Consider the following 144179-nt stretch of genomic DNA (forward strand, 5'->3'; position numbering starts at 1 on the left):
ATAGATTGTGACTTCTTGCTTCAGAGTGAGATCTAGATTACATTCCTTACTAGCTATTCAGGTTCCATGCTGCCCCAGGACCAGATTTTGGAGTTGTGACAAGGTCCAGCACTCACTCCAGGTATGATACTTAAAATCCATACCTCTTCCAAATAAGGAAGAATGTTTTAATTAGTTTAAATTACTATTCAATTCTATGAACTCCCATATAATCAAGTTCCAAGCATCCTTTATGGCACTTTTGCATCTTAAAATATTAAGAGCATAATTTACATTATATTTTATTATAAAAAATTAAAATATAAGCCATGGCATCAACAGTTATTATTATAAAAAATCCTAAATTTACTTGACTAGGAAGGACAAATTACATGACAAAAGATTTTATAGAAGCAAGTATAAAAAAGATGAGCTCCTATTCTATAATGGAAATAGATAGGGGGCACTGATGATTTAGGGGGCAAAAGTAAACTCTCTGGTATTGACCAACATACTAGTAACAACCAACCAGTCGCAAGGCCAGAGCATCAGTGACAGGTATAAGTACCTCATCCTGCTATTGCATCAGCCCCAGGGGACTCAGGGTAGAATGAAAATATACCAACTTTCATTTCTTTGGTGTACCACTTAGAAATTTTTCTGAGACTTAGGTCTTTTAGGCAGAAGGTATAATAGAATATCTCACACCGATGCCCATGGGTTCACTGCCTTTCTGACCTGATCACGTGGAAGATGTCTGTGAGCACACTTGGTTTGTAGGAAGAGGGACAGAGGACCCGGGTGAACATCAGCATCCAGAGTCTGGAGAACAGGCTACTTTTTTCCTTCTCAAGTCCCAGCAACCGAAAATGTGCACTGCCAAACTCAGGTATTTGTTATTGAAGTCTTGTCTTTTATGTCCGCAAATGTATTTGCACAACTGCAACCCTTTGTGCGTTCTCTCCCGTAGGTTACATGCTTCTCTGGTTCTCCTGCCTCGCATCATCTTTCATTCTCCATTGAAGATGTTTTACAACCTTCATCTGTGTATCCTTCCCTCTGAAACCAAAATGTGTCCCTTGTATTTGTAGGTATAAAGAACATTCCATAGCCCTACTCACATCCTAAACGATCATTCGCATGTGTTATGATTTGGGTGTCAAATGTCCTCCACAGGCTCCTTTGTTGGTACACTCGCTTGCCAGCTGGTGGCGCTGTTTTGTGACCTTTTGGGAGGTGGGCCCAGTTGGAGGAAGTGATTCTTCAAGGCAGGCCTTGAAGTGTATGACTTCCTGCTCTACCCAGAAGTGAGCCCGTCGCCTTACCCTCCACAGCTGCAAGCAATGCGTGTAACCAACACTTTCTCCCTCAATTGAGAGCCCTATTGAGACCAGGCCATGTTTGCAAAAGAAAATAGAGTTATGTTAACCAAGAAGGCAATAGGTATAGGGCAGTGGCAAACAATAGCTCCATCATGAGAAGCCTAAAGTAGATGATCTGGCGTGTTCCTAGAGCGCTGGTCAGAAAGGATTGATTCCTTTGTATCAAAGCAACTGAACCTGTCCTCTTCAACCTATTGTGACTAGCAGTGCTTTAGAATATTGGAACTGGGCAGTCATGGTGGCTCATCAGTTAAGACATTTGCCTAAGAACCCAAGTTCTATTCCCCAGTACCCACATAAGCCAGCTGCACAAGGTGGCACATGCGTCTGAAGTTCGTTTGCAATGGCCAGAGGCCCTGGTGCTCCTGTTCTATCTACTTCTCTCTCTCTTATTTATTTATTTATTTATTTATTTATTATTTGTTTATTTGAGAGCGACAGACACAGAGAGAAAGACAGATAGAGGGAGAGAGAGAGAATGGGCGCGCCAGGGCCTCCAGCCTCTGCAAACGAACTCCAGATGTGTGCACCCCCTTGTGCATCTGGCTAACGTGGGACCTGGGGAACCAAGCCTCGAACCAGGGTCCATAGGCTTCACAGGCAAGCGCTTAACCACTAAGCCATCTCTCCAGCCCTTCTCTCTCTTAAATGAATAAATGAATATAAAATATAGGAACAAAGAAAGAACCTAGCATACAAGGTATTAAAGGAAAGTCACCAAATATCACCCACTCTGAAAGAACTGTAGACTTGGGAAAATTTTAGTTTATATCACTTTTTTAAAGGAACTAACCTCACTTCCTCTGCACAGTCTGCTTTATAGATGTGGAAAACAAAGCTCTGTTTACCAACCCTCCACCTTCCTCGCTGCCTTGATTTCATGGTGTGATATCTAGGCAGTGTAAGCTGAAAAGCACATGTACAGAATGGTGACAAATCGTCTTTAATTCAGTGAAGAAAGCAAATACATTGCAGGTATAGCCTTGCTCTTCTTTGATTTGACATCTAGCATTGTGCGGGTACTAGAATTCATCAAATAGAAATATCTGAAGCTAAGCCAGTGACTTTGAGTGTACTAAGATGTAAGTAACCGGTTTGTGGGGTTGTCTCAAGGAAAGGGAAATTTCCCTATTCAGAGGGCATGCGAGGAAACACAGGAGCCAATTAGGTAGGGAGGAGGTTGGCAGTGTCCCTAACAGACAAACCTGATACTCTGCAAGTCACACCCAGTGTCCAAAAGCAATGTGGGTGGGCTTCTCTTCCAGACATAACTGAACAGCTGTGTGGGGGCTGCAGCACACTCCCACCTCTCCTTTGCTCAAAGTCCATGTGAGTGTCAGATAAATAAGGAAACAGAGGAAGTCCTTATTTGGCACTGGCCAGATTTATTTTTCCGGAAGCATTTGTCAGTTGTAAGACATGATATGTTTCAGTGTACACTTCCTCACAAGACGAAATCTCTTACATAATCACATGGAAATCAGGAAATAAACATCTTCAAACTGTTATCCACTCTACCTGTTCAAATTCAAAATTTGTCCCAGCAATGACTTTATAGCCATAAGAAATCCTGAGTCCTTCATTTTTCTGTTTTTATTTCATTGGGAATAGTTATTCAGTATGTTTCATGATGCAGTTATTTGGGAAGATAACAGGCTACTTGCTCAGATGCATATATCTTGGCTTAGTTTGATGGATATTTTCTTCTGAGCAGATTCAGTCATACACTTTTGGTAGAAACATCACAAATACGAAGTTGTTTACTTCATTGAGTCATATCAGAAATTATGTAGCTTCTTCAGGTAACCAGTGGATTTCCCCATGTGTACTCTGAGAAATAAGTCAATGTGAACCTAAAAAGTTCAAATATGGGCTGGGGAGGTGTGTCAGTTGGTGAAGTGCTTGCCATGCAAATGTGAGTACTTGAGTTTGTAGGTCACTACCATCCACACAGAAGCTCTATGGTCATGATGGCTCACCTGTAATCACAGCACTTGGGGAACAGAGGTAGAGGATACCCAGGGCAAACTGATTGCCAGATGAGCTCCATCAGTGATCTGTGGGTTCAAGCAAGACACACTGCCATATTGTGAGAGAGTGATAGAGGAAGACATCCAAAGTCAACATCATATTTACTCACAAACTTACAAACAGACATACATGCAAACACACAAAAGACATGAACACACACATACAGAAACATAAACATTAAGTATTGAGATATTCACAGTCTCTTTCAGGGTCTCTGAGAGTTTCTCTAGCAGTTTTATACATTGCCACATTTTTATGAAATGTACAAATAAGGAAGATTTTTTAAATTTATTTTTATTAAATATGGACATATTTAGTATGTGAACAACACATGTTTGGTACCATCTTTTCCCTCCTCCCTGCCCCTTCTATGAAGAAAACTTCCTTTTTGGAGATGTTAAGTCAACCCCATGGGGATTGTGGGTCATGCATTATGGGGACAGCAGTCAGTTATAGGGAAGAGGCAATGCCTCTGTGCAAAATGTCCCAATTTGTAGCACTAACAATCCACAACCCTCTTCCACAAAATTCCCTGAGCCATGTTGGCTGCATTCTAAGTCTACATCAGTGATGGACACTTAGGAGCCTCTGGATCTCTGGTTTGGTGGGTGTTGAGTGTCCTCAGTGTCTATCTCCTTCACCCTTGTGCTGGTATCAGGTTCACTGAGAAAGATGCACTCTTGTTCATTTCCCCAATTCCTCTGTGGTTTCAACTGGGGCATGGGTGGAGTGCGCTGGGTCATTTATCTCTTCAGGTCCAGCTCCCATCTGAAAATGAGAAGTAGAATCTCCAATGGAGAGTGAAGTTGGCACCAGTTAAATGGGATAACCATTATTAATTTATAGAGAATTTAAATGGTGCAGACCCTCTTCTAGCCCAAGAATAGTGGAAGCTTGACAATGGAAAGCAGAATTGTTATCTGGATGTGATTCTGACTTGATTCCCAGTTCCAGATACAATTAACTTTCCACTGAGTGGATCTGTTAGCCTATCCAAGAGCAGTTGGTTACCCACCATGGCTGTGTGCCACTATTGCACTGGTATGAGCACCACATCAGGTTGTTTGCTTCTGAGTCACTTAGACTTTAAATTGTTTGGACAGATGTTGGCCAATCTCCCCTGGTAGCTCATGTAGTACCTTCCAGCACTAGATGGGCTAATTGTCTGAGTACTGGCTCTCTTCCGGATTCCAACCAGGTCTCCCCATGGTCTGCGCTGACTGTATATGCTGTCTTCAGCAGTAGGGTCTTACCATTAAACTCTGGTGGATAATAAAGTGCTGAGGTTTTTTTTGGACAGAGAAAGAGGGAGAGAGAGAGAGAGAATGGGCATGCCATGGCCTCCAGCCACTGAAAATGAACTCCAGATACATGTGCCCCTGGCTAATGTGGTCTTTGACTCCACGATAACACACTTCTAATGGGATGCTTTAATGTATAATTCAGGTTTTGTCTATCAATATAAAAACATTTTCTTCAAAATGACTTAAAGTAGACTATAAGGTTAAAATACATTTATAAATTAAATATTTTTTGTTCATTTTTTATTTATTTATTTGAGAGAGACAGACACAGAGAGAAAGACAGACAGAGGGAGAGAGAGAGAATGGGCGTGCCAGGGCTTCCAGCCACTGCAAATGAACTCCAGACGCGTGCGCCCCATTGTGCATCTGGCTAACGTGGGACCTGGGAAACCGAGCCTCAATCTGGGGTCCTTTGGCTTCACAGACAAGCGCTTAACCGCTAAGCCATCTCTCCAGCCCGGTTGTCAGACTCTTGAGGAAGAGGAGGGACATTGGAAATGGTAGCTCAGCAGGTTATAGGGTTTCAATTCTGCACAATGGAAAATATGATTGGTTATGGCAGCATGGATATATTTTGCATTACTAAACTGTATGTGTAAAATAATTAAGAGAGTAAGAATTATGTGGTAAGTTTTTCTTACCATAAAGAATTTAAAAGTAAAATGTATATAGGTACATGATGAAATTTATAATCAGTATAAGCACTAGAGGCAAAAACAGAAAAGCATTTCTTCATACAACATATCCTAGGAAGTTCTTGAAGGAGTCATAAATTTGTGAAATCCTAAGGAAGACTTTTTTTTCTTATCTGCATTTTTATTTGTGATTCTGCAGTCAGAACGATGAATGTATATAGAGAGGCACATTGTAGGAGAATTTTGAAGATGATTGAGGTAAGGAAGCACTCATTATCCTCAGTAATAGGTCAATAAAAGGGAGGTTGTTTGCTTACATTTGGTATTCAGTTATTTTAATTGGTGTTTGAAAGATAAGCTCACAGAATTTTGTAAAATATTTAAAATTTATCACTTTTCACAAGTCCAGTGGGCACTCTCGTTATTTTTATCACCCCTCGGTTAGTAATTAATGTTTCATCATATAATCTCTCCTTATTAGGATGTTATTTACTTTATAGAACCTAGTATTTGGTTGATATATCTGGATTGTTTTTAACCTTTAAAACACAAACTGGTACAAATGACTTCTAGATTTTATTTTTTTTTTTACCTTGAAAACACAAGCTGGTGTAAATAACTTTAAAATAAGTATTTCAACATATATTATACAACTGCATTTCAGAATTTCAGCAAATTTCCAGGCATATTTAGGACTAGTAACCCAAAAATATTCAAATTATGTTTCTTTATGTTTTTTCCAATTTAAATCTAATTTACAAAAAAGTGATATAGCATTTCTAGTTACAGGCATGTATTTAAAAATGTTGTTTAGCATAAGTTCTACATATGTAAAGAATAAAGCATGTAGTCTTTGATTAAGTTATAGAGATTTTTCAAAATGTACCTTATTTTAGACATAAAATTATAGGCAATGAATAGCAGAGATTCAAATTCATTCTTACTTACATACTGAAGAAGGGCTAAATTAGAATGACACAATCATATTCCAATCTCATCTTTCCACTTGATGAGTCATGTAATATCTATGATTTGAATATGTTCCTCCAGAATTCACATTGGAATGTAATTCCCTGTGCTACAGGTTTTCTTTTCTTTCTTTTAACATGAGAAATGTAATATGTGAACATGCAATAATTTTATCATATCTGCATCCCTTTACTTAATTTTTTTTTCTCCCCTCTCACCCATCTTCCTTCTGAGGGCCCTCGTCTTTCAAGGTAGTCTTTCTGCTCTTCTGTTGTCTTTCTTTTTGTCTTCCTCTGCCCTACATGTTAAAATGTTAATGGACTCAGAACCATGCTGGTTCTAAGGGGGTATTGGTAACTACTGTGGATCATGAACACACCACTCATTCATGGCAGGAAAGACAGCAACCAAAAAGATCACTGTGCACCCTGAGGCTCTTCCATTCTTTCTACCCTTTTGTCCTCAATGGTCTTTGAACTTTGGAGGGCATGGTAGAAATCTCCCTTAGTATTGAGATTTTGTTGTTGTTGAGTATTGGGACTCCTGAATATATATTCATATTCATGCCACAGCTACAGTGACTCCCTTTACCCTGAGGGCTCTCCTCAAGGGTGGGGTCATGAAGGTCTCAGTTATTCCCAGTGGGGTAGGAGTGGGAGCAGGGACCATGCCTCAGGGATTTCCTACCCACTCAGTGGCTCTTACAATCAACTTTCCACACCATCTTCTGCAATGTTCCCTGAGTCATAGAAGGCCTATTGGTAGTCTTATTTAGTCTTGAGTTCTCTGTAGCTTCTAGGCTTCTTCTTTATTTTAATTTTATTTTTATTTTTATTAATTAGTTTTGTGCTCAGTGAATACAGTTAAGTTGGTACCATTGTTAGCCTCTTCCATGTACTCCCCCCATCCCGGGCCCCTCCTTGTTGAGGTATATGGGTCATGCATTGTGGAGTTAGCCCTCAGTTATGGTAGGACGAAATGCCTCTGTGTATCATGACCCAATGTATGGCTCTGACATTCTTTCCTCCCCCTCCTCTGCAAATTTCCCTGAGCCATGTTGGATTCATTTTAGTTTTGCTTCACTGATGAGGTCTTGGGAGCCTCGGTGTCTCTGGATACCTGATTTGGTAGGAGTTGATTGTTCTCTGTGTCGAGCTCCTTGCTTGTGCTGGTACCAGGTTCACCAGAACACAGCACCCTTGCTTGTTTCTCCAATTATTCTTAGTTTCAGCTGGGGCCCTTTTGAGGTATGATGGGGTGGTTGTTTCCTTAAGATCTGCATCTATCTGAAAAAGAGAAGCAGATTCTCCAACAGAGAGTAAAGTTAGCAGCAGATAAATAGGATAACGCTTATTTTTTTATAGAGAATTTAGTAGGCATAGGCCCCCTTGTAGCCCAAGATTGGTGGTAGCTTGATAATGGAGAGCAGGCTCTTTTTTTTTTTTTTTTTTTTTTTTGGCTTTTTGAGGCAGGGTCTCACTCTAGCCCAGGCTGACCTGGAATTCACTTTGGAGTGTCAGGGTGGCCTTGAACTCATGGCAATTCTCCTACCTCTGCCTCCCGAGTGCTGGGATTAAAGGTGTGCGCCACCATGCCTGGCAAGGCAGGCTCATTTTTGGATATGGTTCTGATTTGTTCCAAGCTCTAGCTATGGGTTCCATTCCACTGAGCAGATCAGTTAGCCAAATCAAGAGAGTTGGTTTCCCATCATGGCTGTGCGCCACTATTGCACTTGTGTGGGCATCACAACAGGTAATTTGCTGCTAAGTAGGTTAGATCATGAATTGCTTGGAGAGATATTGGCCATTTTCCCCCAGTTGCCCATGTAGCACCTCTGGCACTAGACTCACTGATGGTCTGGGGACTGACTCTCTTCCAGCTTCCACCCATGTCACTATGTTATGTGTCAACCACATATGCTGTCTTCAGCAGTAGGATCTTACCACTAACCTTTGGTGAGTCATCAAGTACTCTGGTAGAAATCTATCATTCTTTGAGGGTACCTTGTAGGTTTCTCTGACCAAAAACTCATTGTGGATGATAGCCACCTGCTGGTACTGGGAGTTACAGGTCAGTGCCCATGAAAAGAAGGAAGAAAAAGATGAGTAATATAAAAGAGTTAGAGAGAAGAGAGAGAGAGAGAGAAAGAGAGAAGCTTTAGAAGATTAAGGTCAGTCATCATACTCTCTCCAATGCCTTGTGACCCCAGTGTTCCCTCTAAGGGCCTGGTGAAAGTTCAACCATTTGGTCTACCTTTTAAGATGTAGAATTTTATGGTACCATTGCCATTTGTGCCCAGATTTGTGTCCCCTACCCCTTCTTTTGCCCTCCCCTCCCTCTTCACCCTCACCCACCCTATTGTCCGGTCCTTGAGATACGTGCTGGGTATGTTGGCATCTTAGGTAGATTCAGGTTAGGTCCTGTAGATGAGTGAGACTATGTGGCGATTATCTTTCTGTGATTGGGTAAGTTCACTGAGAATGATTTATTCCAGGTTCAATCATTTATCTTCAAATTTCATTGTGTCTTTTTCTTTCTTACTGCTGTGAAGAATTCCATTGTGGAGATATACCACATCTTACTTACCCATTCTTCTAGTAAACTCTTGAAGGTGATTAACTCCTTTAGCAAAGTAGCAGGATACAAAAATCAATGCACAAAAGTCAGTAGCCTTTCTACATGCAAATAATAAAGATACAGAGAAAGAAATAAGGTATATGGTCCCATTTTTAATGGCAACAAAAATAAATAAATAAAATACTTTGAAATAATGTTACCAAAGGAAGTGAAAGATCTATACAAAGAAAACAGAAAAACACTCAAAAAAGAAATTGAGGAGGGGGCTGGAGAGAGGGCTTAGTGGTTAAGCGCTTTCCTGTGAAGCCTAAGGACCCCGGTTCGAGGCTTGGTTCCCCAGGTCCCACGTTAGCCAGATGCACAAGGGGGCGCACGTGTCTGGAGTTCGTTTGCAGAGGCTGGAAGCCCTGGTGCGCCCATTCTCTCTCTCTCCCTCTATCTGTCTTTCTCTCTGTGTCTGTCACTCTCAAATAAATAAATAAATAATTTAAAAAAAAAAAGAAATTGAGGAGGACTTGAGAAAATGGAAAGACCCACCATGCTCCTGATTAGGCAGAATTAACATTATGAAAATGGCAATCCTACCAAAGCAATATACAGATTTAATATAATTCCAATTAAGTGCCAACATTGTTCTTCACAGAGATAGAAAAAAATGATTTCAAAATTCATATGGAAAGGCAGAAGGCCTTGGATATCCAAGCATATTCTCAGCAAAAGAAATACCTCTGGAGGCATCACTATATCTGATCTAAAGCTATATTACAAAGCCATACTAATAAAAATAGCCTGGTACTGGCATAAAAACAGGAGTACAGACCAATGAAATATAATTGAGGACCCAGTCAAGCCACTACAGCTACTTGATATTTAACAAAGGCCCTAACAATATAGGTTGGGAAAAAGACAGCATCTTCAACAAATGGTGCTGGACAAACTGGATAAGAATATGCAGGAAACTGAAACTTGATCCACACATCGTGTCATGCAAAACACTCAAGTCTAAATGGATCAAAGATCTCAAAATAAAACCAGAAACTCAGGTACTACTGGAAGAAAGTATAGATGGAACTTTCCATGATACAGGAATGAAAAAAAGACTTCTGAACAAAACCCCAGTAGCACAGGATCTTAAACAGTCACTCAACCAATGGGATCACATGAAGCTGAAGAGTTTCTTCACAGACAAACATAAAATAAGCAAAGCTAATAGATTAGCCAAAGAATGGGAGAAAATATTTGCTGAATATCCAACTGACAGAGGCCTGATCTCTAGAATCTGCAAAGAACTCAAAAATCCTAAACAATAAAAAGTCAAACAACCCACTCACAAAATGGAGCAAAGAGCTAGACAGGCCGTTCACAGAGGAAGAAATACAAATGGCAAACACTTAAGAAAATGTTCATTATCCCTAATAATCAGGGAAATGCAAATTAAAATAACTATAAGATTCCACCTTGCCAAAGTAAGTATAGTAAACATCAAAAAATCAAATGAATATAAATGCTGGCAAGGGTTTGGAGAAATTGGAACCCTCATCCACTGTTGGTAGGAATGGAAGATGGTACAACCACTTTGGAAAGCAATATGTGGACTCCTAAAGCTGACTATAGAGTTATCAAAGCCCCAGTTATTACCTTACTGTGCATGTACCTTAAAACCTTCAAGCCTCAGTCCAGAGAGATTTGCTCAACCATGTTTATAGTGACTCAATGTATAATAGCTAAGAGCTGGAATAAAGACAGATGGCCTAAGGAAGATTTAAAAAACATTTAAGAGCTGGGCATGGTGGCGCACGCCTTTAATCCCAGCACTTGGGAGGCAGAGGTAGGAGGACCGTCATGAGTTCAAGGCCACCCTGAGACTACAGAGTTAATTCCAGGTCAGCCTGGACCAGAGTGAGACCCTACTTCAAAAAAAAAACAAAAAAAAAATTATTTTATTTATTTGAGACAGAGAGAGAGAGAGAGAGAGAGAGAGAGAGAAAAAGGAAGAGCCAGATAGAGAGAGAGATAATGGGCACGCCAGGGCCTTTGGCAAATGAACTCCAGATGCATGTGCCACCTTGTGAATCAGGGTTACATGGGTCCTGGGGTATCAAACCTAAGTTCTTTGGTTTTGCAAGCAAGTGTTTTATCCTTAAAGCCATCTTTACATCTCAATTTTATACATTTTTATCTACAATAACAATTTTGAGCTTTGTCATATGTACTACATTCTATCTATAAGAAATAATTATCATTGATCCTGAGTCACCTAACTACATCTTTTAGCATCCAGTGTCCTACTCCATTGCATGTCTTTGATTGTTCATTGCAAGTAAATGGACATGCATGATGGTGTGATATGAACTGAATTTCTAGCAAGTTTATGATATGATTCTCTTATATGAAACATTCATTTATTTACTAGTTTATTCATACGATCAGCATAAATATTTTCAATGGGTTCCTCTAAGTTGCCATCAATGTGCTAAAAGGTGGTGGAGATAAGCAATCAGCAAGGACTGTCCTGTACTCCAGTGGTATCCAGCCTGATTGAGCATGATTTTCTTTGCTTTTGTGCATCTTCGACTTCACACGTAAAGAAGTGAATATGCCATAGCTGCACCCTGGAGTGAGTAATAATCGATTTTCTTTCTGGGCTCTTGGCCTAAGGCGTCTGGTGACTGACTAATACCAATGAAGTAAGAATATATTTGCTAGTATTCATAAAGCACAGATGTAGGTGTAGAGAGGAGAATGTAACATCTCTGTGGTTTGTTTGATCCCAACATAGACAACTGTGACAGAAACTCTCCCCAGACACACATTCACAGATCTCTGCCTTGTTTTGGTTTGGCATATTGAGCAATCATATAAGCCATACTTTCTGCCAGGAAGGAAGATGGTCATGAGCCAAGATATGTATACACCAAAGCAAGATGATTTCTCCTTGTATGTCATCCTGAAATATAGATTTTACCTAGGAAGCAGCACTCTCCAATGAGGGGCTAGAGACATTTATGACTGCCTGCTTTTGAAAATTAACTCTACTGAAAGATAAAAATTAATAATTTAGAGATAATTTGCTAACCATTCCCGTAAGCAGAATGCCCTTTACATAACAAAACCTTCTATAGTAGTTTAGATTTTACAGAAGGCTCTCACAGACATATCATTTCAGACTTCTATCTGCCCAGTGAAGTAGAGGCTTAAAACAAGTGGGCTCATTTATTCCATTTCCAATGTGAGGAAGCCAACACTCAGACATCTTGGGACATAAACATGCAATCACACCAGCCTATAAGCATTAGTAACTGTCTTAATAGACCTAGCTCAACCTACAGTTGAAATCATCCATTCAAACAACATTCATGCAATGCCTATGGTATGCCTGGCATCATACAGGGCTTTGGGAAGGTAAATGTAAATAAAACTGTACTTCCCACATTTTATATAACATTTTCAAAACTAGAACATGTTGTTTCCTACTTACTAAATATTTTATGTTCACTAGCTCTTTATTTAAGGTTAGCACTAAAATCCTTGGTTTTGTTTTCTCTGTTTGACACAGGATGACATAACTAAAATTTCTGCAGTAAGCATTCGGTTCTACCAGATAGAGAGAAAGCCAAGATTTGAACTCAGGGAAAGCTGTCTCCCTGAAGTTATTGTCATACTTAGAACAACTCCTCCCTAAAGTGTTCCTAATACATCCAGATGCATTTTACATCTTGCAGTTATCTGGACAGGTCTGCCACATGGTTCTCTGTGCCATTTGCTGCTCCAGTAAGCCTGTGGTCCCCTACACCCCACAAATGCCAGTCCCCAAAGGAAGGTGTGATCTCATGGTGAGCACACAGATGTGGGCTGAGAGTCAAGAATGTTAATTCTGCTTATTTTGAAATCTGGTTGTGCACACTGTTTAAGCATGTGAGGATGGATGCACTGATATGGTGCTTCTGTGGGATGGAAATGATTCTCTGGACCTCTTACAGGGGAATCCCCATGGGTGTTCCCCAAGTGGCCCTTGTTTATAGCAATACCTGTCTGCAAAGTTTCTAAGGGGTAATTTAAAGTATTACCTTGGAGGAATAAACACAGCCTGGAAACAGCTTCTCTTTGTTGCCTTTGAGTAACAATCATACTGTTCAGCCACTCAGCCAGTGATCCATTTAACCCATCTTCATTCCTTCCTTTACAACAAACTCTGACATTATATGTTCTGATACAGTGAATATTTTTCCACATGGATCTGGTCCATTATTGTTGTTATGATAATTATAGAGATTTTTTCTAAGAAATCATTCCTCTTTTTATGTCATGATACCTGAATTATACATACATAGAGATTAGTAAAAGAAAATAGATAAGGGTGTGTGTATTGATATATATGGGTATGTGTGTTTATATACACAAATGTGTGCATAAATATATATGTATTACATATAGTATACATACTTACATGCATATAGCTTATAGATATAATATATCATATATGTATAATAAATATTTATAAAATTCATATTATACACACATAATCTTTTAGTGAAGTTTCTTGTCTAATTTTGCTTTATCCTTCCTATTTTCTGACTAATTTGTTTAAAGTTTCTAAAAATAAAATATAAGTAGGGCATGGAGAGATGGCTCAGTAGTTAAAGATGTTTGATTACAAACCTTGTTGGTCCAGATTCAATTCTCCAGAATCACATCAAGCTAGATTCACAAAGTGGCATGCATCAGTTTGTTTGTAACTGTAAAAGCCCTGGTATGATCCCTGGTATGACCATGCTCTCTCTCCCTCTCTTTCTCTCTCTCTGATAAACCAATAAATATAGTTTTAAAATAAGTTAAATAAATATCTATAATCAAGATAAATATATTAAATATATGTACAATACAGTAAATATACATGACATACTAAATAAACATGAAATAAATAAAAATGGGCTTGGGTGATGGTTCACATGGTAAATCACTTGCCTTGCAAACTTGAGTGCCTGAGTTCAGAGCCCCAAAATCCACATAATAATGCCTGCAGGGCAGTATGTACTTATAATCCCAGTGTTGGAGAGGAAGAGACAAGTCATTGCTGGCTAGCCTGACTTGCCAAATCAGTGAGCTCTAGGTTCAGTGAGAGGCCCTAAGTGAAAGAGTAAGGTGTAGTGTACCTGAGGAAGATGTATGACATCAACCTTGGCTTCCAAACACACAATCACACACATGCATGCAACACCCTTATACACACTGTGCTCACATAAATATAAGCACCATTCAAATACATATTTAACTTAACAAATAAAAACATGGATGAATAAACAAACTCAAAATCTCTAATAGATGGGACAGAGCATTTTATGCAATATATCCATGTGTCACTGGACACATACGTGGGAACACTGTCAAAGAGCAGAACAAAGCAAAGGAAGTTCATAAGCTTCTCACTGTAGTTATTATAGATTACGAGTGAAGCCCAAAATGTTACTCATTATATGTTCATTATTGCTATTAAGAAATAGCTTCTGGGGCTTGAGAGATGGCTTAGAGGTTAAGGTTCTTGCCTGAGAAGCCTAAGGACCCAGGTTTGATTGCCCAGTACCCACATAAGCAGATGCACAAGGTGGCACATGCAACTGGAGTTCATTTGCAGTGGCTGGAAGCCCTGGTGTGCCCATTCTCTCTCTCTCTCTTTCTTTCTCTCTCTCTCTCTCTGTAGCTCTCAAATAAATAAATTAAATTAAATAAATTTTAAAAAATCATGATAGAGAAAGTGGTCGTGACAGATGGGAATCATGTTGTCAAGTTGAATGAGATATATTTTATCTTGCTGATTGTATTATTTACTTTCTTATTTTCCTTACCAAATACCTGAAAAGAAACAATTTAAGAAAAGAAGGAGGGCTGGAGAGATGGATCAGCAGTTAAGGTATTTGCTTACAAAGGCTAGTGACCTGGGTTTGATACCCTAGTGCCCACATAAAAAGCCAGATGCACAAAGTGGCACATGTGTCTGGAGTTTGTTTGAAGTAGCTAGAGGCCCTGGTGCACTCATTCTCTCTGACTGTCTCTCTCCTCTTTCTCTGTTTCTCTCTCTGCTTACAAATAAATAAATATTTTTTTAAAAGGGGGGCTAGAGAGATAGCATAATGGTTAAGGCACTTATTTAAGAAGCTTAAGGACCCAGGTTCAATTCCCATGTAAGCCAGATGCATAAGGTGGTATGTACTTCTGGAGTTCATTTGAAGTGGCTAGAGGCTCTGGCACACCTATTCCATATCTCTTTCTCTCTTTTTATCTGTCTCTCTCTCAAATAACAAATAAAATTTTATTTAGAAAAAAGAAGGGTTTATTTCAGTTTACATATCAAGGTTATAGCCCTTCACGACAGGGAAGTGTGAGGCAGCTGGTCACATGAGTCAATGATGAGGAAGCATAGTAATGAATACTGCTACTCAGCTAGCTTTCTCCTTTTCATTCAGAACAGAATGGGACCATGGGATGGCACTTTCCATAGTTGGGGTGGTCCTCTGACTCCTATTAACCTGATGTAGAAAATCCGTCACAAACATGTCCAGAAGTTCATTCCCTCAGTGTTTCTAAATTCTATCAGGCTGACCATCAGAGAGTTGCCATCATACACAGAATAAGTTTTTAGATCTAGAATCCATTCATTAAAAAGGTGTCTCAGTCCCTGGGGTGTGGGGGAGCAATCCTGTAGCATTGAATGTGTTGGCACCTACCTGTAATACAAGCATTCAGGAAGAAGAGGCAGGAGGAATGCAATTTCAAGGTCAGCCTGAGTTATATAATGTGAATGTGCATTCAAATAGAAAGAAAATACATAAAGGTCTTCATTTATAAACAAAGTATCTTTAAGGTCTGTGTGAATTTGTAGAAAAAAAAAATACAGGAGCCCCTATGTGCACTACAGTTAGAACGATGCCCAGAAGCGCAGTGTGTGAGATTGAATGGAATGCAGAAGGTTGTTGTGGGCCAGCTGATGAGGGTGGAATTGAGTGACCTGAGGTCAGGGTACATTGTTTCACACCAAGTTTTCCCTACTGACCAAACCTGGTTCGAAAGAAGATGCAGCCCTTTTAAAACACAAGGGACGCAGTGTGGGCACACACATTTAGAATCTGAGGTGGAATGCATTGCTGACCACAACCACACTGCTGCTCCTTGCAAGCACACTGCTTCTACTCTCAGAACACTTCCTCTAGTTTTCTCCTAACCAGTAATAAAAACTCTTGGGGCTATGAATCCATAAACAGTCCAGTGACATATGGAATAAATCTGATAGGTGATTTTGACCCAAGACAACTCTTTTCTAAAATTATACTTTAATCTCAATCTGTCACTGATTCCTTTCTTTCTTCTTATCTTCAAGACTGTCAGGAAGTTTTTCTTACATTCCGGCGTGGCTCTCTTCTGCTCCATCTTCTTTATCTGACACATCTTGTATATGTCCCAGCCATTCTTTTTAAATCTGCTTCTTTTTTTAAAAAATTTTTTTAAATTGTTTATTTATTTGAGAGCAACAGACAGAGAAAGAGGCAAACAGACACAGAGAGAGAATGGGCACGCCAGGGCCTCCAGCCACTGCAAACGAACTCCAGATGCATTGCGCCTCCTTGTGCATCTGGCTAACGTGGGTCCTGGGTAGTTGAGCCTCGAACCGGGGTCCTTAGGCTTCACAGGCAAGCGTTTAACCGCTAAGCCATCTCTCCAGCCCTTAAATCTGCTTCTTATAAAACACAAGTGACATGTGATACTGAACGCAGTCCAAGAATGGAGTAGGAAGCCGGCGTTTTAGGACTGTCTTTCTCACTCATCTAGCACCTAGGGTGGCTTCTTCATGTATGTGCAGCTTTCCTAGTTCTGGTTGAAGGTGGAAGCCTACTTGCTATAAATTTCACAGATATTCACCTGAGAAAACTTATGCTGATGGATAGAAACTTTTAGATCCTGGCATCAGAATTTGATATATGTAGGTAAAACAATGCCTGTAAGGAGAACAATGTTACATGGTCATGACTGACTGTACTGACACCAGGAGAACAGGTACTGAGAAACCAAGGGCTTTTAATAAGCAGATGGTCTCTTCATAGCTTCTGAAGTGACAAGAGCCTCTTTACAGGAACAAACAAAACCAAGTAGCAGACTGAGAACCTAGTACTTAGTGACTGAACTTAAGAAACATTTGATGGGCTTGAGAGATGGTTTAGCAGTTAAGGCATTTGCCTTCAAAGCCAAAGGATCCCAGTTCCATGCTCCAGGATGCACGTTAGCCAGATGCACAAGTGGGGGCACACATCTGGAGTTCGTTTGAAGTGGCTGGAGGCCTTGGGTGTGCTCATTCGCCCCCACCTTCTCTCTCTCTCTTTCTCCCTCTCTCTGTCTTTTTCTCTCAAATAAATAAATAAAATAAAAAGAAACATTTGAATGCTCAACACAGGCTGGTTGGAAACACCTGTTTCTTTGACGTACAGACTGGGCACATTGCATGGGTTCCTCTGAAGTTGGCTGTCCAGACTCATAAACTTTCAGAGATTATTAGAGATGGGTTGCCCTTCCCCTTTATGCTGAAAAAGGTTGGAAAAGCCTCTCTCTGTAAAGCAGTATGTACCTAACCCCACACATGCCTGTTCTGTCTTCAATGTCAGGCATTTAAGAAGGATTACATCCAAGCAAAACCCAGGAGATGTGTTGGCCATGATATCAGAAAGCAAACATAGTATAGGAAAGGAATTGTCAGAATTTTGTAGCATGAATCATCAGAAGATAAGGACATGTCACAGTTGGAAATTGAAGTACTTCATTGAAGGGGCTGGGAAATGATACAAAAGAAAGAATTGAGTTAGGTGCATTTTCTCATGGGATTTAATCCTGCTAAGAAGAACAGAGCATGCTTCCTGTTCAGATGGCTTGCTCTTGGAACTCTGACTAATTTTAATGCATTGCATGAGTTTTTCTAGAATGTGGAAAATAGAGAATAAAGATGGCCACAGAAGTACACATGGCAAATGGTTACATAATGCAAAATCCAGCAGTACACCAGAGGGACATATGAGACAGGTAGGCCAATAGGTATCTGTGGTGGCTGGGGTATATTTTACTGAAGGAACTCAAAGCTGGCTGTTCTTTGGAGCTATGCTCTTAGGTGAGTTGGTCACAGAGTTGGATTTTCTCATATCCATGTAGACGTAGCCCTTTACTTTCAAGCCATAGAGATCAAGCAGTGACCCTTACCTGCCAGATCTGAGAGCAATCTATAATGGCAATAATGGCTGACTGGCAAGGACGGCAGGGGAAATGACTGCGGGCTTGAGCTACAGGAAGTTGTGGAGATGGCCATTGAGGTTTGACATTCTTATGAGCAAGATAAATGGGCAACAATCAAGAGTACTGCTTTACATATACAGCCAGAAATACACACACACACACACACACACACACACACACACACACACACGGGCAGTAAGAGGCTGAGTTATCACATCAATATATCATCATAATCCCTTGACCTGAGTCAAATTTTGATTTGGACTCCACTCATTAAAGGGGTATCTGGGTCTCTTAGAAAAGAGAAACCCATAACACTTTGCAAGCATATACCAAGCATTTTCATCAGATGTGGCTTGCCTTCCAATAGAGATGTATAAGCAGGAATGCAGAGACATGCTATACTCTGCCTAGAAGGGTTTTATGTGGATTTGGAGCTCTATTTTCATAATCGTGAAATAGTTAAAATAAGTTCCCTACACCAGATGCTTTACAGTTTTCATCTGTACTAGATTCTGGCTAATTGTGTAGCTATTCTTGTTTATACTATGAACTTGGATGAGTACATTAGATACAAAAAGTTTGAATTTACATATATATCCTGTGACCCTAAATGCAATCATAGAATTCTGTGCGCTAGCAGCTCACAGGGTTCTATAGCAAGTAGCATCCTGATCAAAGTTTAACTTATTGTGGGTCCACTGTGTCTGCTAATCTACCCAGTGGCCATTTTTCTAGTTCCCTAGTATTTCACTGGAAATACTAAAACTGATAGTTACAGTGATGCCTGAATTTGGCTTTTGTCTTCCAGAGTAAGAGCTTTGAGAATGGGAAAGGACATATGGAAACTTTTTCTCTGCCCTTCCTTACTCCCTCAGGACAGTAAATAAAAAGAAATATCATACTCTAAGAAGTATTGAATACATTAGAAGCACAATGGTACATATAACTTAAACACATGACTCAGGGAGGAATATCTTTATTATGTCTCTGTGTAATGTCTCCATATAGCCACTGAAGAAATTAGACAGATCTGAGGCTAAATGCTGAATGTTACAACCTCAATCAAATAAGAACCTGAGTGCAACTTCTACACGAAGTTTGTATCTTTCTTAGAGCAGACTGACAATGTTTTAGGTATTTGATATGTGGTCATTGATTTGAGAACTATACTTGTATTTGTTCTGATAATAATGGAAGATTATCAGAAACAGTTCACATTCATATAAGATGTGTATTGTTCACACATTCTTACTTACCCAAAATTTACTTACAGTGTTGACTCAGGGCTATATTAAGTCTTCTGCTCTCATGTCTTATTTGTATCCTGAAGCTATCCGGGCTTCTTGGTCAACTCATTGAATGTGACACTGTATATAACTGTTGTTACCTTGCATCAATAACACTATGTGGACCAGGCAGGACAACCAATCGATGGCTTGTGTGCAGGAATTCCTGATAAGGCACATGCACTTCAAAGGGCAGAAGATAAGCCCGGTGAAGACTCAGAGTCCTCAAACTAATGAAGTTTCTAGGATGCCATTTATGGGTTTGTTATGGGTTTGACAGAATATGCATTCCACTTTGTGCTTCTGGATTTATGTGAGTACTGGGGAATTGGACCGAGGCTGCCAGGCTTTGCAAGCCAGTGCATTTAACCACTAACTCATCTATCCAGCCAAGAATATGCATTTCAATGAAAACAAAAAAAGTGTTCTCTCTTATATCACCTGCAACAATTAAGGAAGCAAAGAGGATAGCATTAGTTTGGAGCTTGGGGGGCAACCTAGTCCATATTTAATTATAGTGCTCTGTTCCAAATATTGGGTGACCAAGGAAAAGTCATATGCCTTATGGCAAGAGATGTAGCTCCATGAGGAGAATCACCAGGCAAGCCCTGCTATTCTGCAATAAGACCAAGCCATGAATGGCAAAATAAGAGAAATATGTCTTTTGGTTAAACATCTTGTGATGATATTGTACAGACAATTGTTTAGAAGAAAATGACCACTTGTCTGGAACTGTGTATGATAAGCTTAGTTGTTTCGATTCTTCAAAAGAATAATGTGATTTCAACATTAGTCATCCAAAAGGCAAAAACAATGCAGTATGAGCCCATCTGATCAAGTAATTCATCCTTGCCTGCATCCCTGTTAGCTTTTCCAGGTCACCACAATCCTCTCCCACTGTATACCTGAGGAGCAGGAGTGGGAGGCAGGGAAAGGCTGTCCATCCCCTTCAGCCAGCCATGACCAGCTCCATCTGCAGCACGTATTTGCCTTGAGTATTTGTTAAGAGTAAGGGAGAATGTTACCACTGGCATCCCTGGAGTGTATCGACAAGAAGATGATCGAGTGAAGGTGTATTGTAGGATTAAGTTTTGTTAGCACATTCAAAGAAAAGTTCAAGAGTTGGAGTATTTTTGATGTACTTCATGCTGTCACAAATTGGGACAATTCTATGAACGGATATCTTAACTTAATCCATATGAGAGCATACGTGAACCAAAGCTCAATTGTGGGTTCTGGGTGTAGGTCCATTGGTAGAATCCTTATTAGCATGCAGAAAGCTCCAGGGTTGATCTCTAGCACCACAAAACAGGGTGTGGAGGCAATAGGATCAGAAGTTTGAGGTCATACTAAGCTACATAGTGAGTTTAAGGCCAGTTTTGGATTTATGACATAAAAAAATAGCAATAGCCAAAAGCCAAAAAGGGACTTGAGGCCTTGATATTCATGACCTCACAGTGGCTAATGCTACCTACACAAGGCCTGCATAATAGGAAAATAAAAACATGATAACATCAAAATAGAAGAGAAACTTCTTGGGAAGAATAAGAGATTCAGTGAAGGGGGTAAGTAGCAGAGAGAGGAGGGAGAGTAGTGAGACGTGATTATGATCATGGTATATTGTCTATATGTATGGAAGTGGTTAATTTAAAACAAGACTCATGTAACAATATGGTTAAGGAACAGAAGTACTAACATTCATTGACATAAGAGGATTCTGGCCATTTATGTGGTTGAAGTTACATTTTATTTGACTTTTTGTGAGCTATTATGAACTTTGTATGTATATATATATATATATATATATATATATATATATATATATATATATATATTTACTTTAGAGAGAAAGAGAGAGGAGGAAGAGAGAGAGAGAGAATTGGTGCAACAGGGCCTAATCCACTGTAATCAAACTCCAGATGTTTGTGCCACTTGGTGGGCATGTGTGACCTTGCACTTGCCTCACCTTTTTGTGTCTGGCTTGCATGGGATCTGGAGATCTGACCCTTTAGGCTTTGCAGACAAGTGCCTTAAACTGCTAAGCCATCTCTCTAGCCCTGTCATATTTAAAAAAAATTATTCATTTGCAAGGATAGAGAGAGAGAGAGAGAGAGAGAGAGAGAGAGAGAGAACACAGACACTGCATACTAACTCCAGATGTATGGATCCCTTTGTACAACTGGCTTTATGTGGGCACTGGGAAATCAAACCCAGGTCATTAGGCTTTGTAGGCAAGTTCCTGAATCACTGAGTCATCTTTCCACCCCTTTTTGTTATATTTTGATCCATCCTGGTTATGGACAGGCTTTGACTGATGCTGTGTCACATTGTCTTTATGCTAGGAAGACACTGTCTGGGTGTTCCAGGCCAGCTCCTGGAACACCAGGCTCCATGGAAGATATATACATTGCAACTCTTGGGTCAATGCTTCTCCATCTCAGTGTCAGACTCAGTTATGCATTGGTTGACATGGTGTGTGGATGAAGGCTTAAAGTGACAGCAATACCCTTCAGGGGTATTTGAGGCAGCTTTGGAAGACATAGTGCAAAGATATCTTCCCAGAGGGTACAGCTGTGAATAGTGAAATACACTCTCATACAGTTTGTGGGAAAGGAACAATGATCTAGAGTAATGAAATAAACAGATTATTTGTCAGTGACAAAAGTCCTCACTATCTTGTCAGTAGCCAAAGAAGAAAAGGATGAAAGAATGGTAGACAAGGTTTTCCATAGCATGGACATATAAAAGTGGAAATAAAATGTGACATTTTTATGTCACATGTCAATTCCAATCAGAGTCTGGGAAAGGATTACCAAGTAAGTATACAGAAACTTATGTCAGTGTGGCATTCAGAGAACCTGAAGAGAGGCTGAAGTTATGTGAAATGAGGTGAGGTGGAAGGGGTATGAGAAACTTAGATTAAATAATTAGGAAGCATCTTTGTGAATAAGTGATCTTGAGAATGAGAATCAAGTATTAATTGAAGAGTGAGGGCAAGAGCATGCCAGGAGGAGAGATTGAGGCACACAAAGCCTGGGAGTGATAGTCAGAGGGTTTGAAAAAGGCAAATGCATATGGGCCAGGAGATATGTCTTTAGGAGCAAAGCTATAGCAGACCAGGGTCTTATTCCAAGTTTAACAAAAAAAAGTCTTGAAATGTTTCAACCAGTGATGTGGCATGACCAAATTAGTTTTAAAATGATGACATTGTGATCACTCATTTTTTCAGGACCCCCTGCCTTCATCAAGAGATTTCATTTTCAAAAAATTATTTTCTTGCTTGCTTAAAAAAATATGACTGTCATAGCCATAGGTCAAGAGTGGGTAGAAGGATACTATGATAACATTCGGATTAATAACAATCCAAATCAAGACAGGAACTCACCTGTCTGGTGAATGGGATATATTGTCTGCCTTCGAGTAGGAAGTAGCTGAGGAGGTGGATGACACATCCCTTCTCCCACAGCTGACATTCCAGTGTCTGACATTCTGACCTACTCTTTTCTCAAAACATACATGACTAGGAATACTTACAGTTCAGCAAAATCCACACTGGGTTCATAGTACTACATACACCCTGTGCCACCACCTCCAAGTATCTGTCTTGCATCTTGTCTGTGGAAAACTAATTTCTATAGCCAGCTTCAAATTAACTATACTTTGTTCCAAATCTGGCACTTTCAAGAAAATCAGGAGAACCAAAGTAAGAAAGAGAATTAAATATGTGTATGAGCCTATAATTGTCAACGTGGGATTTCTTACAAGAGGATGAAAGCAATGAACCTCCTTGAGGCAGCAGAGTTGCCTGAGATGTTATTAGTGTGTCAGTACACCCCCAAATGCCTTTCCTTTTCTCTTTTGGTAAACAGGGATGTTTAATGTTTTAACATCTTAATGGAGCACAAAGAAGAATCAGGTTATGATTCTGATGGAGTGAGCATGTAGCTATATTCTCTGAATTGAAATACAGTATCCTCAAAAACATTTATGATCCTTGTATGCAGCTCACTGCATTACTCTTAAAAAAGTCATAAATGGGTAGTAATGATGTACCATATGTGCCTTTTCCTAAAGGAACATGAACAAATACCTATGACCTTAGGTAGGGCACTGATGACAGACTGGAGTAATGATTCCCTCCAAGTCTAGCTTAGTGAACCAGTGAATATATTGGGGTCACTTAACAGGAGGACAGATGAGGGCTTAAGTACAGGAGTGTATGACCTAAAGGCAGCTGCATCACTGATAAGCACACCCCCATGAAAACTCCATCCTTGGAGTGTCCTGTTCAACTTGCAGGCAGCTTGGCTTTCTGTCTCCTCTCCTTCACAATTGCTACTGCTTATGGAAACTTGGGGAGGGGCCTTGTGGACAGTCTAAGTTTCCAAGGCTTCCAGAGCCTTTGTGAATTGATTTATTTTATGAACCTTAGGAGATCCCATCCTTCCTCCAGGAAGGAAAGCTTCATAGGAAATAGATATACAACACATGATCACTCCCCTGATAACAGTGTAACTTTACACTTGTTTTGCTCTATCAAGATAGTATGTATGACACAAAATATGACTACCTAAAGTTTTCAAAAAGAGAAATAAAAGCATTTAATTAAGTACATTTGACTCACAACTTCTCTGTTATGTGAAACTTATCAGCTATCCATGTATGGAAACATAAGTTTTTTTTTTTTTTTTTAAGAGCTTTTAGGTGGGCTTAATTCAGGAACTAGGGTGCTCAACTCTCAATGATCACTAAAGTTCTACGAGTCTGTGGAGGTGAGTTCATTGTCTCATGGAATTTGGAGAATGATTCTCACATATAATGAAGGATGAATTTAAAAGAAGAAATCTTATTATAAATAAAAAAGCAGGTTTGAAGAAAAGCTAATTGCAGAGAGGAAGCAAAAATTATTGCATGCAAAAAGCAGAGAGGAGTGCTCTTACACAAGGAGAATTCATATGAGAGGAGATCCAAAGACATGTTGCCATCCAGCACTCTGAATGAGAGGCTTTCATGTACTGCGCATGAGGCTATCTGTGACCCTATAGAAGTCAGGCATCAAGTTGGAATGAACTCTGTTAGATAAGGTTAAATGCATATGGAGGGCTTTGGTTAGTGAGGCGGTTAGAAAATTCATAGAGAGACCACAGGAAAATCTCAGATGGGCATTCCCATCCTGCCAAGACCAGCTTTGTTGTTTGTCCCAGAGCCCTATCTTTCCTCTTATTTGGTCAGCTTGGCTAACACATACCCAGCTGCAAGCCCTCTTGTTCTTTGTCTCCAGTGCTCTTGCTTGGAAAAGTGTTTGCCAGACAAGAGTGAGGGGGGACTGGAATCTCCAGCACCCATGTAAATGCCTGATGTGGTGGTATACATGAGTAACCCTAGTGCTTGGGAGGTGGAGACAGAAGTGTTTCCCATGGAATGCTGATCAGCTAGACTAGAAGTATTGGGGATCTCCAGGTTCAGCAAGAGACAGACTCAGTAAACAAGGTGGAGAATAATTGATGAATATATTTTAGGTCAACCTCTAAACTTCATACACATTTATACACACCTCACATGCCCATGAACCCCACACATTCACATGTAAACATGAATACACAGAATACAACACACACACACACACACACACACACACACACACTCCCCAACATCTCCAGGGTGTTTCATAGAGCTCACAGAATCTACCCCTAATGCACACTTACACTGTGCACACTCATCCACACCTCATAGACTTTTTTGATGTAATTTGTAATTTGATTGATTACTTCCATAAATTTCACCTAAAAACAAGTTGCTCTAGTTAATGAGGTCATAACCAAAATATTTTATAAGTTGGGAAAATTAAGATCCTCTCTCTTTTTGGTCAGGACTAGTTCGATAAAATCCAGTCTTTGCTTTGAAGTCAGATGACATTATAATTTTATTTGCTAGCTTTTTATTAAATTGTACACCAAATATTACAATACAAGATTCTTGAGAGATTTCTTGCATTAATTTTTTTAGCCCCTCTAAGAACTATAGAAATATATTGAACTGAAAAGTATTATAAAGTGCTATCCAATATTAAATTTTTTATAGTTCCTTCCAATTTTTCTTTAAATGCATATATATGTGGATATCTAAATGCATGTATGTTACATGCATAAAGGTATACATTATTGTATGTGCTGCTTTTTAAACTTTAAAGTAGAAAATTTTTCCTTATGCTCACAATTATCATAATTATTATTTTTAATACTTCATGTCTGTTTTTGAAAAACTCCCTCTTTACCATTTTACTATAGTAAATTATTGTTTGCAATTTTCCACAATTTGAAAATGCATTACTTGTAATAACAGATAAGGCTGTAATACCTCCTCAATAACCTTTTTTGAAAACAGCTTATTGGAAACATCTGTCTCTATCTATCTATCTATCTATCTATCTATCTATCTATCATCTATCTATCTATCTATCTATCTATCTATCTATCTATCTATAGAACATGCCATGATCAAATAGCCTTTTTATATTCAGTTAACTTTTTAAAAATAACTTCAAAATTTTTTGAAATAATTTTGAGTTACAGTAAATTCCTGAATGGGCACACTACCATTGTAATTTTACAAAAGTTTTTCTTGCTCTTACTTTATGTAATTTTTGTTATTGTTCATCTTAAATTTTTTACTCAGTCGGTTTGTTTTTGCTTGTAAAATTTTGAGACAGTGCCTCAATGTAGACTATACTGGCCCTAAGCTCATGGTCCTCCTGCCTGCTTCAGACTTATGAGTGCTGGATTTATAATAGCCAGCACATTTAACAAAATCTAAACATCAATATGTTCAATGTTGTTAACTGCACACAGATGTTAGTAGCTTCTCTCTCTCTCTTTTTCTCTCCCTATGCTACCCTCCCTTATGCTGTAATCTCTCTTCTTCTTATCACTTACCAGTGCTGTGCTATGAAAGAAAATGACTATTCCCTCCCCAGTAATCAAAATGAGCATCATCAGCTCTTCAGGGAAGGATGAGGCCTCCCAACACCATCCCCTAACCATAACAGATTGGTCTTGGCTGGTCCCATTGTGGGCAGGTCTTACAGGTAACTATATCTGCTGTGAGTTCATAGTGCAATGGCCATGTCATATCATGTCAACAACAGAGTTCCACAGAACTCCTCCCCATTCACCAGCTCTTGAATTCTTTCTGCCTTGTCTTCATCCAAACTCCCTGAGCCCTGGGCGAGGGGTGGGCATTCATCATATATTTGTCCCAATAGATGTGTCCTACATTAAGTCAAAGTACTCATCAGTCACTGGCTTTAAATGGCAGAAGCTGGATGGCCAGATGCCAGATTAAAGATCATGATATTCTAAAAATACTTCCCCCATAGTTACCATAATTTAAAAGTTGTTCTTCAAAGGATGAAAGACCAAAGCTGCATTATATGCCTATATCATTATCTTAGAATGTGATAAAAGGTATTCTACCATACCATGTTATTCCATGTATGCTCATGTCTATATTTTTCCTCTACCAACTTTGTCCTTGAAAATAGTTTATGTGGTTTTCTTAAATTGTCTCCTGTAAACTACATTGATTGGCTTTAGAGAATTCAGTTAATTTTGTTTTACTTTATTTATTTATTTATCTATTTGAGTGTGTGTGTGTGTGTGAAAGAGAGAGAGAGAGAGAGAGAGAGAGAGAGAGAGAGAAGCAGAGAGAGAGGCAAAGAGAGAATGGGCATGCTAGGGCCTCCAGTCACTGCAAACGAACTCCAGACGTGTGCACTCCCTTGGGCATCTGGCTTACGTGGGTCCTGGGGAATTGAACCAAGGACCTTTGGCTTTGCAGGCAAATGCCTTAACCACTAAGCAAACTCTCCAACCTCCAGCGATTTGTAATAATTAAATTTCTCAAGTTGTTACAGTGTTCCTAGAAGAAGGACTAATTTTTCATTCTGTTAACTTTGGATTCATTGAGCATCTTGAAGCCATCACCTACCTTGGATGTTATCATCCAGATCTAGAAAAACACCAGTCAGCACTCTCTGAAAGAGTCCCTGCATTTCCACTTTGTGTTCCTTCAGTTTCACTTCTACATTTTCATCTCTGCTCCTCTTTGTTGCACTTTGAGTCATTTCAGTGTTTTCCTCTAATATTTTAATATTCTGTGATTAAGCTGTGGCTACTCATATGCTTATATTTAATATTTAAAAAAAAAACTTTTTGGGACCTGGAGAGAGAGAGAGAGAGAGAGAGAGAGAGAGAGAGAGAGAGAGAGAGAGAGAGAGAGAGAAAGAGATTGATGAATGGTTAATGCACTTGCCTGCAAAGTCTAATGACCTGAGTTTGACTCTCCAGCACCCATATAAAGCCAGATGTAGCCAGATGTACAGACTCGTACCTGCATCTAGAGTTTGTTAGCAGCAGCTGGATGACCTGGCATAACCATTCTCTGTTTTCTCTCTCTCCTTCTTTCTCTGCTTGCAAATAATTACTTTTAAATAAACACCATATTAAAAACCTGTTCTTCACCATCTTTAAAAAGACATATGCATTTTCATACTTTCATTCACTTAATTCAGTGTGGTAATTTATTAGTTATCTAGCACCACTGAACAGTTAGTTACCTGAAGATGTAGTGCCTTCCCTCTATGCACATCTGTTTCTTTCAGTTTCCCCTGGGTCAGGAATCCCAGAGTGTAGAGCTGCATTCTCCACTGCAGGGACTCACACATGGTGTGATCACAATCCCAGTCAGAGCTGTACCTGGGTTTTAAGGCTTGGCTCATACAGAGTTTTTGTTGGATTCAATTCATGAAGACTATTGAATCAAGCACCTAAAAAATTTCCCACTGGCACTTAGCTGGAGGATATACTCAGTTCTTGCCATATAAATTTCTACAACACCACAAGGTGGATTCATAAGTGCAAGTGAGTCGAGGAAGCATGAAAGAAAATACAGATAAGTCATGAGCATATGTGATTGTGAAAGTGACATCGTATTACATTTGCTGTGTCATATCTGGCTCTCTAACAGAAAGTGCACAATTACACAAGTATGTGAACTCTGAGGTGAGAAATTTGAGGCTGTCTTACTAAACCACCTATCAATTAAGCCACTATTTTATTGGCTATATTCATTCCAATAACTGAAGTCTCTGAAGACCTCATTCTACTGTATTTTCCTCATTGCTCTTTAGAGTGTCTTCTTTGTATTTTTTGTTTGTTTTGTGGTGTGTGTGTGTGTGTGTGTGTGAGAGAGAGAGAGAGAGAGAAAGAGAGAGAGAGAGAGAATAAACTGTTGTTTTTTGTTGTTTTTTAAATTTTTTTAAAAATTATTTATTTATTTATTTGAGAGTGACAGACACAGAGAGAAAGACAGATAGAGGGAGAGAGAGGGAATGGGCACGCCAGGGCTTCCAGCCTCTGCAAACGAACTCCAGACGCGTGCGCCCCCTTGTGCATCTGGCTAATGTGGGACCTGGGGAACCGAGCCTCGAACCGGGCTCCTTAGGCTTCACAGGCAAGCGCTTAACCACTAAGCCATCTCTCCAGCCCTAAACTGTTGTTTTAATCAATTTTATTTGTGGAATATTTCTGTGTTACAGTCTGAAATGAAGAATTTTTCTAGGTAGAATTTCCACTTATGTTATCAGTACCTATGGGAGATTCCAAACAGTGTGCAATAACTCCTGACCTCAGTGTATTTGGATCAGTAATGATAGTAAGAACATAGGGAGAAAACTTGCCATAAGTGTTTGGTTGAGATATAAACTATGGGGAGAGATGTTTCCTCCCACTATCATATACATTCAACTTTGTGAAAATTTATTTAATTTAATGTCTCCTAGTGGGAAGGGGCATGTTTGTTTGTTTTTGTTTCAGTATTTTACACAGAAGATGGTCTTTGATACCTCAGTTTTATGGCAAGAAGGTATCTTGCTATATCTTCTGTACTTAAAGGCAACTTTGTTTCTATTCTTTTGTTTCTTGGAGCTGTGAACACCACTAAATTTCAGATTCAGCCTGGTCAATAAACCATGCCAGTCAAATTTGTCTTTGCAGTTCTTCCCCTCCCCTTGGTCTTCGCCCTTATTTTATGCTTTTCCTTGGAGATACTTGGTTTTTCTCCAATTCATTGACTCATTCAAATCTTTAAAAGGTTCTTAGTTGCCTAAATTAGATTTGATCCAATTTCTTTTCCTGCTTTCTGTACTGGCTGTTTTTTTCTTTTTAAAGCAAAATTTTAAAAGTCTGATATGAGGTACTAGAATTTATGTTGAGATCTGGAAGATCAAACTCTTCTGTCTTCAGTCTATTAGTAACAGATAAAAACTGGAAATTATTACATGATGTGTAGCTCTCACAATTGAACAAGCATATTTCTAAGGGGTACATAGAAATTCACAAATAACTCAGCACAATAAGCCTACATGATAAATTCTAGCTTTCACATTCTAAGGAATTATTGCATTTGTTCCATATAACAGTAACTTAGGCACACATCATTCTCTAATTGACTAAACGTGTGAACTTTCTATCAGATTTAAATGAAACTAGTTATTCCCTATGAGGAAACCGTAGTCTATTATTAACAATATGAGTTTCCTTTTTGGTTTAAGTAGTGTCAGTAGGCAGAGAAAGCATCTTTATTTTACTTGCTGGTAGTTGAATCCCAAGGAGGCCATGCCCTTTCCACCTTACTTGTGTGGTCTAAGGAGGCAGACACCATAGGAGGCCAAGGAAGCTGCCTGAGAGCTTAATATCCTGAGTGTGAGTTCCTGCAAAAGCTCTTCCCACCAGAACCAGGCCATTAGAAGGATTCAACAGAAGGGAACTGAATGCCAAAGACAGATGTGTATGCTCATGATGGCTCTGGAAATTTTCTCATTCCCTTGAACTCTTAATAAATGCAACAAGTAAGGTTATGGCTTATCTACTTTTAGGGACATTTAGAGAATCCCAGGAGCCAACAGAAATGAAAGCTGTAACCATTGTGAAGATAGTCTTCTCAGTTTTCTCCCATTATTACTATTAGTAACCTAACAATATATAGATGAGTTAAATGCCTTAAATCCCAAACTGAAGCTCATCTCCCTCTTCCAATAACCCTTAACATCCCAAGCCACTTGACACGTTTTGGATCCCAAGTGCTGGACCACAACACTTTGACCCAACATCATATTTACATGCTCCCTAGAGATGATCCTCAGTTAAATATCCAAACAAAGGAAACTTAGTCCCAGAGTCCTCTTTTTTTTTCCCAAGTCATTTTATTCAGAATTTTGTGTGTTTCCTGAATCAATAAATACTATACAAAACAATGTAAAAATGGCTACCATTTTCTCCCCTTCTCCCCCGACCTGGGGATAATTCCCTACACAACCTCATTCAGGGTTCTCCCTGCAGATTTGGTCCAGCAAATGAGGCTGAGTTGATGTTTTAGCCTCTTGAATAACTGAGATTTGGCTGGGGTGGGATAGCCTGTGGGATCTAGGAGACTGACTAGGTTAGAGAAATGGGTTAGTGGTTTTGGGGAGGAGACGGCGCCTGGGGCAAGAGCCTACCCCAAAGAAAAGGATGTCTAAAATGTTCACGGTTCCTTCTTTTGCCTCAAAAAGTGACATTTATTTAAAGAGAATAAAAAAAGGAAAAAAAAAGACAAGATGCCCATCCCTTGGCTCCCTTCCCTCCCCTCTCCAATTGCTCCTCAGCCCCCCCAGGATTGAACCCTGGCTAGGGCCAGGAAGCAGACACCCCCCCCCCCAAATGAGGTCAGCAACATTGAGGGGCATCTCTTCAATGGAGATGTTGTAGAAAGTCTCGATGTCTCGAAGAGTCCTCTTGTCTTCTTCTGTCACCATGTTAATAGCCACACTCTTTCGGCCAAAACGACCACCCCGATCGATTCTGTGAATGTAGTTTTCCCTGTTGGTGGGAAGGTCGTAATTGATGACTAAAGAAACCTGTTGCACATCAATGCCTCTGTCCAGCAGTCAGTGGTAATCAACACTCTGCTAGAGCCAGACCGGAACTCCCTGGTGATCACATCTCTTTCCTTTTGATCCATGTCCCCATGCATAGCAGAGACCGTGAAGTCCCGGGCATGCATCTTCTTGGTAAGCCAATCCACCTTCCTTCGGGTATTGATGAAGGTCGCTGCCTGGGTGATGGTCAGCGTCTTGTACAAGTCACACAGTGTGTCAAGCTTCCACTCCTCTCATTCCACATTGATGTAAAATTGGCGGATACCCTCCAGGGTCAATTCTTCCTTTTTGACAAGAATCTGAATAGGGTCTCTCATGAATTTCTTGGTCACCTCAAGCACATCAGAAGGCATTGTGGCTGACAACAAAACTACCTGGGTATTGCTGTTGAGCTTTTGGAATATATCATAGATCTGGTCCTTGAATCCACAGCTTAACATTTCATCAGCTTCATCCAGTACGAACATCTTGATGTACTTGGGAGACAGGTATCTCCGGTTAAGCATATCAAACACGCAGCCAGGGGTACCCACGATGATATGGGGAGCCTCCATCTGCAGCTTCTGCACTTCAGCATGCACGTTGGTGCCCCCAATGCAGGCGTGACAAGAGGCACCCATGTAATCTCCCAATGCTATGGCCACCTTTTGTGTCTGCTGAGCCAATTCTCGAGTGGGTGCCAAGACCAAAGCCTGAGTGCCCTTTAGATCTAATTCAATCTGCTGCAAAATTGATATGGCAAATGTGGCTGTTTTCCCAGTCCCAGACTGGGCTTGAGCACTCACATCATAACCCTTGATACAAGGAAGAATGGCTCCCTGCTGGATGGCAGAGGGCTTCTCAAAACCATAGGCGTAGATACCACCGAGGAGGGACCCCAGAGTCCTCTTTTACCCAGAAGAATTTGTGTGAGAAATATCCAACCCTGGTTTTACTTTATAATTATTACTGAAAAGACTCAGCTGCACTTCATAGGAGGAATTCGGGTGGAAGTGATGCAGAAGGAAGTGACTATCAGAAAAAACAACCAGATACAGAGGTGAGACCTGCGTCAAAGTTAACTTAGTATGTAACTCTCTACCAAGTCTTATTCTTACTAGTTCCTGTACTTCCACAGACCTTGAAATCTAGATTTTTGTATTTCTTTGCTTCACAAATGAGAAAGTAGAAACCTGGTCACAGCACAAGAAGGAGGCAGCAAGTCTAAAATCCAGCTCAAACCTGATGACTTTCATGGAGCTTGTCCACAGGAGCAATGCTTTTAGCCTTCTTTACAAATTCTTCTTTGCAGAAAACAGGTTGGTTTACTCCCAGTGCTTTACTAGTTCATTCATTCAGTTGTTGATCATTTAATTCAAGGTATATTATCTATAGTTGTTAGGCTAGAGTGCTGATCTTTGAAAGGAAAACAGTTGCATTTTCCTTATCTGTGGTTTGCATATAGTTTTTCTGACTGGGCATGAAAATGAAACATCTTTTGTAGGTGAGCACTGAGAGACTAGGACCATGGCAGCACAGACGCTTTCCTTATAGGAAAAAGAACAGTCTAGTGCAGTAAAAGAAAAACAATGATGCACGAAATATTGAGATATATTAGCAAAAGTGTGTGTTCCCAAGACTGTCCTTAGTGTCCCTTGCATTTATAAGGGCAATTTTGATGAGGGTAGAAGAAAATTCCAAAAAATGTGACTCTCTGCTGCTCCCCTAGGGTGCTTAATAATTTCTAAGGAAGGAAAAGCAGCAATGAGTGTCAGCCACTCATTTCTCTCCTCCTCTGACAAAGCCAAATGAACCACATGTTCAAAGGAGGAAGACTTCTACTTCCCAACAATCTCCTGGGAAGTGAATTCAGAGGATATTCAGTACAGAGGAAGTCAGTCTAATGCAGACTTCAAGGAAGAAGGGAGAGGAGAAGAAAGTGCCAGAAAAGGAGGAATAAGAGAAGGGAGAGGAGGAGGAGAGGGACGACAAAGGGAAGTCAAGAAAAAGAACAGAAGAAGATAGAAACACAAAGGTCTACATGTTTCATGTAATTTAACTTCCTCACTTTGTACGTCAGACAAGAGAGGCCCATACAGGGTTAGTGACTGGCATGCACTTTGGAGCACAATGCTATTTCCATTGCTGCATTATTTCTCATCTAGAAATAAGAAAAAAAAAGCAGACTGTTTTCATGTTAGGAATTAGTACATGTGTGTGACCCATTATGTAACTGGTTTTCAACTGAATATTTGAACCCTGGATAAAACAGATCCCATGTTTTTGATGTTTATTCTTTAGACCATATTAACTAGTTGAGAACTTCATAAATGAATTGTTAACCCTGGTATCTGTTGCAGCACACTATTTCTTGTACTAATGTGAATCACGTGCCCAGATTTCAACAATAGTGCTCAGCTTTAAGTAGCCTGTGAGCTATATAATTTAATATGGGGCTACCCAGAATGTGCAGATGGAACTTCTGGTACAGAAAACTGTGTGAAATTGGTGTTGTGATGCAACAGCTATTCCCTGCAGCCCAAAGAAGAGGCTTAAAAGTGCAAAGAGAATTAATATCTCTAGCTTGGATGCATCACTGGCTGCACAAGGTGATTTCACTGTGCATTATACTTTAATTATAACTGTGCTGTGGCCATCTGCTCCACTCCATTCCCTAATTATAGATGCAAAAAGCATTTCACAACTCCCACCCATAAAAAAGATCTGAGAGATTTCATGGCAGGCTCGCTCTGAGCTCCTCCCTCATCTCTTGGCCTGTGGACTCTCCCTTCAACTGTACATCTAAACAGGGACGGGATCCTTTGTGAGGCCTTGATTATTGTAGACAGTCTGAAGTGTCTGAGCCTGTTCCATCCATTTATGATCTTCTTCCACTATGATATACACTTTAGCTAGACTTCCCTATGCCATAGTCACGTGTAATGTCCTGTTCTATATACGTTCTCCTGCCATTTAAAAAAAAAATAGACTTTTAAAAATCTTATTTACAATGTTATTACCTCAAATATCTCTCTAACTCCTTAGACTGTCACAAGAAGATGGCCTCAGTTTCCGGTGGATCAAAGAGAAGATTCAGAACTGATTTTTTTTGAAGGTGAAACCATTAGTCAGTCGCCTAATCAGGCCCAAGCTGTGGCTATGAATTTGGGTCTATAAATCTGCTACCTTAGCTTCCCTGTATTTTAAAAGAAATTTGGAGCCAGGTGTGGTGGTGCACGCCTTTAATCCCAACATTCGGGAGGCAGAGGTAGGAGGATCACCATGAGTTCGAGGCCACCTTGAGACTACAGAGAGAATTCCAGGTCAGCCTGAGCTAGAGTGAGATCCTACCTTGGAAAACCAAAATAAATAAATAAGGAAAGAAAGAAAGAAAGAAAGAAAGAAAGAAAGAAAGAAAGAAAGAAAGAAAGAAAGAAAGAAAGAAAGAAAGAAATTTGGGGGGAAAATGTGGTAAAGGAAAATAGGTATATCTAGTTTGGCCAAACCTGGAGAGAAGGAAGAAGTCTAATTCAACCCCCACCCCTGCCATGCCTGTGACTATCTTACTATTTCTAGAGAGCCCTGACTCAAAAGCTGGAACATCTGAAGATTTAATGAAGGGACAGGTTAACCATCCCTTCCTGGAACAAAGGGCATGTGAGCCCCAGGTTGTTGCTGATCTTTGTTACAGAGTCAACAGTTGTATAATTCTAGCCCAGACATTGGAAAATAAGCCTTTAATGATTGCCCATGGTCAAAATACAAAGGAATATCATATTTTTTTTTTCTGGGATATAGGTGTCCTACCCATTCCTAGCATGGTAGTTTCTGTCACTAAATCTATTTCTGTAGTTAGTATGGAATGGAAAAACTCCTGTTTCTATCGGAGGTCGGTTTAGTTCCAACCCCCATGTGCCTGTTAAAGACACTGTTTTTTTAAGTGGGAAAAGAAGGGGTCATTTGCTAGGTGAAGAGCAGGGCACAGGTGTCTCTCTCTTACATTGCCTCTCCCACCAGAGCGTCAGCATCAGATCATGGTTAGAAAGCCACACCTGCCAATACTGACTTCCACTTTGCCCATGCACGCACGTGTGCATGCACACACACACACCACTCACACACACACACACTACTTCTATTCACTATCTGAAAGTGGTATTCAAATGTCTAATGGGGTGGCAGAGGTATACTGGGGCAAAATGACACTACTTCACAAGATCTTATGTTCAGTGACTTTGTTTTTGTAAGTTGACATTGTCCATGGAAAAAGTATGCAACAGACACACTAGACAAGTAAACATATTCTCTCTTTTCCTATGATGGAGCTACCAATCATTTTCCAGGATACCACTTATGGGGGAAAGTAACATATTTGGGCTAGAGAGATGGCTTGGCAGTTAAGGCATTTGCCTGCAAAGTCAAAGGACCCAGTTTCTATCTCCAGTACGTATGTAAAGCCAGAGGCACAGGATTGTGTATGTTCCTGGAGTTCATTTACAGGGGCTAGCGGTGATGGCATGCCCATTCTTTCTCTCTCTCTCCTTCTCTCTCTCTCTCTCTCTCTCTCTCTCTCATATGCCTCTTTGTCTCTCTCTTAAATTAATATTATATTTTTTAAAAAATAACATTTTCAATTTAATGATTCCTTCATGTCTGAATTTGAACAATTTGAGTTTAAACACACAACTCACAAATGAGGAAAATGTAGATTAGTCAACTAAGCAATTTATCCCATCCACATGCTGAAGATAAGATAGTAACATGAAAGGAGGAGAGCTCTTCTCCATCCAGCATGTTTGGAGTCTTATCATGATTCTTCTAGCCTTAACTTTTTCATAGGTTCCAAGGCAAACTGTGAATGCTGTCTTGGAAAGCTGAAGGTGCTTCACTGATGTCCCAAAGCAGGAGGCTCCAAGAAGATAATAGCTCAGGACCTCCACGTTCACTCTGGCCAGACATTGCCATACTGCTGAAAGTTAGATTTAGAAATTTCTGAAGAAAAAAACTGAGTATATGTGTGTTCTTTCAAGTTTTCCTAAAAGGAAACAATTTTTAAAATTATCAAATTCCCTCTTCCCCAAAATTCATGGGCTTTTTTATTATTAAATACAAATTCTAGCTACTCATAAGATTGCAGTTGAAGCCCAACAACAAAGTCATTAGAAAAGGATAGTCAAAGGACTGGAGAGATGGCTTAGTAGTTAAGGTGCTTGCCTATGAAACCTAAGGACCCAGGTTTGATTCCCCAGTACCCAAGTAAGCCATATGCATGAGGTGGTGCATTCATCTGGAGTTCATTTGCAGTGTCTAGAGGCCCTGGGACACCCATTCTTTCTATCTGACTGACTCTCTCTCTATATATATATATCTGTCTCTCTCAAATATGTAAATAAATAAAAAATAAAAAAGGATAGTCAATTTGAACCAATTTGAAAGGTTTACATCATCAACTATGAGAAGAAAAATAGTGACTTTCTAAGCAAAAAAAAAAAAAAATGAGGCATAAGCTTTTTATCAAAAACTGAAGCTTCAGTTTAAATCACAAGGTAGTACAAACATATCATGAGTTTCAGCACATGGTATACTGATTAGAGATTCAATTAAGTCCTCTATATAGCAAACAGCTGCATCTGATGTTATTCATGCTTCCTAATGGACATTGAAATCTGTATATGTGCTGATCTCAAAAAAAAATATTTGTAGTGACCTCAAAAGTATTTAGTGAAAGCTGATAAGCATTCATATAAGATCACCAGACCCTACTGATATTTCTTTGCAAATCTTATTGGGTCTACTTTGGAAAGTCCTTGAAAGGTAAATTAATTCAGTTCACAGAATATTGGCCTGCTAGGCAAGAGCTCTAGTTGATCCTCGCCTGGATTACTGACTAGAAAAGCAGTGCTTTCAAGAGCATCTAAAGGGGGAAGGAGAAATAGGGAGATGGCTCTGCAGTTAAGGCAATTGCCTGCAAAACCTAATGACCTGGGCTCATTTCCCTAGTACCCATGTCTCTCTGTCTCTCTCTTATTCTCATTACTTGCAAATAAATACATAAAACATGATTAAAAGAGAGCATATAGGGCCGGGGAGATGGTTTTGTGGTTTGAGGTCCTTGACTGCGAAGCTGAACAACAGAGGTTCAATTCCCAAGACCCACATTAACCAGATGCACAAGATGACACATGTGTTTGGAGTTCATTTGCAGTGGCTAGAGGCCCTGGTACACCCATTCTCTCTCTATCTTCCTCTGCTTCTCTCTCCCTCTCTCTAAAATAAAGAAATAATACTTTAAAAAAAGAGCATCTAAAGCTGTAGGGAACAGTGTAAACAAGGAGATATAGCAACAAAGAGTTGACTTTGGAACAGGAATGCTTGGCTTGACTACCACCTCAGCTTCACATTGGCTTTCAGATTTCAGGAAAAATTTCTTTAGAACTTAAGTGCCTTAGGTTTTCACCTGATACTCAGCTACAAGATCAGAATTGCATTCCTCTTAAGGGTAGTGTAAAAAGTAGAGATTTGTGTGCATAATGTTCTTAAGAGGGTCTCTTACATGTAGCCGATGTCCAATTCATGTTAATTTTTAGACCTATGGCCACTTTTGTCAATTAACCAAAGCCCTGAGAGGGTAAATGCACTATCCATATTTATACAAGTAAACAGAGATGGTATTCCATTTCAAACCCATGATCATTTTCACTGTTGAAACCTCTCCTTTCCAACAGACATGTGAAGGTTATTTGTATTCATTCATTTAGAAAATATCATCCAATCCTTCAGAGGGATCAAAGGTAATCTCTATACAATGGTATGATCAAATCAAGTCAAGAATTGGTTTGGGAATTTCTCCACCCAAGTCTGACTCTACCTTGTGCCTGGCCCTTTCTCCTGGAAGAGTCTCATTGAAAAGTTTAGAATGTTGACCAAGGATCTTATACCTCAGGGAGTGGAGGGATTGAATTCAAATTTCTGTGAGCACATTTTATGTTAAATTTAAATTTCTAATTTTGCCCTCAGTCTTCAGGCTACTGTTTGTTGTTCTCATACATACATACATACATTTGCTCATCCTAGCATTAGCATTGAACATTAACTCTAGAGAAACAAATCTATGTATGTTGGGGTTCGTTGGTAGGGTTTCCACCTCTCTGGCATTTTGAGCCATAACTCCCAGCCACTTTGGGAATTATCAGTTGCAACCTCTCACTTCTCTGTCTGTTTGAGCTACTGCATCTGCTTCAGCTCTTTTCCCTTCACCTTTGGCTTCTCTATTGTGCAAATTGGAAAATTTCTCCAGGAAAAATGCCTATTTGATTTGAAGCTCAATATTTGGGCTCTTGTTATTATAAAGTTCATATTTCTCAAGTCAGATCAGTGTCATTTGATTTTAAATGCCTTTTAATACTTGTTTTATATACCTTTATTAAGACAAGGATTTGATATGATGTCAAAACTGGATTCAAACTCATAATCTTTCTACCTCAGTCTTTATATATTTTTAATAGTTAAATTATATACAGTAGGAATGTGAACATGTTAAAAGTATTCTATCATAATTAAGCCACAGGTCTTTAGCACTGGACAGATCATCTGTCTCACACCCACCAGGGCTCAAGGAACACTGCGAGGTAATCAGAGAAATAATATGTGTGCTGTTCTTATTTCTAACCATGGAGTTGTCTCAACAGAGATGGTGGTAGACACTGAAAAACACAACTCATTAAAGTAAAAAGTAAGAAGCTATAGAGAGTGCAGTACTGAAGGACATTTCTACCAGCCTCTCCAAGGCTCAAGAAACATTATGACAGAGGTAGCTGGAAGAATGTAAGATCCATAGGGTGTTAGACGTACTGGGGGACACTGTCCTTTAGACATGCATCGACTTGTGTGTTCACAACCCCCTCACTCATTTCAAATATCCCCAAAAGCCAGCACAGTTTTGAAACTATTAACATATTGAAATGGACGATAGAGTAGGAGAGAATGCATGAGATAACAAAACAGAGGAAGGACGACTTAGAAAGAAGAGTGTCCCTCATGGATGGGGGATGGGGAAAGGTAATAAAAAAGATAAAGTTATGAATACATGATCAAATTATCATATGTTTATGTATTAAAGTTCTCAACCTACAGTAGTAGATATTGGCTATGAAAATTAAAAATAAGAAAAGTAGCCTTTAATCCTCACAACTGGAGGCTGAGGTAGTAGGATTGCTGTGAGGTCAAGGGTAACCTGGGCTACAGAGTGAGTTCCAGTTCAGCATAGGTTAGAGTGAGACCCTACCTCAAACACACCCTACAAAAGAAAACATGTGTCAGTTATGTAGAACAGATATTTTTGTGGTATGAAATAACAAACAAATATTTTATAAAGATTTTCTATAGAGGCTTTTTTTTTTAAATCAAAAATGCTAAAGCAGTTTCTTATACACTGAAGCTAAGTTGATACCTCATGAAACAAAAATACATTTGTGGTCTGAAAAGATGGCTAAGCAGTTAAGGCATATGTCTGCCAAGCCTAAGGACTAACATTTGACTCTCCGGATTCCATATAAGCCAGATGCACAAGGTGACTCCAGTATGCATGGTTGCGTATGTGCTCTAGGTGGTGCACACCTCTGAAGTTTAATTATCGTGACTGCAGGCCCTGGGATGCCAATTCTCTATCTCTCCCTCCCTCCCTCCCTCCCTCCCTCTCTCTCTCTCTCTCTCTCTCATTAAAAAAAAGGGCTTTCATCACAAAAACGCATTTGTTTTCAATGGTACAAAGCTCAAAGATTTACTTAAGGAAAATGTAAGCATTTTCTGATTTTCCCTCACCCACTTCATTTAGGGATAACTGACAGATAAAAGTTTATAGATAGATAGATACATAGATAGATAGATACATAGATACATATATGATAGATACATAGGTAGATGATTGATAGACAGATGATAGATAGATGCTAGATGGATAGATGATTGATAGATTATAGCTAGATGATAGATAGACAGATACATAGATACATAGATGCATATATCCACCTTTTTCCTGAATGTGTTGAGAGCATGCAATATCCACTCATTCAGCAAGCTGCAAGGATACAATATATTTTAAGTAACTACAGTCTCCTTGCTGTCCACTGGATCTCCAGAACTTGTTCACTCTGCATTACTGAACCCTTGTATTCTTTATTCAGTGTGTCCTAAACACCCTCACCCCCAGGGCCTGGCAACTGTCATTCTACCTCTCTATGCTTGTGAATCTAACTGTGAAGTTAGACTCCACATACATGTAAGATCCTGAAGCACATATCTTTCTGTGTCTGCCTTATTTCACTTGAAATAACTTCCCTTATGTTCATCTGTTGTGGCAAATGACAAGATTTCTTTCCTTTTTAAAGACAGAATTAACATTCGATTGTTTATATGTATATATAATACATATATGTTTTATGCATTATCTTTTTAAAGAGCTATTTTAGTTCACCTGCTAAAAGTCTCTTCATTGTTTTCATTACATATGTGATCATTGATGTGAAACTTTATATGATATTGGGAGATGATTTCCTACTTTGGTCTTGCGTTCTTTTTCTGTTTTTTTTTTTTTTTTTTTTAGGTATAAATTTGGGCAGCTTATTTGAGATCTTTCTTTCAAGGAGACAATTAACACTGTAATCTCATCATTGACATGTGATTTTGCTATAGTAGCTCTTATATTTCCATATTTTGTTTCCACTTTATTTTGTTTCAAGATATTTGATATTTTTTGATTTTCTTTTATTTCTCTTTTACTGATTGTATGTTCAATAATGAGTTGTTTAATTTTCACAGAATTTTGAGTTTATAATTTCTATTTTATTCATTTTTTGTCTCATAACTATGGTAGAAAAAGCTATTGAAATGATTTCAATCTTTCATTTGTTAAGCTCATTTTATGGCCTAACATGGTGTATCTGTAAGAATGTGTGTGTGCTTTCTTTTGTTTTGTTTTTGTGTATTTTTGTTGGTCTCACTCTAGCCCTAGCTGACCTGGAATTTACTATGTAGTCTCAAGATGGCCTTGAACTCACAACAGTCCTCTACCTCAGTGTCCTGAGTGCTGGGATTAAAGACATGTGCTACCATGCCTGGCAGCTAGAATGTTTTATGTGTTTTGGAAATGAATGTGTACTGCTACTGTTAGCTGGATGTTTCCACATTATATGTGTTATACTCATTCAAGTTTTTCAATTATGCTATCACATTGGTAATACTTCTCTTTGTATGATCTACCAGCTCCTGAACTAAAAAATTCATATTCTCTATCATTATTGTATTGTTCTTTATTTTTCTTGCCATTTATATTGATATTTTATATATTTAGATGTTAGGTTAGCTTCTGGTTAAGATGGCACACATATAATGACCTGTGAATAAACAAACAATACTCAAATACTAGGTAACACAAGAGAGCAAAGGTAAAACCAGAGAACTACATGAAAAATGGCAAAAATGAATACACACCTTTCAATATTACCTCTTAATGTCAAGAGCATCAATGCCCCAACTGAAAGGCATAGGTTCGCAGACTGGGTTAAAAAGCAGGATCCTTCAAATTGTTGCCTCCAAGAAACCCGCCTTTCTACAAAGAATGGACACTACGTTAGGGTGAAAGGATGGAAAATGGTGTTCCAAGAAAATGGGCCTAGAAAACAAGCAGAGGTTGTTATCCTAATAGCTGACAAGGTAGACTTCAGTCCAACATTAGTTAAGAAACATAAGGAAGATCACTTTATATTGATTAAAGGCACCCTCCAACAGGAGGACATTACAATCCTAGACATATATGCACCCAACATGGGAGCCCCCAAATTCATCAAACAAATGCTATTAGAGCTAAGGTCACAGATAACACCAAACACAGTGGTGGTGGGTGACTTTAACACCCCACTCTCATCATTTGACAGGTCATCCCAGGAAAAAGTCAACAGAGAGGCATTAGACTAAATGAGGTCATAGAAGGAATGGACCTAACAGATAAATACAGGACATTTCATCCAAATGCTGCAGAATATACATTCTTTGCAGCAGCACATGGAACATTCTCTAAAATAGACCATATATTAGGACACAAAGCAAATCTTAACAAGTTCAGGAAAAGTGAAATAATTCCTTGCATTCTATCTGACCACAATGTAATCAAACTACAAATCAATAGCAAGAAAGGCTATAAAGCATATACAAAATCAAGGGAACTAAACAATATGCTACTAAATGATGAATGGGTCAATGAAGAAATCAAGAAGGAAATCAAAGAAATTATAGAGTCAAACAATAATGAGAACACAACATATCAAAATCTCTGGGACACAATGAAGGCAGTTCTAAGATGTAAATTTATAGCTTTAAGTGCCTATATTAAGAAATTAGAAAGGTCACAAGTAAACAACCTAATGCTTCACCTTAAAGCCTTGGAAAAAGAAGAACAAAGAAAAAGAAAAATCAGTAGATGGGAAGAAATAATAAAGATTAGGGAAGAAATTAATGAAACAGAAACAACAACAACAACAACAAAAACACTTCAAAGAATTAATGAAACAAAGAGTTTGTTCTTTGAAAGGATGAACAAGATTGATAAACCCTTAGGAAATCTGACCAAAAGAAAGAGAGAAGAGACACAAAATAATAAAATTAGAGATGAAAAAGGAAACATCACAACAGATGCTAGAGAAATTCAAAAAATCATAGGGACATACTATAAAAGCATATACTCCACAAAGTATGAAAATCTAAAACCAATGGATGATTTCCTTGATTTATAGTTCTACCTAAATTAAATTAAGATGAGATTAATCACTTAAATCTACTTATAACAAGCATGGAGATATGAACAGTTATCAAAAATCTCCCAACTAAAAAATCCCAGGCACACATGGATTCACTGCTGGATTTTACCAGCCCTTCAGGGAAGAGCTAAAACCATTGCTTCTTAAGCTTTTCCATTAAAAAGAAAAGGAAGGAATTCTGCCAAACTCCTATGAAGCCAGCATCACCCTGATACAAAAACCAGGCATGGATAGAACAAAAAAAGAAAATTACAGACCAATCCCCCTCATGAACATAGATGCAAAATTTCTCAACAAAATATTGGCAAACAGAATACAAGAATATATCAAAGAGATCATTAACCCTGACCAAGTAGGCTTTATCCCAGAGATGCAGGGATGGTCCAACATATGCAAATCTATAAATGTAATACAGTGTATAAATGGACTGAAGGACCAAAATCATATGATCATCTCATTAGATGCAGAGAAAGTATTTGACAAAAACTAACATCCCTTCATGATAAAAGTCCTACAGAGACTGGGAATAGAAGGATCATATCTCAATATAATAAAGGCTATTTATGACAAGCCTACAGCCAACATATTACTAAATGGGGAAAATGTGGAAGCTTTTCCACTAAAATCAGGAATAAGACAAGGGTGTCCACTGTCTCACTTTTATTTAATATAGTTCTGGAAGTCTTAGCCATAGCCATAAGGCAAGAGACACACATAAAAGGGATACAAATTGGAAAGGAAGAATCAAGTTATTATTTGCAGATGACATGATTCTATACATAAAGGGCCCTAAAGACTCTACTAGCAAACTATTAGAGCTGATAAACACCTACAGCCATGTAGCAGGATACAAAATAAATACACAAAAATCAGTAGCATTCCTATATGCTAACAACAAACACAGAGGAAGAAATCAGAGAATCACTCCCATTCACAATTGCATCAAAGAAAATAAAGTAGCTTGTAATAAACCTAACCAAGGAAGTAAAGGATCTCTACAATGGAAACTATAAAACACTCAAGCGAGAAATTGCAGAAGGTACTAGGAAATGGAAAAACATTCTTGTTCCTAGATGTTATAATGTTGGAGACATACATGTTTTCAGTTGTTAAAGAATTCATTCATTTATATAGTAACCTCCTTTATCTTTAGTGATGGGTTTTCTTTAGAATGCTATTTTGTGTGATTCAAATATACTCATATATATTCTATTGGTGTGATAAAAGCATGCTAATATTTACTCTATTTTGTATGGCACAGGTGTAGTCATATATACCCTATTTGGGTTACCAACTGTGTGCAGTATGTTTCCTTTGCTTCAATTTCCACCTGGGGATACCTTTAAAATTAATGTGATTCTCTTGCAGATGGTATATATTGAATTTTTTCTTTCAGTATAGTCAATCTATATCTTTCATGATGAAATTTAACCCATTTACATTTAAGATACTCATTGATAGAAAGGACTCACTATTCCAATATATCAGTTATTTTCTCAGATCAGTTTCACTTCTCCATTCCTCCAGTCTGTTTTTCTTCTTTGGTAGCTTATTTTTCATAATGGGGTTCTTTGCTACCTTTCTCTTCATCTTTTTGTGTAGCTTGCATTGATCTGTGGGATTGGTGAAGTGATCACTTTGTTAGCCTGTTATAGAGTGGCAAGGACAAGAAAAGCCCTGTTACAAATCAACAGATCTGGAGATCCTGAGAGAGTGTCTGTGGGGTCTATGGGCAGGTGTGATACTTGTGTCCCTCAGCTGGCCTGCCATGGTACCAAGGCAGGGAGGGCTACTACCCGCATTCACAGAGCTGGCCTGGCACGTTTGTCAGTGGACTAGCTTAATTTTGCATTGTTCTGGAAGCTGGATCTGCAGGCTCTAGCCTCGAGCATGGGTTTTCAGAAGCTAGTCTGTACCAAGGTTTCTGGAGCTAAGTCTAGTAGAAGGGCATGATGCAATTGTTGCTCACTGTTCTATCTTTCCTTTGTGTGGGAGTGAAGGCATCTACTTTCCATTACTGTAACAAAGCACCTGAAATAATTAACTTTAGAGGAAAACGGTTATTAATTATTCCCAAAGCATTAGCAGTTTCAGTGCATGATTGGCAAGCCAAATTACTATTGGTGCTGTGCCTGAAGCAGTGCACCATGGCTGGACCAGATAGTGGAGATCATGCCTCACATCATGGAAGCCAGAAAATGATAGAAAAAGAATGATATCCAACTACCTATTAGGCCATGTTCCATAACCTAACACCTCACAATAGCTCACACCTCTAAACAGTACATCTTCCCAATAACAGTGCCTTGGGGCAAAAGCCCTTGGCACTGTTGTTGGAGACTCCAGGTTGAAAATAGAACAAGAGTGTGTCTGCTTGAAGATATTGAAAAATCTTAGGGATGGTGGCTGAGGATTACATGAAATGGTCACCTCTCCCCTTCCTTGTTCTTCTCACACGTCCTCCAGTCTCTGATATGCTCACCTCTCCCTCCACTGCTCTCCTCACACATCCTCTACTCTCTCATGTGTGCACTTTCCCCTCTACTTCTCTCATTCCTCACATGTCCTTCAGTCTCTCATCAGGATTCTTTCCAGAAGTTTCTGGGAGTACAAATGTGCTTAAGAATTATCCCATCATGCTTCTAATATCATTCTTCTATGGCTTTGTTGGCTATATTATTTACTATCTTGTATCCTTAGTAATAGCATCAAAATAAATAATAATTAAATAAATAATGATTTAAGGTCTGTATTTACTTAATTGTGGATTTTATAATTTTATCTAATATGTAATGACAATGGACATTTTATAAATCATATATATATGCATATATCTGATAGATACATACATCTATATAAAATATATAGATGTATATATATGTGGATATATATATATTGATAAATCTACATATATGTATATATATATATTATATGTATAAATATATATATTATATACATATACATATGTATATAATATATATATTTCTGTGTATTTGTATATCAACAAGTGGTATATAAAGTTAAAAATCAGAAAATTAATAGATTGACATTAACAGATCACGCATACAAAGATTATGTAGAAGTGGCCTGATCAAACTTATTACATGCTATTATAAGACTGTTGTATGTTAGTAGATGCAGCTGAGTCTCTAACATAATAAACTCTGCGCTTGTTTCATGAAGCTATGAACAAGTAAATAAAAAAGTTAGTGTTGGGCTGGAGAGATGGCTTAGCAGTTAAGGTGCTTGTCTGTGATGCCTAAGGACCCAGGGTCCATTCTCCAGGTCCCATGTAAGTGGGGAGCACATGGTGGCACATGTGTCTGGAGTTCATTTACAGTGGTTAGAGGCCCTGGTGTGCCCATTCTCTCTCTCTCTCTCTCTCATAAATAAATAAAAACACTTTTTTAAAAAGTGAGTGTATTTTGGTCATACAATTTAAGAAAGTACACCCTGTGTGACAGAATTAAATAGCCCCCCAGTCATGGAACATGGAGGGTTTGGTAAGTGATGAGCAAGTATCTCCACTTTCCAAGTTCATCAGCATTTTTAGAAGCCATCTGTAACACTGCAGTGATACTTCAATTAACACAGCCTTTGGAACAAAGCTCCTTTATAATCAAGTTGGCAGCACTGACAATGGATCATAACATGCAAAGCATGGTACCATGTGTCACTCAGATCAGTCACAAGGGTCCAATTAAGCTGCTTGTGTGCACACGACAAATGCTTGTCCATACTTAGCATTGGCACACAGAGGAAAAGGATGAACCTCAAGATGTCCATTGCAGTGTTTTATTTCTTGTTTCCTCTCAACTTTTCTTTTGGATTTTTTTTTTTGACATTTAATGACTATCCTTCAACTTAAGTGTTTGATAATCATGAGCTACATATCCCCCGCTATCCAAACTTTGGAGTTTCTTTGGATGGCTATTCATATTCGTGAGTTGCCAGACTGAACCAACTAATTTTGAAGTGGCAGCACATTTATATACTTGGTAGTACACGTTCTCAAACCACAGCTGCCAACAGTGCAACAGAGCAAACACGGTAGGAGGCACACTGGGCGTATTTTTTGCATCTTATGTTAGAGACTGTGTTGCTGAATCACTAGAGATCACTGAGCCACAGGGTCAATTCAGGGAGCTGAATTCAGCTTCCAACTTTACAAAGTAAGAGTTTTGAGAGCTCCTAAGACTTTCCAGACCTAAGGTGATTTCAATATCAAGGCTAAAGTCATGTGAATGGAATTTTCGTCTTCTCTCTATATCTGTCTTTATCTCTGTCTCTCTGTCCGGTGTTATCTGTAGCTATCTGTATGTCTTTATGACTTAGGATAGTGAAAATATGAATTATAGCTTATTTGTGTTATAATCTGAGTCACAAATGAAGAGTAATTTGATGTTTCTTTTTAAATATAAAATAAAATTTCAGTAGGATTGTTAGCAATCCCTTAGGGGTGGAAAGAAAAGGAGTTGCAAAACAAATTGTGACATCATTTCTTTATTCCCAGAATCTTGACAGAATTCCCAAGGCTCAGACCATGATTCACCATATACTTTCATGTCTGGGTTCATGGGACGATATATCAAAAGGTAGACTTCATCCGTTTTTGTGCTTGAGTTTCTGTGGTGAGTACAGCCCTTCTTGACTCATTTTGGACACATACTGACAGGAGTAGAATACAGCAATAAGTCACTGAGAAACAAATGGATAATGAATTGTCAATCCAGTGTCCTCCCACTGTGAATCTCCTCTCCTTTCATGAGCTCCAGACATTGTGAAGGTGGAAAGAATTCAACAGACATGAGTTGGTCTTGCTAAATTTTACCAGGCTTGTGGAATACTTTGGAGAGAGTATACCAGGGACTGTCTCTCAGCTATGACTTTGCAACCAAGAGCTTGAGGGACCTTAAATGATTGAAAGTTTGTTCATGTCCCCTTATGCCAAACATAAATTTGGGATTTTTTCTTCCCTGCTATTCTGCTGTTATGGAGTAATGGAATCTCAGACTGATGGGAACATTAGAGGAAGCTTTAGTGAACTTTTTGATATAGGCTCTCTAATACTTCAAGTCATTTCCAACTTCTCTCTTAACTTTCTCTTTGATATGGAACTCACTTCCTCATTAGTGGGCTGGCTTGGTTTTCACAAAGCAACAGTGATTCTTTCTGTTATGTATGTTCTAGCTACTAAAGCTGTACTAACTTTGAGGGCTACAGGCTAAGTCTTCTTATTAATTATAGTCTATAAAATATTTGAAGACAGCTAGTCCAATATCTGAAATGAACTTTCTGAAATTGTTCTCTTAAAGGAACTGGACTCAGAAAATTAGCATAGAAAGGAAAATGATAATTATGGGGATATGGAATGGTGTCCAAGTGATCATAATATAATTATCATCATCATGATTAGCATAGATGAACTAAAAATTAAGAAGAAGGAAAGAAATGAAGCCTTTGTATTTTCATATCTTAAATGAATTGATGAGTTATTCCACGTTGTTAAAAGCACAGGAAGATCTGAGACACACAGAGCTAGCAGGCAGGGTGGCACACTCAAGACACAGCAGGTCATTTTCCAGGTATGAGAACCCCATATTTAATATGTCACATGGAAAAAGAGACAACTACACTCTTCACACAAGGGAAATTCAGAATGGCAAGATAATGGGGATATGATTAACAAAACATAGGTTAAAGATTTCAGGCTTCTAATCTAGAAAGGTGTGACTACATACAAAATGGTACAAATAAAGGCCACAATCTTGCAAGCATATTTCCAGCCAGGATTGTGGTGCTCAGATGAAACCAAGGTTGTTATCCCACTGACCATGGGTTTCAAAAAGAACTAACATTGTGGAGCATTTTAGCAAGTCCTGTACAGGTTAGTGAGGGTGCTTCTAGAAAAGAACAGAAGGCCTTTGACGATGTTCAGCTTGGATTAGAAAGAGCTCATGGAAAAAATGGTAATAAATGGCTCTATAGCAAAGGGAAATTAGAATCAGAAGAAAGCAGAGAATTGACATTCACTTTCTGTCCAGTGAAAATTCATTATAGCTGGACTTCTCAGGTAGTGGAGAAACTGAGGCTGAGCCTGTTGCCTGTGTGATGCAGGGGTAGTTCAGGCAGCTGAACATTTCAACTCACTAGGCCTTTAAGACATTACTGGGAAAACCTAGCTTAATAGCACTGAAATTCAAAATGGTTCTTTTCTTAATAAAGAAGATTTTTCTACTTGGCATGATTGCTCAAGTGGACCCTTCTGCTCTCTGCCCATGGGAAAATCTTGTTTTTAATTGAGAATGTTTAATAGGGGAACATATTGTAATTTAGTCAGAATTTCTCCCATTACCCTTTTTGTCTCCCTTTTACATTCCTATTCCATTTACCCCCTCCTCTTTTCAAGTAGTCTAAGCTGCATTTTGATGTTTTCTTTTGCTCATTATTGATGTTCTCACCTAACTCATCTATGCCACAATGTTGAAGAGTTCAGTATTGTGCATGCATTATGGTGGTAGCAACCTCCATTGCAAGGTCATGAGTTCATTAGTGTTTCCTTTGGAGAGTGAGAAGAGGAGGTGAGCTGTGGCTCCATGTCTGAGAAGTTGAAGAGAAGTGAAGACATCTCTGTTCCTATACCAGGTAGCCTGACATGGTCTTGTTTCATATGTGTAGATACTTCCTAATATAGTTGCTCAAAACACCACATTTATAGCCTATCCCAAAAGAAATCATATTCCTCACTTACTGCCAAAATCCCTGCCTGTCTGAGAAGTAAAAACTGTTTCCAAAAGGAGAAGTCTTTCCTTTTTCAACCTTGCCCTTGCATGCCTCAAGACAGATCCAAAGCTCACTCCACACCTCCCATGCCTGGATTTTGTAATCATCCCCAGGTCTTTTGAAAAGGAGTTATACTTCCTCATGGGGTTGTCCCTGAAGTTCATTAAAGTCTGTTTTCCCTGGCACAGCTGTTATAAAGTCCCCCAGTCTTTTGGCTAAGACACACACACATTGAGGCAGATCATTGAAGTAAGCCCCAACAAGTTACCAGTATCAAATATGGGAGGCCTAGGTATAGGAAAACCCATAAAACACTTGACCCAATGGTTACCAACAAACTTTTACCTACCTTCCTTCTCCATATGCCCAAAACTCACTCTGAATGTAGTTCCAAGTCACACACACTCACCCTTCATTCCCCAGGGCATGATTAGCTGCATGTGCAACCTGTAATTCAGAGCTGATGTTGCCATGCATGAAGACTACCATTTTAGGAAAGGGCTGATTTCCTCACCCTGGATGAGTTCATGACAAAAGAACTGAATGCTGACTTTATCAGGAATGTACTGACCTTCCTTCTTCCTCTGTGAGTAAATAAAATTATCCTTTAAAGCTTTTAACACCATGTCACCATCACTGGCTTCTCCACTGCTTAAGTTTTGGCTCTCTAAGTCAGAATCAAATGCATAGATTTTGACAGAGCCACTGTATACTAAAATAACAAAACTTAAATTTAAAAAAAATCTCTGGGACTGGAGATATGGGTCATTGGTTAAGGCACTTGCCTGAAAAACCTAATGATCCTGGGTTTGGTTCTCCAGTACCCAACTAAATCCAGACACACAAAGTGACTCATGAATCTAGAGTTTATTTGCAACCAGCTAGAGGTCCTAGCAGGTACTTTCACTTTCTCTCTCTCTCTCTCTCTCTCTCTCTCTCTCTCTCTCTCTCTCTCTCTTTCTGTCTTTATTTTCTCTTTCTCAGTCTGTTTGAAAATATAATTAAATAGTTTTTGAAATTCTCTGCACTGAGCCAGGCATGGTGGTGCATGCCTTTAATCCCAACACTCAGGAGTCAGTGGTAGGAGGATCGCCGTGAGTTTGAAGTCACCCTGAGAGTATATAGTTAATTCCAGGTCAGCCTGGACCAGAGTGAGACCCTACCTAGAAAAATAAAAATAATTTAAATTAAAAATCTCTGAGCTGCATATTAATGCAGTCAGCTCTGAGGATGAGCAGGTCGAATAGAAACATTAACTGTCATTCTTTTCTGTCTCATTCTCAGAAAAATAGCAAAAAAAAAAATGAGAAAATAAATCATCAGGAGTATCTGGGCCATTGCCATTTAATAATACAGGAGAGTGTGTAATTTCTACCTCTCTACTACAAAGCAGTATGGAATCTAGGACTTATACTTTGGGTATTTACTATTTGTCAAGCATTACACCCATGGTTTGTTTACTCGCTTTCTTTCATTGTCATTATGATTTGGTGACCGAGGTGATCAAGGATACTTTCAGATGGGAAAATGGCTGGCAGAATTCCAGAAAGTGAATCAGTGCATTCATTTGGATTCAAACTCTGGTCCTTCCAAGTGCAAGACTACGATGCTTCTGTGCTAAAGAGGTAGACAGCATTGTCTATATATCCAGCCTTTTGAATGTGTCACATTGTAGCTCCTGTGAAAAGTAGTCAGTCATCCTCACTCAAACACTAACTGGACACAAGGAAGATGGTAGAGCTGCTGTCCTTGTGATATTCCAAAACTGACTACAGAGAAACACATGCCGGGAATTGACTAGGAAGTCCAGTATTGTATAATGTGGTTTCAAGGGGGCATTCAGTAAGGGATAGATGATCACAGCCTTATCGAAGCGTGGGTCCCCAAAAGAGTAAAGTTTATCTAGAACAGTGAGTGTAGGTATCAGAAAGTTTGAGGGTCAGCCTTACGCAACAACCAACTTTTCTCACCCACAAAAAGAGAGCAATTTCTTTCCAAATCTTTCATTTTGAATGCTTGGTAATCACAGAAATGGTGTATAGGATACATCCTGACAGACCCACGAAGGTCCCCTACATTCTGTAGGACATGTGTATGGACTAAATACTAGAGAGGTTATTGGACTTGAAATCAGGGCTCTCATTCAGGCCCAGGTACATGACCCTGGCAAATTACTTGGCTGGTCCTCCACTGTCCCAAAACAGAGGAGTTATTTCTACCTGACATGCTATGGGCCCCTTCAGGAAGCATGTGTTTCTAAGAATAGTAAAGTGAGCACCAGACTGAAAGCCAGGAGCCACTTGACTGCTTAAGAGTATGTACAGTTTTGCATTACTGCTTTTCGTTGTCTGGGTTTTAGGTTTTCTATCTATAAAACGAATAAGCTAAGAGGGGTTCTCCAAGGTCTCTTTCTAGTATTATGTTTAATGAATCCAAATATTTCATCTTAACTTATCTCTAGTTAAAGTATCTCTTTAGATATGAAAATAAAAGAACCAAAATAGACCTCCTGAAGGCACCAAATTGAATATTGGATATTATTCAGTTAAATTAGTTTTGACTGGAATTTAGCATCTTTTACACAAACAATGACTCAGAAAATTAATTAACCTTTGCTTTAATTAAGTAATAATTCTGTTTAATACAAATTAAAATACCACATCTGAGTCAGTTTGCTGCAGCATGGTACAGTTAATGCAAGAAGCACTGCCTTGCCATGAGGAGCCTGGCTGACGACTGAGTGGAGGGCTCCTGATTTCTAGATAGGCAGTCGGGGCTCTGAACCACAGGAAGAAAATTCCCAGAGGCCATGGGTGCAGCTCCTTCTGATGAAATCTTGCATAGCTTAGCTTTCTTCATCAGATTATTTTGCTGGTCTTATTACTGTTAAAGACACGAGACAAATCCAGTGACAGTGTTGAGATTCCCAGATACACTTTCAGAACCCAACCCACTTTGCCTAGTTCTGCATTCTTCCAGAAAACTCCAGCTATGGCTAGACCAAAGATATACTTTGTGACTTCTCTGAACTTTAGTATGACTTCACCCATGAGAATCCTGGCTGATTAAATCACTGGAATCGTTTAAAAATGATAATAATAAGGGCTGGAGAGATGGCTTAGTGGTTAAGCGCTTGCCTGTGAAGCCTAAGGACCCCGGTTCGAGGCTTGATTCCCCAGGTCCCACGTTAGCCAGATGCACAAGGGGGTGCACGCGTCTAGAGTTCATTTGCAGAGGCTGGAAGCCCTGGGGCGCCCATTCTCTCTCTCTCCCTCTATCTTTCTCTCTGTGTCTGTCTATCTCAAATAAATAAAAAAAAAAATGATAACAATAAAAATCCTCTGAAGTTAAAGATGCTTGCTTGTAAAGCCTGGTGGTTTGAAGTTCAATGCCTCAGTACTCATGTAAAGTCACACACCAGGGGAAAATGTGTTTCTAGTGTTTGTTTTCATGGATAAGGTACCACAGCACACCCACATACACATACATCCAAGTGTGCTATGTGCACATAAGTAAAAACTCAAAACTTTCCTTGAACTCTAAAGATTCAATCATTCTCTGCTGTGTCAATATGACTTTGTTTTAATGCTATTTAAGTCAGCTATATCCTATGTTAAATTTCATTTTTATGATTGTTTTATACTTCAGTTTGATTATATCTTACTTTTTTGACTTAATAGATATATTAATAAAGGCAACATTTTACAAACTAATTTCTATGATTTTTCCCACATAGCAGCTCTCTTAGACCCTGGCTATATTCTGATTATTTGTGTTTCCTCCAAATTCAAATGTTAAGATTCTGACCCTCAAATTGGTAGTATTAAGACATGAGTCCTTGTCTGGAGAGATTGTTTAGCAGTTAAAATTGCTTGCTTATAAAGCCCGGCATCTTGGGTTTGATTACACAGTATTCACATAAAGCCAGTGGTACTAAGTGGCACATGCATCTGGAATGCACTTGTAATGGCAGGAAGCTCTGGAGTGCCCATACTCACTCTCTTTGTCTGCCTCTATCTACCATCTATCTATCTATCTATATCTATCTATTTATCTATCTATCTAAAACAGAAGTGACTCCTTTTCAGAAGTCATTAGGTCACCAGTGCAGATATCTCAGGAATGGATGCAGTGGCCTTGTAAAATACTTCCAAGAGCACTTTCTTGGGCATTTTTTTAATTATAGGGGTACACAGAAAGAAGATGGCATCCATGCAACAGGAAATGGGAACTCACCAGATACCAAATCTGTCAGTGGTATGGTCTTTGGCTTTTTATTTTCCAAAACTGTGAGGAACAAATTTTTGTTGTATATAAAGTGCTCAGTCTATCTTGCTATAACAACATGAACAGAGATAACTTTCACTGGGCAACAATGGCAGTTTTAAAGGAGTTTTTAAGGAGATTTTCTTACCCTGACTTAAGCATTCTGCAATATATATGTGTACTGAAACTTCATATGATATGCCATCAATAATTATAAATTTTATGTCTTAGTACATTAATTGCAAAGTAAATTGAATTTACCAAAAAAAAAAAAAAAAAACCTTAGGAAAACCTATAAAGGCAGATATTACAATGGAGTTCTGAGAGTTCAGGAAGTTCTTTAACTTCATACCATGAGTTTGTGTCTGTTTTTAACCAAAGAATTGAGATAAACCAGTCTGCGAAGGATAATTTTAAAATTATTACACTTTCAATTCAGAAATCAGGAGGGGTGGGGAGAGTCCATGAAGCAAAGAAGGGGGAATGGATACACCCATGTGGGAACTGAGCATGATCCTGAAATGTGAACGTGAAGTGTGAAAAGAGACTTAGAGAGGAAAGTGCAGGAAGCTCCTGCCATGGGGAGAGCTGGAGGAGATGTAGAATCCATGTGGGAAGTAGAGGTCGGGCTCTCCCCACTGATGTGAGGGGAGGCTTAACCTGGAAGTTCAGGAGAGATGAGCAGCCAGTCCAAACCAGGGCTTGTCCACCTGGTAAGGATCTATTTCTAATCTTATTGTGGTAGGCTTTTCCTTCAGACTCACTTGAGCCTCAGAGAGAGCTGATTGGTGTGGATTCCGGGGACTGGATTAGGAAGAGGCCAGCCATGACCCAAGTTTTGGGTGTGAGTTTACCTAACCACAATGCTAGGATCAGATTTAAGTTCTAGGAAATGGAAACTCCCTCCCAGGGAGATGCTCAGGTTGTTTATGGAAAACAAATCTTATTAACTCCTTTAGTCAAGAGATCCTTTTCTGATCTCTAGTAAAGTGGAGATTGCAAGGGAAAATGTAAGGACATTTCTGACTGTTATTTTTAGGGAACACTGACCCTAAACTACTTAACAAAGCTACCTGACTCCCTGTCGGTATTACCTTTTTTCACAGGTAAGAAGCTTGTAGCTTAAGGTGGTCTGGTGGGTTCTCCAAGCTCACAGATCTAATCCTCCTTTGTTGGTCCCTGGACACTGTCTTGCTGTTAAGCTCTCGTCCGTCTTTCAACTATATCACCAGGGCTACTTCATCCGCATACCCTTTGTGCCTAACTTAAACTAACCAAGCTATTGGTGTGTCTGCTTGTCCAGGGCATTCTCTAAGTGTTGGTACTTTCTGATAGGCATCAGTCCAATTCACAAGCCTATCAACACTTTCAGTTTCCTTCTACATCCGTTCCCAAACATCATCCCACCTCACTCTTCCTTAGTCTTCTTTACCAGACAGCAAGACCAATGGCCACTTGTTCACCAGAAGTCTGCTTTATCTCCTTGTGTCACATTTCCTTCCACAAAGAAACTTGTAAGATTCATTATCTGGTTCCATGTATTCAGAAATTTCTGATCAACTGTCCTCGGATTATCAGTGAATGAGACACCATCTATTTTTGGTTTATGCTTAAAAATCAAGTGGATTCATTCATAATCTAAGGTTAATTTCTTCCTCATATTCTAATATCTTACTATGCCCATAGGTCCAGCCAGGGAAAGGTCATTGGGTTAAAGTGAGGTGGATCACATGAAGGTGTGGGTATACTCATGCAGTTTCATGCCTACTGGTTCTGTCCAGGCTCAGCCCCTGTATCCAGTTTATCATACTCTCTGGTTCTTCTGAGCATCAAATACCATTTACATGTCATGGTGAACTCCTGAATATACCACACCTTATTATTTTATGACTGTTTCAGAATCTAGGTCATGATGAATAGTTTCAAACTTGGGACACTTAGTGTTTTCTGTTGAACCATTTTTTTTTTTTTTTAGGAGAAAGCCAAGATATATTTACAAAGGACATACAAATTTCTAATGCTGAAGACATTCCCTTACTCCAGAATCTCAGGGTCCTGCTTGCCTGGGGTTTTTGAAATATTTCATACTGTGTTTTCCCCACATTGATAGAGTTTACTGAATTATTTGGCCCAATTACTGAATGCGTTAGACTATAGATGGATTGGCTGCTAACCCTTTTATCTGTTCCAGGCCCAATTGAAGCCTGGTAGTGGCTCATGTCACTTAATATATAGGCCAGAATATTAAGCATACAGTGTTTTATCTCCAGAGCTAAAAAAAGAAAAAGAAAAAAAAAAAAACCACGAGATTCCATGATTCCTCCTTGTACAGTATAAGATGCAAGAATCTTTGACTTTGGAATGGTTATTGTGCATGATTTTAACCAATCCCAAGTGAAGAAGAAAGGCAAAAAAGGATAACCACAAATTGTAAAGAAAGTTCAACAAGGCTTTCAGGAAGACTTGTACAAAGTAGAGTGAGACTCTAAGTGGAAAAAAAAAACCCAAACAAACAAAAAGTTCCATCTTGCTGCATGTGGTGGCACATGCCTTTAGTCCCAGCACCTGGGAGGAGAGGGTAGGAGAATTGCTATGAGTTTGAGCCTAGAGTGAGACCCTACCTTGAGGAAAAAATTAAACAAAGGTTGATCTTGAAGAGCCTTTTATTCCCTGTCTGAGATGGACTTGGGTAGTTTCCTTGCACTACTCGGTAATTGTCTGGTAGCAGCTGTAATCCTGTAGTGGACAACAGGGCATACAGCAAAAGCCTAGGTCAATGATACTCTCAGCAGTTAAAAATCAAACATAAGGGTTGGAGAGATGGCTTAGTGGTTAAGGCACACTCCTGCAAAGCCACAGGACCCAGATTTGATTCCCCAGGACCCACATAAACCATAAGCACAAGGTGGTGCATATGTCTGGGGTTTGTATGCATGGCTAGAAGCCCTGGCGAGCTCACTCTGTCCCCCTTTCTCTCTCTCTTTTTCTCTCTCTAATTCTTTCTCTCTCTCTCTCTGAACCTCTCTCTATGTGCTTCTCTCTCTCCCTCTCTCTCTCTCTCTCTCTCTCTGTGTGTGTGTGTATACCTCTCTCTATGTGCTTCTATCTCTTCTCTCAAATAAAAAATAAAACATATATTAAAACATAAAAACCCTTCCACTGCTTCACATTGAGCTGAGGCAGATCTCAAGTCATATAAGCTCTCTGTGACTGCATGTACTTAAGCAAAAAATAGTTGTTCCTGTATCTGTGGCGAGATATTCTATACTCCCTAAGTTTGTTCCAATCGATACCTATAACCGTTTGAGTTCAATTAGTTATTTTTTTAAAAATTTTATTTATTTATTTGAGAGCGACAGACACAGAGAGAAAGACAGATAGAGGGAGAGAGAGAGAGAATGGACGCGCCAGGGCTTCCAGCCTCTGCAAACGAACTCCAGACAGACTCGTGCGCCCCCTTGTGCATTTGGCTAACTTGGGACCTGGGGAACCGAGCCTCGAACCAGGGTCCTTAGGCTTCACAGGCAAGCGCTTAACCGCTAAGCCATCTCTCCAGCCTCAATTAGTTATTTTTATGGCTGGGAGACAAGTAAAGAAATGCACTAAAATATTGTCAAGTTAAAGTATGAAGGCTTTGTTATTTTGATTTTTGTTTGTTTTGCTTTTATTTTATGTTTTGGCTTGTCCAAGATTATCACCTGAATGTCTTTTCTAGAAGCATTCCATGAGGTGTATCCTTCCTATAATGTAAGTGTTAGTCAATTTAATAACCTTTTTCTATGAAGGGTCAGATGGTAAATGCTGTCAGGTTTTTAGAATACATGATGTAACTATTCAGCTTGGCCTCTGCCACATGATAGCAACTTTCGATAGTACATAAACAACCAAACTTAGTTATGTTCCAATAAAACTTTACTTATAAAACAAGAGTCTGACCATATTTATCCCGAAGGATATAGTGTGCCTGCCCCTGCTATAGTTGAAAGAGATCAAAAATTGAGATGATCACTCATTGATGTTTCTTACTCTTTTAATCAAGCAAACGTCCCCCTGGAAAGGTCATCTTAGTCTTCCTATTTATAACCTATCCTTACACTCACAGCTTTACACAGTGTCTATTATATGGTAAATGATAAGCATTGTTGAGTCACCCAATGTATAGCTGCATGATAGAGTTTGGCTCATTGGCTCAGTTTACTTACACATCTAATATTGTTTGGAAAATGTTAGCTGATTCAGACACTTAGCTTTACATCTGGACCCCTGTAAATAATAAGTTTTGTATGAATCCATGCTGATGAGATTAAGCAAAAATGTGAAGAGTGATAGGCATCTAAGTTAAGCATGTGTGGACCCACTTTCAAGGCATTGTTTAGGAGTTTGAGATATCTCTCCACACCTGCCAACCATTCTGATTCAAAGGAATCCCAAAGAAGTAAACAAAAATACAGTGTGGAAATCAGTCAGGTCATATTCATGTATTCTTTGATTTTACAACTGTAATTCTGTTTGGAGATATGGGCTTTACCTTACTTGCAATGGACTAGTAAACCAGACTGAGTCCATAAATCTCTCTTTTATAACAAAATGACTCAAATACCAGGATTTTTTTGGACTTATGTCACAAAAAAAAGCATCTTAATTTAAGATGAACTTTATAAACCCTGTTGCAGATGGATAACAAAATCATAGAATGTGAAAATGCTAGGCACCATGTATATATCTTCTAATCATCATTCTACACTGAGGCAGTTAAACTTGGAGTGACCTTCTAAAAACAGTACACATCAGATCAAGTCACTATTTATAATTTTTCAATGGCTTCTTAATCATTCATTCACTCAACAGATGTTTATCTGGCATCTGGGATTTACGCTGATGATTTTAGTGCCTTATAAAACATACTTTTCCTTCTTTTGTGTAGCTTCCCTTGTGGTGGAGAGGGAAAAGCACTTAGTAACTAATTTTAAAATAGTTATAAACTTTGGGCTGGAGGGATGGCTTGGCAGTTAAAGTGTTTGCCTGCAAAGCCAAAGGACCTAGGTTTGATTCTCCAGGACCCACATTAGCCAGCTGCAGAAGATGGCACATGCATCTGGAATTTATTTGCAGTGGCTGGAGGCCCTGATGTGCCCACTTATTCTCTTTCTCTTTCCCTCTCTGTCTTTCTGTCTCACTCTTTCTCTCTCTCTCTGTCTCTCTCCCTCCTTCTCTGTCAAATAAATAAAAATAATTATAAACTTTGACAAGTGCTACATAGGAAAAGAAGAAAGGTGTTGAAGACAGGATAGACATGATTCTAACTGATAGGCAATGAGGACTTTTCCCTTAGTCTATAATCATAAGGATGAATAGTGTATCCCAGGCAAGTGATGGGGCATGCATATATGAGGAATAATGGGTAATTAAATATAGAAAGATCATGAGGATCAAAATGAATTGTTTCTGGTAACAAAGAGAGGGATGGTAGGGTGTAGAGTGAGAAGAAAAGTTGCATAGACTGAGGTCAATTGGATTATGGCAAATCATATGAGACTTGAAGATTATGTTAAGGGAAGAATTTTAAAAAGTATTTTCACCATGAGTTTAGATCAAATGTCACTCAATATGATCTGCTATTCTGGCTACTTCATGGAGTCTGTTAGAAAGAAACAAGATAGCGATAGCATGGTGAGTTAAGGGTGAATAATAACAGAACAAAGAAACATGAAGATATTTGGGGCTCATACACTATATGTTACCATATCTATGTAATATGGTGCCAAAAACATATTCAATAAATATCTGTCCACTCCAATACTGAAAACCAGGAATGTGGTGCGTGAGGTTAATGCTCAGTAAGGTGGCTTGAAGGTGAAAAGTCCCCCATAGCCCAGCTTGTAGAGACTTCAGGAAGTGGAGTCTTGCTGTAGATGTTTGTCACTGGGAGCCAACCTTAAGGTTTACTAATCTAACCCTACTGAGTATTCATTAGCTGCCTTAGCCTTGCTGCTACCCCCATGGCTGATGTGACAGCATGTCATGCCCAGCCCTGATCCTGTTATGATTTCCTGGCATGGAATTAAACATTCCTTCAATGCTGTAAGATGAAATAAATATATGCTCCTATAAGGACTGAGAAGGTAATTGCTATAGTCAGGAAAGAGAGAGAGAGAACAGTCTAGAGCCTCAGTTCCCTGATTCTTCTCATTCCAGCTCTTCCTGGTTTCATGCTCAGACAGTAATCTCTTAAGTAATACATTAGCCAAAGTTTACCCAGGAAAACAGGGGCATCATAGATATTTACAGCACATAAAATTCATTATAGTTAAAATAAGTTTTTAAATATTTTTATGATTTTATAATTGCTTATTTGAATAAAAGCTAAAATAGGGTGGGGTGGATGGGTGGCCATGGTGGTTCATGCTGGTAAACCTGTAATTCCAGTGCAGGAAGCTGAAACAGGAGGAATCCCTGGGACATACTGGTTAGCTAGACTTGCTCTGAGTTCTGTGAGAGACTCTGTCACAAAGAATAAGATGGAGAGTGATAGAGGGAGGACCCCATTATAAACCTCTGGTCTCCACACACACACATACTCCCACACTCATCTGAACACACCTCACACATGTATGAACACCCTACATACATATACATGTCCCAAAAATTGAAATATCTAAAAGATAGAAAGAGAAAATGGAATTCTACACGTGGTTAGACATTACCTTCCCAATAGCAGAAGAGCAAAAGAGAAAATCGTGGATGACCAAAGCGAGAGTCTCATTCTTGTTGGCTATTGTCACAGTTCACCACAGTTGCTCTGGAGTAATCTGAGATTCCAGTACCAGCCCTTTTGTACTGGCACTTTTCCTAGGAAACCAAAGTCCATTACCACTGTGATCCCTAAAAATGAACTCCAAGAACGCCATGGCACCAGAGCTGCAGGAGCTTTTACTGCTGGAATCACACAGGCTGAGCTAATGCCCTGGACCCTCAGTGACTTCCATGGCTATACTGCTACTCAAAGTAGGTCTACTGACAAGGTATATTTAGCACCTTCCCTTGACTATCCCATTTTTTTTTACTCCCAACACATCCTTCCAAGGACAGAATGCATCACAGAAAGCAGGCCAGGAATCTAGAAAATGTTGACTTGTGAGCTTCTAGCCTTTTCTCATTTAGAGGAACTGAAAGTAAGGGATGGACCTGCAATCCAATAGACAGATAACCATTCAGGTAAAAATAAATAAATAAATAAATAAATAAAAGAAAGGTTAAGAAGTTACATAAGTTTTGAATTGGGGTTAAAAAAAATAGCAAATATCATGGGAAAATATAGCGAGGAAGGAAGACAGAAGTTTATCCAGGGCTGGAGGATGAGCAGTTTTAAATAAAGCTATGCACAGAGGATTGATTGAGGAAACATTTGAGTAGAGACCTAAAGAGATTATGGAATAGGCCATGTAGCTATTGCCAGAAACAGTACTCCAGGCAAAATAAATAAATAAATAAACAAAACAAAATACCCAAAATGTTGGCACAAGACATGTTTGTGTAGGGTGTGGGACAAACAGCCAGATTGCTGATGTCACAAGTAAAACAAAAGCAAGAGGCTGTGTGGAATAACAAAAATCTTAGAGGTCAGCAAGTTTACAGAATGAGAGAAGGAAACATGATTGCACTTGGTTTTAGAAGACATTGTAAGAATCCCTTCATTCTGAGAACTGCACACAACATATATGGAAGACAAACATTGTCTGAGAGCTAGAAGAATAGCTTCAGAGTTACGATAAGTGATTCAGTAAAGCCATAGAGTGCCTAACACGGTTAGAGAAGCCCACAAACTGTCCATTTCTCCGTGTGATGAACAGTAGAAACTGGAGGTATGCATTTGGGTGAAAATTGGGTGGTTCTTTGGTGCTGTCAAATCTGTAAATATTTTCTTACCCCAAATAATGCTGTGTCCTTTGAATGAATTACAGAACTTACAGGTGAAGCTCCAATCCATGAACTAAATCATAGGCATGTTTAGAAAGTTCTTGAATTAGTTCATTAGCAGAGGCTGAAACTCTCCTGAAGTATCTTGGCAGGAAGGCTAATGCCATTTTCTCTCCTAACTTTTTAAGTATAACCCTGTATAAACCTATATAACCCTGCTCAAAAGATTCCTAGTGAAAAATGTAACCTTTGATTGCTAGGACAGGATCTACTTGACTAGATGCAGTAATAGACTGTACATAAGATTTTGCAATGCACCCAAACAGGAAGAGAGCTTTACCAAGGTGGGGAGACTTAAAGTGGGTCTCAGATGAAAATCAAGACATGAACTATGGGCAAGAAGACAGAAAGAACATGAGGTGTCTGAGGCATGTACAGGGATACTGAAATCACTGAGATGTGAGAACACAGGTCACTTTAGAGAAGGTCCAGGTCTCTGTAGGATGATTTCTAGAATACCAGAAGAGCTGGCTTGGTAGCTGAGCCTGGAGAGAGAAGAGTTCCTACTTTTGGTTTGTTTCATTTCTTCCAGAAAGAATGTGGCTGTATTCGAAACATGGAGCCAATAATTATGGTGATTGCATCTGATGATGAGGAAAGCAATACAATTGTCATTAAGCAGTGGATTTAGTCTCTCAGATTACTGTAGAAACTCAGAAAGCTGGCAGGATATGCAGAGTTTATCAGAGAAGGCAAATCAATGGAAAGGCCTCCTAAGCAAACAGTCTAGAAATTAAGGATGCAGCCAGTATTGTCATCCCTTAGGCTCCACTTCTTACTCTCCTAATCTCTGTGAGGTGTATCGCCTTTCTGGGTAGCCTCTCATTTGTCTGATCATCTGATGTTTACATTTGTCTTTTTCTGGAGGTCTAATTCTGTCCCTGATCAAACAGTGGGGTACTTGTTGTGCATTGCCATGATTTAAAGGGACAATTAAAAAATGATTAGACAGTCAACCAAGAAGGCAAATGAGTAATCACAAGGCTTTCTCAACTCCCTTCAACTATGCAGTTAAAATTAAAGGATTGCTTTAAGGTACTTGCTCCTTAGACTAGAACTGACTCTTATTATTTATTTAGTTTTTTAGTTTTCTATTCAGCAAATACAGGCAGTTTGGTACCATTATTAGGCTCATCCATGACCTACTCCCTCCCCATTGGCCCCTCCTTGTTGAGGTATATGGGTCATGCCTTGTGGAGTTAGCCCACAGTTATTGGTGTGATAAATGTCTCTGCATATCCTGACCCAACATGTGGCTCTGACATTCTTTCCACACCCTCTTCTGCAAAATATCCCTGCACCATGTTGGGTTCATTTTTGGTCTGTTTCAGTGATGAGGTGTTGGGGCCCTCTGAGGCTCTGGCTCTCTGATTTGGCAGAAGTATTTTTCCCTGTGTTGGTCTCCTTCCTCTTTGTGCTGGTATCCAGTTCATCAGGAAAACAGCACCCTTGCTTGTTTTGCCAATTTTCTTTAGTTTCAGTAGGGGCCCTTTTGAGGTATGATGGGGTGGCTCTTTCCTTAGGATCTGCATCTATCTGAAAAAGAGAAGCAGATTCTCCAAAGGAGAGTAAGTTAGTTCCAGTACAAATGAAATAACCCTTACATTTTTTTTATAGAGAGTTTAATAGGTGTAGGCCCTCTTGTAGCCCATGATTGATCGTAGCTTGATATTGAAAAGAGGGTTTATGTTTGGATATGATTCTGATTTGTTTCCCAGCTCCAGCTATGGGTCCCATACCACTGAGGGGATCAGTTAGCCAAATTAAGAGCTGTTGGTTCCCCACCATGGCTGTGTGCCACTATTGCACTTGTGTGTGCATCACAACCGGTTATTTGTTGCTAAGTAGGACCATGAGTTGCTTGGAGAGATATTGGTTATTTCCCCCAGTCGCCCATGTAGCAGCTTCTGGCACTAGACACACTGACTGTCTGGGGACTGACTCTCTCCTGGCATCCAGCCATGCTGTTCCACTTTACGTATCAGCTGCATAAGGTGTCTTCAGCAATAGGGTCTTACCACTAACCTTTGGAGGGTCATCAAGTACTCTGACAGAAATCTATCATTCTTTTAGGAAACCTTTTAGGTTTCTCTAATCAAAAGCTCATTGTGGATGATAGCCCCATGCTGGTACTGGGAGTCACAGTTCAGTGCCCACTAAGAAAATGAGGAAGAATATAACTAATATACAAGAGTTAGGGAGGAGATAGGGGTGGGGGAAGGAGGGAGGGAAGATGTAGAAGGTTTAGATTAGATTGATCCTACCCTGTCCAGTGTCTTGTGGTTCAGGTGTTTCCTATGAGGGCCTGGTAAGGGTTCAACCATTTGGTCTGCCTTTTAGGAAGTAGAATTTTATGGTACCATTGCTGTTTGGGTCTAAATTACTATGTCCCACCCCTTCTATGCCCTCCCCTCCCTCCCCATCCATCCTAGTGTCTAGTCCATGAGATGCTTGCTGGGTATGTAAGGTATTTTGGGTAGATTCATGTTAGGTGCTGTAGATGAGTGAGACTATGTGGCGACTTTTTTTTTTTTTTTTTCTGTGTTGGGTAAGTTCACTGAGGATGATCTGTTCCAGGTTCACCCATTTTTCCTCAAATTTCTTTGCATCATTTTTTCTTACTGCTGTGTAGAATTCCATTGTGTAGATATACCACATCTTAGTTATCCATGGCAGTTTGCAGAGGAAGAAACACAAATGACAAACACACACTTAAGAAAATGTTCACCATCCCTAATTATCAGAGAAATGCCAATTCAAACAACTATGAGATTCCACCTTACCCCAATAAGGATAGCAAACATCAAAAAATCAAATGAAAATAAATGATGGTGAGGATGTGTAGGAATAGGAACACTCATCCTCTGTTGGTAGGAATGTAGGATGGTACAACCACTTTAGAAAGCAATATGGAGACTCCTGGAAAAACTGACTATAGAGTTACCAACAGACCCAGTTATTCCCTTACTGTGAATCTACCCTAAAACCTTCAAACCACAGGCCAGAGAGATTTGCTCAACCATGTTTATAGCAGCTTAATTCATAATAGCTAAGAGCTGGAATCAATCCAGATGTCCATCACTAGAAGAATGGATGACTGTTATTATTTTTAGTTTATTTTTTAATGACAACCTACATGATTGTAAACAATATCCCATGGTAATACCCTCTCTCCCTCCACTTTCCCCTATGAAACTCCACTCTCTATCACATCCCCTCACCCTCTCAATCAGTGTCTCCTTTATTGTGATGTCATCATCTTTTCCTCCTATTATAATGGTCTTGTGTAGGTAGTGTCAGGCACTGTGAGGGCATGGATATCCAGGCAATGTCGTGTCTGCAGGAGCACGTTGTAAGGAGTCCTACCCTTTCTTTGGCTCTTACATTCTTTCTGCCACCTCTTCTGCAATGGACCCTGTGCATTGGAAGGTGTGATAGAGATATTTCCATGCTGAGCACTTCTCTGTCACTTCTTCCCAGCACCATGATGCCTTCTGAGTCATCCCAAGGTCACTGCCATCTGAAAAGAGAAGGTTCTCTAACCAAAAGTGAGAGTAGCATTAATATATGAGTGTGATCATTAAGTGAAGTTCTTACTGGGCAGTTTGGTTAAGCAATGGAAGAAAAATCTAAAAACATTCCAAGAAAAAGTTCTCTAACATTTGTTAATGATTTCTCAAAGCTTATGCACCAGAATTACATTCTGGGCCTGTTAAAATGAAGATTACAGGCTTCTCCTTCAGGGTGTCTGATTCAGAGAGGCTAATTTAGAAAGTTTGGGTTGGAGCCCCAGAATTTTTACTGGATGGCTTTTCAGATTATGGCATTATCACTGCTCTGGGGACCAAACTTTTGAAAATCATTGCTGTAAAGCATCAGTCATCAGACATGTTAACATGCCTTAGTATATGTTTATTATGTGTTCAATAAAGCTTTTAAAAATGCATTCATTTACACACACACACACACACACACACACACACACACACACCAGGGCCCATTTCTATTGCAAATGAACTCCAGATGCATGTGAAACTTTGAATCTAGCTTTAAATGAATGCTGGGGAATCAAACCTGAGCTGGCAAATATTGCCAGCTAGTACCTTTAACAGTAGAACCATCTCCTCAACCCCTAAATAAAGCTTCTAAATGTGTTTAATATTATATAAACTCATCATTTAAAAACTATATAAGCTAACTCTTTTTCAGCATTTGGAAAATCATATTTTTGTCCTTTCCATGATATATTCCCAAATATTAGTTTATGATTTTGTAACATATTTATATCTGTGAGTCTTTTATATGATTACCTGTCCCTACACTTATTTTAAATAGCACATAAATAAATTTGGCCTTAGTTTTAATGAGCCATTACTATTGGACATTAGTGATAAAATATTACTTATAAGTTGAAGTACAATTTTTTTAAAAATTATATATATATATTGACTTCGTTATAATAAATTGGTTAAAATTACCTATAGCATTATTTTCAAAAACCCCTTTATTAGGATCCTTAGGGCCTGGCACTAAAGAAAGATGGAAAAAGAGTTCCTTTTGGCTGTTGAGAGGAAACTATCTTAATCTAAGTAGGCACTTCAAATAAGAAAACGTCTAGATTTCTCAGCCCCTGATATTTTCTGGCGAAAGAGGGCATGTAGATACTGAGGATCCAGAAATGACTTTGCTTAAAATTCCTCATTGTCTTTGCTGTTCACACTTACTTTGTGTAACTCTCAGGGCATGCAGACCCAGGTTGCAGAGTGCTTCATGAGTGAAGCTTTCTCTTGTCACCCCTTACTCCTCACTGACAATGCCACACATTTAAGTAAAATGGCCTTATTTTAAATCCTTTTGAATTTGACTCCATCAGTTGCCTATTGAGCTACATGTAAGCTGGGGCTCACTTAGCAGATGATAGGGTTGGATGATGATGAGTCTTCTTCCTGCTCAAGAACAGGGGTTGCTGGGATTGTCAGTGTTCTGAAATCCCTGATCATCTGTTCGTGAAGGAAAATTAAGACTTTGAAAGTGATAATGAAATTAATGTACTTGGGGAGGATTCGCTTAAAACAGAGGAGCCAGTGACCTTGCTGCTTCCCACCCCAGCCTTTGGCATCTGTCTCCAAAGCTTCGTTTTGTAGCCTGGCATGGTGCTGCGCATGTATCAACGTGAGTTACAAAGTTACCTGTCCTGGGTACCCTCAATGAGGTACACGAACATTCGGTCATGTCCCCCCAGGAGATAACTAGCACAACAGAAGTACAAGCTGCTGCGGTAACTGACATGTCTGGACATAATCTTAGTCAAAGAAAATGCACATGTGACAGATTTCAAAGATCATGGTGACTGGGAAACAAGGCAGAATAGGTGTTACTTCCAAGTAATACAGAATTGTCATGCCCAGGGGAAGCGAGTTCTACTGTATTTCTTTATTTCCTTTATTGTATTCTTTGAGTAACTTCTATAGACCAGGTCACTCCAACAAACCTTTGGTAAGGGTTGATTATGATCATCGGAAGACTAGGAGCATCAGAACTAATGGCATGGACTTGAACACCACATAGAACTCATACTGATGCAAAGTCAAACGTGGACATAATAGGGCCTAATTAGTGGAAGAACAAATTAGATATTAGTGGCACTGTATTGTTCAGATACAGAGGCCTTCTTTACTGAAAAATAGTAGGGTAAGTCCCATGGGATGGATGTGTGGAGATCATTAAGCTGGAGTTTGAATTATACTTAAAATTGGTTCTTGGATTGAGCAGGATTGCTTCTTGATGGAGAACCTAGAAACTCTTCTCACATTATTTCAGATAGCATTTTATTTCTGTCCTGAGTCTTAATTACACATCTTTGTGTGCTCTGCTAGTCCAGTGTTTTGGGGGGAAGAGTATAACTGGTGAAGTATGCATGAACCACTCCCTAGAGTACAGCAATCCTCCCAAGAACAGCAGAATGAAGCCTGGCCCTTGCATTAGGAACTGTGACCATGCAGTGCCAGCTCTTACCAAATGTCACCACCACCAAAGTTCACATGATAATGGCTGGAGTAAAACAAGATGACAGAAAGTAAAGGTAGCATTATGCAAACTGTTGTGAATTATATGCAAGCTAAGTAACCTTTATGGCTGATTCAACTTTTCTTTAGAAAGCAGTACACTTTGACAGGAAAGAAAATAATCAGTGTAACCCTCGGCTCCACTGCAAGGAAATGAAAGTAGGTTTTTGGTATTGAGTAAGTCCTGACAGGTTCCTCATCGTCTTGATAGATTCTTTGTAGCCCCAAAGAATAAAGTTCAAACTTTCAGATTAAGGCGCCTTCAAGGGAAATAACAGAGGACTGCAATGTGACAAATGATCAGCACTGCTGTGAAGGAAGCCGACAGTGTCACTGCTGGCTCCAAATTAGCGGCTGCCATGGACAAGCAGTGCTTGTCACTGCCTTTTCACAGAGTGCTTTTCTTTGCCTCCCAAGAGTCAAAACAATGGTAGCTGAGAAGCTGCCTTCAGCCTGAGTGACAGTAAGTGTTCCAAGACATCCAGTTGATTGATTGATGGACGATGTTGGGTGTTGTCTGAAAAAACAGAAAGCCTTGTTTCCTTTCTGAAACCGTTCAAATTTGGACAACATAGGCCAATAATCAGACATTTCTAAATTTAATGGGAATGCCATTTCCAAATAAGCAAACAGCGATCAAAACTGCCGCCCACTAGGAATCACATAAGTTAATAAGTGTCAAAGTAATTCAAACATCAAAAGCTTTTTCACCTGCACAGATGCCACACGCCCCAATTGATGAAGTGACAGTCAAGAGAAACAGGTATGCAGATTCTAGCTAATGATAATCAGAGCCAAACCTCATGTTACCACAATAATTTACTTTATACTTTTGTTAAACCTTCACTTGGTGGCCACAGAGAGACCTGGTCAAAAAATTTCATTTTGCTAGGTGTGGTGGCACATGCTTTTAATCCCAGCACTCTGGAGGCAGAGCTAGTAGGAATGCCATGTGTTCAAGGCCACCCTTAGACTACAGAGTGAATTCCAGGTCAGTTGGAGCTAGAATAAGACCCTGCCTCAAAAAAAAAAAAAAAAGGAAAAAGAAATAAATCATTTTGTTTCTAGTGGGGGAAGACTGAAGCCTTAGTGGTGAAAGTCTCATGGTAAACTCTTGACAGACACGGGGCGACTTTTAGTCCATTTCTTGAAGAGGTTTTCTTATACCACTATATGAACAGATTCCCACAAGAATACGGTCGCTTCACTCAAATTAGGATAATTCATCATTGGTTCATCTACATGATATGCATATTAAATACAGCTGATTTAATAGTGCATGTACATATGAAGGTGTAGGTGGCATGTGAGGGAGAAACAAGAGATAGTATTGACATTGAGACCAGTAAAGTCAGTATCACCATCCCAGGAAATAAGACATGGGAAAAGGGATCCTGGAAAATGTGAGACTTTCAGAGCAGCTGCCTTAAGTAATGGGGGTGACCTTCTCTGAAGGGCATAGGTAAGAGCTGGGAAACAGAGATAAAGAAACTCATTTTTCCTGAACTCCACTCTGACCTCCTGGTTGGAGCCACCCAGCAGCCAACCCTGTATGGAAAGCAGAGGGCATGGTGGCATCAGGTTCCCGAAAGTAGATATGGAAGAAGAAATGGGCGATATCTGTTATAGGCTCAAAGCTTCTCTGTGTGTGAGTGTGTGTGTGTGTGTGTGTGTGTGTGTGTTGCACAAGTGCAAAAGCTTGAAAAAAGATACAGGAAAATACAACAAAAAAGAAAGTGAGAGAGTAGAACAAAACTACAAGGCAGGCTAAAAAAAATAGCTGTGTAGGGGATTTATGGGAATTTCCCACTGACCACCTGCTCTTCAATGTGTGTGGGGAAATTCTCACAGGCTTTAGGGTATAGAGACTAATGTCAAAAACAGCCTTTATCATTGCAGCTGCAGTTTATTTTTATTTGAGTATTTGATACATAAACTCAGCCAATGGAACGGCTTATAGGCTGTGCGTAGCAACTATGACACAGTGTCAGGCTTCAGGGTGAGGTCTTAGAGGTTTTCTGTGTCAAAGAGAAGAAAGTCATCATTCAGTATGGAATGATGCCCAGGTCCATGTGAATAGAATTTTGTAATACAAAGTATGTATTCTTCATCTTGCATCAGATGACTGAATCATGGGATTTTTAATTTTCAGTAGGCACAGACAAAAGAAACAGCAACTTGATTTTTCATAGGAAGCGTAGCTTCAAACCCAGCTCTCTCAGGTTCTGTGTTCTTGGTGATACACCCTGTTATCACTTGTACACTTATAACTTCAGGAGTGGTGACTGTACTGGCTGGGACTCAATCTCTTCTCTAGCTAGCTATTATATGCAGGCAATGCTCAAGATACTTTATTAGTTTTTCATGGTATCCTGGTACTGAGATAGGGAGACTGCACTACTGTTTTGGAGTTTTGAGGTTCTGTCTGAAAATACTAGGGAGCACATTTTCACTGTGATAATGACTAGGGTGAAGTATAGTATTTAGAGGCCAGGGCAGGGATTCTAAATATTTCCAACTTGTGCATCAATACTACATGGTAAAGCACTTTCCTGTCCAAAAAGAAAGTTCTCTCAATGACAAACAAGTCTATGAAGACTGACCCTCTAAAGTCAGCCAGCACTCTGCTGAACCAGAGGTATTTTAAATTACAGAATCCATAAGGTCCTTTTGAAGCATATATAGAAAAATGCAGGTCACACTTGGAATGGTGGCACAGCCTTTAATCTTAGCACTCTGGAGGCAAAAGTATGAGAATCTGTATCCCTATGAGTTCAAGGCCAGCCTGGTACTGGGACTACAGAGTGAGTTCCAGATCAGCCTGGGCAAGAGGGAGACCCTACCTCAGAACAAAAATAAATAAATGAAGAAGGAAGGAAGGGAGGAAAGAAAGAAAGAAAGAAAGAAAGAAAGAAAGAAAGAAAGAAAGAAAGAAAGAAAGAAAGAAAGAAGGAAGGAAGGAAGGAAAGAAGGAAGGAAGGAAGGAAAGAAAGAAAGAAAGAAAGAAAGAAAGAAAGAAAGAAAGAAAGAAGAAAGGAAGGAAGGAAGGAAGGAAGGAAGGAAGAAAGAAAAGAAAGGAAGGAAGGAAGGAAGGAAGAAAGAAAGAAAGGGAGAAAGAAAGGAAGGACAAATGCAAAAACTTCAGACCATGTTACTCTCTGAAAATACTGATTCATTATGGGTGGTGCAGAATTGACATTTTAAAATGGCCACTCCTTTATACTGAGTCTGCAGATAGGGCTGTGTGCATGATGAGCCAAGCTTATTAAAAGGGAGTACACCCTGAAAGTTGCTTATCAGGCTTATAGATTTCCATTTTATAGTCATGTAACCTCTTCAAATCTATCTGCCTGTCCATTGGTCCACTGTCAAACCATTTTCATTAAGCTCTGATGATATATATTTCTCAGTAAAGTTTTTATTTTTTTTTTAATTTTTATTTATTTATTTGAGAGCGACAGACACAGAGAGAAAGACAGATAGAGGAAGAGAGAGAGAATGGGCGCGCCAGGGCTTCCAGCCTCTGCAAACGAACTCCAGACGCGTGCGCCCCCTTGTGCATCTGGCTAACGTGGGACCTGGGGAACCAAGCCTTGAACTGGGGTCCTTAGGCTTCACAGGCAAGCGCTTAACCGCTAAGCCATCTCTCCAGCCCAGGTTTTTATTTTTTTGTCTCATTCTATCTCCTGTCTTTTGTGCAGTGTTTACATATCAACATTTCTGGGTTTTTTTTTTTTTTTTTAGAAATTAGCAATCTTTTATTTTATTTTATTTTTTTAAATTATTTATTTATTTATTTGAGAGCGACAGACACAGAGAGAAAGACAGATAGAAGAAGAGAGAGAATGGGCACACCAGGGCTTCCAGCCTCTGCAAACGAACTCCAGACATGTGCACCCCTTGTGCATCTGGCTAACGTGGGACCTGGGGAACCAGGCCTCGAACCGGGTTCCTTAGGCTTCACAGGCAAGCGCTTAACCACTAAGCCATCTCTCCAGCCCTACATATCAACATTTCTTAAAATTATCCATCTAATTTCAACAGTGATCTGAGTTAAAGATCATTGGCTTAGCTACTCACTACCCATGGTAGGATCTGTAGACCAGGACAGCATAAGTTATCTGGAGATTTTGCTAATTTGTAAATTTGGATCCCTAGGGTCTGGTGTGGATCAGATAGCCTGAGCTTCTGTGTCCAACTAATGCCAGGCAAGTCTTTGAGACAACTTGCTTAGTTTCCACCACTGGACTATTTACCAGACTTTAATCCCAGAGATCTTGGGGGACCAAGCCCCCAAGTCTGAAGCCCAACCATAGTCATTAGAGCAATCCTCCCATCTCCTCCAGTCCTCTCTGTGTGTGACTTAAGAGGATGACATTCAGAATTGATCTGGTGGGACTGGAAAATTGTAGGCAGTCATGATAGATTACTAGGGAGGAACATCTTTGATTCTTTATGTTTTCTAAGTACAAACTGCCAAGTACTCACTTCCCAGGTCTCTGTCTGAACATTCATTCACTACGTTCTGTCCCAGAATCAATTTGATGACTGTCAGATCTCTGGTGCTCGAGAGAATGGTCATGAATGGAAGGAAACTGGAACGATGCTCTAGTTAAAGCATCTCAACTCCCACACTTCAATAGACAATGCTATGCATCTCTACTTGAAACATCCATATGTCCACTGTCTTCAAACCAAATCTGGGTCTATTTCTTTTCCAGTTCTGTTCTATATGGAATACTGTTCTGCCATTCTTTCAAATGATTAACATCTGCTCTTCCTCAAAGCTTTCTTTCTGCCTCTTTCCTGTATTTTTTTCACTAGGCAAATGTAGTTATTCTCTGTAATATGAGGCCAGTCTCTATATTATCACCACAGTACTTACTATATTTTTAAATATTTTATTTTCATTTGTTTATGAGAAAGAGAAAGAGGCAGTGTGTGTGTGTGTATATATATGGAGAGAGAGAGAGACAGAGACAGAGAGAAACAGAGAAAATGGACATGCCAGGGCCTTCAGCCACTGCACATGAAATCCAGATGCATGTGCCACCTTGTACATCTGGCTTATGTGGGTCCTGAGAATTGAACCAGGGTCTTTTGACTTTGCAGGAAAGTGCCTTAATCACTAAACCATCTCTCCAGCTCCATAGTACTTGCTACTTTACATTTAACAGTGTATGTATAAAATACAAATGTAGGTGTTTATAGTCTATCTGTTGAAAGCAGGAGCTTTCCTTGACATTACTTATGTATTGTTATGCCTATCTGTCCATGTTTTCAGGCTTTGTGGTCAGTCATATTGTTTTACACAAACTTCTGTGTGGACACTATGTTATCAGAGCTGAGAATTTGTATAATCTATTTCCTTATTCTCAGCAACTAGCACAGTTCTTGGCACATGCTGAAGTCATATATAGGTTATCAAATTGAAATATGAGTTGATTGCTTTGAATGATGTCCTTTTCATTAGGATCAACTGAAAAGAATGTGGAGTTTGTTTACAGAAGGGAGCACAGATCTTGCTGAAGTTCTCTTTACTTATGAATGTGGAGGAAGTCACTCTGTTGTGTCAAACAGGAAAGTTCAGCATCTCATCTCAGAAACTACCTCTGTGGTGACCCTTCTTTAATGGCAAAAGGTTAGAGGCCTTTTTAGGAAAGTCTGAAAGGGCGGAGGCATATACATGATAAAATTTGAAACATTATCCTGAAGTCAAAATACCAACTTTGAAGTCAGAAATGTGAAGCCTTGCCCAGAGTTGCCAAAGGGAATTCAAGTCCAAGAGGTCAGGTTGCCCCAATCCTTCTTAACTGCAAATGGATATTATATGAGAGGGTGTGGTCTCTTTCCAAGTCATTCATAACTATTCACTCAAATGAAAATCCTCTGCTAATATGTTAACATAAAACTTGCCCAGAGATACCCATTCACAGCAGAAATGCCTGTGGGTAACCAAACCCAGAGTCACATCACCAGTAAAATGAGTCAGACTCTCCATATTTTCACACCAGTGCAGAAAAGAGCAGCCACCTGCAGGCTGCTGGAGTCAGCACAGCATTTATATATCAAGAAAAAGTGCAAGCACAAGGAATTCTCCTCCCTCCGGGAATGGCCTACTGTTTCAAGCTGTCTCCAAATGCCTCTCTAAGCAAAACAGCTGCAATTCCTAAGAACATAAATACTAACCATCCTTCAGTCACCTGGATATGAAACTCATAATGTGCTGATATGGTAAGGAATGGATGTTCAAACTCTACTATTTATGAGATTCTTTCTTTAAAAAATATTTTATTTTTATTTATTTATTTGAGAGAGAAAGAGAGTAAGAAGCAGATAGAGAGAGATAACCAGGGACTCTAGCCACTGCAAACAAACTGAAGATGTTTGCTCCATCAGGTGTATCTGGCTTATATGGGCACTGGGGAATTGAACCTGGATCCATAGGTTTCTGGGGCAAGTGCCTTGACCACTAAGCCATCTCTCCAGCACAAGAGTCTTGCTCAGTGTAGAGCAATTAAACACAAATATTCAGAAAATATAAAAAAAAAACTATCTGAAGTGAAAGTTCAGTTAACATTCTTCAAGATCTCATCCATTTTGTGCATGTAGATACATACACTATTATAGAAAGATAATACTGCATATAGTATGAAATCTACCATTTTTTGGTACCAGAATCATGTAACATGAAGGTTAAGATTATATTAAATATATATTTAGTCATATACAAGTGTGTAGTATAAGTATATAACATATAAGGATATAATATTTATGCAGCATAAAATTCATATCAGTAATACAGCATGAATTATCAGATGGATGTGGCCAACAGTACTTTGATGAATTCTTGGGGAAAACATCCACATGTCTCCATGGTTCTTTCCACATAGCTCTTCCCTCTGTTCATCTTGAGTGCTTGACCTTCCTCCTCTTTGGATTCCCAGCTTAACCTGATTCATTTAAAAAACCATGAGCTCAGATTGGATTCCCTTTGCCTGCAACCTGGGCAGGAAACTCAATGCAGAAAACTGGAATTAATTACAGGGCTCCCTTCTACTTCCTGCCCCCCAAAAATTACTGTCTGCCTGGAATAGACAATAACTACATGTACACCTACCCCAGTCTACACTGGATTTTTGTTGTTCCATGCCCTAGAAAAATCCCCAAAACACACTGGGAAGTCATATTGCATATCATGAGAAAATTAATTCATGGTTTCTCTTTTATTTGTCCTTCTTCATTTCCTCCCTTTTCTTCCACTGTCTTTTCATTCCTTCTCTCTCTTTTCACTATTTTATTTGTCCCTTGATGACAGACAGCTCCTGATCTCAGTTTGCATTTCAAGATTGTTTTCTCTGACTTCATTGCAGGCACACCATATTACAAATACTGAATTCGTCTTACTTTTCATTAATTACATTCTGAGCATATATGTGTATGTGTGTGTGTGTGTGTGTGTGTGTGTGTGTATCCAGGCTTTGCTTAGCTCTTCCCTTAGCTGGGATTAATTTTTCTTATATTGGCTTGCTCATTTTAACTCCAATTCTCAAGAGCTAGTTTTTTAAATTTTTTTATTTGGTCATTTATTTATTTTTGGTTTTTGGAGGTAGGGTCTCACTCTAGTTGAGGCTGACCTGGAATTCACTATGAAGTCTCAGGGTGGCCTCGAACTCACAGTGTTCTCCTACCTCTGCCTCCCGAGTGCTAGGATTAAAGGTGTGCACCACCATGCTCTTTAGGAGCTAGTTTAAATATCATTGTCTCCATCACCCTTGGTGAGGTTTGAATGTGAAGTTTTTCCAGGAGGCTGATGTGTCCCCAGCAAAGTGGCACTGGTTGGGAAGGTTGTGGAACTTTTAAGAGATGGAACCTTGGTGGAGGAAGCAGATCCCTGGCGCAACCATGGATGTTTTATAGCATGGGCCCATTTATTTGTTCCTCTACTTCCTGACTGATGAGGTGTGATATGGTCTTCTTGTCCTGACCTGCTCTGCATCCCCAGTATGATGAAACTTTGCCAGAAACTATAGTCCAAAAATACAAAAGAAAACAACAAAAAATCTCTTTCCTATCAAAATTTGGCTTCTGGCCAGTTATTCACAGTAATGAGAAAATAATGATACAGCCTTGGATCATTATAGCCATAAAAATGTCCCCTGTATTTAATGGAATTCCATGACATATAGTATAAGCAACATATTTTCAATAATTCTTAAAACTTTAATATGACAATATGTTAGCTATAAATGAAAAGGATGTCAATATCGTCAGGTTGTTATATTAGACAAAAGTCAGTAGGGGGCTGGACAGATGGAAAAGTGAGTAAGAGTGTATCTTGGGCAACCAAGAGGACCTAAGGTGCCCAAGACCACTTGAGTTTGAATCCCCAGCATGCATGTAAACAGCTGTGTGTGGCCAAGCATGCATGAAAACACAGTCCTAGAGGAATCAGAGACCACAGAATCTCTTGGGCTTACAAAAACTACAAGCTCTAGCACCAATAAAAGACTCTGTCTCTACTAGAAAGTGGAAAAACATCCCTTGTTCCTGGATTGGAAGAATCAATATTGTGAAAATGGCAATCTTACCAAAAGCAATCTACACATTTAATGCAATCGCTATCAGAATTCCAAAGGCATTCTTCATGGAAATAGAAAAAACAATCCAAAAATTCATTTGGAATCACAAAATACCTAGAATATCTAAAATAATACTGAGCAACAAAAATAGGGCTGGTGGTATCACCATACCTAATTTTAACCTATACTACAGAGCCATAGTAACAAAAACAGTGTGGTACTGGCACAAAAGCAGACATGTAGATCAATGGAACAGAATAGAGGAACCAGATGTAAGTCCAGGTCGCTATAGCCAACTGATAATCAATAAAAATGCCAAAAATACTCATTGGAGAAAAGACAGCCTCTTCAGCAAATGGTGTTGGGAAAACTGGATATATATCTGTAGAAGGATGAAAATACATTCTCTCTCTCCATGGAAAAGAATTAAGTCCAAATGGATTAAAGACCTTAATATCAGACGTGAAACTCTGAAACTGCTAGAGAAAAAAGTAGGGTAAACCCTTCAACATTTTGGTCTTGGCAAAGACTTTCTGAATACAATATTGCTCAGGCAATAAAACCACAGATAAATCACTGGGACCTCATGAAATTACAAAGATTTTGCGCTGCAAAGGACACAGTGAATAAAGCAAAGAGGCAACCTACAGAATGGGAAAAAATCTTTGCCAGCTATATATCGGATAGAGGATTAATATCTAGGATATACAAAGAACTCAAAAAGTTAACTAATAAGGAATCAAACAAGCCAATCAAAAATGGGCTATGGAACTAAATAGAGAGTTCTCAAAGGAAGAAATACGAATGGCATATAAGCATCTAAAAAACGTTCTACATCACTAGTCATCAGGGAAATGCAGATTAAAACTACATTGAGATTCCATCTCACTCCTGTCAGATTGGCCACCATCATGAAAACAAATGATCATAAATGGTGGTGGGGATGTGGAAAAGAGGAACCCTTCTACACTGCTGGTGGAAATGCAATCTGGTCCAGCCATTGTGGAAATCAGAGTGGAGGTTCCTAAAACAGCTAAAGATTGATCTACCATATGACCCAGCTATAGCACTCCTAGGCATATATCCGAAGGACTCATCTCATTTCTTTAGAAGTATGTGCTCAACCATGTTTAGTGCTGCTCAATTTATAATAGCTGGGAAATGGAACCAGCCTAGATGTCCCTTAACTGATGAGTGGATAATGAAGATGTGGCACATTTATCCAATGGATTTCTACTCAGCGGTTAAAAAAAATGAAGTTATGAAATTTGCAGAAAAATGGATGGACCTGGAAAGGATTATACTAAGAGATGTAACCCAGGCCCAGAAAGTCAAGTGCCACATGTTCTCCCTCATATGTGGATCCAAGCTGCAGACGATTGGGCTTCTGCGTGAGAAGGACAATACTTAGTAGCACAGGCCAGTAAGTTAAAAAGGAGATATAAAGGGAAGAGAAAGGAAGGGAGGAGGGTACTTAATACGTTGGTATTGTATATATGTAAGTAGAATGATTGAAATGGGGAGCTAATATGATGGAGAATGGAATTTCAAAGGGGAAAGTGGGGGGGGGATTTACCATGGAATAATTTTATAATCATGGAAAATGTTAATAAAAATTGTGAAAAAATTAAAAAATATATGTAAAAAAGAAAAATAATAAAAATTTTAAAAAAGACTTTCTCAAGGAAGCAGTCAAGTGAGTGATGAAGGAGAACCATCAACATGCTTCTCTGACTCTGTCTTACACACATAAAGGGCATGCACATCTGCTCACACATGCACTTATCACACATGTATCACATCACATAGACTACACAAACACTTGAATACACTGCATACACACTGCATAACACATCTCACATACTGCACGTGCACTTGGAAAAACTAAATTAAAAAAAAATAACTCAGAGGAGGATGGAGAGGCTGAGGTAGGTAGGTAATCCGTAGCAAATACATTCATTTACTTCAGAAGACACATGGAGAAAAAAAGCATGAGGGAGCACATGGATGAACACAGGCAGATGAATCAATCTCAGTTTCTTAATGTCCTATGTTAGAAAGTCATGTTACTGAACTGTAGATGAGGCTTCTGTTTTTTATGTTTGTTCATACTTAATCCCTAATTATAAATGATCAGTTTAATCTACCAGTAAAGTAACGAACCAGCAATCTGGGGAGTATTTGGATTTGTTGGACCTGTTAAGAAATAGAAAATTAATGTCTAATCTCAAAGAAGCTTTAAGGGTGTATTCTGGGTGTTGATGATTTTAGACATTAAAATATTAACCCTCTGCCTAAGGTGCTTTATGAGGAGTAACAGAATCAATGTGTCTAGAAGGCTAATTTTGGGATTTCCATCTTCTGGTGTCTAGCTGGGTAGATGATGGGACAGTATTAATGATAGAAATATATAAAAAATTATCAATGAGTGATAATAAGTAGAGATTCTGGCAGAAACTAAGGTATATTTGGAGACTTCCTGAAAATAAACAAAAGAGACCTTATTTTGAGTATATGCCATCAAAACTATGAATTTTTAACCTCTTACATTTTCTACCATTTCAATTCATTTTCTAATTTCCTGGAAAATAGTATGTGGCCTCCATAGTCTCAGTCCATTATGGTACACAAGAAGGCAGACATGAGAAAGTCTGAGGATTCAATACACACATGAAGGAAAAAGAGGAAGACAACATTCTGAGGATAGAAGTTCAGAAACACGGGAAAGCAAGGATCCTAATTAATATGGCAGTGACCCAGTAGTAATTTTTCCATCCCAGAGATGTGGACCTGCATTGAAGTCATAGCGTAGAAGAATTATTTCAAATGAAGGAATCACTGTCTGTTTTCAATGAAACTTGTATCTGGAGAGCAACCTGGAAAAAATCATGTCACACCCCAGAACAAAATCTGATGCCAGTTCATCGTTTTGTTTTTATTTTTTGACTCCCAAGGCTCTCATCTGCCATGATTCTTATATTTCACCTTCCAAAATTTCTCCTTCTACAAACCTTGACAATGGAAAATAAGAAAAAAATGGAGCCATGGACAGGAGAGTATGGAACTGAAATATTCTTTCCTAAAGCAAACATCCAGTAGAAATCAGTAGGATAATTACATGCGGAAGTGAAACGCTTGCAAGTATTCCAATAGTTAAGTAAACTGCCATATGTCTTAAAAGTACTCTGGGTGCATTTTTCTAGGTGGCTCCAGAAAGTGAAAGCATTGTATCCTCAGCTGTGAGACTCGACTGGCTATTTCATATATAAAAGTAGGTAGGGGTTGGAGAGATTGCTTCGAGGTTAAGGGTCTTGCCTACAATGCCAAAGGACCCAGATTCAACTCCTCAGGACTCACATAAGCCAGATGCACAAGGGGGCACACGCATCTGGAGTTCATTTGCAGTGGCTGGAGGCCCAGGTACGCCCATTCTCTCTCTCTCTCTCTTTTCCTGACTGTTTCTGTGTCTCTCTCTCAAATAAATAAAAGAGTAGGTAATCACAACTGTAACCTAAACCTATTTTTTCAGGGCTGGGAAGAAAGCTTATTCAGTAAAGCTTTGCAAGCTTGAGTACCTGAGTTCAAGCCTCCCAGCACCCATATAGAAAGCCAGGTGCGTTAGTACACATCCATAATCCCAGTGCTAGGGAGACAGAGACAGGTGGGTACTAGGGCCAGCTAGTCTACTGGAATTGGTGAACTCCAAGTTAGTGAGAGGTCCTGTCCCTCACAGTAAGATAGAATGGGGAACCTGTAGGTAAGAAGGCATATTAGAAACAGCCTTATTACAAACCCCTGAAAGTTAATGTCAAAATGAAGCTACTAGACTATACCCAAAGAGAAAAATTAAAGATGAACTTCATAAAACAATTATCAAATTGATAATAAATGTTAACGATGCAAGGAACAAGAAAATTGTCTCTGCAACCCACAACCATACCAGAAAGAGCCATTGTGTGCCCTGAGCACAGCCCCCTGGAAAGTGGCAAGCAAACACGATGAGAGATTTGGAAATTTGAAATTACATGGCTTCCAATGCACCCAATTGCCTTGCTCTCATCTGACCACAGTCTGGAGGAGAAAGCAGCTGCTCCAGGTTCCACAAGAATGCGTTAAACCACAAGAGTACTGTCTAGCAATAATGCACCACCAAACTCCCCACAGTAGCTGACTCCATTCCAGACAACAGAACTCCGTGAAGTAGCCTGAGATTGAACGATGACACAGGAGGTAGAATAGCAGTTCCCCAAGACATTCTAGGATCGGAGGACTTCCATACCAGAAGCAAATATCAGGCCAATCACTTTTCATACCTACTTTCTTCACCCACCCCGTCCTCTCTTTCTCTACGCCTATCCTGTTCCCAACACCTACTGTTATCTCAGGCGGCCAGCTATCCCCCAGCTCTACTCTTGCCCTCTTTTGTTTCCGTGTATGTGTGTGTACTTTGTTTTTGTTTTGCATTGTTTTGCATTTTGTGTTGTTTCTTATTTTATTTAGCTTTGTTTTTCTCCTTATTATTTCACTCAGTAGTTCCTTTTTCCAAGAAACGTAGTCTATTCTGGTTTTCAAGGACTCTGAGCCTCAAACCCCTGTAAGACATAACTAATCTACATTATTTTCTAGTACACCTTCACCACTCTATCTTCAGTCTACCTTTAAACAAAATTCTCTCACCCAACCCTGACATATTTTTCTTTTTGCTTATACAGCTCCTCCTTCTATTCATGTTTCCAACCTTTACTTACTCTGTTTCACCTCATACTAACTATCTATGAAGTTTTTCTTTTAGCTTTTTTTTCTCTCTTCTCAAACCCACAATAACTAATCTATTAGTAATATAATACTGGCAGTGCTCCATTACTCCCTAAAATGATTAGCAATTAGGAAATGGTTGCTTTATGATAGAATATCACTATTATTATAGTAGGTCTATGCTAAGATAGTGACCGTTGTATTCTACTTGAAGGGCAGGGACTAGGGATACAATCTGGATCTCTGAAGACAGGTCTAACATAAGAATAGGACACATCAATCCCATTATAAGTTAGATAACCCTAAGTATAAAAAATCCTCCATTGAAAGAAGAAAAGTGACTTGAATTTACAAGAAATTAAATCAATAATCTAAAGTGATTTGAAAGTCCCAGTGCAAATTTTAAAAAGTGAAAAGATCAATATGTCTCCCCTCCAAAATCTGCCAATCACAGAGTAATAGACTCTGATGAAAGAGCATTAGATAAAATTATACACAAAAGAATGATGATAAAAATGTGTGAAGAAAGAAAGAATTCTGAGTGAACACTGAAATATCAGCTTAACAAAACAAGGAAGCCAATAAAAGGCATGAAAAGGGAATTCAATGAAGATAGAAATACAGGATAAAAATACTGAATGATGCTGGAAATAAAGTATAAAGTAAGGCAAATAAAAAAAAAAAAACAGTGGATAGTTTTACCAATAGAATGGATCATGGGGAGAACAGAATATCAGGACTTAAAAAAAGTATGGGAGTTGGTATGTTGAATCAAAGAAAATGATATGTTTTCTTTTTTTTAATATAGATGGAGTATGGAAGGTTTTCAGGGCACCATGAAAGCATAAACTATATAAATTCCAGGCTTAGGAGAATGAGAAGAAAATCATGTATGGGAATAAAGTATTTTTCAATAAAATCAGTACATAACATTTCCAACTCTAAGGAATACTATGCCCATTCAGGAAAAAAAAAAATCAAATATACAGGACCAAAAATGAAACTCCTTATGTCACTGTATAGTTCAAATACTAAATGCACAGGATAAAAAAACGATGGAAATGTTAAAACTCAGAAGAGTTTGACCTGACGTATCTCAAGCCTTATAAAAAGAACAACTGCTAATCCAGACTACCATACCTAGCAAAACTATCAGTCAAAATTGAAGGAGATAGAAAAAACTTTTCATGATAAAAGTAGGCTAAAGGAATTTAATGCCACCAACCCAGATCTACAGAGTAGACAGGAAAGAATCCTTCACAATGAAGAGAAGGATAAACATATCCAAGACTAAAGGGAAGAAAAATAAACAACACTAGGAGAGTTGTTAAACAGTAGTGAACTAAAAATTACCTAAAATACAAAATAACAATATTTAACACACCCATTCTTGTTTTTAAATTTAATTTATTAGTTTTCTTTTCAGCAAATAGAGGCAGTTTGGTACCATTGTTTAGGCTCATCCATGATCTACCCCCTCCCAATGGACCCTCCTTGTTGATGTAAATGGGTTGTGCATTGTGGAGCTAGTCCACAGTTATTGGTAAGATACATGTCTCTGCATATCATGACCCAAAATGTGACTCTGACATTCTTTCCGCCCCCTCTTCCACAAAATTTCCCTGAGCCATGTTGGGTTCATTTTTGGTCTGCTTCAGTGCTGAGGTGTTGGGGGCCTCTGAGGCTCTGGCTCTCTGATTTGGTAGGAGTTGATTTTTCTCTGTGTTGGTCTCCTTCCCCTTTGTGCTGGTATCCGGTTCATCAGGATATCATCACTCTTGCTTGTTTCGCCAATTTTCCTTAGTTTCAGTTGGGCCCCTTTTGAGGTATGTTGGGGCAGCTCTCTCCTTAGGATCTGCATCTATCTGAAAAAGAGAAGCAGATTCTCCAATGGAGAGTAAGTTGGCACCCGGAAAATTGAGATAACACTTACTTTTTTGATAGAGACTTTGATAGGTATAGGCCCTCTTGTACCCCATGATTGATGGTAGCTTGATATTGGAGAGTGGGCTTATGTTTGAGTATGGTTCTGACTTGTTTCCCAGCTCCAGCTATGAGTCTCATACCACTGAGGGGATCAGTTAGCCACATCAAGAGCAGTTGGTTACCCACCATGGCTGTGTGCCACTATTGCACTTGTGTGGGCATCACATCAGGTTATTTGTTGCTAATTAGGTTAGACCATGAGTTGTTTGGACATATATTGGTCATTTCCCCCAGTCGCCCATGTAACACCTACTGGCACTAGACACGCTGACTGTCTGGATACTGACTCTCTCCTGGCTTCCAGCCATGCCATTCCATTTTACGTGTCAGCTGCGTATGGAGTCTTCAGCAATAGGGTCTTGCCACTGGCCTTTGGTGGGTCATCAAGTACTCTGACAGTAGTCTGTCATTGTTTTGGGAAACCTTGTAGGTTTCTCTGATCAAAAGCTCATTGTGGATGGTAGGCCCAAGCTGGTAGTAGTGGTTACAGGTCAGTGCCCACTAAGAAATTGGGGAAAAACATAACTAATATACAAGAGTTAGAGAGGAGAGAGAAAGAAGGGAGAGGGGGAGAGGGAGATGTAGAAGATTTAGGTTAGTCTTGACCCTACCCTCTCCAGTGTCTTGTGGTTCAGGTGTTTCCTGTAAGGGTCTAGTGAAGGTTCAGCCATTTGGTCTGCCTTTTAGGAAGTAGAATTTTATGGTACCATTGCCATTTGAGTCCAGAATACCTGGCTTATTAGAATCCTCAATTCCCTAACCAAAAGACAGAGACTCGTAGATTGGATTTAAAAACAGGATCCACCTTTTCTTCTTTTTCTTGCACTTAAACACACTTCAAAATAAAAGATAGACAGTACTTTAGAGTAAAAGGAGGGCAAAAGATATTCCAAGAAAATGAAGCAAGACATCAATATTCTAATACCTGACCAAATAAACTTCAAACTAAAATTAATCAGAAGAGAAAAAGAAGGCCACTTACTGATTAAGGGGACAATTCTTCAAGAGGACATTACAATTATAAACATATGCACACTAATCACAAATGTCCCCAATTTCATAAAACACATGTTGTATGTTATAAAGTCAGAAGTCAACACAAGAAAATAATAATATATCACTCTTATCAATAGACATGTCATCTTGACAGAAAAAAACACCCATAAAAGTATTGGACTTATATGACATCATAGACCAAATGGACCTAACAAATATTTACAGAACATTCCACCCAGTCACTGCATAATTAACATTTTAATCAATTAGCCATCCTCAAAAGCTTCACTAAAATAGAACACATCTTAGGACATCAAGCAAATGACAACAAAACTAAGCAAATTGAAATCACTTCTATATTCTATCTGACCACAATGGAATCAATAGCAAGAGAAGTTACACATAAATTCATGGAGATTAAGAAACACACTTTTTTGTATAAGCTTTTTAAAAATTTACTTATTTATTTATTTGAGGGGAGGGGGAGAAAGAGGCAGATAGAGAGAGGGGGAGAGTGTGAGAATAGATGTGCCAGGTTCTCCAGCCACTGTAAATGAACTCCTCATGCATTTGGCTTATGTGAGTCTTGGGGAATCGAACTGGGGTCCTGTTGCTTTGCAGGCAAATGCCTTAACTGCTAAGCCATCTCTCCAGCCCTAAGCAACAAAATTTTGACTGACAAATGGATCATTGATGAAATCAAGAGGATATTTAAAAATTATTATAATTGAATGAAAATGAGAAATAGCTCCAAGGGCCTATATTAAAAAAAAAAAACCAACAGAGAGATCTAAAATAAATAACTTGATTCAATTAAAGCCTTGGAAAAAAGAACAAACAAAATCCCAAAATCAGGACAGAAATCAATTAAACAGAATGAAAAATGAGCAAAAAACTCAATGTAAAAAAATAAGTAGATTCTTTGCAAAGGTCACATTGGCATACCCTTATTCAAATAAACTGAAAGCAATACAGAAAATACATAAATTAATAAAATTAGAGATAGAAATGGAGAACTTACAATAAATACCAACAAAATCCAGAATATCAAAAGGACAAGCTTTAGAAATCAATATTCTACCAAATTAGATAATCAAAAAGAAATGGATGAATTTTAAGTTATACATGCCCCAACAAAATTAAATCAATATGCAATCAATAATTTAAACAGATCTATAATAAACAATAAGCTTAAACCAGCATTTCAAAAAATCAACCAACTTAAAAAAATAATAATTCCAGATCCAGAAGAATTCTACCAGATATTAATGGAAAAATAAAAACAGCACTTTTTAAAATTATTCTATAAAATAGAAAGGGAAGAAATACTTCCAAGTGTTTTCTATAAATCCAGACACCAAAACCATATAATGTTGCAACAAAAAAGAAAATTATAGACTAAGCTCCTGATTCACATAAAGTCAAATATTCGCAATACTTGTAAATGAAATTCAAGAACACATCAAGAATACCATACATCACAATTGAGTGAACTTCATTTTATAGATAAAGGTATACTTACACATAGGTATATCAATAAATGGCATTCATCATATAAATGGACTCCAGAGAAGAAATCACATGATAATCTCAACTGATGCAAAAAAGGCCTTTGACACAAGCAAGTATGCTGTTTTCTTGGTGAACCTGGTACCAGCACAAGGGTGAAGGAGAGCAACACAAAGAACAATCATCTCCTACCAAATAAGATATCCAGAGACACTGAGGCTCCCAACGCCTACCTCATCACTGAAGCAGACCTAAAATGAACCCAACATGGCTCAGAGAAATTTGTGGAAGAAGGGGTGGAAAGAATGTCAGAGCCACACGTTGAGTCATGATACACAGAGACATTTCCTCCTACCTATAACTGATGGCTAACTTCACAATGCATGACCCATAAACCCCAACAATAAGTGTCCAGGTGGATGGGGGAGGCTAACAATGGTACAAACTTGACTGTATTCACTGAGTACAAAACTAATTAAAAAAAAAAAAAAAGGCCATTGACAAAAATCCAACAGCCCTTCATTGTTAAAGTTCTAGGGAGCCTAGGGATGAAAGGGATATATTTCAGCATAATAAAAACTAAATACAACAAACCTATAGCTAACATCATAGTAAGTGGATGAAAATTAAAAGCATTCCCATTATGATCAGGAACAAGACATTTGTGTTCACTTTCTTTGCTCCTATTCAAAATAGTACTTGAATTCTTGACTAGAACAATAAAAAAAGAGAGGAAAATAAAAGAAATACAAATAGGAAAAGATGAAGTTAGCATATACTTGTTTGCAGATCATGTGATTCTATATATAACAGGCCCTAAAGACCACCTTAAGAAACCTACCAGAGATGATAGAGAATTTTATCAAGTAGACAGGATAAAAATTAACATACAAAATTTGGTCGCATTCTTATATGCCAAAAGAATTGGTAGCTTTCTTATATATCAACAAACAGAAAAGGAAATCAGGAAAATATTCCCTTTCATAATGGTCTCTGGAAGGGGGAAATACTTTGAAATTAATTCTAACTAATGAAGGGGAAATGTTCTACAGTGATAACTTTAAAATACTAAAAGAAGAAATTTAGGTAGTTAGACCTCCCATGCACATGAATTGGTAGAAATAACATTGGGAAAATGGCCCTCCTATCAAAAGCAATGAACAGATTAAATGTAATCACCATCAAAATTCCAGCACCATTCCTCATAAAAATAGTGAAAATCCAATTTCATAATTTATATGGAAGCACAGAAGACCCCAGATAGCCAAAGCAATCTTGGGCATAAATAATACTTCTGGTGTTATCACCATGTCAGATTTCAAGTCACAGTACAGATCCCTAGTAATAAAAACAGTGAGGTGCTGCCACAAAGTAAACAAGTACTTCAATTAAACAGAATAAAAGGCTCAGATATTAGTCCATGCAACTACAGCCCCATAATTATTGATAAAGATGCCAAAAATACACATTAGAAAAAAAAAATAGCACCTTCACAAATGGTACTGAAGAAACTGGCCATCTATATATAGAGGGATGAATTTAGGCTCTGGTCTCTCAACCTGCACACAAAGTCAACCCCAAATGGATCAAAGAGCTGAACATAAGACCTGAAACTACAAATCTGCCAAAAGAAGAAGATATAGGAAGAAGGAAGAATTTTAAGAGCATGACTCCAATAGCTCAGGAAATAAGGTCTACAATTGACAAATGGGACTACATGAAAGCTTTTCTCTCCACAGAAACTAGTTGATTTAGTGAAGATAGACTACAGAGTGATGGAAATTTTTCAACAGCTTTACATCAGACAAGATTAATATCTACAATACATAAAGAACTAACCATCAAGAAAGTGAGCAACTTAATAATAAAAATAAAGGACTATGCATGTTCAACAGTCTCAGCCACCAGGGAAGTTTCAATTAAAATCACATTGAGATTTGTACTCATCCTAGTCAGAATGATCTTCATGTAGAAAACAAGTACTAATAAGGCTGTGAGGAAAGAGGGATCCTTATTCATTTTATGTGGGGTACAAACCAGTGCAGAGACTATAGAAGTCACTGTGGTGGTATTTTTGTTGTTGTTGTTGTTGTTGCTGTTAAGAAGTACTTTATGATGCAGCCCTATCACTCCGAGGAATACATCCTAAACACTTTATACTTCATATATATTTGCTTAATAATGCTTAATCTGCTCTAGTCACAATAGCTAGGAGATTGAATCAGCCTAGGTGCCTATTTACTAAAGAATGAATTATGAAAACGTAGTAAATATAGACTATGTAGTTTTATTTGGCTGTAAGGAAAAATGAAATGATGAAATGAATGGAACTGGAAAAATCACAGTAAGCAAGATAACCAAGGCTCAGACCACAAATGTTTTGTGTCCTTTCTCATTGTAGATCGTAGCATTGCATTTCTAAATTAGTGGATATAAGTCAGATTGAGTGTCCATAGAGGCCAAGAAGCTAGAGGGGCAAGGAGTAAGAGGTTTCCATGGGGTGGGGAATAATAGAACACCTTTAACCTGACATATATTGGAATAATATTTGAAGGAAAAGGGAGTTGAGGGAGAGAAAGAGGTGTTGAGATAATGAATTAATATTTAAGACATGTGAATAAGCCTTATGGAAACCTATTACTTAGTAAGCCAAATTAAAATGTAATTTTTGTAAATATTATTTGTTTGTTTATGAGAGACAGAGGTGGGTAGGGGAATAGGTACCTGGGCCTCTAGCTGCTTCAAACGAACTTGTGCATCTTGCTTCCATGGATTCTGGGGAATTGAACCTGGGCTCTTTGGCTTTGCAGGCAAGCACCTTAACTGCTAAGCCATCTCCCCAGCCCTAAAATAAATTTTTAAAAAGTGTTTGAGCCAGGTGTGGTGGTGCAAATCTTTAATCCTAGAACTTGAGAGGCAGAGGTAGGAGGAACTCCTTGAGTTCAAGGCCACCCTGAGACTACATGCTGAATTCCAGGTCAGCCTGAGCTACAGTGAGACCCCATCTCGAAAAACAAACAAACAAAAAAGTGTTTGAATAAAAGTCTCATATGTCATTGGATCAAACTACTCCCAGAAGTCATACATTATTAATCCTAATCCATTGCCAGTGATGAGACGCCTCCCAATGAGGTGGTAAGGGAGGCCACAGAGGCTCATAAATCAATAGAAGCCACCAGCATTGCTCTTGTTTGTTCACCCCATCTAGATGGTAAATTCCTATTACTGGAAACAACACACACTTTTGTTCCAAGATATAGAGAAACCAAGCTGGAGCTGAGCTGAAAGCTTCCTCCCGCCTGTGCACTTTCTCACATTAGAAGGTGCTGCATAAACTGCAGAGGGGAGGAAAGTCATCAGTAATCCTTCCTACCCATGTATGGATCCTGTATATTCCACTACTAACCTGACAGGCAAGATATGTCTTCAGGTGCAATAGTGGCATAAATATTATTATAGTAACTAACTGCTTTCTGATTGGATTTGAGACTCACTTTATGGGAGGAAATGCATGTGTGGTACTGTAAACCTAGTTAAGAAGTTAGGGCTGGGCTGGAGAGATGGCTTAGTGGTTAAGCGCTTGCCTGTGAAGCCTAAGGACCCTGGTTCGAGCCTCAATTCCCCAGGTCCCACATTAGCCAGATGCACAAGGGGGAGCACGCGTCTGGAGTTCATTTGCAGTGGCTGGAAGCCGTGGCGCGCCCATTCTCTCTCTCTCCCTCTATCTGTCTTTCTCTCTGTCACTCTCAAATAAATAAATAAAAAATGAACAAAAAATATTTTTAAAAAATAATAAAAAAAAAGAAGTTAGGGATGAGGACACAGGCCCTGGGGTAGGGGAAATTTACCACTCTGGTCATGCTAAGTGGAAATCATGTCACTGTGTCTCCTGGATGTCTACACTTGCTCTCACAGATTAGTACTGCATGTGAGACTAGATCACAAAATGTCCCTTCTGTGATGGGCAGAGGTTAATGCAGATATGCACAACTATCAAAATTGCCAATTATGAGGGACTATTTTGTGCTCAGCCCTGAACAAGACATCTGAACCATACACTCCAAGGCTCAAGCAACTTCTCAGAAAAGTTGGGAGTAATGTAAGATCACAAGGATGGGAAGGAGGGCTATAGAATGCTATTTTCTGGGTACTACAGACCATCACACTCAGAATCCATGGCAGCTGTGGCTTCCTGTGCAGATTGTGACTGTCAGCATTTCACCATGGAGGGAGAAATGGTTCATAAGACTCTACACCTCCCACAGTCACTCATGACAGTGAATAGCTGCTTAGAGAGTGGGGTGTCATGTTCCGCAATGGTATAGTCAGTGGTATTCACAGTAAATAACCTCTCAAGGAGTGATCACAGGAGCAGCGCTAATTTGGCTCAGTAATTCCAATAAAGAAGGCATGAAAATAAGATGGAGATTAATGGGAGGAAGTGATTTGGTGTGAGAGGAGGGGGAGGAGAGGGTGTAATTGGAGGATGAGTAGATCAAATATATATACGTTATATGCATATGAAAGTGTCAATAATAAAAAAAAATAAAGTGGAGAGGGATAATCATCAACCTCTGGCTTCCACATGTATGTAAGCACACATGAATATGTGTGTACAGATATGTATATACACATAACACACACACACACACACACACACACAGAGCGCTTTGTTTTTCTCTAAAAAGTGATAGCAAAACTTAGTCTTGCTTTTGGTCACAAACCTGAGGAGAGCAGCTAAATTTGAAAACTTAACCAATAAAACAAGTTTCACAATAAGTAACCATCCAGTTACTTGACTGCATTTAACACCTTCTCACACTTACTGTTCATTTAGGCTGCTACGTATCAACATAGTCATGTCAATAATGTATGTTGACAATATATGAAAATGGATGGAAGAAGTATGAGTTCATCTAATCTGAAATATCAAAACAAAATGTTTAGTGTAGAAAAATTTAAATTATTAATATTCATTCAAATTCCAGTTGAATGTGAGATGTGTGAAAAGCCTGGGTACACTTACAAACTGCTCAAATATACAATAATTATTTTGGAAAAAAAAAGAGCTTGATTTTTCATTTTTTTCAGTTACTGTGACATTTTAAGTCTTTTGTTAAAAATGCTTAATTAACTAAGCCGGGCATGGTGGCACACGCCTTTAATCCCAGCACTCAGGAGGCAGAGGTAGGAGGATTGCCATGAGTTCAAGGCCACCCTGAGATGACAGAGTTAATTCCAGGTCAGTCTGGACCAGAGTGAGACCCTACCTTGAAAAATCAGAAAGAAAAAAAAAATGCTTAACGAATCACTTTACTGTTGAAGAGAAACAAGCCCTTGTTTATAGGTGAAATCATACTTTGGGATCTGATACAGGATATTATGATGTTTAGAAAAGTACTTTTAACTTGAATCATATAAACAAAGCATTATACCACTTAAAAGTGGAATTCTATAATATTACTTTTGGCTTATGCCAAAAGAAAGAATATTAATATTTTGTTGATAGCAAAGTAATCTTTGAAAATAATGGGCCAGAAAACCCCTTGCCACCCAATGGATAGTATTGCAATAGATTTTCCTCGATATTGGATTATGTCTTTCAAACCTGAGTATGATTTTGGAGCCTGTCCCTTCAACTATGTCAGTAAAGCTTGATTTTGGCTCCAAACAAATGAAATTGTTAATTCTTTTAGAAGTTCTGAGCTTGGTCCTGTATACAAGATGAAGATTTCTGGAAATTCATATTGGGAAATTGGGGCGAGCCCCCTGTCCTTCAGGAGAAGAACGACCACCAAATGAAGATCCTTCTTGATCACACTTTATTGGAGAGCCTCTTGGTTAACAGGAAAGCTGATGGCGAGGGGCGAGGGGCGCAGGAGTGTAGCTGCTTTTATGGGTCAGAATACTACGGGGCGCCTGCTGGTTGGCTGCCACAGGCTCACCCGCCCACAGGAGCCACGGGATAGGCTTGGGAGAAGGTATGTCAAGCGCATGCGCAACCTCAAGCAAGGTTGGCACCAAGGCATTGCCTAAATAAGGAAATGTTTACCTCAAGACTGGCAGGAAGCCAGCGCCATCTTGTAATGGCGTTTGCATTGGCTCCCTACAGTTCCCCCTTTTTTATTAACTTATGGCATAGCTCAGGAAAAATAGCCACCTTCCCGATCAGGTCCGCACCTCATGATGTGTTGACCGATCAAGGGAAGAAGTTCAAGCTCCCCTTCCTCAGTGCAATGGGACAGATCCCCTGAGAGTGCAAAGGCGGCAGTCAAACGAAAGCTACCAGATCCCTGCCCATCCTCGTGCAATGGGTACTCTGAGACCCTGAGGGTACAAGGGCCAGGGGAGCTATTTGCCTTTTAAAGCTGACAGCCAAATTTGGGGGGAGGAACCACTTTCCAAGGCAGCGAGCGCTTGAGAAATGACCATCTTGTCTCTCTTGGTCTGGGTTCGCAGGCGGCAAATCAACCAGAGGCAAAGTACGCATCCTCCCAGGCAGCGCACCAGGAACATTCCCACTCCTACCCATTCCTTAAAATAAGAGAACACTCTTTAGATGGGAATTTAGGGCTGTCTGAGTCTCCAGGGCCACGGTAGTGGAGGAGGCCAAACTATTCAAAGTTTCAGCAGTCTGTACCGAAGTGGCCATGGCCACACCGGCTGCTGTGGCAGCAGCTGCTATTGCGGCCACAGTCGCTATCACCGCTGCCATGATACCAAAATCTCTTTTTTGTCTGAATAGCGATAGCTTGCTGGGGGCCTCTACAGGCACGGGGACCCACCGGGGCACCCTAAGGACCATAGCATACTAAGAACGAACAGAAACGGTGGATGAACACACGCCGGCGCAGGGGAAAAGGAAGTATTCCTCCCACAGCCATGTCCAATGTCATTAACACCCTCTTCCACTTGATTCTCCGTATGGGGGGTCACAGACACATTATTGTAAGCTACAAGTCCTCCTTGTAACAGTACAAAGGGTGTAAAGTCTGTGCAGCTGCCATTTGTCCCACATAAAATCCACTTTGAAAATGGAGTTGTAAAGAAGCGAGGGAAGACTGTTGCAGAATGGAGCACCAGCATAGGTTTGGGAAAGGTTGACAGAATACCCCAACGTGGCTCTCCTTTAATGGATTCCAGGCACAGGAGGAAGATTATCCACAAGACCTTTATCATCTCTGCCCTGATGGACCTTACTGTCTTCTGGACCCTCCTCCGGAGATCGCTTGACTGTCCTCACCAGCCAGGCTGGAACCCAATGAGGAGAATCCTGTTCCTGTGGAAAAACACAAACAGCTCCCCTGGATCTTATTATAACAAGATCCGGTCCTTTTTATTTATTATCTAAGACATAGAAAGGGCAAGTTCGCTGCAAAATTAAAGACTGAAGTTGTAAAAGAATATTAGACACCAGACTAGCAGAGCAAACAGAAGCAGCAGTCTCTAGGCCAGCAACCGCATTAGCCACATATAGGGAATCCGTGAACAAGTTAAAAGAAATAGAGAATGCCTGAAAGACCTCCAAAACAATTAGGCATTCAACAATTTGAGGGGAATCGGGTCTAAACATTCTTACTATAGGCTCCGAGCCCTGCTGTAATAATCCTGCGCAACAACGCAACAGAATAATCTGTACCTGGTCCAAAATCCTTGACAGCCTGAACCAAATCCTTTAGTTGTTTATAGGGAACTGGTTCATGTCTCCTTTGTTGAGTTACTGGGTCCTCAAAAACAGGAAAAGCGGAGGCCAGCCGCGACCAGGTTTTTGTTTTAATGAAGCAGCATGTGTCCCCAGGGGAGTTATAGGGTGGGGGTGCGGAAGGCTCTATCGACTGTAAAGGGCCACACCCTTGGCCTTGAGGCCCCTTTGTTAGCAGAGAGCGCCTAGGCGGGGACCTATATTGTTCCCTTTTATAACAGGCGGTGGCCTCCTTTTGTTTTTCCTCTTCCCCTTTAAATAATTTTTCTTCTTCCTCCTCTGCAGAATCGGAGCTAGCCTCCTCATCTGTGTCAAGTACATTTAAATGTGTAAGCTCCTCAATGGGAGGATAGAGCCTGTCAAAGGCTCCTTTTTTCCCCCTCGGGGGGGGGGGGGCAATTATAGATTTCACCTGTTTCTCTGAGCTCATCTTTTAAACTTTTATCTTTGTTTAATCCCTTCTTTGTTATTTTTTTTCTTTTTCTAGGCCTAGTTTTTGACTCCCCATTTGAATCTGACTCAGAAAGGCTATCCTGATGCCTTGTGAGAACTTCCCATCCCCTTCTAATAAGTTCCATGTGGTTTTCTTTACTTAAGCAAGAGTGAATCAGCCACCAAAACGGCAGTGTACCCTTACCAATTCTGTCCTCTGAGTTGCCCATGTTGCGCTCACAGCAAACGACAAGGACAATAAACCACACAGGAATGAAAATAACAAGGATCAGGTAGGGATCTAAGTGAAAAAACATTATGACTGGGGATGACTTACCGACGTCTTCCTCTCCGTGTGTCCAGTTCTGGATCCTCTTCGGCCCCTTGCCTGGTGACCACAAAGCACCCGGCGTCCTGGGTTTCGGCACCACTTTGGGGAGAGCCCCCTGTCCTGCAGGAGAAGAACGACCACCAAACGAAGATCCTTCTTGATCACACTTTATTGGAGAGCCTCTTGGTTAACAGGAAAGCTGATGGCGAGGGGCGAGGGGCGCAGGAGTGTAGCTGCTTTTATAGGGCAGAATACTACGGAGTGCCTGCTGGTTGGCTGCCACAGGCTCACCCGCCCACAGGAGCCACGGGATAGGCTTGGGAGAAGGTACGTCAAGCGCATGCACAACCTCAAGCGAGGTTGGCGCCAAGGCGTTGCCTAAATAAGGAAATGTTTACCTCAAGACTGGCAGGAAGCCAGCGCCATCTTGTAATGGCGTTTGCATTGGCTCCCTACAGGAAATGAGAAGTTTATGTTAGTTTAATGGTGACCACATATTCTTGGTGAAAGATAAAATTCTATAGATGACAGAAAAGAAATAAAGAAGAGTTTAAGCTTATCCAGTGTCACTTATCCAAGTAAGGGATAGAGCTCGGACTTAACTCCCTGACCATCTGAAGATCTCAGACTAAGTCCCTTCACTTTACTCAGTGATTAACATTTCATATTGCCTTAATATTGTTTACCTCCTAGACAATTTGAGATAATAGAAAACATCACAACAGAATATATTCCAAAGTCATAAAAGCTTGGATTTGAGTTTTATATTTATTACCTGTTTCGTATAAAAAGAGTATCTACATTCTCTACCTCAACTTCACAGCTAGATGTCAATTGTAAATGGCAATATCTGCCTCATAGCTATATGTTAATTGTAAATGGAAATATCTGCCTCATAGCTCTGTTTCGTGGATTAATTGAGAAAACCCACATAGTTCTTAGAACAAAGATCAGTACATAGTAGGCTTTCAACAAATCTAGTTTTCTCTTGTGAACAAAACAGTATTTTTAACTAATCAAGAAACTGATTTCTAGAGACAAAGTCCCAATACAACACCTGTAAGATGAAAAGAGATGTGATTTGCTACTAAATCAAGCTATGGAAGGGGCATGCATCCTCAACGATCAGAACCACAGCAGCAAGAACGAGCTAACTACCAGCATGTTGTCTCTCCTCATCTTCTTTTTGATAACTGCCCTATTTATTCATACCACATCCCTTACTCCTGGTTAGAAATGTGTCTCATATCTCCAGCTTTGTCACTACAGAGGAACTGAGCCATTTTCCTGATCTCAAATTGAACCATGTAACTGGTTAGTCTAGACTTCTCCTGGACCAGTAACTAGAGTGAAGCGAAAAAGCATCTCATTAATGCCTCAGCTTGGGTATTGTTCCCCTTCTAAATGTTGAGAAAGGGAATTGGGAAAGATGATAAAACCTACACCATGAAAACACAACCCATCATAATGTTGGGTGAGAGGGAGCAGTGGGAAAGGATACAGAAAAGTCACATCAATTACATTATCTTTAAGAAGAACATAAAACCACCTTATTTAAAAACATACTTATTTGATGGCTGGAGGGATGGATTAGCAGTTAAGGCATTTGCCTGCAAAGTCAAAGGACCCACGTTTGATTCCCAGGACCCACGTTAGCCACTGGTGCACACGTCTGGAGTTTGTCAGCAGTGGCTGGCTGGAGGCCCTGGCACACCCATTCTCTCTTAATCCTCCTCTTTCTCTGTCAAATAAATAAAAATAAAATATTAAAAATATATTTATTTAACAGAGAAGAGAAAATGGAGAGAGAAAGTATGGTATCCTACTGTCTCTTGCTCCTGCAAATGAATTCCAGATACATATGCTACTCTGTGCATTTTTCTCTATATGAGTACTGGAGAATCGAACCCATTATAGCAGGCCTTGCCAGCAAGTGCCCTGAAACAGTGAGCCATTTCTCTAGCCCCAAACCACTTTATTTTTATGGGCAGATACAGGTAAGAGAACAGGGAAATATGATTAAGAACAATGCCCACCAAATTCACACAGTAATTTCCTTGAAAAAGGAAGAGGAATAAAGAAAGGAAAAAGTTAAATGTATTTCTAAAGTTAAAAAAGAAAGAACAAGCCAGGTGTGGTGGCACTCAGGAGGCAGAAGTAGGAGAATCACCGTGAGTTCAAGACCACCCTGAGACTATAGAGTGAATTCCAGGTCAGCTTGGACTGGAGTGAGACCCTACCTCAAAGAACCAAAAAAAGAAAAGGTTGGAAGAAGAAAAAAGAAACAGAAAGGCATAGGAAAGAGGAAAGGATAGAGGGAGGGAGAGAAAGAATGAATATGGGCAGATCAGTAGAAAAAAACAAGAATGCTTGTGTGTGTGGGTGGGGGTGGGGGAATGGGATCATGTAGAGGCCCAAGACACAGGGTCTCTACTTGAGCCCAGAGTTTGCCAGGTAACAAGTTAGTTTGCCTGGAGTCCTGACAACTGGGATCAGAGATAGACTGCCATGCCTTCCCCACAATTATGTAGGTGCTGGATATCTGAACTCAGGATCTCAGACTGCTATGGCAAGCATTTTATTGACTGAGGCATCTCCCCATCCCCAATTTTTATAAAGATTAATCCAAAGTCTCAAACTTATAGTAGAAGGAAAAGGGAAATATCAATGTAGTTCTTCCAGAAAATGATATGCAAAAATACCTTCAGAGGTGGTGGGGAAGAGGGTTGGTCACAGTAACTCTTGAAGTCCACTCTGCCAGTCCTCATTCATGTTCTGTGCTGACACCATTTCTTAGTTCAGTACCAGTATGGAATAAGATAGCCTTGCTTTACCTGGCTTTATGATAGTGCATATTTCCCATTGATATATTTGTACATATAATTCAACAAAGAAGTTCCATTTTCCAAATTTTATCTGGTGAAGTGTTATACTAGTATAAGATGGTGATATTATCAATAATCTTTTAATATAACAAAAAATGCCCACCACTCCCTGAAAGCTGTAAATGATCTTTCTCTGTGAAAAGTTCTGTAGGGAGGTAAATATGAAGAAAGATACAGATGTCACATTAAAGTTTCAAAAATCCACTGCTGTCTGCCAAAAGAGAGAGAACTTCTCTAGAAAAATAAGACCCTTGTTTTGTCATAAAAGACAGTGAAGGAAGCAGGAAGAAGGCTTGTATGTGGATTGTACTTCTCTGTCTTTTACATGCTGTAATAAAATGGAAACAGTAATGGAAGATAAGCTTTGTGTCTAAGATTTCACATGACAGAAGGCGTGCTCATCATTTTAAGCAAACATATTGTAAAATTAAGATATAACTAATGAAGAAAATATATGTACTTTATTTGTTTTATAAAAAGGCCCAAAGTAAAATTATTTTTAATGTCTGTTTAATGTATTGAACATTATCCAAGAAAGAAGTATGGCCATTTCTTATCTGTATAGGACCAGAGATACGTAACACTTCAGATACTTGCCTTTTTGTTGTTATTGTTGTTGTTGTTTTGTTTTGTTTTGTTTTTGTTTTTTGAGATAAGGCCTCACTCTAGTCCAGGCTGACCCGGAATTCACTATGTGGTTTCAGGGTAGACTTGAACTCATGGCGATCCTCCAACCTCTGCTTTCCAAGTGCTGGGATTAAAGATGCACCACCACACCTGGTTTCTTGCCTTTTATTAAAGACAGAAAATTACACTCTATGAAAGAGCAGATTCAATGGATGATTAAAAACTATTAGGAAAGTTAAGTCCATAAAGTCTTTGGGGGATGCTAGAGAAAAAAAAAAAATTGTGACTTTCAACAAGGTGTGAAGCAGTAACAGTAAGTCCAGTATGGAATGGGTGTGACACTTTTGTGAAAGCCCGTGACAGTAGAGCTCCACATGTAAGAATTTATACATATGCATGTCCTCTTTCCTGGTGTGTCTTTAAATAGTGTGAAAGAATTAAAAAGGTATAAAAGGCTGGAGAGATGCCTTAGCGGTAAGGCACCTGCCTGTAAAGTCAAAGAACCCAGGTTCAATTCCCCAGGACCCACATAATAAGCCAGATGCACAAAATGGCACATACTTCTGGAGTTCATTTGCAGTGGCTGAAGGCTCTGGCATGCCCTCTCTCTCTCTCTTTCTCTCATTCTCAAATAAAAAATAAATTAAATTAAAAATGTAGGGCTGGAGAGATGGCTTAGTGGTTAAGCGCTTGCCTGTGAAGCCTAAGGACCCCGGTTCAAGGCTCGATTCCCCAGGACCCAAGTTAGCCAGATGCACAAGGGGGCGCATACATCTGGAGTTCGTTTGCAGTAGCTGGAAGCTCTGGCGTGCCCATTCTTTCTCTATCTCTCTCTTTCTCTCCCACTCTGTCACTCTCAAATAAATAAATAAAAATGAACAAAAACTATTTTTAAAAATGTATATGAAGAACAGCTTACATGTTTATATGTTTCAGGGTGAGGGTAATGAATGTGATCATAATTCTTTAGAAAAGCACATCTTTCTATCTCTCTCAAAGGAGAAGCATCTGCCTTCTCTAACTGTGGAGGTATAGTCCCTTCAGACAACAGATCCTGGCCTGCATCATATATTATCAACCCACACAATGCCTGAACCATGTGAGCTTTTTGATGATACTCAGGTCAGATAAGACTTCTAGCTTCTCATGGTTCAGGTATGTCTTGGTTTTTCCTTCAGAGTTCACCACAGTGTCATCCTCATAGACATGCTAATTCAAGTGAGTTAAATTAATTACTCAATTAATACCTGAGGAAAAGGACATAACAGCGATATTTCAAGGCTCCTGCTGAAAGCAAACTCTTGGCATCTACCCTTCACCCATTCAAGAAGTATTTCATTAATGGGTATCACCATTTGCCAAGGCATTTTGTAATGTGATAAGGGGACTTTTTCCCCTGAGACACCTGTTTGAATCCATCCCAAGTAGATAGGGGCTGGAAATGACTCCTGCCAGTATGGAAGGAGCTCATAATGGATTAAAGTTGAGATCTCAAAGAACAGATGTACTTGTCATAAAATCATCCATAACTAGGAACCAGATGGGTTAGAGACAGAAAGAGCTGCTAAACAATGACTTGCTTGTAATTTAGATGAATCGTATGAGGGAAGCTCATGGTGTTGGGGTAGGAGTTAGACAGAGTGCATGGAAGATGGTGGAGGGACTGAAGTTATTATACTCAAATCCAAGTCTGGATTCTGTCTTGCCATCATTTTGCTATGATGAAAAATTTCCCTAAGGTAATCTTCCACATATTCTGTGGCGGCCCTGGAGTTATCCATTTCTCCAAACATCTGTGGTCTTTTAAGGAGACACATCTCAGCCTCACAAAGTAGGTATTAGTAGTGTTCAATGCTCCTTCACTTCACACTATTCCTAGGTCTCTTCAATAGAAAATGCATGCATTTAAAATAAATGTCCTCATGGCATCAGGACAATACTTCCAATCTCATACTGAAGATTTTTTTTTTTTAATTTATCATATTCTGTTCTATCAATGCCTCTCTTATACCAAAAAAGAGAAACATGGTCCTTCATGAGATTGGAAGAGAAGTGGTGAATCCCACAATTACTGATTCCCTACAGCCTTCACTGGACACCTATTTGTCTTACAAGTACTCAGTCTAACCCCCCCCCCCCCCCAACAGCAGAGGACATGGAAACATGCGTATATAAGGTTCCCATTCTCTGGCCATTTATTATGGTTGTGCTGAACCTGCTGCTTCAACACATGACCACTGCTTAGTGCGTACTCCCCTCGACTCACACTTAGGTCTTTGGGTTCTTTCTTTAGTTCCTTCCTTCACTATAACAGAATACCAGAAGTAAAATTCTAAAGAGAAGGAAGATTTATGTGGGCTCACATTTTCAGAGGGTTCATTCCACATCTGTAGGCTCTTTGGCTTTTGTGTCTGTGGTGAGGCTGCACATCATGGCTGAAGGACATTATAGAGCAAAGCCAGTCACCTCATGGTGCCCAGAGAGAGTCGGGTGGCGGGGGGGAGCGTTGGGAACAGACTCTGCAAAGTCATGACCCTAGTGACCCACTTTTTCTGGCCAGTCCTCACCTCATATTAACCTCTTCAGCTCTGCATTTATCGGTGAAATAGTTATTGCTGAGGTTAGCACCTGTATAATCCAATCATCTCTCAAAATAACTGCCAGTTTCGGAAAAATGTTTTTAACATACTTGACTCTTTGGAGGAACAATTTGAATTCAAACCATCATATTCTCTTAAAAACTACTTAATATTCAATCCTAGACTTTATGATAATGTCTGATTAGCCATTTTGACTTTCTAAAATTTCCTTCCAGCAGAAGGATTTCTTGGGAAAATATTCACTGAGTGCTTATGTATTGAAAAATTTGGGCTTGCCTTCTCTCTAAGAAAGCTGGTCTTGCAGATAGAGAATCATCAGTGTATGCATACTAAGCATCACAAATATGCCATCCTCTTTGCATAAAGTATTGCTGTCAAACATTTTGATGTTGTTTGTACTTCCTGTTGCATTGTTGCAATGCTCAAAACAGTCCTGGCTGGCTCCATTAAACTTCTAATTACCAGCTCCAATTTACCTGCCTCTTCTCTTTCCTTATTCAACTTTCTTCAGTTTTGGTTGCCAATCTACTCTGTGTAGGGCCCATTCCTGGAAAGGCATACTAGAGGGTATGTAGCCTATATTTATAGAGGCAATACTACAAAGTACCTTTCAGGTCTTATTGATCAAAGGCTATCTTCTGCTTAGCTGGGCACATCATAGGCAGTTCTATTTGCAAAGTCAACTTACTTTGATTTCCAGTCAATATCCATTGCCTGTGCTGGGATTTTTTTCCTTTTCCAGGTGTATGGAGACTCTCTGTGTTTCTCTACAAGCTCATACTATGCTAATTTTAGGCAATTTTGACACCAGTGTAGTTTCTTCATCACAAAATTTAACTAAGTTGTTTGTGTGTGAGGTTTTATGTTCTGTTTTGTTTCTGCTCTCTCAGTACTCTTATTTTTACATAGAGGTTCACATCACTGGAAAACTATGCTGCCATTATTATCTTTCCACGAATGCATTCATCTTAGGAATTCTAAAGAAATATTCCTTTCCATCTCCTGAAGTTATACTATGGAATAGAATTATCTTGAGGTAGAATCAAGATAGAGAAGTTAGAAGTCATAAGTGTGTGTGTGTGTGTGTGTGTGTGTGTGTGTGTGTGTGTGTGTGTGTGTCTGCGTCTGAGTGTGTATGCATGGTCAGTGAACTAGCAAACTAGAAAGCTGGAGTTTACTGAAAGAGCTTTACACCATAGCACAGGTATCATATCACCTGTGCCTCCATTGGCAACAACACACATAGAGGAAAATGTTGACTGAGGCCATGTGGAACCAAGAAACCAAGTTCAGAATGAAGGACGTTGTACCCGAGTCCTGACAAGAGTGTATGAAAGATGAGGCACATGGAGAGAAGAGACTACAATGGATTGAAAGAGTCATTATTACCTAAACATTGTCATACTCTAGTAAGATACCCTTTGCCCATACAACACAATGCAAATGCATGTCTTCATGCGCTGTGACTTCATTGTAGATGAAGGGAGCCAAAGGGCAGAATCAACATGACTATGCAGCAGAAGGCTATTTCCAGTCTCTTGTGGCTAGAAGGTTGCTGGTAGAGGAGCTCCTGAAGTCTGAGCTATTGTGGATAATTATGAAGTATCTTCTTGTCATATTTTTAATGTTTAAAGAGACTTTCCTTTCACACTCATAAAAAGCATCTTCTTAATATTTCCTTTGCTTGTTGTCTTTTCAAAATAAATAATCCAAACATTCGAGTAAAGCTTCCAGAATGGTACAAAGCATATTCTCCCCTAGTCATTATGGAAAATGAATTCTTATGAATGCAATCAGAATATACCATCTATTGTAGGTCAATACCTATTGTATGTTTGTGCTTTTGAGACAAAACTCCTGGCCACAAACAGCTGATGGGAGAAAGGAGTCTATTTAAGCCTCCAGTCTCAAGAGGAATCTTCATCATGACAGAGAAAGGATGGTAGAGAAGAGACTATGCCTCATGTTTTGCTACCATACCTGGGACCTAGCAGCAGGAGGGAGCTGATCTTCAGCAAGGGTATAGGCCTATAACACCTTAAAGCTGCTAACCAACAACACACTATAGCAAGGGTCCACTTCCCCAAGATGGCATCACTTAAAGACCAAGTATCCAAAACACTTGAGGATATGGGATAAATCTCATTCAAACTACCACAATAGGCTACCATTAAAAGGATAGCAACACCCACTTTTGACTGTGTCTCAATTAAAAAAAGACAATGTTACAGGCAGCAAGAGAGTAAGTTCAGTTTTATAATAAGACTGTCAACAAGTTCACTCTCAGTAACTTAAAGACTTAAGAAATCAGCTTGTGACTATGGCTAAATTATAGAGAAGCCTGTGTAGCCACTGCCATCTTAGACATGTTTCTCCCAAGATATCTCATCTAGGGGCAAACATGAAATCTAAAAGATTCAGGTAAACCACATCCCTACCCCGCTTTGTTACTAATTTTTTTAAAAAAGACTATTTAAATTACATTCAGTCTTAATATCAGGAAACAAGTTTCCTTCTCTTCAGGTAGATTATATCCATGACCCCTCACTTTGCTTGGACACCAGGTTTACATCAAACATTCACACAAAGCAAACAAAACCACTTCTCATAGCTGCTGGTTTTATCTTACCATAGGAAACCAGAAGTGTCCTATCGTGTTACTAAGTAAAAAAAAAAAAAAAAAAAAAGATGTCAATCAAACCAATCTCTAACCCACATGCACTGCCTCACACCAAAACACAGTTAGTACAAACCAAGGTGGTCGAGTGGTTTAACCACAGGTATCCTGGGGCAGCCATGTGGTTGGACTTTAGTTTACACAGATGAAATGGGATGGTATCCCCTCCTCCACTCCACTAGCACAAGGAAGGAGATATGTTCAGATGGGCAGGTGCCCTCTGTGGCCAAATATAGCTATATCTGCCTATGCACAAATTCTTTGGGGTTCTCTATCTCAGCAAAATGGAAAGGGGAAATATCCTTTATTCAGCAAAATATCTAGTACACACTGCAAATTTCTCTGTTAAGGGAGGGTTAGAGATGGGAGAAAAATAGAAGATGACTAATGAATGACTATTTTCCTCTAGGCTAGACATAACACCAAATGGAAACTGCTATATACAACATGAAATAGAGGAAAGTCTACTGAAAAGGTAAAATGCCTACCATGATTAGACTTCCCATGAGTTTATGTCAAGAAAGAAGAAAGGAAAGTAGGGCAAATGAAAGTGCTTACTTCTCCAGGAACAGAAGATCATATGTTCCCACTCATGTGAGGAAGCTAAAAAGCTTGATTCAGTCTTAGAGAGGCTGAGTAATAGTGGGTACTGAGCAGGGGAAAGATGAGGGAAGAAAGAGGTAAGAGGGAGGTCAGGTTGTTAGTAGCAAGCTGCAACCAGATAGAAGGAATAACTACTGATGTCCTACTGTGCTATAGGGTAACTACAGTTTACAACTTAGGTATATTTTATAAAGTACTAGGAAAGAGTTCAAAGCTTCTCAACACAAAGAAATAACTGCCTAAGACAGGGAAATGCTTCATTATATTTTGTGTACATGTATCAGTCAAGTTGTCACATTGTACCATTTAAATATGCATTTACATTGTATATATATATGTGTGTGTGTGTGTGTGTGTGTGTGTGTGTGTGGTGTATATATATATATATGTATGTATGTGTATATATATGTATACACACACACATTTATTTAAATTTAAATGAGTAATTTGAGCTTGGGAAAGAAAATGCCAGGGAATTTATATTGATCAATTCAAAGAAAAACATAACAGATACCCCAAACTAATTAAAACTAATTGAATTTGGGTAAAGTTCTTCAAAATAACAACAAAACAAACAATAACAACAAAAAGAGCAAGCAGCCACTTGACTTTAAATGAACTTTCTTCATTCAGAGTAAAATGCTGTAGTGTCATACAACAGAAGACCCCTATAAATGCCCCTGATAGTCAGAAGCTGAGGTTGGTATGTTGCAAGGAGTAGCCAGAGGGGGAGGTGCACCTTCTGTCCTACTGAGAACATAACTGCAAGGGTTATGGCTACATTACTGTCATAGACTAGGTGCCTTATTCACCTTTCTGAACTGAGTCCTACACTTGCTTGCTTTGGGAACTGTCCACCCTGCACTATGTCACAGGGACTGTGTATTACTGCCACCTTTACATGTGCAAATCTTTCAAGGCTTTCTTCATCTCCATATGCTCTTGAAAGTTTCCATGACTTTCCACAAGAAAGCATAATGACTTGTGTGAAAGTCCCTTGCACTTGTCCCTGCTTTAGGTCTCTTACTTCATACTGTCTTGTAACTTAACATAACTGTTCTTCCTGGAGGGCATAGGATCTCTCTTATTTGTTTTGCATCCACCCAACATGAATCATGACTGGACAGGACCTCATGGGAGCTCATTGCTTTTGGTAATAAGTGAATAACCCTGTTGTTGTCACAGGGTGAATAATGGGTGGTTGCATAACCAGGATAAGTTAGGCTGTGCTGCTATGCAAAGAATTCCAAATTTGAGTGACTTAAACATAGAGGCTCATTTCTCGCTCATGAGGAGGTCCATCACACATTGAGTGGAGGCTGTCTTCTAGATCATTCTGACTTGGGTGTGCAAGTTGACAGAATCTCTGATCCCTGAAGCATTACCCATGAGTATGGTAAAGAAAAAAGAAAAGGATGAAGTAGGAGTCATGCTGTAAGACTTTTGTCCAGAAATGGTGCTTAATATTAATCATGCATCAATATCATCAATTTCTGTTGTTTGATGCTAGTCACAAAAACACCACTTATTTCAAGATGTTCAAGGAAATGTAATTATGCCACCCACCTGGAATATTTAATGAACAGCTAATGATTACTAAGCATTTCATAAGAAATTAACTTTTACTAACCTTGAACTTCTCTTCGGTGTGTGGAAAGATGCCATTTTCTACCCAAATATAGTCTAAAATAACTTGCCTAGAGACTTGGAATAGAAGTTACACAACATGAAAATAATTTTAAACTTTTTTCATATTATAGATATAGATCTATCATACTAATTAAATGGAATATATTAATTATTACTGTGTAAAATGCACTGTGCAAATCACGGGAGAAATGTACTTATTTTATTTATTTTATTCTTTGGTTTTAGTCCAGGCTGACCTGGAATTCACTAGGTAGTCCCAGGGTGGCCTTGAACTCATGGCGATCCTCCTACCTCTGCCTCCTCAGTGCTGGGATTAAAGGTGTGCACCACCACACCTGGCTCCAGAATTTTTTATTTTTTAAGGCATGAAAGACATGAATCTCTAAAGACACTTTTACTAGAGTAATAGTGAACTATTAATAAATGTGTTAGCATGTGTGTGTGTGTGTGTGAGAGAGAGAGAGAGAGAGAGAGACAGAGACAGAGAGACAGAGAGAAAGGGAGAGATCTATACTAGTACTGCATAGGTAAGCATGAGGGAAAGTGAGAAAAGTTTCTTGATGTACTTGTGAGACTGAATAATTTATCCTTTTATAATGTACATTATATATAACATTATGAATGATTTTTCTGTTGGCTTTAATGATGTATTTGAACTATTGCCAAAACATGAAAGCACCAAAATAGATTCCTGAGTTTGTCTCTCTCTTACAACTTTATACTAAAGAAACACTAATGACTATTCATTCTTGCAAGAACGAGGAAAGCAGAAGGCAGAGAGGGGCAGGAGAAAGGAAAGAGGGAAGTCAATAGGAAAGTGCTAGGTGGGCAACAGTCCCTGAACTGCTTATAAGCTTACAGAACTTCCAGATCTACCCATTAAGCCAGTCTTCTGATATATGCTTTTCTGTAGAAGATTCAGAGATGGGTATAGGTCTTCCCTGAAAGAACTTGTTCTCCTGCTGTAAAACTTGTCTCCCCCTGGCATTCACATAAACTAAGACAAGTGGTAGGAAGACAAGGCTACCCATCACATGGTAGTCTAGTGAGACTTGAGGGATGAACTAGCTCTCCATCCCTGTTTGTTATTGGGTCACAAAATAGTAATATACAATTCTTATAATGGATTTGTAAGAATTCTGTATTACTGGAATTCCTTTAGTGGAATTATTGAAATCAGGCAAATGGTCTGAATATGAGGCCTATGCCATAGGGAGAGGCACTAACAATCTGAGTAACCCTACCAGGTCTTCATGTCTGATCACAGCATTTTCCCTCTCTTATTTTCTAGATAAATCTTCTAGAAATATTTATATTACTAGATACTATTTTTATAAACAATTTGTATTTTTTAAATTTATTTTAGAGAGAGAGAGAGAAAGAGGGAGAAGGAAAGTGTGAATGGGCACATGAAGGCCTCCAGCCTATGCAAATGAATTCCAGACTCATGCACCACCTTTTGCATCTGTCTTGTGTGAGTCCTGAGGAATCAAAATTGGGTTCTTTGCCTTTGCAGGAAAGTGCCTTAACCACTAAGCCTTCTCTCCATCCCTAGTGATTATATTTGAACCAGAATCATACATATATATAAATATACAAACATACATATATATTCATATATGTATATGCACAGATTTATGTCCTTGTTGTAGTTTAGTTTACTTCTTAGTTCCAGTCATCTTTCTTTATTATTATAAAGGAAGTTTAAGCATGTGCTAACAGTGTATTAAAATATGAAAATGAGTTTTCTTATTAAAAAATGGAAAAATTGCTGGAAACCAATCAAAAGAACTTACATATGGCTGGTACATTACAGAGACCAATTGTTTCCATTATCCCATTCCCATCCTCAAGAGAGACTTCAGCAGTAGGAAGTAGAAATGTTATCAGCTTATTTCCTAAATGAGTAGACAGAAGTTCAGATTCACGTTCAATATGACATGTAAGGTAATAGAGCCAGAATTGAAGTTCAGCTCAACATAAACTAAATGTAGTGTGTTTTTAAAATAAATTATTTCTAAAAGATACTGTTTTCATATATATTATGTATATGTACTTACATATATACATACATATGTTCATATCGTTTTCACCTATGTATTTACCTATTTATACACAATCGTCTAGTTAACTACATTTTACTTAGCTTAAGGTGCTTTTTTGTGGGTGGGGATGTCAGTGACAACTGCTATTAATCCATTTTGGTAAAGAAATGGCTTCAGGCTGGAGAGAGAGCTTAGCAGTTAAGGGGCTTGCCTGCAGTTCCTAAGGACCCAAGTTCAATTCCCCAGTAACCACATAAACCTGATGCACAAGGTGGCACACACATCTGGAGTTCATTTGCCTTGGCTAGAGGCCATGGTGTGCCCATCTTCTCTCTCTCTCTTTTTCTCTCTCTCTTCTTCTCTCTCTCTCTCTTTCTCTTTCTCTCTAATAAAATAAATAAATAATAAAAATAATAATTTTTAAGAAAAAGAAATAGTTTCAAATTTAAGATCCTTGGCCCCTAACCCACAGAGTGCCACTCCTGCCTCTAGGGACTAAAAATCTTCTCTGTTTCCCTCAGTCACTTTGATGAATTCAACCCACCAGTGTTATGCAGAAAATTTAAATACAAGTCTTTAATTTAGCAGATCCACCCACAAGGTTCCAGAAGCTTAAGTCAGCATGAGTCTTTGAGAAAATATCACCCTGGAAAAAAATAGTACATGTGAGAAAAATACTGTGAATTTAGAAGCATTTGTTTTACAAACTACAGATGCAGAGTGAAGGGAAATGACACCTCCCTTTGATATTAAGCCTTCCTCTGTCACACAGCCATCTGCAGCATGCTTTGCCATCCCTCACCCGCTAAACCTCACTGCACACAGATTTGCACATGAGGCACAATACAGCTGACCCCGTTTTACAGATGGAGAGAATAGAAACACAGGGAGATGAAATGAACTTCTCAAAGTTTCTAATCTGTGTGCAGACATCCGCCATTGGATGGGAGGAAATTAAGTAAGCCGTTCTTGTCTTTTGTGAAGGTTGGATAAAAATAAAATTGCTTTTAGATTTGGCCCTTTAGGTGAGGATTGCTTACTGAGATGTGGACAGAACAGTCAGGGGAAACATGTTGAGGCCATGTTTTTTTAGCTTATGTTTATTTGAGTGTGGAAGGAAGGGAAAGGCAATACCCTGGTACTGCTGGTGACATTAAAACTAGCATCAAAGTAAGTCAAACAAAGTGGCCATTCCAAAGAGCCACATAGATCTGTGATGAGAAAAGGAAGACTGAGATCTTGTTCATCAACCTGTGTTCTTAGGTAGCTTTCACTATTATCTGAGTTTCAATGACCTTATCTTTAAGATGTAGAGGGTGGACTAAAAAGGGCTCTTAAAGCTTGGTTCTCAAGCCAATAGAAGCAGCAATAGCTCCAGCACCCTGTTAAATATGAGAATTCTCTGTTTGACCCCACTAAGTGCCTGCGGAATATTAAGGAATACTAAGGGTGGGGCATGAGAACTGTGTTTCTGAAGCTCTTCAGCTGAACTAGAAGAAAGTAAGGGTCTTCTTTAGTGGCCTAGAAACTGCAGGTAAATTAAGGTGTATAGAAACTCTGGATTCATGGTGTGAGATGGTAAAGAATGTGTGCACCAAATAAAACGTGAAATACAACTTTCCTTTCTTTGCACATTTTCTTCCATGTTTACAGCTTCATATGTGGTTACTCTGCTCATCATACTATTTACCATTCTTCCCATTATAATAGAACTCCAGCCTTATATCTCTACAGAAATGCAGGGACTTTAAACAACTCACAGCAAGACCCAGATCTTGGAATGTTTCCAAACTATGTCTTGATTTTTGCAGAACTATAAAATGTTTGATTTGCATTATTTAATATACCATTAAAATATTCTGGATAAGTAGAAAACTGGGACTAATATCATACCTCAATTTTATGACAGGGCTGCAAGGCACAGGTAGGAACAGAGTCATTAAATTAATGGAGAAATAACCCTGAGTTCTGTGTCTGCTGATTCATTTCCCTCTCTCTCTCTCTCTCTCTCTCTCTCTCTCCTTTCAAGCTGTGAGCCACTAGTAGAACCAAGTGGGTCTCTACAAAAAGCAGTCCAGCAGACAGATCTCTATCCATTTAGACAGAGCAGAACAAGTAACAATTGGTATAAATGACTAGAATAAAATCTTGGAATTCTTTCAGAAATAGTTTCTTAAGGGAGACAGGCATAATGGAGGTGGCAAAATGTTAAAAGGGGGACCACTGGGAGGATGGCAAAATGGTCAAAGATGCTTATTTACAATGCCTGTCAGCTGGGATTCAGTCCCTCTTTCATTCTCTCTCTCTCTCTCTCTCTCTCTCTCTCTCTCTCTCTCTCTCTCCACACACACACACACACACACACACACACACACACAAATAAATAAGCAATAAATGAAATTTAAAACAGAAAATTTGGTGAAGCATGTTCAAATGCTTCTTACATATTGCTTTCTACCCCGTCCAGAATCAGTTCTTTGCACTTTTCTGCATATTTTGTGCCCTGGAAGTTGATTTACCTGAGTATATTACTTAGATATCTGAGCTTCCATTTTTGAATGAGTTTGAAAAATGAACAATGCAGGTAGGTGGAGAGAATGCAAAAGATGGGAGGGTATGATATAGGAATGTGGGAGAAAAGGATATGTTGCACATTTGCTCTCCCTCTGCCTCTTCTATCCATGAGGCTAAGAGTCCTGTTACATGACCTCTCTTTCAAACTGTAATTTTCTCATGAGGATACTGTCAAGCTTTTACTTCCCAGTGCCACTTTGGTCCTCTGGTAGTGACCACTTCAAATGTTGCTAATGATTATCCCTCATTCCCTGCCTATCCTCCTGATGCTGCCCATATGTCTATATGCAGTCCATCTAAACACTCCTATAAGGCCCCATGTGGTTATGCCATCTGGTTAACTGGCCAGGTGCCTCATAAAAGACTGCCTTCTAGTCTTTAACCTAAAGAACATCACTTGGGGGCGGGGAAACTCTTACGATCCAGGTTAATTCAATGAATCTGTGAAAAAATACGTTTTTCTGACAAATTTCTAGGTGACAGTGATAGTGCCTGATTCTGATTCTGTTGAGAATTCCATTCAGAAAGCACCTGTCTGAAAGTGATTTTCAATACTGATCACACATCAGAATCACTTTATGAAGTTTATTACAATTCCCTCTGGATTTCCTGAAACACAACATGTAAGTCTGAAGTGTGTATTCCTGAAAGTTTTTCTGGTGATTGTGATATAGCTGGTCTATACCTAAATTAGCAATCCATTCTGCAAGAATATCTGGGACCATACATAAGCAAGACACTGCTTATTCTGGGCCTTGGGCTAGACAGTAATGAGAAGGTTCTGGGTATGTGAGAAGTAGTTCTTCCTTTTCCTGGAGACTCGGGTCATTAGCTTTAACTTCTCAGAATGGTGTCCATTTTCAATACTGTGAGGAGATGTGATCACCTCTTTTTACTAACATCAGTCCTTAGTCCATACCTTTGAGGAACTGCATCAAGCTGAGTGCAGCTGTTTTCCATCACTGTCTGTAAAGGTGACTCCTTGAAAGGACAGTGGGCCCTTTAAAGATAGGGATTGAGCCGGGCGTGGTGGAGCACGCCTTTAATCCCAGCATTTGGGAGGCAGAGGTAGGAGGATTGCCATGAGTTCAAGGTCACCCTGAGATGACAGAGTTAATTCCAGGTCAGCCTGGACCAGAGTGAGACCCTACCTCGAAAAACCAAAAAAAAAAAAAAAAAAAAAAGATAGGGATTGAATCGTACCAATATTGAACCATCAAACTTTAGTACTTGTTGCAAATTCTTAAGAACATAGAATCTGGGCTGGTACAGAGAAAGTGGGGGTGGAATGGAAGACTCCTGTATAAATGAATGAAATAATTGAATAAATACATTGAGGTTAGTCTTCCACATATTTTCTGACAGTACAAAATTATGAATGGTTTTTTGGCCTTTAGACATATATTTTTAACAAAGAAATTTAGAGGGTCTTATAGATCTTTTTCATCTCTTAACTTCTTGGTTCAAGAAGTAATTGAAAGGAATCAATCTGATGCTGACTGACAGTTTTGACAGTTGCTGTTCTCAGCATGTCAACGTATAATCTGTCATTCCACTTACCAATTTAAAACTGAACAGAGGCATATGCACTGTCAGTCTTGTTCCTCTGATCCTGCTCCTGGCCCCCACTCCTCCCCTTATGCCCTGTTTTACACTTTTCCTCGTACAAACAAGCAAGGTGTCTAAAAATCTTAACCTTGAAGAAGCTTCATTACCCTGAGTTGGAAGTGGGCTAAATCTCTTGTTCCCCTTTCGTATTGGAGTCCTTGTCTTCACGAACTAATAGGGCATCATAAATTAGAAGGGATTTAAATAATAAGTCATTTTTTTTCTCTATGCTTGGCCAAGGGAAGGGGATATTAAAAAGAATAGGAGTAGTGATAAAGACAAAGTTAGTAGCATGGGTATAATTAAACCAAATAGCACGTGTGTGTGCGCGCGCATGCGCACACACACACACACACACACACACACACACACACACACACACACACTAAAGCCCTGAGCATTGACTTCCTCTGGGACACACCCCATTACACGCAGTCCTCGCCTCAGAAAGGTATGTGTAGCTTGTCATGCTATTGCACAGCAAACACCTACGCTTACCCTCCTATTTGAGTAAGGAGATGAGGTTGTCTTCTTGAGTCCAAAATCCTTTATATTTCTAAACTGCAGTTTACAGAATACTGAAACAAAAATGCTCGTATTAATGGGTTTCTGCCCCTATGGACAAGAACCTGGTACAAGGAGAAAGAAGTCTTACGTGTGAGTGTTAGAGGGTCTTTTACCCTTCTGCTAGAAAGAATAACCAGAAGCTTGGTAGAAACGTTTTGATGGACTTGGAAGTTTTCTTCCAAAACATTCCTGTGAATGTGTGTGTGCACTCCAAAGGAATCTTCACTCTGGCTGTGCTGCTCACATCATTTGCATTTCTCCCCTAGAGCCATGTTATATCCAGGGAAGAAAAGAAATCCAGGCTCAAGTCACCTTTGGATAAAGATTAGGAAGTTCCTTATTGATCTTGATAAGATGAACTTGTGAGAACACATCTATATGCTATTTATAATTTGCAAACTGTGAATGTAGCAAAAAGACCTCTGCTAGCATATCTTCCTTTTAAAAATAAAACCTGGCTGGTCTTCCAACCTGCTAGTTTCATAGGAACAAACAATTTACAGACAAAGAGCCAAATACCTACCCCGGTTGACAGTTGGTACAGTTAACAAACAGAAAAGGAAAACTAATTACATGAAATCATTAATAGAGCTAAAATCATATTCTTTAAATTTTTTAAAAGAAATTTCCCCTTCTTTTATTTTTAATTTTTTTTGTTATTTATTTTTTATTTTTTATTTATTTATTTGAGAGCAACAGACAGAGAGAGAGGCAGAGAGAGAGAGAGAGAGAGAGAGAGAGAGAGAGAGAGAGAGAATGGGCACGCCAGGGCCTCCAGCCACTGCAAATGAACTCCAGACGCATGCGCCCCCTTGTGCATCTGGCTAACGTGGGTCTTGGGGAATCGAGCCTCAACCTCCTTAGGCTTCACAGGCAAGTGCTTAACCACTAAGCCATCTCTCCAGCCCTTTTTTGTTATTTTATTTATTTATTTGAGAGTGACAGACACAGAGAGGAAGAGGCAGAGAGAGAGAGAGAGAGAGAGAGAGAGAGAGAGAATGGGTGCACCAGGGCATCCAGTCACTGCAAATGAACTCCAGACGTGTGCACCCCTTGTGCATGTGGCTAACATGGGTCCGGGGAAATCAAGTCTCGCTTAGGCTTCATAAGCAAGCATTTAAGCCATCTCTCCAACCCTCCTCCTCTTTCTTTTGTGGCAAACTTAGCATAGACAATCTGAGCCATATTCATAACGCAGTTCTGAAAATATTATGCCTACAATTAGAAAAGATTAATTACTCATAGTATTGAGCCCATGTGAGTGATTCAGTCACCTCTGGGATACCTGTTTTCCATTTCAGAGGAATATCTGTGTAGTGATACTGAATTGCTTTCAATATTCTGTGCTCTGCTTTCAATGACATGATTAGCATTGTTATTGCCTCCATTAATATTATAGTCAAGGTATAAACAGTATTCTTACAAACATGGGATTGATATTCATGCATCATGAACACAAAACAATTCCTTAAAGCATGCTGAAACTTGCCTACCTTAACTTTCAATTCATTTTATATTATCATTTAAATTTGTAGAGTAAATGTATAGAAATCCAAGACCCTAGAATTTTGACATGTAGTATTTCCTTTAACTATATGAGCACAGACTGACCTTCCTGAGTCTAGGTCTCATCTGTGGAATGAAATGGATGATAGAGTAGGAAAAGAATAGAGCTTTCATACTATACTTTCTCTAATAGTCCTTCAAATTCCATAGATAGATAGATAGATAGATAGATAGATAGATAGATAGATAGATAGATAGATAGATGGTACCATATAAATTATTTGAACAAAGGAAACTAAAATACTTGGATTTTTTTTTTAAATTGGAGCCTATAGCTATAAAGCTAGAAGTTCTAAAGAGTTCCCTGCCTGTAGAAGATGATGGAAGAAGATTAACAACACAGATGAGGCAACAAGAAGCCAGGGCTAAGCAAAAGTTATCTCATTCTGAGATTTCTGCTTCTCCCTTCTTGTCCTCTACTCTAAATCTGTTTTCCTTAGAAATAAAGGTGCCCTAAACATTTTTACAAACTCTTAATCCAAATTAATCTGAATCAAATTCATTCCTATAATGTTAATAATGGTGAGCTAAGTAATTTAATAAGAAATAATTAATTTTAATAAAGTTAATAAATATTTTAATAAAACAAGTGGAAAACAAAACAACTTGTATCTACACAGTGAGATATAACTTTGCAGTGTTGAAAGAAATCTCTCAATTAGAAATCAATCTTAAAAACGCATTGGAAAGATCAGTCACTTCCTAAATACTTGTTTCTTACTGAACTTCACACAAAAGCAATGAAAAAGATAAAAAATGTGTCCATGTGTCTGAAGTTGAAACAAAAACACACACAAATAACATCAGCTGTTGGCACAAAGGCATTATCTTCATAAAAAATTTGCTTAGAAATAAGCTGCAGATCCACACTTTTTGACATACATGCATGCATCAAGAATGATGATAGGTATGTAGTGGGCAAAAGAGAATTTACTTACCACGCCACACTAAAGATAAATCCATTAAAATGCCAAGGATGTTCTTTAGCATTGAAACAAGTTACTTTTCCAGTATAGAAGACATATAATGTCATGCAATGTTCCTAAAGTTGAAGGATGTGTCACATGAGTTTTTCTCATAGTTAAAATTTTTATGGCAAACCAGAAAGTCTTTGCTCAATGTAAACATTAGTAGATGCTAGCACCATGTATTTTGGGACTCAACTTTCACAGATGATCTCGTTTACTATGTGAATAGCATGACAATTATTTAGAAAACAGTAGAGCACAATTAGCTAAGCATAGGCATTTTAGTCAGCTACAAAACCAGTTGTTGAAAAATAGCCTGTGTGCTTAACAACTGTTAGAAGGATAGTTCCTCTCTCAGAGTGTCATTGGATAAGGCAGATCCAGTGATGCTGCTTGACATTGGTCCTTATTAAATACTGTAGGGTTGTTGGCAAACTACTGGTGTCCGCTTTTTTCATACATTAAAATCTTTGTTGGTAGAGTGTGAGCATTCATCTTTTTCCTCTATTACTTCTCTCTTCTGTTGGATTATTATTAATATTTCATTTATTTATTTATTTATCTATTTTCTTATTTATGTATTTATATCTTTAAACTTTTTATTGACAACCTCCATACATGTACACAATTTATTCTGCTCCTAGCCCCTTCCCAACACCTTCCTTCTCTCCCTTCTGCTGTCCTTCCGTCAGTGAATCCCTCCTTGAATCCAGATGGCCCCGCTTCTATGTTAGTATCATCATGTTTTGTCCTTATATTATTTGTTCCTTGTACAGGTAGTAACAGGCACTGTGAGTTTGTGAATGCATCCACTGTTTTGTGTCCGGAAGAAAGCATTTGAAAGCACTCCTCCACATTATTGGCTCTTACATTCTTTCCTCCACTTCTTCTGCAATGGTCCTTGAGCCTTGGATGGTTCAGCATAGATGTCTCACTTAGTCCTAAACAACCTACTGTTATTTCCACACAGAGCTTTGATGAGTTTTGAGTCTCCCCATTACTCACTACCATCTGAAAAGAGAAGTTTCTCTAGCCAAACATGAAAGTAGAATTAATATATTGCCATAAACATAAGTATTTAGAGGGCATTTGGTGAGCATAACATACCCTTTTTAGTAAAACAATAGTAGTAGCTCCCTTCCTTCACCCAACCAGGGCTTATGAACTCTCTAGCCATAAGCTATTAACTAGGGTTTCAGTATAAGACATGTTTTGTTTTGTTTTTTTCCTCTAGAGCAGGCCTCAAATCCATTTAGAGAGCAGTTAGTTTCCTCTACAACAGACATACCACCAATGTACCAGTTGGCACATTTGGCCTGGCTGGTCAGCTTTGCACTGTTCATGAGCTATTGGTTTTTAAGACTGTTAGTGACTCTTCCCCTGACAGGTTGCATAACTCTTTCCAACTCTATGATACCTAGTCAACAGAAGAGAGGCTTCTACCTCAACTCCAGCTGGATTTCTGTTTCCTGTGGCCAAAGCATGTCATGTCATAAACAATAAGATCTTACCATCTCTTTCTGGTGGGTAACCAAGAACCTTGCAATAGCCAGTATTCTTTTTGGTGGGGCATCAAGGGCCTCCATGACTCCACTACTCACTGGAATATATCCAACCCCTAGCACTGAAATTATTATGTAACAATCTCTGACTTCTGGGCATAGCAAAAATCTTCCCAGATAATTCTGATGTGTACCTAAGAGTGAGAAATACAAGTTCTTTCCAGACCCAAGAAATGGGTGGTGTAGGAGTGGAGAGATTACTCAGTGTTAAAGGCATTTTCTTGCAAAGCCTGATGGCCCTGGTTAATTCTCCAGTACGTACATAAGAGCCAGATGCACAATGTGGCTCATGCCTCCAAAGTTCATTTGCAGTGGCAAGAGGCCCTGGCGCACCTATGCTCACCTTCTTTCTGTCTGTCTCTTTCTCTAAATAAATAATAATAAAACCCAAACATTACAAATACAAGTGGATACTGTAAATGGCAGAGAATTGACCCGAAAGTTAAATTTTGAGCTCTAGAATCCAAAAATAGGCTGTTGCAAGGGAACATTTAAATTCTTTTAGGACTCACTGGAGTCATGCCTTAGAATCTTGTCCCTATGCAGGTGATCAACTAAAAATCACCCAAACCAGTCTTACTGATCATCTGATTTATTTGGAAAAAATCCCAAGATTGCTACTTCTTATGGTAGCATTTAGTCCGTGAAGTTCTTTTAGCTTCCCATGAGTGGGTTTCCTTTAGATATCCTACAACACCCAACAAAATAGCACCCCAAAGTGTTATTGCCTCATTCTGGCAAGGAAAACTGTGTTTTCCCTTAGGGTTTGCTTGGTAGGCTGAAGTTGCCATGGGAAGCAAGGCTTTATTGGGATGCCAGAACAAACAGGCTCTGAAACCACCACGGCATAACTTACAGAGTTGCCTATAAATCAAAGAGCGCCCTAGGGTCAAAGCCACTTAGACACACACACTCACACATATGCATACTCCCTGAGAAATATTACAAAGGAGAAGGTGTGTCAGGGAAATTCAAGTAAAATTACTGCATGTAAGTAATAATAACAGAAATTTATGTGACCCTTTCATCCACTGTTCTCAAAAGACACAGAATGTGCTAAGATTACTTGCCTTTTGAACACTTTCCAATGTTCTGAGGGATAAAAGGTGAGGGATTTTTTACATAAATCCCAGCAATTAGAAGTAGATATAAGGGGGTCATCTATCCCACGTTTCTGATTCCAGGCATGGTTATGATGACACTGCGTCACCATTTTCTTCCTCAGCAAAGTCAACCCCACAGAATTTCAAGTACCATCTTCCACCCAGCTCACACTGTGTTTCATAGACTTTCTCCTGATTAATCTTCTGCAGGAAGAGGATTTAAATCTTCAATTTCACAGCACTCATGTTCCAGTCTGGAATCTTCTGCTGACTAACTGCTGTTAGTCACTCTTCTCTTCTCCCTATGTTCATGTCCTCCATGTTTCTTCTATTCCCAGGAATGTTCATTCCTCCAATAAAAGGTGAATTCCTTTGACTCTAGAGAATACCATTCTATTATTCTCAGAAACTTAAAAAGAGACCTAGATACCCCCGATATTTAAAAATATTTCCACACATGCACCACATTTCCAGAAGCTGTGTTTAAGCCCATCTGATCATCCTCCGCCATCTATAGAAATGACAGCCAACTGGCCATCACCCACAGATAGAAGTCAGTAACTATCCGTTCCCCCATCTTTCTCTCATCCAGTCATTTTTTACATATAATAGGACATAATCGAAATGTAAGACCAAATTTGGAACATGGACAAAGGAAGTGTTATAAAACCCACATATTTTGCCATTTAATAAAGGATGGTTTCACGTAAACAGTAAGGGATGTGCAAGAGGAATGGTCTTCCCGCGGTGTGAAACTTGCCGGTATGACATTGCATTCAAGGCTTGCCCTCTGCTCACCAGCTTCTCCAGCAGTGTACAGGCTCAGCCCTGCTCACAGCTTTAGGCCAACCCTCACTCTAGCCAGGTAAGTGATTTGAACCTCACTCAACGTTCTAGAGCAACTCTTCAAGCGACAGGCATTACCCATCAAATGCTCACGCTGTGGCTCTATGTTAATAACTGTATTTCTTGTCACCCTGAACAGTCAACTTCATATTTCTTGTCTGTCAGAATTCTTGTGGATAAATGATGATAGCCTCCCTAGACCACCTTTTTCTGCTGTTTCTCAAATTTATCTGTCTAGTCATGCACAGTAGATAGAGAGCTCAGGGTGGATGGAAGAAAATGGACAGGAAAGAAACTAGGAAAAACTTGCTGAATCCAATCCCAGGCATTTGCCTCTGCTTTCCTTCTGTGCTCATTATACCTGTTTTTTTTAATTTATTATTATTGAGTAGAATATAAACTCTTAGGGTTCATGCATTTCCTTTCTTTTGTAGCTCTTCATGTGACTGCCTCATGATGACTAAATTTATAAGTTTGTTTTTCTGCTTGTCTCCTCACTCACCTTCTCTGATTTGGTAATGGAGTCAAGGTTCACAGAAGCCATGTCACAGTGAGTGGTATCCTATGCTCTCCTGACTGATTTACGGTTCAGTACTCATTGGTGCAAGGAACTTGGTTGATTTATCTTTATGATTTGGGGATGCTGAGAATTGAACCTAGGCCATCATAGCATGCCAGGTCAGCACTGTGACACTGTGTGACATCCCCAGGTCTTGGGTAAATTGTTTCAATACTCCAAGATTCAGATTAATTTTGAGTACTTATAAGGATCCAATAAAAAGTAAAATCTGTATGGATGGGATTTTAAATACACAGGCTGGGCTCTCCTGTGTCAGAATAGAGTTGCTAACAATTTCAGAAACTGTTTTAGAGTAATTTGGAAAGACGTTTATGGTCAAGTACACTCCATGTTCATTCTGTTCAGCCTCTAAACCACAATTTTGCTATTTCTCATCTAGTACAGATTTGGTACCAGCATTTATTTATCTAATGTATATTTTTCCCATGCCTTTGCTAGAGCATTTTAGTTAGCACAAAACTTCAAAGAAGTCTTAAGCTAGTAGGAAAGCTTCAAAGGCTTTCTGAAGAGCCAATTAGCACCTATAAAAATTATCTATGTTATCACTAATGGCTAGTAAAGTTAAGTGAGGGCTAATGAAAACTGCTGACCACTGCCTCCTGGGATTGTTATGATTTCATAGAAAAATAACCCTCAACTCTCTGCATTGGATATTCAATATGCAAGTGCTCTAAGTGCCATTAACTATTGTAGTTTTAAAACTCTTTTGTGATTTTTCAGGTGGGAAAGTTTCTGTGTACCTGGCAACAAACATAGCTTAGGCATCTGCCTTACCAGTAACATAAGTTGGTATGTTTTCCTAACATCATGGGATCTGATCTCTGGGCATTCTCTGAAGGCTTCAAAACATGAGCAGTCATCTTAGCGCCAGGTTGTAATAGGTGTGTGTGTGGGGGGGGGGTGAAATTGAACCTCTGTATTTTGTACTGTCTTGATATTGGTTAATTAGTCCTTCTGTCTGTTTTTTCCTCACTTGTAAGATGGAGCTACTGAAAGTACTTATCTCTAGGCACCAAGGTTCTTGAAGAGAATGAATATGTAATACTTAATAGGGTCTAGTACTTGGTCATCACATGAGTGGGATGGTTGTTTGTTTATTAACATTCAGTCAATGGTACAAATTTTAAGATTGAAGTGTCATTATATTTGAAAAATATATTCTTATTTGAATAGCTCTCCAATTATCATGTAATTATAGATATATAGTTCTATACAATAAAGTGATTTAATATGCAGATTTTATGTTTTGTTATATTTTCTTATTATAAAATTAACACATTCTAAATCTGTTCTTGAAGGGATCAAAAAGTATACAGGAATAGGAAAAAATAACACTTTACCTATGTATAGTTATCTAAAGGCATCTGTTATTTTGTCACATTCTCTTTTAAATAAATTTTAACATCAGGACTACTACTGAAGTAAAAATAACAATTATTTCTGGTATACATAGGTATATTTGGTATATGTAAAGTTTTCTATAAGAAAACCACTGGTTAATTACTTGTTATTTAAAATTGTCACTGCTGCTTTTCTTTAGTTCATCTATCCACTTCAAGTAGGACTCCAAACCCTGAACACTCATCCAAATCACCTGGTCAACTGTGAAAAAACCATGAATTAGTCTAGAAGGATATAGGGTAGGGCTGGACATGTGTAGTTTCTAAGTCTCCTTCATAGATTGTAGCCTCCAGCCAATGCTGGGAACTAGTGTATTTGAGGGACAGATTTCTTCCTTCAGTAACAGGGAAGACCTCTTATTTCCTTTCTAAAAACAGTTCTGTTTTTCATGAGCTCTGCTGTCTTGTCAGATCAACATGGATTATGAGACAAACCCTTGGGAGAGTCATCAGAGCTGCGGATTGAAGCACCTTTGCTGGTTTTGTGCAGTGCCTCTTTTAACGTTGTTCTTCAAAAGGTTCCAAGGGGTGATGGCTCAGTGGATAAATCATTTGCAGTGTGAGGATTTGGATCCTCAGAATCCAAATAAAAGCCAAAGATGATTGTATGAGGGTCTGTAATCCCAGCATGCCTATAGCAGATGGGAGGCAGCGAAAAAAGAATAAGAATTCTCTGGTATGCCAGCCTGATAAACTCGGTAATGAACACAAAGGGATCTTGCCTCTAACAAGGTAGAAGGCAAGTACCAACATCAGAGGTTATCCTCCAGCCACCATACATATGCCTTGGTGTTTAACATACATATCCAGACAAACATACACACACATGCACACATTATTTTAATTAGCACATATCAAAATAGTCAATTATATGTGAACATACAAATGAATTCATTTTTGTGTTTTTCCTGCTTAGGTTTCTGCTAAATTCTCCAATTCTAAACTCTTACCTTTAAAAAATGTATTATTTTCAATCAGAGACATAGAGAGAATAGGCATGCCAGGGCCTCCAGCCATTGCAAGCAAACTTCAGACACATGCACCACCTTGTGCACCTGGTTTTATGTGGGTACTAGGGAATCAAACCTGAGTCCTTTGGCAGGCAAATACGTTTGCCAGTAAGCCATCTCTCCAACCCCAAACCCTTAATTTTTATATATCTCCTTTGACACTGCCCTTGTATTCTAGGCAGATTGCATGTACAAGAGTAAGTAAAGAAAATGTCTGCAATAAGATGGTGATAAGTTTGGTCCTCAGCCCGGCTGCATCCTAGGTGAGTGGAATATAAACAGGGTGCTGCCTAATGCATCTTAGGAGGAACCCTTGTCTGCTCCCATTTCCCTCTCCTGTTGCTCCTTCTCTACAGAAAATGGATCTTTTTATTTACTGGTATGTTCTGGAGAAAAATTCCTGCTCCAGGGAGGGAAGACAATTATTCAGTGAGCCCCATCCAAAACATAGGAAGGAGTGGAGGAAAAGGACCAAAAATTAGTTTTCTTGGATTTTCAGCATGTGATAGGCTAGAAAAGTGCTTGTATGCCTCCTTCAAAGTTGACTCTAAAGGTTACCTGAGTTTGAATTTTGGTGTGATTATTCGGTTTGAGTTTTTACAGGATACATGGAGGAACAGCGACAGTTTTCAGGGAAACCCAACTTTCTTCTTCTCTCCAAGAGAGATTGACTCCAAATGTGATAATTATAGGAGTTACTATTTACTGAGGGCTTACTATAGGCTGTTCTAGTTTGGTAACTCTCAAAATAGCACTCTTGGGGAGGATATTCTTAGTGAAAGGAAACTATTTGTGTTTCCATCTAAACATCATTCCCACCCCAAAGTCCTTATTTATATGGCTTTTGGGATTACTTTCTTTTTTGTCATACTTAATTTCAACCAAAATTTCAAATAGCAATGCAAATATACATTCTTATCTGATTATATCTCATTATTGACCTAGAACTTTCTTTTGGTTTATTTTTGTTTTTACTTTGATCTGAGTATGACATTGAATAGCTAAAAATGTTATACTATAAACATCATAGTAAAGTTGCATAATAGTATTTAACATAGAGCTTTATATGACGTATGCACTCAATAAATATTGACAGAATTAATGAATAAATCCATTCTTAGTAAACCAGTATTATATTACTCTATTTCCCTCCTCTCCGTGTGTCTCTCTGTCTTTGTATTTCTCTCCACTGAATCGGAGGATTCATATATATATATATATATATATATATATATATATATACATATATATATATACATACATATATTGTTGCTACTATAATTATTTTCCTAATTCTTATTATTTTATATTGATTAATGGTTTTTACATAGTATCATTGCCAAGTCATAAAATAAACATCCCTGTTAACTTTGGCTAAGCCTGGTTGAATAAGAATGAAAAGGATGGATTAGAGAATCATGAGGAAAACCTTTTGTTAATCTCTAAAATAGTTTTTGTCACTGTCATATAAATGAAAAATAAATGTGAAAATAGTAATTTCCTATGAATTTAATGAAAAATAGTTGTAACTTTCTCTTTTATAATATTGCTGAAATATGAGTGGAAATAAAACCTGTAAAGTTGATAATAATATTCAATAGTGGCTGTAGGTACTATCCTAAGGTTAGACACTTCCAAATCCCTTTTCATTCCCAATTTATATCCCTGGATGAAGAAGGACATAAGGTCATAAAGAACCTGAATTGACTGAGTTTATACAGTAATTGAGTGCTAGTATTAGAATAAGAACTTTGTATATATATATATATATATATATATATATATATATATATATATATATATATATATATATACACACTTGTATTGGCACCTATGGATAATAAAGTTTTAACAGTTATTTTATTCAATAAGAAAAACAGTATGGGGCTGGAGGGATGGTTCAGTGGTTAAGGTGCTTGCCTACAATGCCTAATGACCTAAACTAAAAATAAATAAATAAAGTATGGTGGAAAAACTTCAATTAAATTATTATTTGGTGATTGCATATATTTAAGATGTTAGTACATTCCATTCTATTATTTTATATACAAATATCTATTAATATGCCCCTTAGGCACATTTGTTTACAACCTCTGAGCAAATATGGAGTTTTATATTATGCTTTTATACTTTTATAGCATGTATATTTCACTATATTATCATGTAGTATTAGAAAACATGATTTTAAAAATATGTATTTGCAAGCAGAGGCAGAGAGAGAGAGAGAGAATGGGTGTATCAGTGCCTCTAGCCACTGCAAATGAATGCATGCACCACTTTGTGCATCTGACTTCATGTGGGTACCGGGGAATTGAACCTATAGCTGTAGGTTTTGTAGGCAGTTAATCACCTTAGCAGCTGAGTCATCCCTGTAGGCCCAGAAACATAATTTTTTAAAAAAATTTTATTTATTTATTTGAGAGTGACAGACACAGAGAGAAAGACAGATAGAGGGAGAGAGAGAGAATGAGCACACCAGAGCTTCCAGCCTCTGCAAACTAACTCCAGACTCGTGCGCCCTCTTGTGCATCTGGCTAACGTGGGACCTGGGGAACCGAGCCTCGAACTGGGGTCCTTAGGCTTTACAGGCAAGCGCTCAACCGCTAAGCCATCTCTCCAGTCCCAGAAAACATAATTTTGATGGTTGCCTAATATTAGAATGTTTGGAGATCCCATAATTATATTTAGTTATTCTTCCAATTGTTGATCATTTAGGTTGTGTTTGTTTTTAACTTTTCTGTAGTAATTGTCCATCTCTGCTGATTCTCTTAATTTCCAAATATGAAATGTCTGCTATGTTCATTCATACTGATAAGCCTATGGAACGAAAAGAAGGATCATGCTGCACATTATCTTTAGAGTTGAGGTTCTTAGAAGGACTGGGTTTCTGAGCAAGGCACAATGGAAACAGTCATAACCTGGGACCCACAACAGCTGACTTTACCCTTGATCTACCTCCAGTTCCCTAAAGACAGCAGCAATCCTGTTATACCTCCCAGGTGAGGAAGTAGCTACATCTTCTTCATGTTAGGACCAGTCTGAGTGGGCTTTGAATCTTGATGTGCATCAGAATCCTTGAGAGGAGCTTCTTAAACATAAGTTACTTAGATCTACACCAAGAGTACCACATTCAGGAATATTGTCAGAGTCCTGGAATTTGCATTTCTAACAGTCTCAAGTGGTGCTGCTCATGTTTCTTGTCTGGGTACCACATTCTGAAAACAGTTGAACTAAAGCCTGTGCGTGGAAGGTCGGTCAGGATGGAGCATGCAGCAGAGTCAAAACAGAGTTTTTGTGTGGAAAAGGTTGGAAGAAGAATGGTTTCTGAATTCTACCTCCTTTGATCTGAGCATGTCCTTGGGAACATTCGATGAGACCTTGCTCCTGAATGACACAATGAAGAGGTGATGACTCCTTTTCCCATAAGTGTTCCAGACTGCACGCTGCTCTATTCCCCATTCTCCATGCCCTTGAAAGCAGATGCAAGGAGAGGCTGCCTCAAAACTGACAGAAGATGGTGAATTGGAAGAGAACAAAGCAGGAATAGCAAAAGTCTCTACCCCATAGCAGGCATATCTGCCCACTCCAATTCATCATCTCCGCAAAATTGTAGGCCAAAATCATTGTACACCTGCCCCCTTAAGACTGCTTTGTAATGTGGAGTGGTGGTGCACGCCTTTGATCCCAGCACTTGTAAGGCACAGGTAGCAGAATTTCTGTGAGTACAGGGCCACCCTGAGACTTCATAGCGAAGTCCGGGTCAGCCTGTGCTACAAGGAGACCCTACCTCAAAACAAACAAACAACAACAACAACAAAAAATTACTGCAATTATGTTTTCCTACAAGTTCCCAAGCTTTTTTCATGGATTCTTTGCTGTTTGGAGCTTCGTCTGCCTTCCTACAGCTAGAGCTAGGCTTCATCACACCTTGCATTGGACTGTCCTCTTGTCAATTTTAAGCTACATAAGAACAGAAAGTCTGGTTCACTTTGGTTGATTTATTTATACCTCAGGCAACCAGCAAAACTTGGTGACTGGTTAAAAAGTTGAGCTCACTTTAATCACTCAGTATCCATCCCCTTTCCATTGTGTGTATATAGATAACAAGGAGAATAACACAATTCAAACACAGATAAGAAAAAATTCTGCACCTAGTGATTAGGCTTAAGGGGGGAAGCAATGGTGTTGTTGTTTACCCACTGACTATGAAGCTGTCTTCTATTTGGTGAAAATGAAAAGAACCTGAGTGTTCTAAACACTCATGAGATTTCAGTTAGGAATTTGAATCACTAAGGCAAAATAAAGAGTAGAAATAACACTTACTGAAAAAGAACGAAGTGTGCAGCTTCTGAGAAATAGAGCTCTCTCTAGACATAGAGTCATCTGCTTAAAAGACAATGGGTGAACTGCACCTAGAGACACTATACCTGATTTACAACTCCATTTCTTCAAACAGGCCTCTGGTTACTCCTATCATCTGCATTTTGGCACTCCGTTTTAGTTTTCTTTGTCATCTTACCACATCTACTCTTGCTTCCTGTGGTCCACAGTAGTTACAGTAATAATATTAAGATGTGACAACTTCCGAGCATGGCAAGGCTATGGGTTCAATTCCCAGACCCACTAGGAAAAAAAAGTGAAACATATCATGCTGCCACTATGAACATTTCAGCAACTTTCAAACACGTCTGAAATAAAAACGGGCTGGGCTGGAGGCAGCACTTTGGTCTCATTCCTGTCACTCTACTCCATGTTTAATATTCTAAACAATGTTCTAAGGACAGACCATGCTCAAGCCTTCCTTGGCCCCTTTGCACCTGCCATTCCTGTCTATGAGGCTCTTACCTCAGAGAAATACCAGACTCGTTTTAGCATCCAGACCTCAGCAAAACATGTCATCTGTAGAGAACTCCATCTAACCTTCATCCACATGATTAAAAAAAAAACAAACCAATAAACAACAACAACAAACCACTCTGAGTCACAATCAGACACGTAAAACACATTTTCTATTGTGTTCTCTTTGTGGGTCATACCACCTTATTGATTAGGATACTTCTTGCTACCTCTTCTCCCCCACCAGTATGTATGCAGAACAATAAGGCCTTTTACTGTCACAGTGGTGTCCTTGGCACTCAGGATGGTGAACCTGGTGTAAATAAAGGAGAGAGGGATAAAGAATAGCAACACAGCTTTCAACTACTTTAAGCAGTTCATTTGAAGCAGTAAATGTTTCTCACATACTGTACATGTTAATGAATATTCAACAGATTTGTATAGACGATTTGGGAGGGTTGAGGGTGAGTACCAGGTAACGAGACCCAGGAGCTCTCATAGGCTACACCAGCACTGCACCAATGAGTACTGAAGATCAACAAATGTATACACCATCCACGGAATGTGCCCTTTGCTCACTCCAAATTGTCTTATTAACCTCTGTGTGAGGTGGAGGACTGAAAGGCCAGTGGAGTTCATTTGCTCAAGGTCAAGTAGAGTACGGAGACATGCTCTTTCCACTGCATCACCCAGGAATTTCTTAAACACTCCAACTAGACTTACACCTTTTTGCTAAAGAAAGCAAGAGAGCGATCAGAGACCTTATTTTTAAACCTGCATGCAGTGGAAACCTTTGGTAGAGCAGGTGCTGGTAATGCTATGAATCTGGCTCGGCAAGGGAACACTGAGGTCATGATATTTTTCACATTTAGCAACATCAAAAATACAGAGATGATGTAAACTTCCTAAGACTAGTTGCCAGCCTAGTGATACTGGTAACTCTGGGCAGGAGAGCGCATCATTGGTCAGGGCAGGCATGCATGTGGCCAATGGGCTTTCTCTAGTGAAGAGATGCTCTGGTAACACGTTCCGATGGCTGTCTTGGATTCACATCCTGCTTACAGTAACACTAGCAAGGCTGCTTAAATTTCCCATTAGATACATGACAAAAATATCCTATGATGTGAAGAAGTTGCTAAGACCAAATAGTACCTACTTTGTAGAGTTGAAAGTTTTGAGGAGTGAATACACTTGAAGCGCTTCGCACACCCTTCCTGGCACTTGGCAGATTTCATTACAGACTGTTTAAATTTTTGAAGTGTGATCAGTGTGACAGTGAAATTGAAAGTCTTACTTTGTAAGTAAAGTTGGGCTGTTCACCACTCAGTCTGTCCTGGATGCTGCTCCTAGTGACAACACTGTCAACCCAAGAAACATGTTGTCCTAGGCTAGAACTGAAAGGGCATTTGTAGTGATGACCTAGGTTAAAAATGCAACAACTGAAGCTACCTAAAAAGAAAGGAGCCAACTTGCATACTTGAAGGAAAAAGATGGATTTGGAAATAGCATCTAGATTACCTGCCTGGTGTGACAGCGTACCCCTGTATTCTAGCACTTGGGAGGCTGAGACAGGAGAATTCTTGCAAATATGAAGGCAGCCTGTGGTACAGAGTGAGACTGTGTTCCAGAAAATAGATTCTTAGCTGGGCGTGGCGGCACACGCCTTTAATCCCAGCACTTGGGAGGCAGAGGTAGGAAGATTGCCATGAGTTCGAGGCCAGCCTGAGACTACATAGTGAATTCCAGGTCAGACTGGGCTAGAGTGAGACCCTAACTTGAAGAACCAAAATAAATAAATAAATAAATAAATAAATAGATTCTTATGCAGAATAATACTTGGTTCCTAAGTGAAAGAATAATAAGTAAGTCTCTAGAAATGGCAGAGGAGTATAAACTTACATATTTTTAAAATGATAATTCTGTTGTTAATTATACCACTAATTTGGAGTAATTAATATTTTCTATTTATGTAGGATGATCCCTGGACTAATTCTAATTTGTATCCTGTGGTTCAGTGTTTTGTAAACAAATCTTCATGAATGCATAATCAAACTTCAGGAAACTGATCTTACACTAGCAGTGTAGGTTTATTTTTACATGTTCTGTCATAAATAAAATATTTTTATTTAATATTTATCTAATTTTCAACTTCAAGAAAATTAAACTTTATTTGAACATTAAGTTGAATTTTAGTGGGCAGATAAACATTAAAATAAGAGCAAAGCCACTGAAACTCTGTAGATGGAGGTGGGCAAAATTAACCCTTGTTTCTTAAGCTGTTCACAGTTTTCATTCTCCAACAGCTCAGTCTTTCAAGGGGATCAAAACCAAAGTGCAGTTAGCTATATGTGTGAAGACCTGAGCCTATGTCCTTCCAGGGATTTATCTAAATCTCTTTCTGTTTCTGGGCTCTACTTCCTGCTCTATAAGATTAGAATGATGACATCTAGAAGATGATTCAGATCCCTGTACCAAGCAGACAAAGGTCTGTCAATAAAACTCCAGGTAAATTCATTCTGCACCGCATGTGCCTAGGAATGATTTAACAGCAAGCAGCTGTGATCCTCTCCATATGCCTCCAGGCTTCTCCACTGCCACACAGCTGGAAGAACAGGTAGAGGCATCTTGGTTACTTCAGATGAAAACATCAAGGGGTAGGTAATTTAGGTCGCAACGTTTCCCTAGGAGAGAGTCTGGGAATATCCATCTTCACATTTTTGTAGTCTTCACACACTGTCAATTCAACCTTTGCCTGTGATTGTTATTCCTTACAGATTTATTCCTGTGATGCTAGTCATAGCCAGTACAGAGTTCAAATCCACAGCTTCTTTGACCTAAACTTCCTACAAACCCCTTAATCTGTGATTATCTTCATTATCCTTCAATATATTCTGCTCCTAATCCCAGGTTGTTTTTCCCCCTTTATTTAATCAGATAATAACACTTCACTGGAGGTGTCAGCTTTCAAGAGAAGTTAAGTAATCTGCCCTTAAGTTCCCAAACTACTCAAGAATTAACCTGGGCTCAAAGACAGGTCTCTGACTCTCTGCTCTTTATACTGCGGCCTTCCCAAAGAAACTATACTTTGCATGCTGCCTTTTCATCCCAAAAGGTTCCTTTCATGCCTACCTGTTTAAATGCCATTCACATTTTACAACCCATCAAAATGTTAATTCCCCTATAGGTTTTAAAAAATTCTTTTAATGGAATTAATATTATTTTATCAATTTTAAGAGAGTTATTTATGTCCATGCACAAGACTCCTACATGGATGTAAATGGCATACCTACAGTGCCTGGAACATACTAAGTTCTCACTAAAGGTCTCTCAAAATAAATACATTATGCACACAATATTTTTATTTTATATTTATTGTGCTTTATTTCTAAATTTAGACCACACAGAGAAATCTCAAAATCAAACACTAAATACCACACAGTATCAGAGGTTGGCATAGAATGAAAACTCAGAAAAGAGCATAGCTCAGACTTCAAAAATAACTAATTTGTACTCAGAAACATTATACTACTCATGATAAAATAGATTACTTCTAAAATAAACTGCAAACATTTTCCTGTAAATGACTAAATTTTTTTTCAAATGATATCATGCTTAAAAATAGCCATCTTGTCTTAATTGCTCAAACAGTAGTCTGCTACCAATCTTGGAGAAAAATAAACTTCCAGTATTTGCGCAGGGATAGATTGTGATGGTTTCCTGCAGGAACTCACAGCTCAGCAAAGGATTGAGTGGGTTCCAGACTAAGTGCCATATTTTTAGTTCATTAAACAAGGATGACAATAGGACGATACCAGCACATGGCCCCATTTAGAGCTTTTTGTGGAAAGCAGTATTACAGTCACACACTATGCTTTCCCAGACGGAGCCAGGCAGGCTTCTTTCCCTGTTGAAGGAAGAAATTGTCTGTGCATCTAACATGCTAGGAAGATTTCCTTTCTATGGCACCTGCTGGCTGTGTTGGAGATGATAAATAAAGCCAGGATATTGCCAACAAACTGTGTCTCACATCTGTGAGATAGCACTTGTGGAAGAGAAAGCATCTTCTTGTGGCAACTGGGAAAGAGAGAACAACTCAGACACCTCCTCAGTTGACTACCTGGCTCTTCGCTAGACCTTCCTGTCCCTGGTGAGTGGGAAAGGCATTGACCCCTACACCTCACCTCTCACTTTGGGGCAGGAATAGCATCCCCAAATCACAGATTGTATCTGCTAGAAGTTTTCACATGAATCTGAATGCCCGCACTACTCATGACGTAGGAGTGCCCTTCCCTGTTTCGTGAAGCTCCTGCCGTCTTCAGGCTGTAGTTCTCTTTCTGTTTTCATGAACAAGTATATGAGTCCAATTCTGATGACTCCTTTCTTACACATTAAAAGTGCCCAATGGCAAAAATAATGTCCCATTTTTATTCGTATTTTTTTCAAAACATCTAACATAGTAGCTTATCAAGCAAGAAGAGGGTTATGTTCACTGAACGAATAACTGAAGAACACACAAGCTTCTTGTAACTAAACATAAGACATATGTATACATGGCTGCTTTTCCTGAAAATACCTGATGGCAAAAGACAATCTCAAGAAAAAATAGATGCAAGTACAGTTGGGGAGACATGTCATGAAGCCACAATCATTAGGAGGCAAGAAGTCACAGCCACCAGCAGGCCTCCTTCATGGTTGCAGATGTCCTCTTATACTCTGCTGTTTCATGGTGTCCCATAGAAAACTGCTAAGTTAAACAGGCAAGGCTTAAAGATAATTAAAAAAAAATAACACTTGATGTAGCTCTTTTGGATCATAACATCTTCCTAATTTCATATTTCAGGTAAAGAAACCAAGGTAATATTAGTGATGAACTTATGCAAGTTCATTGCCAGTTGGGTATGGAGAATTGAATGTTGGACTCATGTTCTGATGCCTAAGCCACCTCTTCAGAGAAATGAGAAAAGCCATCTCTTTGCTTGTGCCTCAGAAGAATTATCTAAGGAAGAAGCTTTCAGGCTTTCAGCTGACTTGAAACCTGTGTGAAGGCTTTCTTGAGTTTGGCGACATATCTGTCAGATGTGTGGGATAAGATTTCTCCAAGGCCTATTTTAACTTAAGGTAAAATATATTTAAGTATCAACAAAAAACTTATCCTGTAACAATTCATTATAATTAGTTACTCACAAATAAGAATTACATATTCATGCCTTCTTGAAAATACAGTCATTAAGATGGAGTGAGGTAGGAGAGGCCAAAACCAGGCCAGGTCTGAGTACAACCCCCAGGGCAGCATTAGTGCACATGGAAGAAGAGTTCACTCAGGTCAAGACTGAGGATGAATTTCTATATAACTAGCTATGCATCATATCTATTGTTTTTGTTTGCTTTGTTGCTTTATCCCTTATTATTCAGCATTGTCTTCACTGAATCCTTCCTACTACTTCTTTCTGCTATATTTTTTTTGTAGTCTTTCCACTTTCTTATTTTTCATGCTTGTTACTTTCTTCACTGGCAATCAAAGCAGTTGTCTGTTTTGAACTTAGTTTTGAAACATTAGCAAGTAATTGTAATCACACATAAATAAATTATATATGTGGGTGTATAAAATATGTATAATTTAATATGCATATACATGTGTGTATACACACACACACACACACACACACACACACACACACACACACACATATATATATATATATATATATATATATATATATATATATATCAAGTAATGTGTAACAGGGCCCTATAAATGATTTATCATAAGCATTGATTCACTAAGAATTAAGAAGTTTCAAAAGTACTATATCATTCAAATTTTTAAAAATTATTCTAGTGCTGGAAAGCACTATATGAGCTACTTGGGGAAAGCGGCCAACAACTGTCTGAGCAACCAGAGGTCTAAGCTACTCAGAAGCAAACACCCTGGCAGGATGTACACAGAAGGGCAGTAGTGGCACACAGTCTTGATGAGTAACCAATAGCTTTCTGATTCGCTAAAAGCTCTGCTCAGTGTAAAGAATCCCATATCTGGAATTGGGAACCAGTTCAGAATCCTACACAGACAAAGATTATGTTCTCCAGTGTAAAATTCTCACTAGTCTTTGGCTAAAAGAGAGATTACATATGTCAAATTCTCCCTAAATTAATAATGCTTATCCCATTTAAACTATGCTGACTTCACCCTCCATTGGAGAAATCTCTTCTTCTTTTTCAGAAGGTAATGAGACCTGGGGAGATAAACTAACCCTCACACTTCAGCCAAGCCACAGCTGAAACTACAGAGGAACTGGGGAGACAAGCAAGAGTGCTGCTTCCATGATGAACCTGATAATCAGCATCAAGTTGAAGGAGACAGACCCTGAGGAAACTCAACACTTACTAAATCAGAGATCCAGAGGCACCTAAGAGCTCATAACTGAAGTAGACTTAAAACTAACCCACCTGGACTCAGGGAATTTTGCAGATGAGGAGGCAGAAATATTGTAAGAGCTACAAGTTGAGAAATCATGCCCAGAGCCATCCTCTTCCCCCCCCCCAAAATTACTGACTGCTGCTCCAACAACCCATAACCCACAACCCCAAGGGCAAAACCTGCAACCCCACTGAGGAGCATCCCCAGCAGAATAGGGGCAGGGACAAGGAAAAAGAGGGTACCAACACATGATATACCCATAAAAATATGTTGTTAACAATAATAATTTTAAATATACACATTTGCCTAGTGGTTAAGGCACTTGCCTGCAAAGCCTAAGGACCCAGGTTCAATTCCCCATGTAAGCCAGAACAAGGTGACACTTGTATCTGGAGTTTGCAGTGGCTAGAAACCCTGGCACACCCATTCTCTCTCCTCTTTCTCTATCAGCCTTTCTCTCTTTTTCTCCCTCTCAAGTAGATAAATAAATAAATAAAATATTGAAATGTATTTGAATGATATTCCATGGTGCTTATCTATAAATAGCAGTATAGCTAAATTTGGGGGAGTTTCTATTCCCCATGTGCCTTTATACTTTTAAATATTTTAAAAATATGATTTACTCTTTTAGTCACTAAAGAGAAATTTGCATTAAATCAGCATGTTTGGAAATGCTTATGTGATACTAAGTTTAAAGTCATATACATATATACATATATATACATATATATATATATATGATGTAATTTGTATTTTTGCCATAAAATACATCCCCCAAATAAAGATACATGATTCTATAGAAAAATGAGAGTTAAACAGATAAAGCTATAAGCCAATATATTTGTAATTATAGAAACGTGGATTAATTTTACTTTCCTAATATTTTTCCAGCTTTCTACCTTATAAGAACTAAACAATATATATAAGTTATTGATTATAAAGGATAATGATCCCTGGTTCATTCCCACATGGTCTCTAAGGTAGTCAGGGTTAAGTCCAACTTCCTTTTTTGCCTCATTACTGGCCTTCTTTCCAAACCATGGATAGATTTCTAAGGATCACAGAGATCCGCAAATCTCAGCTTTCAAAGTTCTTCTTTCATGGCTTGTAAAATGGGACTTGGAACCTTTGGCATGAACAGTCTAGCTCTCCATCTCTACCCCTGAACAGATGTGTGGGCTGACCACCCACTTCTCTGTAGAAGTCTCACATTCAGGTCAAACCACAAGTGCAAAGTGTCATTTGCAGGGAGTGTAGTCCTGTTACTTCCCTTTGGAATAGTATAAGTTTCTGGGCTGAGGGAATTACTCAGTGGTTAAAGGCACATATTTGTAAAGTCTGATGGCACAAGTTTGACTTCCCTAGTGTCCTGGTAAAGCTAGATGCACAAAGTGACCCATCCATCTAGAGTTTGTTCCCAGTGGCAGGAAGCCTTGATGCACCCAAACTGACACACACTCTCTCTCTCTTTCTCTCCCATATAAATAGATAAAATATTTTAACTTTCAGTCTTTCATCTATGAAAACACGATTCAAATCCCCCATACCATCTTATTATATCAAGTAAATAATATTCTTATATCTTGTGATGACCATACTGTCTTTAATTATAATGACTCTTATTATTGGTTCCTATTAATTAATAAATTATCTCGTACATGTGCCATCTGTTTCCCATTGGGTACTTCTTGAAGAACTCTCTGACAAAGCTCTATCCTTCTTTGAGGGTTGTGAACAGGTGAGTCTGTCCCCTGATACCAAAACAAGATAGGTAGGAGGGCTCTCTAACTCAGAAGTATATGGTGACAACAGAAGGGAGACAAGGCTGCATTGGGACAGGAGGACATCTTTCCAGCGAGGCATCTGAGCAAACATTTTAATTTTAGAGAACACAGGCAGATTATGAGGAATAAGTGAGGAGTATATGGACATAGTAACTCAGAAAGTCCACTGAGGCCAGCTTCCTAGGGCTCTCACATCCTGGGGGACAGGAAAACTGGAAGCCTCTGCGCAGCAGTAACAAGGTAGTCTTTCAACAACATTTATTCTTTTTTCTTACACTGCTAATCAGAGTGTGTTAGCTTTTTCTAAAAATTAGGGGGGCACTTTTTTATGTTTAATAAAGCTCTTTGGTTGAATTAAAGTCAATTGGTCCCTGGAATTCAGAAACATCTTATGAAATCTTAAAAATCTGAGGGTGGGGCTGGAGAGATGGCTTAGCAGTTAAGTGCTTGCCTGTGAAGCCTAAGGACCCCGGTTCGAGGCTCGGTTCCCCAGGTCCCACGTTAGCCAGATGCACAAGGGGGCGCACGCGTCTGGAGTTTGTTGGCAGAGGCTGGAAGCCCTGGCGCGCCCATTCTTTCTCTCTGTGTCTGTCACTCTCAAATAAATAAATAATTAATTAAAAAAAATCTGAGGGTGGAAAAAATAAATTATAAAATCATTGATTCATATAACAGACACTAAAAATGAAAGGAGTTGGCTAATAGACCTCTGTCATGATCACCCCATCTATTCGAGTAGGTAGTATCAATTCTTCAGACACTGAAATACTGTAGGAACAGCTTCCTCTAAAACTTTTAGAGACACCTTGGTATTACCTTGAAATCCATGTCAAAGAGGTAATAAGAAAGGTATACCTTTTCTACATTGCTATAGAGGTCAACATGAAGTCAGTACAATAGAAATCCATATGCTAATATGCCCTAGAGTTCTGTGGTATATAAATAGGGAGAAAGAAAGATGAAATATGGATTTCAGGATAGACCAGTGGTCTCTACCTACCACAAAGGACATTCTTTTAGCTCACTCATAGAGAATGATGCCTCCACAAATGCTGATATAGGAAAGAAAAGCAGTAACAGGTACAACGAAGGCCACACAAGTTCATGAGTATAAACACTTGTCCTTGGAAGATACCACAAATAATGGAGCAGACATATGAAACAGTTAAGGCTCTGTATATTATGATGTATTATAACAAGTATCTACTAATGCCATTAGACTTGGAGCTGAGCAGGTGAAGCCAGAAGCTCTTGCCTCATACTTGATGCTTGCAGAGCTGACAGAGGAGGCATGCCTGTGACAGGAGAACTCAACAAGGGAAAGAGGAAGCATTCTACCATAGTGGTTGTGAAACTCAGAAGATGAACCCAAAGTCTGGCTTTGCCAGTAGTCTGATTGAGACAATCCATGAACACGTTCATGAAATGAAGAGGTCCTCCTACAAGAGAATCCTCCTATAGCAATGCAGTCACAGACATGCCTCGTGTGGTTTAGACACTACAGGGTAGAAGGAATTGGAATGCTGCAGAACTCTAATGCTACCCCTGCATCTTAGTCTTCTGACCTTGAGTTTGTCCTGTTCACATTGAACTCAGAGTTCTCTTCAGTAAAATGAGGGCCAAATTACATTAGCTTTGTATGATCTGTGATGCTATGAGACCTTCAGTGACAGTTGTCTACATCATTCTACATTCAAACTGACAACTCAGCACAATACTTGTACTTAGTACTTGGGCCTCAGAAATTATAGGGATGTGTAACAAATACATCATGCTTGAAATAAAGGGTCTTCTATCTAAGTGAGTTTGGCAAATGCGTAAGTTATTTAAATACAAATGAATGTGTGTACAAGGTGCTTTGGCATCATGAAAAGGGGAATAGGGTAGTCCTAAATAGAGGATATTAGGCATAAGCCCCTGGAGATAGCCCCCAAACTGATTGTCAAAGCTACTTCCAATTATGCATTTGGCTTAACATTTTCTTTACTCAGTTTCATGGAACATAGTAAGGACAGGATAGGGAGAATTTTTTTCCCTGATAAATAGCTTTGCTGGCACAAATTTGTACCAAACAAGAGCAAATCTGTAATTGATTTATTTTATTTTCTTCTATTTATTTTCAAGCAGAGAGAGATAGGAGACAATGAATGGAGGTACCATGGCCTCCAGCTACTGGGAATGTAACCACAGAAATATATCTTTGGGGTAGAGACCCAGCCTGGGAAATGGCTGTGGACTAGTTCTCTGTAAGCCCCAGCTCTCCTTTATGTGGAAAACAAGATCAGCAGTGACTGAAAGACAAGAAGAAAGGACAGTGTCAGCAAAGGTCTGGATGTCACTTATCAGTCACTATGACAGCTGCCAGGGCTCAAACAGTGCAGAGCCTAAGGACAGCCAGTGGCTTGGATTCAGGCACATTCCCAAGGCTTTGCCTCACATACCCAGGATGGTGGTCCTTACTCATCTCAGCTCCTGTCCCCTCTTTAGCCTCCCTGAACGTGTGCTGTGAAGGTTACTGTATCTGCTTTCCTCCTGGATAAGGTTACTCATCTGTACCCTTGTGGCCATGAAGTCAGTGCCACGAAGAACGGCTGCCTACAGGCCAGGCCACGGGATCACCACCCTGCAGATCATAAACAACTCACACTCCTCAGACAGATTCCCTGGAAAGTGGACAGGGGCGTGAGCATGTCCCACACACCGCCACAGTACTTAATGCTTCATGTTTATTCTGCAGAATTAAAGGAGCAGAAAAAACAGATAGAAGGATGTAAGACCTTTGAGTTAATACTTCATGTCAAATCCTCTGAGAGGAAGGACTGTTAAATAATACAGATGCTGCTTGGTGTGTTAAGGCTATATCATGATGATTTTAAAAAATTTACTCTGGGGCTGGAGAGATGGCTTAGCGGTTAAGCGCTTGCCTGTGAAGCCTAAGGACCCCGGTTCGAGGCTCGGTTCTCCAGGTCCCACATTAGCCAGATGCACAAGGGGCGCATGCGTCTGGACTTCGTTTGCAGAGGCTGGAAGCCCTGGCGCGCCCATTCTCTCTCTCCCTCTATCTGTCTTTCTCTCTATGTCTGTCGCTCTCAAATAAAATAAATAAAAAAAATTATTAAAAAAAAAATTTACTCTGAACTATGCTTAAAGACAGATATTCTGACACTGTGTTTCAGATGGATGATGCAATCAAGCTAATTTGTCTAGAGTCCCTCAGTGATGGATCATGCACAGAAATAGAGCCTACATGGTACACTGAAGAAAAGTCAATGCTCTTACCTCCATTTTCACCTGAAAAATGGAAGTGCCTATGTTTCTTTCTGTTTCTTGCGTTCTCTGATTTTTGGAAGCCATTTGCTCTGGAAGCGAATGTTTGATTTTCAAATTTTAAGCAGCATTTAGTTATACCATACAATAGATGCCAGCACTTCTATGAAATTGGACTGAATTATCAAACTTCATTTTCTTTTTTTAAAATTTAATTTATTTGTTTTCTTTTCAGCAAATACAGGCAGTTTGGTACCATTGTTTAGGCTCATCCGTGATCTACCCCCTCCCAATGGCCCCTCCTTATTGATGTAAATGGATCGTGCATTGTGGAGTTAGCCCACAGTTATTGGTAAGATAAATGTCTGTGCATATCATGACCCAACATGTGGCTCTGACATTCTTTCCAACCGCTCTTCCATAAAATTTCACTGAGCCATGTTGGGTTCATTTTTGGTCTGCTTCAGTGCTGAGGTGTTAGTGGCCTCTGAGGCTCTGGCTCTCTGATTTGGTAGGAGTTGATTTTTCTCTGTGTTGGTCTCCTTCCCCTTTGTTCTGGTATACGGTTCACCAGGAAAACAGCTCCCTTGCTTGTTTTACCAATTATCCTTAGTTTCAGTCGGGCCCCTTTTGAGGTATGTTGGAGCAGCTCCTTACTTAGGATCTGCATCTATCTGAAAAAGAGAAGCAGATTCTCCAACGGAGAGTAACTTAGCACCTGGAAAATTGAGATAACACTTACTTTTTTGATATAGAGTTTAATAGGTGCAGGCCCTCTTGTACCCCATGATTGATGGTAGCTTGATATTGGAGAGTGGGCTTATGTTTGGGTATGGTTCTGACTTGTTTCCCAGCTCCAGCTATGGGTCTCATACCACTGAGGGGATCAGTTAGCCAAATCAATAGCAGTTGGTTCCCCACCATGGCTGTGTGCCACTATTGCACTTGTGTGGGCATCACATCAGTTTATTTGTTGCTAATTAGGTTAGACCATTAGTTGCTTGGACAGATATTGGTCATTTCCCCCAGTCGCCCATGTAGCACCTTCTGGCACTAGACATGCTGACTGTCTGGGGACTGACTCTCTCCTGGCTTCCAGCCATACCGTTCCATTTTACATGTCACCTGCATATGAAGTCTTCAGCAATAGGGTCTTACCACCTTGGTGGGTCATCAAGTACTCTGACAGAAGTCTGTCATTGTTTTGGGAAACCTTATAGGTTTCTCTGATCAAAAGCTCATTGTGGATGATAGCCCCAAGCTGGTAGTGGGGGTTACAGGTCAGTGCCCACTAAGAAATTGAGGAAAACATAACTAATATTCAAGAGTTAGAGAGGAGAGAGAGAGAGGGGAGAGAGGGGGAGAGGGAGGGAGGGAAGACTCACGTATAACACCTAACCTGAATCTACCCAAGATACCTTACATACCCAGGAAGCACCTCATGGACTAGACAATAGGATGGATGGGGAGGGAGGGGAGGGCATCGAAGGGGTGGGAAACACTAATCTGGCCCCAAACAGAAATGGGACCATAAAATTCTACTTCCTAAAAGGTAGACCAAATGGCTGAACCTTCACTAGACCCTTACAGGAAACACCTGAACCACTGGAGAGGGTAGGATCAAGTCTAACCTAAAACTTCATTTTCTTAATCTCAGGGATGAGCACTGCTGTCTCAGCATCATCCATCAGAGATTATTATAAGGCTGGAATACAACCCTGAATTTTTATATATATATATTTTATTTATTTATTCATTTATTTATTTGAGAGCGATAGACACAGAGAGAAAAACAGATAGAGGGAGAGAGAGAGAATGGGCGCGCCAGGGCCTCCAGCCTCTGCAAATGAACTCCAGATGCGTGCGCCCCCTTGTGCATCTGGCTAACGTGGGACCTGGGAAACCGAGCTTCGAACCGGGGTCCTGAGGCTTCACAGGCAAGCGCTTAACTGCTAAGCCATCTCTCCAGCCCACAAGCCTGAATTTAAAAGCATGGTTTCTGAAACACCAGATGACCTGTGTATCATAATGACACATTGGAGAAAAAAAACAGCATTTTTAACAAATGGTGGTAGAAAAACTGGATAACCACATGTAGAATGAATATAGACTCTCTTCTTTCACTCTGCACAAAAATTAACTCCAAATGGATCAAAGACCTCAGTATAGGGCCTGAAACTGCAAAACAACTAGAGGTAAAAGTAAGGAGAATACTCTTATATGTAGGCATAGGGAAAGACTTTCTGGATGGGCCTCCAGCACCCCAGGAAACAAGACAAACAATCAATGGGATCTCATGAAACTAAGAAGCTATTACACAGCCAAATAAACCATTAACAGAAAATGAATAATCTGCAGAATAGGAGAAAATCTTCTCCAGCTGTACATCCGATGGAGATTTAATATCTAGTATAAATAAGTAACTCAAAAATTTAAGAAATAGGGGCTGGAGAGATGGCTTAGCAGTTAAACACTTGCCAGTGAAGCCTAAAGACCCTGGTTTGAGGCTCAATTCCTCAGGACCCACGTTAGCCAGATGCACAAGGGGGCACACGCATCTGGAATTCATTTGCACTGGCTGGAGGCCCTGGTGCACCCATTTTCTCTCTATCTCTATCTGCCTCTTTCTGTCTCTGTCGCTCTCAAATAAATAAAACTAAACAGCAATTTAAAAAAAATTAAGAAATAATGGGATAGAGAACTAAACAGTGTGTTCTCAAAAGAAGAAATACAAATAGTCAATAAACATATAAAAATGTTCAACATATTTGGTTATTAAGAAAAGGCAAATTAAAACCACTTTTAGATTCCATTTCACTCCATTCCAAATGTCTACCTTTGAAAAGTCAAATGACAACACATGAGGCTCAGAAAGACTAGCATTGCATGTCCTCCCTCATATTTGGTTCTTAGTTTGAAATGGTTAGATTTGTTTATAAGTTGAAGTATGAGTCAGTAACAGAGGCCGGAAAGCTAGAAGGAGGCCTGGAGAGAGGATGAGATAGTAGACAGGCAAGTGAAAGGACAGAAGACAGTGGTGAAAAGGTCTAAGGAAGGATAGAAAAAGAGGGAAGAGGGTTAAGGATACATAAAACTAAAGATGGTATGAATTAGTGCTTTAGAGTCTTCTTTATTCGTGAGTTGAAATATATCATATTATGAAAAGAGAGTGAGAGGAAGAGAGAAAAAGAGAAAGCATTGGCAGAAGTACCCTCAGGGGTTTAAAGAAAGCCTAAACCTCAAACCATAGGCTGTTGCTGGGAAATCCCAGTAACAGAGATAACCCACTCTTCCCCATGGTGAGCTGTTAGTCAGGGAGTCTAGTAAGAACCCCAGAATAATTCATGTCCTTTCCAATGCACTAGATTACCCATCAAATAAAATGGAAAAACACGGTTGCTGAAGAAACTACATGCTGTAGTCACAGGACATTAAGAAATCAACCTGGAAATGAAATTCACTTCCCTGATGGCTATTATCTTGGAAAGCATTATGTGAGCTGCTTGAGATTAAAGTCATCTACAATCTAAACAAGTCGTAGATCCTGAAAGCTAGGCAAGATGTACCCATGGGTGCACTCATGTAACATAAGTTATTGGGGCAATAAACTGCTCCATGATTGGATATGAAGATCAGTCAGTATGACAAGATTCACTCCTGGTACTGAGAACTAAGTCCAAAGCCTTTGACTCGGAAAGCCATAGATCCCAGAGGAAAGCTCCCACCATTCTTTAGTTAAATGAAGACATTATGCTCATCAATAAATATTCTAAATGTTTATTATGTGCTTTGCTTAATACTGTTCATACTTTTTCTTAGAAAACTTCTTTTTGCAGATGGTGTTAGATATCAAGAAGACCAAGAACTCATCAAGATGACAAGAAGAGAAAGCCCAGTACTTAGCCCTGGATGTGTCATCTCTATCACAGCCAGCAGGTCTCAGAGACCATTGAAGAGAAAATGATGGGATGAATATAAGTGCTGATCTCTGTTAGCCAGAGAAGCTTCTCTAAGGAGATGGTAGTAGACATCAAGGAGACTCAAAATTCATCAAAGCAGAAAATAAGAGGCTGTGAATAAACCAGTCCTAAATTAGAAATGTGTCCTGCCTTTCAAGACTATGGAAACACTGAGGAAGAGGGAACAGAAAGACTGTTAAGAGCCACAGAATATGTAAAAGCACTTTGAAACAAAATTTTCCTTACATGAACCAACTGGGGCATTCATGACCCCATAGTGATTATTGATACACCCATAAGACCTGCACTGTTCTGAGCCCATCAACGTTTTGACATTGGGGACAGAGGAAGACAAAATGAATGAGACAACAAAACAAAGGTAGGAGTACCTAGAAGGAAGAAGGATAATAATGGGACAGTAATGGGATAAGATCAAATTATAGTATGTTCATGCATTAAAGTTGTCAATAAAAAATAAAATAGAAAAAAATATACTTATAAGAAGAAAGCAAGATTTGGGGGTAGAAGTACTGAGCAAGATAATGCAGCCCCCAGAAACCATGGTTTTTTACACCAAAATGCCAGTGCCAGGGGTAGAATAATAACTTCCACTGAGTTGTTGAACAGAAAGGCTATTGGCAAGGCTCTTGGTTGTGCACCAGAATTATAAAGTAAGACCCCATAGCTGATGCCACTACATGCTTTGGTTAAAGGACCAAAGACATCAAGCTTGAACTGAGCAGTCTCCCCTCTGCTATGTAACTATCATAGTACTGTATAATGTGTCATGCAAACTTCTGAGAGAACAAAGACACCAACAGTCTTATCCAGCAGTAGATCCTATGAGTGTCACAACCAACCAGCCAGGCAAGATGTGCCCGTTGGTACAATAATGCATGACTATTATTGGAAAGCCAACTGCTCTCTCATATATCCATGAGAGGAAATTCATTCCTGGTACTTATTACCTATACAAAAAAGGCTGTGCTTAGGAAAGCCATAATTCTTAAGGTGAAAGTACCTACTGTTGTTTAAATAGATATTTTGTGCCCATCAAACTGTCTTTCCAATATTTGGTTATGGCTACAGATTAATGCTACTCTCACCTTTGGTAGGAGAAACTGCTTTTCGCAGATGACAGTGCCTACTGGGGAGACTCAAAGTTTGTCAAAGCACTGAAAATCACTGTGTTGAGAAGTCAGTGCTTTATCATACTCTCCAGGGCTCAGGGAACATTGTGAAAAAGGAAGCAGAAAATAGTATCAGGTCCAGAGAATGAGGAAGACTGCTTGGTAATTCTGCTTTTCACACCTAAAGTGGCCATTGCATTCATGACCTTGTAGTGACTGTCATTACCTAACAAGACATGCACTGTATTAGGCCCATGAATGTTGCATCATGGATTGTGATGGAGGATGGCAAACAAAGGCATTAAAATAAAAGAGGGAGCCAGGCGTGGTAGCACACGCTTTTAATCCCAGCACTTGGGAGGCAGAGGTAGGAGGATAGCCATGAGTTCAAGGTCACCCTGAGACTACATAGTGAATTCTAGGTCAGCCTGGGCTAGAGTGAGACCCTACCTTGAAAAACAAAACAAAACAAAAAAAAAATTAGAAGAGGGACTATTTAAAAAGAAAGAAAAAGGGGTAAACTGAAATGGGGATGTAGGAAGGGTTTCCTCTTGCTATATATGAAGGCAATTACTTTTGGGTAATAATTTTGTCCCTACCACTTTGTTGAAAGTGTTTGTCATTCTAAATCTCTTTTGTTGAGTCTTTAAGGTCTCATTTATATAGAATCATGTCATCAGCAAATAAAAATACTTTTAATTTTTCTTTTCCAATTTCCATCCCTGTTATTTCCTTCTCTTATCTTATTGTCCTAGCTAAGACTTCTGAGCTAAGCTCTCCACTTAACATGTCTAGAGAATGTAGACCCCTTTGCCTTGTTCCTGACTCACATGGGAATGCTTTCATCTTTTCCCATTTCACTATAATGTTAGCTGCAGGTTTGCTGTATCCAACCCATTTTATGTTGAAATATGTTCTTTCTTGTCCTAGTTTATTCAGGACTTTAATAATAAAGGAATATTGCAAAAGATTTTCTGCATTCCTTAATATGATCATGTGATTTCTGTCCTTGGGAAGTTTGGAATTACTAAATATACTTAAAATTACATTATTGGCACTGAAATATTTCATTTTAAGGTAGTTAAATCTAAATAAAGTAAATGTAACAAAATTTATAATATAACTACCAAAAATCAGATATAAATGGCAGAAGAAAAACATTCTGTCTAGCACACTAGTAAAATACCCATGAAGTGAATAGTACCCCTAATGAACATTACATAATTTGGAGTAATTTCAGGTAATGCAAAGGAAAATAAAATGTTGAGGTTATACAAAAACAGTCATGATTAAAGCCAAGTATGAATATATTCCTGAAGTAGCAAATGATCCAG

General features: G+C 39.1%; 1 pseudogene; it reads right to left on the reverse strand.

Annotated features, from left to right (window-relative positions):
* Positions 1–29653: 29653 nt before the first annotated feature.
* LOC123460704 lies at positions 29654–113780 on the reverse strand (annotated as a pseudogene).
* Between the last annotated feature and the right edge of the window lie 30399 nt (positions 113781–144179).

The sequence above is a fragment of the Jaculus jaculus genome, chromosome 5, assembly GCF_020740685.1.
Source record: "Jaculus jaculus isolate mJacJac1 chromosome 5, mJacJac1.mat.Y.cur, whole genome shotgun sequence".
Taxonomy (NCBI): domain Eukaryota; kingdom Metazoa; phylum Chordata; class Mammalia; order Rodentia; family Dipodidae; genus Jaculus; species Jaculus jaculus.